This window comes from Zea mays, chromosome 5 (genome assembly GCF_902167145.1).
Source record: "Zea mays cultivar B73 chromosome 5, Zm-B73-REFERENCE-NAM-5.0, whole genome shotgun sequence".
NCBI lineage: Eukaryota > Viridiplantae > Streptophyta > Magnoliopsida > Poales > Poaceae > Zea > Zea mays.
In genome coordinates, this window is record NC_050100.1 from 53971460 (window position 1) to 54115638 (window position 144179).

Here is a 144179-nt window from a genome sequence, read left to right on the forward strand (position 1 = left end):
ATTAGCCGATATCTTTACCAAGCCACTTGATGAACAATCTTTTACCAGACTTAGGCATGAGCTCAATATTCTTGATTCTAGAAATTTCTTTTACTAGCTTGCACACATAGCTCATTTGAATACCTTTGATCATATCTCTTTTATATGCTATGACTAATGTGTTTTCAAGTCTATTTCAAACCAAGTCATAGGTATATTGAAAGGGAATTGGAGTCTTCGGCGAAGACAAAGGCTTCCACTCCGTAACTCATGCTTCGCCATCACTCCGAGCAACTCTCTATTCCTTAGGGAGAAATGAGCATTAAAGAAAAGGACTTCATCCTTGGGGGAGAGAGTAAAAACTCAAAAGCAAAAGGACCGTACTTCATCTTTGGTATAATCTTAACTCATTTACTTATGACCAAAGGGGAAGAAATTACTTCGAGGGCTCTAATGATTCCGTTTTTGGCGATTCATGCCAAAAAGGGGGAGAAATGAGCCCAAAGCAAAAGGACCGCACCACCACCAAATTCAAAAACTTAGTGTTTTCCAAAAGTAGTTATCAACTGTTATCCTATTATGTTCAAAAGGGGGATTTCAAAAATCTTACTTCAAAACCCTCTTGAACACTAAGAGGAGGATTTAAGTTAGGGGGAGTTTTGTTTAGTCAAAGGAAAAGCATTTGAAACAGAGGGAGAAAATTTCAAATCTTGAAAATGCTTTGCAAACTCTTATTCATTTACCTTTGACTATTTGCAAAAGATCTTTGAAATAGATTTACAAAAAGAATTTGCAAAAACAAAACGTGTGGTGCAAACGTGGTCCAAAATGTTACATAAGAAAGGAACATTCCATGCATATCTTGTAAAGTAGTTATATTGGCTAAATTCCAAGCAACCTTTACACTTACATTATGCAAACTAGTTCAATTATGCACTTCTATATTTGCTTTGGTTTGTGTTGGCATCAATCACCAAAAAGGGGGAGATTGAAAGGGAATTAGGCTTACACCTAGTTCCTAAATAATTTTGGTGGTTGAATTGCCCAACACAAATAATTGGACTAACTAGTTTGCCCAAGTGTATAGATTATACAGGTGTAAAAGGTTCACACTCAGCCAATAAAAAGACCAAGTTTGGATTCAATAAAGGAGCAAAGGGGCAACCGAAGGCACCCCTGGTCTGGCGCACCGGACTGTCCGGTGTGCCACCGGACAGTGAACAGTTCCTGTCCGGTGCACCAGGGGACTCAGATTCAAACTCTTCACCCTCGGGATTTCTCGGAAGCCGGCGCGCTATAATTCACCGGACTGTCCGGTGTGCACCGGACATGTCCGGTGCTCCAAGGAAGCGCGGTCTCCGGAACTCGCCAGCCTCGGGTTCGCGCGGCAGCCGCTCCGCTAAAATTCACCGGACTGTCCGGTGTGCACCGGACTGTCCGGTGTACCAGCGGAGCAACGGCTCTTTTCGGCGCCAACGGCTCCCTGTGGAACATTTAATGCGCGCACAGCGCGCGCAGAAGTCAGAATCGCCCATACCGGTGCACCGGACATCAAACAGTACATGTCCGGTGTGCACCGGACATCCAGGCGGGCCCACAAGTCAGAAGCTCCAACGGTCTGAATCCAACGGCAGTGATGACGTGGCAGGGGCACCGGACTGTCCGGTGTGCACCGGACTGTCCGGTGCGCCATCGAGCAGACGCCTCCAGCCAACGGTCAAGTTTGGTGGTTGGGGCTATAAATACCCCAACCACCCCACCATTCATGGCATCCAAGTTTTCCACTTCTCAACTACTACAAGAGCTCTAGCATTCAATTCTAGACACACTAAAGAGATCAAATCCTCTCCAATTCCGCACAAAGCCCTAGTGACTAGTGAGAGTGATTTGCCGTGTTCATTTGAGCTCTTGCGCTTGGATTGCTTCTTTTCTTTCTCACTTGTTCTTGAGATCACAACTCCATTGTAATCAAGGCAAGAGGCACCAATTGTGTGGTGGCCCTTGCGGGGAAGTTTTGTTCCCGGCTTTGATTAGAGAAGAGAAGCTCACTCGGTCCGAGGGACCGTTTGAGAGAGGGAAGGGTTGAAAGAGACCCGGCCTTTGTGGCCTCCTCAACGGGGAGTAGGTTTGCAAGAACCGAACCTCGGTAAAACAAATCTCCGTGTCTCACTTGCTTATTCGCTTGGGATTTGTTTTGCGCCCTCTCTCTCGGACTCGTTTATATTTCTAATGCTAACCCGGCTTGTAGTTGTGTTTATATTTGTAAATTTCAGTTTCGCCCTATTCACCCCCCCTCTAGGCGACTATCACATTGCAAACATCAAAATTTTTAGCCTTAGCAAGCAATTTTTCATTTTCATTTCTAAGGCTAGCAAGAGAAATGTTCAATTCTTCAATTCTAGCAAGTAAATCATCATCATTATTTTTAGAATTGGTAATTGAGACATTACAAACATGAGAATCAACCTTAGCTAACAAATTAGCATTTTCATTTCTGAGGTTGTCTATTGTCTCATGGCAAGTGCTTAGCTCACTAGATAATTTTTCACATTTCTCAATTTCTAGAGCATAAGCATTTTTAACTTTAACATGTTTCTTATTTTCCTTAATTAGGAAGTCCTCTTGAGAATCCAAAAGGTCATCCTTTTCATGAATAACACTAATTAATTCATTTAATTTTTCCTTTTGTTCCATGTTAAGGTTGGCAAAAAGGGTACGTAAATTATCTTCCTCATCACTAGCATTATCATCACTAGAGGACTCATATCTAGTGGAGGATTTAGATTTAACCTTCTTCTTTTTGCCGTCCTTTGCCATGAGGCACTTGTGGCCGACGTTGGGGAAGAGGAGTCCCTTGGTGACGGCGATGTTGGCGGCATCCTCGTCGTCGGAGGAGTCGGTGGAGCTGTCGTCGGAGTCCCACTCGCGACACACGTGGGCATCGCCGCCCCTCTTCTTGTGGTACCTCCTCTTTTCTCTCCTCTTGCCCTTCTTGTCGTCACCCCTGTCACTGTCACTTGATAATGGACATTTAGCAATAAAGTGACCGGGCTTACCACACTTGTAGCAAACCTTCTTGGAGCGGGACTTATAGTCTTTCCCCCTCCTTTGCTTGAGGATTTGGCGAAAGCTTTTGATGACAAGCGCCATTTCCTCGTTGTCGAGCTTGGAGGCGTCGATGGGTGTTCTACTTGATGTAGGTTCCTCCTTCTTTTCTTCCGTCGCCTTGAATGCGACGGGTTGAGCTTCGGATGTGGAGGGATCATCAAGCTCGTTGATCTTCCTCGAGCCTTCGATCATGCACTCAAAACTTACAAAATTCCCGATTACTTCCTCGAGAGTCATTAGTGTATATCTAGGGTTGCCACGAATTAATTGAACTTGAGTAGGGTTAAGAAAAATAAGTGATCTTAAAATAACCTTAACCATTTCGTGGTCATCCCATTTCTTGCTCCCGAGGTTGCGCACTTGATTCACCAAGGTCTTGAGCCGGTTGTACATATTTTGTGGCTCCTCCCCTTTGCGAAGCCGGAACCGACCGAGCTCCCCCTCGATCGTCTCCCGCTTGGTAATCTTTGTAAGCTCATCTCCTTCGTGTGCGGTTTTGAGCACATCCCAAACCTCCTTGGCGCTCTTCAACCCTTGTACTTTGTTATACTCCTCTCTACTTAGAGAAGCGAGGAGTATTGTTGTTGCTTGAGAGTTGAAGTGCTCGATTTGGGCAACCTCGTCCTCATCATAATCTTCATCCCCTACGGATGGTACCTGTGCACCAAACTCAACAACATCCCATATACTTTTGTGGAGTGAGGTTAGATGAAATCGCATTAAATCACTCCACCTAGCATAATCTTCACCATCAAAAGTTGGTGGTTTGCCTAATGGAACGGAAAGTAAAGGTGTATGTTTAGAAATGCGAGGGTAGCGTAGGGGAATTTTACTATACTTCTTACGCTCTTGGCGTTTAGAAGTGACGGACGCCGCGTCAGAGCCGGAGGTGGATGTCGATGAAGAATCGGTCTCGTAGTAGACCACTTTCCTCATCCTCTTTTTCTTGTCCCCACTCCGTTGCGGCTTGTGGGAGGAAGACTTCTCCTTCTTTTCTTTGTGTGAAGAAGATTTCTTCTCCTTCCCCTTGGAGGAGTCCTTCTTCTTCTCCTTCCCTTTGGAGGAGTCTTTCTTCTCCTTCCTCTTGGTGTGGGACTCTTCCGATGAAGTGCTCCCGTGGCTTGTAGTGGGCTTTTCGCCGGTCTCCATCTCCTTCTTGGCGTGATCTCCCGACATCACTTCGAGCGGTTAGGCTCTAATGAAGCACCGGGTTCTGATACCAATTGATAGTCGCCTAGAGGGGGGGTGAATAGGGCGAAACTGAAATTTACAAATATAAACACAACTACAAGCCAGGTTAGCGTTAGAAATAGAAACGAGTCCGCGAGAGAGAGGGTACAAAACAAATCGCAAGCAAATGAAGAGTGTGACACGCGGATTTGTTTTATCGAGGTTTGGTTCTCGCAAGCCTACTCCCCGTTGAGGAGGCCACAAAGGTCGGGTCTCTTTCAACCCTTCCCTCTCTCAAATGGTCCCTCGGACCGAGTGAGCTTCTCTTCTCAAATCACTTGGGAATCAAACTTCCCGCAAGGACCACCACACAATTGGTGTCTCTTGCCTCAATTACAAGTGAGTGTTTGATCACAAGAAAGAATGCGGAAAAAGAAGCGATCCAAGCGCAAGAGCTCAAATGAACACTACAAATCACTCTCTCTAGTCACTTAGGCTTTGTATGGAGTTGGGAGAGGATTTTGATCTCTTTTGGTGTGCTTTGCAATGAATGCTAGCTCTTGTATAGTGGTTGGTGAAAGGGAATTAGGCTTACACCTAGTCCCTAATTAATTTTGGTGGTTGAATTGCCCAACACAAATAAATTGGACTAACTAGTTTGCCCAAGTGTATAGATTATACAGGTGTAAAAGGTTCACACTCAGCCAATAAAAAGACCAAGTTATGGATTCAACAAAGGAGCAAAGGGCAACCGAAGGCACCTCTGGTCTGGGGGCACCGGACTGTCCGGTGTACACCGGACAGTGTCCGGTGCACCACCGGACAGTGTCCGGTGCACCAGAGGACTCCAACTCGAACTCGCCACCTTCGGGAATTTCCAGAGGCGCTCGGCTATAATTCACCGGACTGTCCGGTGTACACCGGACAGTGTCCGGTGCGCCAAGGAGGAGCGGCCTCAGGAACTCGCCAGCTTTGGGAATCTCCAACGGCTAGTTCGCTATAATTCACCGGACATGTCCGGTGTGCACCGGACTGTCCGGTGCAACTCCGGAGCAACGGCTATCTCCGCGCCAACGGCTACCTGCGGCGCATTAAATGCGCGCGCAGCGCGCGCAGAAGTCAGGCGCGCCCATACTGGCGCACCGGACAATGAACAGGAGATGTCCGGTGTGCACCGGACATCCAGGAGGGCCCACAAGTCAGAAGCTCCAACGGTCAGAATCCAACGGCAGTGATGACGTGGCGGGGGCACCGGACATGTCCGGTGTGCACCGGACTGTCCGGTGCGCCATCGAACAGACAGCCTCCCAACGGCCACTTTTGGTGGTTGAGGCTATAAATACCCCAACCACCCCACCATTCATTGCATCCAAGTTTTCCACTTCCCAACTACTACAAGAGCTCTAGCATTCAATTCTAGACACACCAAAGAGATCAAATCCTCTCCAAATTCCACACAACGCCATAGTGATTAGAGAGAGTGATTTGCTTGTGTTCTTTCAAGCTCTTGCGCTTGGATTGCTTTCTTCTTTCTTGATTCTTTCATTGCGATCAAACTCACTTGTAATCGAGACAAGAGACACCAAACTTGTGGTGGTCCTTGTGGGAACTTTGTGTTCCAAGTGATTGAGAAGAGAAAGCTCACTCAGTCCGTGGGATCGTTTGAGAGAGGGAAGGGTTGAAAGAGACCCGGCCTTTGTGGCCTCCTCAACGGGGAGTAGGTTTGCAGGAACCGAACCTCGGTAAAACAAATCCGCGTGTCACACTCTTCATTTGCTTGCGATTTGTTTTGCGCCCTCTCTCGCGGACTCGTTTCTTTATTACTAACGCTAACCCGGCTTGTAGTTGTGTTTATATTTGTAAATTTCAGTTTCGCCCTATTCACCCCCCCTCTAGGCGACTATCAATTGGTATCAGAGCCCGATGCTTCATTAGAGCCTAACCGCTCGAAGTGATGTCGGGAGATCACGCCAAGAAGGAGATGGAGACCGGCGAAAAGCCCACTACAAGCCACGGGAGCACTTCATCGGAAGAGTCCCGCACCAAGAGGAGGGAGAAGAAGAAGAGCTCCTCCAACAAAGGGAAGGAGAAGAAATCTTCTTCTCACCACAAAGAGAAGAAGGAAAAATCTTCTTCCCACAAGCCGCATCGGAGTGGGGACAAGCAAAAAAGGATGAGGAAAGTGGTCTACTACGAGACCGACACTTCATCAACATCAACCTCCGGCTCCGATGCGCCCTCCGTAACTTCTAAACGCCAAGAGTGTAAGAAGTTTAGTAAGATCCCCCTACACTATTCTCGCCTTTCTAAACATGCACCTCTACTTTCCGTCCCATTAGGCAAACCACCAACTTTTGATGGTGAAGATTATGCTAGGTGGAGTGATTTAATGCGATTTCATCTAACCTCACTCCACAAAAGTATATGGGATGTTGTTGAGTTTGGTGCACAGGTACCGTCGGTAGGGGATAAAGACTATGATGAGGATGAGGTGGCCCAAATCGAGCACTTCAACTCTCAAGCGACAACAATACTCCTCGCCTCTTTAAGTAGAGAGGAGTATAACAAAGTTCAAGGGTTGAAGAGCGCCAAGGAGGTTTGGGATGTGCTCAAAACCGCGCACGAGGGAGATGAGCTCACAAAGATCACCAAGCGGGAAATAATTGAGGGGGAGCTCGGTCGGTTCCGGCTTCGCAAAGGGGAAGAGCCACAACACATGTACAACCGGCTCAAGACCTTGGTGAACCAAGTGCGCAACCTCGGGAGCAAGAAGTGGGACGACCACGAAATGGTTAAGGTTATTCTAAGATCTCTCATTTTCCTTAACCCCACTCAAGTTCAATTAATTCGTGGTAATCCTAGATATACTAAAATGACCCCCGAGGAAGTTATCAGGAATTTTGTAAGTTTTGAGTGCATGATCGAAGGCTCGAGGAAGATCAACGAGCTTGATGATCCCACCACATCCGAAGCTCAACCCGTCGCATTCAAGGCGACGGAGGAAAGGAAGGAGGAGTCTACACCAAGTAGACAACCAATCGACGCCTCCAAGCTTGACAATGAGGAGATGGCGCTCGTCATCAAGAGCTTCCGCCAAATCCTCAAACAAAGGAGGGGGAAAGACTACAAGTCCCGCTCCAAGAAGGTTTGCTACAAATGTGGTAAGCCCGGTCATTTTATTGCTAAATGTCCTATATCTAGTGACAGTGACCGAGGCGACGACAAGAAGGGGAGAAGAAAGGAGAAGAAGAGATACTACAAGAAGAAGGGTGGCGATGCCCATGTTTGTCGGGAGTGGGATTCCGACGAAAGCTCAAGCGACTCCTCCGACGACGAGGACGCCGCCAACATGGCCGTCACCAAAGGGCTTCTCTTCCCCAACGTCGGCCACAAGTGCCTCATGGCAAAGGACGGCAAAAAGAAGGTTAAATCTAAATCCTCCACTAAATATGAATCCTCTAGTGATGACAATGCTAGTGATGAGGAAGATAATTTGCGTATTCTCTTTGCCAACCTCAACATAGCACAAAAGGAAAAATTAAATGAATTGGTTAGTGCTATTCATGAAAAGGATGACCTTTTGGATTCCCAAGAGGACCTCCTTATTAAGGAAAACAAGAAACATGTTAAGGTTAAAAATGCTTATGCTCTAGAAGTAGAAAAATGTCAAAAACTATCTAGTGAGCTAAGCACTTGCCATGAGATGATTGACAACCTTAGACATGAAAATGCTAGTTTAAATGCTAAGGTTGATTCACATGTTTGTAATGTTTCAATTCCCAATCCTAGAGATAATAATGATGATTTGCTTGCTAGGATTGAAGAATTGAACATTTCTCTTGCTAGTCTTAGATTAGAAAATGAAAATTTGATTGCTAAGACTAAAGAACTTGATGTTTGCAAAGCTACAATTTCCGATCTTAGAGATAAAAATGATATTATTCATGCTAAGATTGTTGAACTTAATTCTTGCAAACCAACTACATCTACCATTGAGCATGTCACTATTTGTACTAGATGTAGAGATGTTGATATCAATGCTATACATGATCACATGACTTTAATTAAGCAACAAAATGATCATATAGCTAAATTAGATGCTAAAATTGCCGAGCATAACTTAGAAAATGAAAAGTTTAAATTTGCTAGAAGTATGCTCTATAATGGGAGACGCCCGGGCATTAAGGATGGCATTGGCTTCCAAAGGGGAGACAATGTCAAACTTAGTACCCCTCCTAAAAGATTGTCCAATTTTGTTAAGGGCAAGGCTCCCATGCCTTAGGATAACGAGGGTTACATTTTATACCCTGCCGGTTATCCTGAGAGCAAAATTAGAAAAATTCATTCTAGGAAGTCTCACTCTGGCCCCAATCATGCTTTTATGTATAAGGGTGAGACATCTAGCTCTAGGCAACCAACCCGTGCCAAGTTGCCTAAGAAGAAAATTCCTAATGCATCAAATGATCATGACATTTCATTTAAAACTTTTGATGCATCTTATGTGTTGACTAACAAATCCGGCAAAGTAGTTGCCAAATATGTTGGGGGCAAACACAAGGGGTCAAAGACTTGTGTTTGGGTACCCAAAGTTCTTGTATCTAATGCCAAAGGACCCAAAACCATTTGGGTACCTAAAGTCAAGAACTAAACTTGTTTTGTAGGTTTATGCATCCGGGGGCTCAAGTTGGATCATCGACAGCGGGTGCACAAACCACATGACAGGGGAGAAGAAAATGTTCTCCTCCTATGAGAAAAACCAAGATCCCCAACGAGCTATCACATTCGGGGATGGAAATCAAGGTTTGGTCAAAGGTCTTGGTAAAATTGCTATATCTCCTGACCACTCTATTTCCAATGTTTTTCTTGTAGATTCATTAGATTACAATTTGCTTTCTGTATCTCAATTATGCAAAATGGGCTACAACTGTCTTTTCACTGATTTAGGTGTCACTGTCTTTAGAAGAAGTGATGATTCAATAGCATTTAAGGGAGTGTTAGAGGGTCAGCTATACTTGGTAGATTTTGATAGAGCTAAACTCGACACTTGCTTAATTGCTAAGACTAACATGTGCTGGCTCTGGCATCGCCGACTAGCACATGTTGGGATGAAGAATCTTCACAAGCTTCTAAAGGGAGAACACATTTTGGGACTAACCAATGTTCATTTTGAGAAAGACAGGATTTGTAGCGCATGCCAGGCAGGAAAGCAAGTTGGAGCCCATCATCCACACAAGAACATCATGACGACCGACAGGCCACTAGAGCTCCTACACATGGATCTATTCGGCCCGATTGCTTATATAAGCATCGGCGGGAGTAAGTATTGTCTTGTAATAGTGGATGATTACTCTCGCTTCACTTGGGTGTTCTTTTTACAGGAAAAATCTCAAACCCAAGAGACCTTAAAGGGATTCTTGAGACGGGCTCAAAATGAGTTCGGCTTAAGGATCAAGAAAATAAGAAGCGACAACGGGACGGAGTTCAAGAATTCTCAAATTGAAGGCTTCCTTGAGGAGGAGGGCATCAAACATGAGTTCTCTTCTCCCTACACGCCTCAACAAAATGGTGTAGTGGAGAGGAAGAATAGAACTCTATTGGACATGGCAAGAACCATGCTTGATGAGTACAAGACTTCGGATCGGTTTGGGCCGAGGCGGTCAACACCGCTTGCTACGCCATCAACCGGTTGTATCTGCACCGAATCCTCAAGAAGACATCATATGAACTCCTAACCGGTAAAAAGCCCAACATTTCATATTTTAGAGTCTTTGGTAGCAAATGCTTTATTCTTGTTAAAAGAGGTAGAAAATCTAAATTTGCTCCTAAGACTGTAGAAGGCTTTTTACTTGGTTATGACTCAAACACAAGGGCATATAGGGTCTTTAACAAGTCCACTGGACTAGTTGAAGTCTCATGTGACGTTGTGTTTGATGAAACTAATGGCTCTCAAGTAGAGCAAGTTGATCTTGATGAGATAGGTATTGAAGAGGCTCCGTGCATCGCGCTAAGGAACATGTCCATTGGGGATGTGTGTCCTAAGGAATCCGAAGAGCCTCCAAATGCACAAGATCAACCGTCCTCCTCCACGCAAGCATCTCCACCAACTCAAAATGAGGATGAAGCTCAAGTTGATGAAGTAGAAGATCAAGCAAATGAGCCACCTCAAGATGATGGCAATGATCAAGGGGGAAATGCAAATGAGGAAGACACGGAGGATGAGCAAGAACCAAGACCGCCACACCCAAGAGTCCACCAAGCAATCCAACGAGATCACCCCGTCGACACCATTCTCGGCGACATTCATAAGGGGGTAACTACTCGATCTCGTGTTGCACATTTTTGTGAACATTACTCTTTTGTTTCCTCTATTGAGCCACACAGGGTAGAGGAAGCACTCCAAGATTCGGATTGGGTGGTGGCGATGCAAGAGGAGCTCAACAACTTCACTAGGAATGAGGTATGGCATTTAGTTCCATGTCCTAACCAAAATGTTGTAGGAACCAAATGGGTCTTCCGCAACAAGCAAGATGAGCATGGTGTGGTGACAAGGAACAAAGCTCGACTTGTGGCCAAAGGATACTCCCAAGTCGAAGGTTTGGATTTCGGTGAAACCTATGCACCCGTAGCTAGGCTTGAGTCAATTCGCATATTATTGGCCTATGCTACTTACCATGGCTTTAAGCTTTATCAAATGGACGTGAAAAGTGCCTTCCTCAATGGACCAATCAAAGAAGAGGTCTATGTTGAGCAACCTCCCGGCTTTGAAGACAGTGAGTATCCTAACCATGTCTATAAGCTCTCTAAGGCGCTTTATGGGCTCAAGCAGGCCCCAAGAGCATGGTATGAATGCCTTAGAGATTTTCTTATTGCAAATGGATTCAAAGTCGGAAAGGCCGATCCTACTCTATTCACTAAAACTCTTGAAAATGACTTGTTTGTATGCCAAATTTATGTTGATGATATTATATTTGGGTCTACTAACGAGTCTACATGTGAAGAATTTAGTAGGATCATGACACAGAAGTTCGAGATGTCTATGATGGGGGAGTTGAAGTATTTCTTAGGATTCCAAGTGAAGCAACTCCAAGAGGGCACCTTCATTAGCCAAACGAAGTACACTCAAGACATTCTAACCAAGTTTGGAATGAAGGATGCCAAGCCCATCAAGACACCCATGGGAACTAATGGGCATCTCGACCTCGACACGGGAGGTAAGTCCGTGGATCAAAAGGTATACCGGTCGATGATAGGTTCTTTACTCTATTTATGTGCATCTCGACCGGATATTATGCTTTCCGTATGCATGTGTGCAAGATTCCAAGCCGACCCTAAGGAAGCTCACCTTACGGCCGTAAAACGAATCTTGAGGTATTTGGCTTATACTCCTAAGTTTGGGCTTTGGTATCCTAGGGGATCCACATTTGATTTGATTGGTTATTCGGATGCCGATTGGGCGGGGTGCAAAATCAATAGGAAGAGCACATCGGGGACTTGCCAGTTCTTGGGAAGATCCTTGGTGTCTTGGGCTTCGAAGAAGCAAAATTCCGTCGCTCTTTCTACCGCCGAAGCCGAGTACATTGCCGCAGGCCACTGTTGCGCGCAATTGCTTTGGATGAGGCAAACCCTGCGGGACTACGGTTACAAATTAACCAAAGTCCCTTTGCTATGTGATAATGAGAGTGCAATCAAAATCGCCGACAATCCCGTCGAGCATAGCCGCACTAAGCACATAGCCATTCAGTATCACTTTTTAAGGGATCACCAACAAAAGGGAGATATCGAGATTTCTTACATTAACACTAAAGATCAATTAGCCGATATCTTTACCAAGCCTCTTGATGAACAATCTTTTAACAAACTTAGGCATGAGCTCAATATTCTTGATTCGCGCAATTTCTTTTGTTAGAATGCACACATAGCTCATTTATATACCTTTGATCATGTCTCCTTCATATGCTATGACTAATGTGTTTTCAAGTCTATTTCAAACCAAGTCATAGGTGTATTAAAAGGGAATCGGAGTCTTCGGCGAATACAAAGGCTTCCACTCCGTAACTCATCCTTCGCCGTCACTCCAAGCAACTCTCCATTCTTGGGGGAGGAAAGTAAGAGCCCAAAGCAAAAGGACCGGACTTCGTCTTTGGTATAATCTTAACTCATTTATTTGTGACCAAAGGGGAAGATAGTACTTCGAGGGCTCTAATGATTCCGTTTTTGGCGATTCATGCCAAAGGGGGAGAAAATAAGAGCCCAAAGCAAAAGGACCGCACCACCACCAATTTCAAAAACTTTGTGTTTCCAAGAATATTATCAATTGGTTTTCCTATTGTGTTCAAAAGGGGGAGAAAGTAGTATTTCAAAAATGATATATCAAAACCCTCTTGAACACTAAGAGGAGGATCTCATTTAGGGGGAGTTTTGTTTAGTCAAAGGAAAAGCATTTGAAACAGGGGGAGAAAATTTCAAATCTTGAAAATGCTTCTCAAAATCTTATTCATTTACCTTTGACTATTTGCAAAAGAACTTTGAAAAGGATTTACAAAAGAGTTTGCAAAAACAAAACATGTGGTGCAAGCGTGGTCCAAAATGTTATAAGAAAGAAACAATCCATGCATATCTTGTAAGTATTTATATTGGCTCAATTCCAAGCAACCTTTGCACTTACATTACGCAAACTAGTTCAAATATGCACTTCTATATTTGCTTTGGTTTGTGTTGGCATCAATCACCAAAAAGGGGGAGATTGAAAGGGAATTAGGCTTACACCTAGTCCCTAATTAATTTTGGTGGTTGAATTGCCCAACACAAATAAATTGGACTAACTAGTTTGCCCAAGTGTATAGATTATACAGGTGTAAAAGGTTCACACTCAGCCAATAAAAAGACCAAGTTATGGATTCAACAAAGGAGCAAAGGGCAACCGAAGGCACCTCTGGTCTGGGGGCACCGGACTGTCCGGTGTACACCGGACAGTGTCCGGTGCACCAGAGGACTCCAACTCGAACTCGCCACCTTCGGGAATTTCCAGAGGCGCTCGGCTATAATTCACCGGACTGTCCGGTGTACACCGGACAGTGTCCGGTGCGCCAAGGAGGAGCGGCCTCAGGAACTCGCCAGCTTCGGGAATCTCCAACGGCTAGTTCGCTATAATTCACCGGACATGTCCGGTGTGCACCGGACTGTCCGGTGCAACTCCGGAGCAACGGCTATCTCCGCGCCAACGGCTACCTGCGGTGCATTAAATGCGCGCGCAGCGCGCGCAGAAGTCAGGCGCGCCCATACTGGCGCACCGGACAATGAACAGGAGATGTCCGGTGTGCACCGGACATCCAGGAGGGCCCACAAGTCAGAAGCTCCAACGGTCAGAATCCAACGGCAGTGATGACGTGGCGGGGGCACCGGACATGTCCGGTGTGCACCGGACTGTCCGGTGCGCCATCGAACAGACAGCCTCCCAACGACCAATTTTGGTGGTTGAGGCTATAAATACCCCAAACACCCCACCATTCATTGCATCCAAGTTTTCCACTTCCCAACTACTACAAGAGCTCTAGCATTCAATTCTAGACACACCAAAGAGATCAAATCCTCTCCAAATTCCACACAACGCCATAGTGATTAGAGAGAGTGATTTGCTTGTGTTCTTTCGAGCTCTTGCGCTTGGATTGCTTTCTTCTTTCTTGATTCTTTCATTGCGATCAAACTCACTTGTAATCGAGACAAGAGACACCAAACTTGTGGTGGTCCTTGTGGGAACTTTGTGTTCCAAGTGATTGAGAAGAGAAAGCTCACTCGGTCCGTGGGATCGTTTGAGAGAGGGAAGGGTTGAAAGAGACCCGGCCTTTGTGGCCTCCTCAACGGGGAGTAGGTTTGCAAGAACCGAACCTCGGTAAAACAAATCCGCGTGTCACACTCTTCATTTGCTTGCGATTTGTTTTGCGCCCTCTCTCGCGGACTCGTTTCTTTATTACTAACGCTAACCTGGCTTGTAGTTGTGTTTATATTTGTAAATTTCAGTTTCGCCCTATTCACCCCCCCTCTAGGCGACTATCAGTTGGAAGCTGGAAAACTTGGATGCAATGAATGGTGGGGTGGTTGGGGTATTTATAGCCCCAACCACCAAACTTGACCGTTGGTGGAGGCTGTCTGTCGTATGGTGCACCGGACAGTCCGGTGTACACCGGACATGTCCAGTGCGCCAGCCACGTCACCAATGTCGTTGGATTCTGACCGTTGGAGCTTCTGTCTTCTGGGCCCGCCTGGATGTCCGGTGCACACCGGACATGTACTGTTCCATGTCCGGTGTGCCAGCGCGCGCGTGCCTGCCTTCTGCGCGCTTCTGGCGCGCATTAAATGCGCTGCAGGTAGCCGTTGGCGCGAAGTAGCCGTTGCTCCGGAGTTGCACCGGACATGTCCGGTGAATTATAGCGGAGCAGCCGCTGCGTTTTCCCGAGGCTGGCGAGTTCCTGAGGCGGCTCTTCCTTGGAGCACCGGACACTGTCCGGTGTACACCGGACAGTCCGGTGAATTATAGCGGAGCGCCTCTGGAAATTCCCGAAGGTGGCAAGTTTGAGTTGGAGTCCTCTAGTGCACCGGACACTGTCCGGTGTACACCGGACAGTCCGGTGCCCCAGACCAGAGGTGCCTTCGGTTGTCCCTTTGCTCCTTTGTTGAATCCAATACTTGATCTTTTTATTGGCTAAGTGTGAACCTTTTACACCTGTATAACTTATACACTAGAGCAAACTAGTTAGTCCAATTGTTTGTGTTGGGCAATTCAACCACCAAAATTATTTAGGAACTAGGTGTAAGCCTAATTCCCTTTCAGCGGGGCGGGGGCGTGGATATATGGTGGAGGGGGTTGCTGATAAGTGTGCGCGACAACCCTGGGGTTGTCGGCTGGCTGCGCCCGTGCCATCCTGTCTTTGGTGGCCTTCGTTTCTGGGCATCTTTGGTTTGGTGGGCGCAGTCTTCGCCATGGAAGAGACAGTAGAATCGGCGCGGCGGTTGCGCACGCCCCCGACCCCTACCGTGAGTTCCATTTCCGCGGCCCTGGGGGGATATTCCTGGCGGCGAGGGGCGTCAGCGGCGGGGTGCTGGTTGGCGATGTTGTGCACTTGCTGTTGATTGCGGTCGTCTCGACCGGAGTCTTGCTGCGGAGTCCTCGTCCACGTGCAGCTGGACTGTGGAGCATCTTTGGGCTTCCTTTGAGACTCAACCTTGCGCTGGTGGAGCTCTTCGGATTTGGCGTATTTTTCAAACAGCTGATATAATTCCTGGAGGTTCTTGGACGGATCTCTGATGAGTGGCTATAGAGGACGCCGGCGTGAAGGCCACTGATGGCGTAGTGGATGGCGATCTGGTCATCGACTGAGGGCAGCTGTGACTTGAGTGTTAGAAATCTGCGGTAATACTCCCGCAGAGTCTCCTTTTCCAGCTGCTTGCAGAGCGAGAGTTTGGCCAAGGCGTCGGTGTCTGGGCGGTACCCTTGGAAGTTGAGCAGGAACTTGTCCCGGAGGCTTCTCTAGGAATCAATGGACAGCGGAGGCAACCTGGTGAACCAGGTGAGAGCTGGGCCTTCGAGGGCGATGATGAAAGACTTGGCCATTGTGGCGTCGTCCCCTCCGGAAGATGCAACGGCGACCTGATAACTCATTATGTATTGTGCCGGGTCGGTGCTGCCGTTGTACTTGGGATAGGTCCCTGCCCGGAAGTTGGCGGGCCAAGGCATCACTTGCAGATGTGGCGCCAGGGGACTTTGCTCGTCGAGGTAGTTGACCCCTTGGAATGGCGCGACGTGCAGGAAGGTGTGGTCGCGCTGGGGGAAACGCGGGTCTTCCAGTTGTGCGCGCTGTTGCAGGGGTGGTGAAAGGGAATTAGGCTTACACCTAGTTCCTATATAATTTTGGTGGTTGAATTGCCCAACACAAATCTTTGGACTAACTAGTTTGTTCTAGTGTATAAGTTATACAGGTGTCAAAGGTTCACAACATAGCCAATAAAATGACCAAGTGTCGGGTTCAACAAAAGGGCAAAGAGCAAACCGTAGGCCCTCTGGTCTGGGCGCACCGGACTGTCCGGTGTGCCACCGGACAGTGTCCGGTGCACCACCGGACAGTGTCCGGTGCACCAGGGGACTCCAGCTCGAACTCGCCACCTTCGGGAATTTCCGGGGGCTCTCGCGCTATAATTCACCGGACTGTCCGGTGTACACCGGACAGTGTCCGGTGCGCCATGGAGAAGCGGCCTCAGGAACTCTTCAGCTTCGGGAAAAGCCAACGGCTCGTCCGCTATAATTCACCGGACATGTCCGGTGTGCACCGGACTGTCCGGTGTGACTCCAGTGCAACGGCTATCCCGCGCCAACGGCTACCTGCAGAGGCATTAAATGCGCCGCAGCGCGCGCAGACGTCAGGTTTGCCCATACTGGCGCACCGGACAATGAACAGGAGCTGTCCGGTGCGCCACCGGACATCAAGGGTGGCCCACAAGTCAGAACTCCAACGGTCAGATTCCAACGGCACTGATGACGTGGCAGGGGCACCGGACATGTCCGGTGTGCACCGGACTGTCCGGTGCGCCATCGAGCAGACTGGCTCCCCAACGGCCACATTTGGTGGTTGGGGCTATAAATACCCCAACCACCCCACATTCATAGCCATCCAAGTTTTCCACTTCTCAACCACTTACAAGAGCTAGGCATTCAATTCTAGACACATTCAAAGAGATCAAATCCTCTCCAATTCCACACAAAACCCTAGTGACTAGAGAGAGTGATTTGCCGTGTTCTTTTGAGCTCTTGCGCTTGGATTGCATTCTTTCTTTCTCTTTCGCTCTTGTGATCAACACTCAATTGTAACCAAGGCAAGAGGCACCGATTGTGTGGTGGCCCTTGCGGGGAAGTTTTGTTCCCGGTTGATTGAGAGGAAGGAAAGCTCACTCGGTCCGAGGGACCGTTTGAGAGAGGGAAGGGTTGAAAGAGACCCGGCCTTTGTGGCCTCCTCAACGGGGAGTAGGTTTGCAAGAACCGAACCTCGGTAAAACAAATCCACGTGTCACGCTCCTTATTTGCTTGCGATTTGTTTTGCGCCCTCTCTTGCGGACTCATTTATTATTACTAACGCTAACCCCGGCTTGTAGTTGTGATTATTTTTGTAAATTTCAGTTTCGCCCTATTCACCCCCCCCTCTAGGCGACTATCAATTGGTATCGGAGCCCGGTGCTTCATTAGAGCCTAACCGCTCGAAGTGATGTCGGGAGATCACGCCAAGAAGGAGATGGAGACCGGCGACAAGCCCACTACAAGCCAAGGGAGCACTTCATCGGAAGAGTCCCGCACCAAAAGGAGGGAGAAGAAGAAGAGCTCCTCCAACAAAGGGAAGGAGAAGAAATCTTCTTCTCACCACAAAGAGAAGAAGGAAAAATCTTCTTCCCACAAGCCGCATCGGAAAGGCGATAAGCACAAGAGGATGAGGAAGGTGGTCTACTACGAGACCGACACTTCATCAACTTCTACCTCCGACTCCGATGCGCCCTCCGTCACTTCTAAGCGCCAAGAGCGCAAGAAGTATAGTAAGATCCCCCTACGCTACCCTCGCATTCCTAAACATACACCTTTACTTTCCGTCCCATTAGGCAAACCACCAACTTTTAATGGTGAAGATTATGCTATGTGGAGTAATTTGATGCGATTTCATCTAACCTCTCTCCACAAAAGAATATGGGATGTTGTTGAGTATGGTGTACAGGTACCATCAATAGGGGATGAGGACTATGACACGGACGAAGTGGCCCAAATCGAGCACTTCAACTCCCAAGCCGCAACCATCCTCCTTGCCTCCCTAAGCAAGGAGGAATACAACAAAGTACAAGGATTGAAGAACGCCAAGGAGATTTGGGACCTACTCAAGACGGCGCACGAGGGTGATGAACTCACCAAGATCACCAAGCGGGAAACGATCGAGGGGGAGCTCGGTCGCTTCCGTCTTCGCCAAGGGGAGGAGCCACAAGACATGTACAACCGGCTCAAGACCTTGGTGAACCAAGTGCGCAACCTCGGGAGCACAAAATGGGATGACCACGAAGTGGTTAAGGTTATTCTAAGAGCTCTTATTTTTCTTAACCCCACACAAGTTCAATTAATTCGTGGTAATCCAAGATATCCACTAATGACCCCCGAGGAAGTCATCGGGAATTTTGTGAGCTTTGAATGCATGATTAAGGGCTCCAAGAAGATCAACGAGCTTGACGAGCCTTCCACCTCCGAGGCGCAACCGGTGGCCTTTAAGGCAACGGAGGAGAAGAAGGAGGAGTCTACACCAAGTAGACAACCAATTGACGCCTCCAAGCTCGACAATGAGGAGATGGCCCTAATCATCAAAAGCTTTAGGCAAATTCTCAAGCAACGGAAGGGGAAGGACTACAAACCCCGTTCCAAGAAGGTTTGCTACAAGTGTGGTAAGCCCGGTCACTTCATTGCAAAATGTCCTATGTCTAGTGACAGTGACAGGGGCGACGACAAGAAGGGAAGAAGAAAGGAGAAGAAGAAATACTACAAGAAGAAGGGCGGCGATGCCCATGTTTGTCGGGAGTGGGACTCCGACGAAAGCTCAAGCGACTCCTCCGACGACGAGGACGCCGCCAACATCGCCGTCACCAAAGGCCTTCTCTTCCCCAACGTCGGCCACAAGTGTCTCATGGCCAAGGACGGCAAAAAGAAGGTAAAATCAAGATCCTCCACCAAATATGAAACATCTAGTGATGAGGATGATGATAAAAATGAGGAGGATAACTTGCGCATTCTTTTTGCTAACCTTAACATGGAACAAAAGGAAAAATTAAATGAACTAATTAGTGCCATCCATGAAAAGGATGATCTCTTGGACTCCCAAGAGGACTTCCTAATCAAGGAGAATAAGAAACATGTTAAGGTTAAAAATGCTTATGCTCTAGCAATAGAAAAATGTGAAAAATTGTCTAGTGAGCTAAGTACTTGCCATGAGACTATAGACAACCTTAGGAATGAAAATGCTAAATTAATTGCTAAGGTAGATTCTCATGTTTGCATTGATCCTAGAAATGATAATGTTGATTTACTTGCTAGGATTGATGAGTTAAATGTTTCCATTGCTAGCCTTAGAAATGAGAATGAGAAACTAATTGCTAAGGCTAAGGATTTTGATGTTTGCAATGCTACTATTTCCGACCTTAGAACTAAAAATGATATGTTGCATGCTAAGGTTGTTGAACTAAAATCTTGCAAACCCTCTACATCTAATGTTGAGCATATTTCCATTTGTACTAGATGTAGAGATATTAATGTTGATGCTATCCATGATCACCTAGCCTTAATTAAAAAACAAAATGATCACATAGCTCAACTAAATGCTAAGATTAGAAAGCATGACTTAGAAGATGAAAAATTTAAATTGGCTAGAAGCATGCTTTATAATGGGAGACGCCCTGGCATCAAGGATGGCATTGGTTTCCAAAGGGGAGACAATGTCAAACTTAATGCCCCACCTAAAAATTTGTCTAACTTTGTTAAGGGCAAGGCTCCCATGCCTCAGGATAACGAGGGTTACATTTTGTACCCTGCCGGTTATCCCGAGAGCAAAATCAGGAGAATTCACTCTAGGAAGTCTCACTCTGGCCCTAACCATGCTTTTATGTATAAGGGTGAGACATCTAGCTCTAGGCAACCAACCCGTGCCAAATTGCCTAGAAAGAAAACTCCTAATGCATCAAATGATCATGCCATTTCATTTAAAACTTTTGATGCATCTTATGTGCTTACTAGCAAATCCGGCAAAGTAGTTGCCAAATTTGTTGGGGGCAAACACAAGGGCTCCAAGACTTGTGTTTGGGTACCCAAAGTTCTTGTATCTAATGCTAAAGGACCCAAAACCGTTTGGGTACCTAAAACAAAGAACTAAACTTGTTTTGTAGGTTTATGCATCCGGGGGCTCAAGTTGGATACTCGACAGCGGGTGCACAAACCACATGACCGGGGAGAAAAGGATGTTCTCCTCATATGAGAAAAACAAAGATCCCCAACGAGCTATCACATTCGGGGATGGAAATCAAGGTTTGGTCAAAGGACTCGGTAAAATTGCTATATCTCCTGACCATTCTATTTCCAATGTTTTTCTTGTAGATTCTTTAGATTACAATTTGCTTTCCGTATCCCAATTATGTCAAATGGGTTACAACTGTCTATTTACTGATGTAGGTGTCACTGTCTTTAGAAGAAGTGATGATTCAATAGCATTTAAGGGAGTGTTAGAGGGTCAGCTATACTTGGTAGATTTTGATAGAGCTGAACTCGACACTTGCTTGATTGCTAAGACTAACTTGGGTTGGCTCTGGCACCGCCGACTAGCCCATGTTGGAATGAAGAATCTTCATAAGCTTCTAAAGGGAGAACACATTTTGGGACTAACCAATGTTCATTTTGAGAAAGACAGGATTTGTAGCGCATGTCAAGCCGGGAAGCAAGTTGGCACCCATCATCCACACAAGAACATTATGACAAGTGACAGGCCACTGGAGCTCCTACACATGGATTTATTCGGCCCGATTGCTTACATAAGCATCGGCGGGAGTAAGTACTGTCTAGTTATTGTGGATGATTATTCTCGCTTCACTTGGGTATTCTTTTTACAGGAAAAATCTCAAACCCAAGAGACTTTAAAAGGATTCTTGAGACGGGCTCAAAATGAGTTCGGCTTAAGGATCAAGAAAATAAGAAGCGACAATGGGACGGAGTTCAAGAACTCTCAAATTGAAAGCTTCCTTGAGGAGGAGGGCATCAAGCATGAGTTCTCTTCTCCCTACACGCCACAACAAAATGGTGTAGTAGAGAGGAAGAATCGAACTCTATTGGACATGGCAAGAACCATGCTTGATGAGTACAAGACACCGGACCGGTTTTGGGCCGAAGCGGTCAACACCGCCTGCTACGCCATCAACCGGTTATATCTTCACCGAATCCTTAAGAAGACATCATATGAACTCCTAACCGGTAAAAAGCCCAACATTTCATATTTTAGAGTTTTTGGTAGCAAATGCTTCATTCTTATTAAAAGAGGTAGAAAATCTAAATTTGCTCCTAAAACTGTAGAAGGTTTTTTACTTGGTTATGACTCAAACACAAGGGCATATAGGGTCTTTAACAAGTCCACTGGACTAGTTGAAGTCTCTTGTGACGTTGTGTTTGATGAAACTAACGGCTCTCAAGTAGAGCAAGTTGATCTTGATGAGATAGGTGAAGAACAGGCTCCATGCATCGCGCTAAGGAACATGTCCATCGGGGATGTGTGTCCTAAGGAATCCGAAGAGCCTCCAAGTACACAAGATCAACCATCCTCCTCCATGCAAGCATCTCCACCAACTCAAAATGAGGATGAGGCTCAAAATGATGAAGAGCAAAATCAAGAAGACGAGCCACCTCAAGATGATAGCAATGATCAAGGGGGAGATACAAATGATCAAGAAAAGGAGGATGAGGAAGAACCAAGACCGCCACACCCAAGAGTCCACCAAGCAATCCAACGAGATCACCCCGTCGACACCATCCTCGGCGACATTCATAAGGGGGTAACTACTCGATCTCGGGTTGCACATTTTTGTGAACATTACTCGTTTGTTTCCTCTATTGAGCCACACAGGGTAGAGGAAGCTCTCCAAGATTCGGATTGGGTGGTGGCGATGCAAGAGGAGCTCAACAATTTCACGAGGAATGAGGTATGGCATTTAGTTCCACGTCCTAACCAAAATGTTGTAGGAACCAAATGGGTCTTCCGCAACAAGCAAGATGAGCATGGTGTGGTGACAAGGAACAAAGCTCGACTCGTGGCCAAAGGGTATTCACAAGTCGAAGGTTTGGATTTTGGTGAAACCTATGCACCCGTAGCTAGGCTTGAGTCAATTCGCATATTATTGGCCTATGCTACTTACCATGGCTTTAAGCTCTATCAAATGGACGTGAAAAGTGCCTTCCTCAACGGACCAATCAAGGAAGAGGTCTATGTTGAGCAACCTCCCGGCTTTGAAGACAGTGAGTATCCTAATCATGTCTATAGGCTCTCTAAGGCGCTTTATGGGCTCAAGCAAGCCCCAAGAGCATGGTATGAATGCCTAAGAGATTTCCTTATTGCTAATGGCTTCAAAGTTGGCAAGGCCGATCCTACACTCTTTACTAAAACTCTTGAAAATGACTTGTTTGTATGCCAAATTTATGTTGATGATATTATATTTGGGTCTACTAACGAGTCTACATGTGAAGAGTTTAGTAGGATCATGACACAGAAATTCGAGATGTCGATGATGGGGGAGTTGAAGTATTTTCTAGGATTCCAAGTCAAGCAACTCCAAGAGGGCACCTTCATTTGCCAAACAAAGTACACTCAAGACATTCTAACCAAGTTTGGGATGAAGGATGCCAAACCCATCAAGACACCCATGGGAACTAATGGGCATCTCGACCTCGACACGGGTGGTAAGTCCGTGGATCAAAAGGTATACCGGTCGATGATTGGTTCATTGCTTTATTTATGTGCATCTCGACCGGACATTATGCTTTCCGTTTGCATGTGTGCAAGATTCCAATCCGACCCTAAGGAATCCCACCTTACGGCCGTAAAACGAATCTTGAGATATTTGGCTTATACACCTAAGTTTGGGCTTTGGTACCCTCGGGGATCCACATTTGATTTAATTGGTTATTCGGATGCCGATTGGGCGGGGTGCAAAATCAATAGGAAGAGCACATCGGGGACTTGCCAGTTCTTGGGAAGATCCTTGGTGTCTTGGGCTTCAAAGAAGCAAAATTCGGTCGCTCTTTCCACCGCCGAAGCCGAGTACATTGCCGCAGGACATTGTTGCGCGCAATTGCTTTGGATGAGGCAAACCCTGCGGGACTACGGTTACAAATTAAACAAAGTCCCTTTGCTATGTGATAATGAGAGTGCAATTAAAATGGCCGACAATCCCGTCGAGCATAGCCGCACTAAGCACATAGCCATTCGGTATCATTTTCTTAGGGATCACCAACAAAAGGGGGATATCGAGATTTCTTATATTAATACTAAAGATCAATTAGCCGATATCTTTACCAAGCCACTTGATGAACAATCGTTTACCAGACTTAGGCATGAGCTCAATATTCTTGATTCTAGAAATTTCTTTTGCTAGCTTGCACACATAGCTCATTTAAATACCTTTGATCATATCTCTTTTATATGCTATGACTAATGTGTTTTCAAGTCGATTTCAAACCAAGTCATAGGTATATTGAAAGGGAATTGGAGTCCTCGGCGAAGACAAAGGCTTCCACTCCGTAACTCATGCTTCGCCATCACTCCGAGCAACTCTCTCGTCTTTGAGGGAGAAATGAGCATCAAGGAAAAGGACTTCATCCTTGGGGGAGAGAGTAAAAGCTCAAACGAAAAAGGACTTCGTCTTTGGTATAATCTTAACTCATTTATTTATGACCAAAAGGGAAGATTGCACTTAAAGGGCTCTAATGACTCCGTTTTTTGGCGATTTATGCCAAAAAGGGGGAGAAATGAGCCCAAAGCAAAAGGACCGCACCACCACCACCAAATTCAAAAACTTAGTGCTTTCCAAAAGTCTTTATCATTTGGTACCCTATTATGTTCAAAAGGGGGAGAAAGTAGTATTTCAAAAATGGTATATCAAAACCCTCTTGAACACTAAGAGGTGGATCTCCTTTAGGGGGAGTTTTGTTTAGTCAAAGGAAAAGCATTTGAAATAGGGGGAGACAATTTCAAATCTTGAAAATGCTTTGCAAACTCTTATTCATGTACCTTTGACTATTTGCAAAAGATCTTTGAAATGGATTTACAAAAAGAATTTGCAAAAACAAAACATGTGGTGCAAACGTGGTCCAAAATGTTATATAAGAAAGAAACAATCCTTGCATATCTTATGAAGTAGTTACATTGGCTAAATTCCAAGCAACCTTTGCACTTATTTTATGCAAACTAGTTCAATTATGCACTTCTATATTTGCTTTGGTTTGTGTTGGCATCAATCACCAAAAAGGGGGAGATTGAAAGGGAATTAGGCTTACACCTAGTTCCTATATAATTTTGGTGGTTGAATTGCCCAACACAAATCTTTGGACTAACTAGTTTGTTCTAGTGTATAAGTTATACAGGTGTCAAAGGTTCACAACATAGCCAATAAAATGACCAAGTGTCGGGTTCAACAAAAGGGCAAAGAGCAAACCGTAGGCCCTCTGGTCTGGGCGCACCGGACTGTCCGGTGTGCCACCGGACAGTGTCCGGTGCACCACCGGACAGTGTCCGGTGCACCAGGGGACTCCAGCTCGAACTCGCCACCTTCGGGAATTTCCGGGGGCTCTCGCGCTATAATTCACCGGACTGTCCGGTGTACACCGGACAGTGTCCGGTGCGCCATGGAGAAGCGGCCTCAGGAACTCTTCAGCTTCGGGAAAAGCCAACGGCTCGTCCGCTATAATTCACCGGACATGTCCGGTGTGCACCGGACTGTCCGGTGTGACTCCAGTGCAACGGCTATCCCGCGCCAACGGCTACCTGCAGAGGCATTAAATGCGCCGCAGCGCGCGCAGACGTCAGGTTTGCCCATACTGGCGCACCGGACAATGAACAGGAGCTGTCCGGTGCGCCACCGGACATCAAGGGTGGCCCACAAGTCAGAACTCCAACGGTCAGATTCCAACGGCACTGATGACGTGGCAGGGGCACCGGACATGTCCGGTGTGCACCGGACTGTCCGGTGCGCCATCGAGCAGACTGGCTCCCCAACGGCCACATTTGGTGGTTGGGGCTATAAATACCCCAACCACCCCACATTCATAGCCATCCAAGTTTTCCACTTCTCAACCACTTACAAGAGCTAGGCATTCAATTCTAGACACATTCAAAGAGATCAAATCCTCTCCAATTCCACACAAAACCCTAGTGACTAGAGAGAGTGATTTGCCGTGTTCTTTTGAGCTCTTGCGCTTGGATCGCATTCTTTCTTTCTCTTTCGCTCTTGTGATCAACACTCAATTGTAACCAAGGCAAGAGGCACCGATTGTGTGGTGGCCCTTGCGGGGAAGTTTTGTTCCCGGTTGATTGAGAGGAAGGAAAGCTCACTCGGTCCGAGGGACCGTTTGAGAGAGGGAAGGGTTGAAAGAGACCCGGCCTTTGTGGCCTCCTCAACGGGGAGTAGGTTTGCAAGAACCGAACCTCGGTAAAACAAATCCACGTGTCACGCTCCTTATTTGCTTGCGATTTGTTTTGCGCCCTCTCTTGCGGACTCATTTATTATTACTAACGCTAACCCCGGCTTGTAGTTGTGATTATTTTTGTAAATTTCAGTTTCGCCCTATTCACCCCCCCCTCTAGGCGACTATCAGGTGGCCCGTGCTGCAGGCCGAGGTGGCCTTCGCGCTGCATCAGCGCGATCTCTCGCTCGAGGTCCTGGGCCTTCTGCTCTTCGTCGCGTATCATTTGCCACACCTTGGCTAGTGCGGACACGCGCTGGCGCTTGGCCTCCAGTATCTCTTTCTGCCTCTGGAGATTGCGGTTCTTGAGGCGCAGGGCGCGCAGCTGTAGCTGTTCTTCCGCTGAGACGCCGAGGACTTCACTGTCCTCGGTGAGGTCCGCGCCCTCCGGTGGGGCAAAGCCTGGGGGAGGCTGCGATTGTCCTTCAGGGCCGCAGGTGCGGAGAGTGTCGTCTTCGCAGGTGCGGGGAACGTCGTCTTCAGTGGCCTCTTGGTGGGTGGATTGGGTGAGGGCGAGGGCCTTGCCCTTTCTTGCGGCAAGTAGTGCTGCCTTCGCAGCCTCGTCAGCCTTCGAGTTAGCTTTCTTGGGTGCCATCGCGGGTGGTTTTTCGTAGCACGAACGGTGGGCGCCAAATGTTGGAACTTGCTCTCTGGTGCAAGGTGATCCAACGGGGGTGTGAAGTGACGTTAACAGGGTTCACGCGCAAGATGGCAATAGCTCTGTTAATCTAGCCTCTCACGGGCACTGTGCGGGGGTATTTATAGGTATCTGAGCGCCCAGCGTCTTGTGTTAAGGACGCATGTGCCCTCAGACACCTAGGTTATCCCCAGAATATTCCCATAAAGCAGGGTTACATACTGTAATTACAGGGATGCCTTTACAAATTAGGCTTGTAACACGCAGCGGCCACGCAGGGCCCGTTACAATGGGCCGGATCACATGTGGGCCTCCGAGCTGGACGAGGCCGCACGGTGGGATGACCTCGTCGCAGGCCTTCGTCTGATGTCGTATGGGGCGAAGGGTGTCCCCGCCCGTTTTGTCTCTGTTGGACCAACGACTGCAGCGAAGGCCTCGAGCGAAGGGTGGCGTCTTTGCCTTCGCCCCAACATCAAGCTTTAAGATCGAGAACAAAATATATATGTGCATCTCGATCTTGACCCGGAGGGAATCAAATAAACATATGTACTTGGATCAATTCCATTCATCTTGGGGGAGTCATGTGGAGATAGATAGTCACATTTAGATAGATAGTCACATTTCTGATCACAACATTGTTGCACACATGAAAGATTATCCGGGCATTTATTTATCTGGGACAACAATAGAAGCAGATTTTGGGCCATACGTGCGCATTTGATACAAAACAGTTGCAAAAGAACAAGTTGAACATACATCATTGTGCTGACTTTATTGGGTATATTATCCAGCAATTTATGTACTTCAGTTATGGTTCACTTGTTGCTCCTAACAGTTTGTGTAGTTCCACTTTCCCTTTAATTATAGTTATGATTACACAAATAAAAATAATTGAAAGGATACATCATAGCCAAATAAGCATTATATGTAGAAAGAGAACAGGCATGAATACAATGATAGAAATTTACCATCAGAATATCCATTTGATTTCACAATTTTCTTTACCATGTTTGCCATCTAGGAACATTCGACCTGTAGAAGTAAGAGCAGACCATTATATCTTGGCAAAATAAAAGTATTTGAGTTAAAAGCATCGTCATAAGATATCGAGATAATAGAAGAACAGTGGCTAGGAACATATCATAACATGAGCAAAATAGAAGGATTAAAGTAAAAAAAGTCACAAGATACCAAGATAATAGAACTTAGATCCAATTCTGTTCTTATCATTAGTTAAAGTATATGTAAATAGGTTAGGTAACTTCTATTTCATTTCAGATTCAGATCATATATAGTTGTGGTCTGCATGGTAATTAGGACATGAGGCTCAACAAGAATGTATGGCGTTGTGGCACACAATAGACAATGCTTGATAATTTACTGTATCAAGATGTATCCACTAAATAACTTATGTATGATCTAAGTCACCATAATAGTGAAATGAAACACATGAATAAAAGTCTGCCAACTAACCGTGTAGACATGTTTAGCTCTTGCTTTTGCACAGAAAAGTGCTTTGGGAGATAACATTTTGATATGTTTTTGTCCGAACACCTATGTCAGTTCCTGCAGTCAGTACATGCAAATAATTAGCATCTCCACTGCATAGACATCCTTACGATAGATATTTCAAATTGATGAGATATCAATTTCAGAATCACTTACCTCATGAATACATGCAAAACAAAGGACATGTTAAGTCATAAGAGCTCTATAAACTTTGAAGAATCTACATTACGTCACTAATACTTGTGGTGTATCTCAATACAAAAAGAGGACATCCTTTAGCTTATTTAACCCTTGTTCCAAATATAAAACAAAACATTAAAGAACATTTAACATTCAACTAAATAATAGAAATCTAGTTACTATAACATCAGAACTCCTATTTCTTGATAAACAAAAAATGCACTGCAGAATGCATGGCAGTGTTAGTCATATTCTCCAATTTCCAAACTTGATGAAAAATTGTTCCCAGATGGGGCAAGTTCATAAACAATCAGTTGTTAGATTGAAGTCTATTCTCTTTTATAGGTTGGACTGGTTTTAGAGAAACTATTTGAGGATGGCGTGGTCAAGCGTGAAGATCTGTTTGTCACCTCTAAGCTATGGTAAGGCTTCTCTTCTCAAGCTTATCTGAAGCAATGATGTTGATCAGTGGTTTCTGCTCTAAGATCAGAAACTCTGAATTTTTCAAGCCAGGTAACCATGCACCTGAAGATGTGCAGGAGGATCTTTGTTCGGCCCTCGAAGATTTGCAGCTCGACTACGTAGATCTGTACCTTGTAAATTCATGTTCTTGATCTTGGTACCTACTACCAGATAATAGTCTGCCTACTGTTTACCTTCTAAGATCTATCTGATAATGACCTTACTTTACATATTCATGGTCCAATCCGTATCTAGAAAGGAACCATGTTTATCCCGGAAAACCTATAAAATCTTGGCAATGAGTTCATAGGAATCTCATAACTTAACGCGTGTATCTACAAATATAAAACATTATATGCCTTAAATAAAAATAATTAACATCAGAACTATTTACTCACATTTGCATCACATTGCATTCGTTTGAATCACTGCAGATGGGGCAAAAAATACAATACCATATACAGGAAACCCAAATATAGCAAACAAGCATTTTTGGATTGGATTGCAATCAAAAGCTCTAATTTTACTCATTTACATTCAAAATTGGGCACAACAAGGCAGTTGGTGTGAATTGATAACCCATCAGTTGGAAAAAGACCAACAAGCATCTAATGAACGCACGAATGGGAATGGCAATCTACATAATATATTGGACCCACCTAGGAAAATGAAAAGGAGGAGCTCACCATGGAAGAGGTACTGACAGATATTGCCACGGTTCTTTTTCTTGTATATGATCTGCGATAAACGGTGCAAAATCATGTTGAAAATCAAAATGATTAATTTTGGCAGTTTTTGTTTGTAGGAAAAGCAGAGAGCCAAGGCAAAAGAGAAGCTTGATAAGTGTGTAAAAGACACTCTGTTGGACCCTTGGTATTCCAACTCCGAAAGCAAACATTAGAAAGGTTTTATTTTGCTGCCTTGTTTTTGAAATTATATTTTGATTAATTCAATACATGGCATTCTAACATAGTTTGGTTAACTCATATAGGAAGATATTGTGTCAAAGCTGTTGGACTTCATTGCTGAACCTCACTCTGCAGCTGAATCTTGGGGCTCTTATGACCAGGTTACAACACATTCGTACATTGTGATTCTATTTTCTTATCAACTGTTGATGTTTTATGGTTGAATCAGAATTAGCTTACAAGATTATTCTCTCTACATGCTTTATCCTTTTCCACTGGCCAGGGATCAAATTCTAAAAAACGCAAGAGAGGAGGTGAAAGTGCAAGTAAGACGCCTGATGGCACACCTAGTAGGTCGAGGAAGGTATAGTGCTAAAATTATCTTGCATGGTGTGTTGAATATGAGTATATAACTGAAAGTTCTGAACATGACTTAAAGCTATGGTGTAGCCTTCCTTGGTGGCTATTTGACCCTAAGCTCAAATGAAGCTTTTCTTGCTTATATCTATTGTGTATTTCCAATGATTATTTTAACACGGTCATGGTCAGTTGGGCCATCCTTCTTTTTATCATTGTATTACCTACATTCTCATTGCCTGTTCTTGCTGCAGAAATTTGTCGATGACGATACTTCTAGTAAAAGGCAGAATAAAGCGCTCCAGTATGATATTGATGAGGATGAATCCATGAAGTCTGACAGTGAGGAAAACATAGATGAAGATTCAGATGAAGCTGCTAACAAACAGGAAGGCTATGGATCTAGGAAAGAAAAGGCAGGGAAGAAGTTATCGGAGGTAAAAGAATCTTCAGGTAAAAAGAAGTCAAACACAGGGAGTGGCCACAAATCAGGTCCTCCAAATAAAATTATAAAAAATCTGGAAAAAAGTATCAACCAAGATTCACGAGGAAAAAGAAAGCCCCAATGATAGTACCAAGGTAATTATAAAATTATAAAAAGTATCTACAAATATAAAACGCTATATGCCTTAAATAAAAATAATTAACATCAGAACTATTTACTCGTATTTGCATCACATTGCATTCGTTTGAATCACTGCGATGGGGCAAAAAATACAATACCATATACAGGAAACCCAAATATAGCAAACAAGCATTTTTGGATTGGATTGCAATCAAAAGCTCTATTTTTACTCATTTACCTTCAAAATTGGGCGCAACAAGGCAGTTGGTGTGAATTGATAACCCATCAGTTGGAAAAAGACCAACAAGCATCTAATGAACGCACGAATGGGAATGACAATCTACATAATATATTGGACCCACCTAGGAAAATGAAAAGGAAGGAGGAGCTCACCATGGAAGAGGTACAGACAGATATTGCCACGGTTCTTTTTCTTGGAGATGATCTGCGATAGACGGTGCAAAATCGTGTTGAAAATCAAAATGATTAATTTAGGCAGTTTTTGTTTGTAGGAAGAGTAGAGAGCCAAGGCAAAAGAGAAGCTTGATAAGTGTGTAAAAGACACTCTGTTGGACCCTTGGTATTCCAACTCCGAAAGCAAACATTAGAAAGGTTTTATTTTCCTGCCTTGTTTTTGAAATTATATTTTGATTAATTCAATACATGACATTCTAACATAGTTTGGTTAACTCATATAAGAAGATATTGTGTCGAAGTTGTTGGACTTCATTGCTGAACCTCACTCTGCAGCTGAATCTTGTGGCTCTGATGACCAGGTTACAACACATTCGTACATTGTGATTCTATTTTCTTATCAACGAGATGTTGTTGTTAATGTTTTATGGTTGAATCAGAATTAGTTTACAAGATTATTCTCTCTACATGCTTTATCGTTTTCCACTGACCAGGGATTAAATTCTAAAAACGCAAGAGAGGAGGTGAAAGTGCAAGTAAGACGCCTGATGGCACACCTAGTAGGTCGAGGAAGGTACAGTGCTAAAATTGTCTTGCATGGTGTGTTGAATATGAGTATATAACTGAAAGTTCTGAACATGACTTAAAGCTATGGTGTAGCCTTCCTTGGTGGCTATTTGACCCTAAGCTCAAATGAAGCTTTTCTTGCTTATATCTATTGTGTATTTCCAATGATTATTTTAACACGGTCATGGTCAGTTGGGCCATCCTTATTTTTATCATTGTATTACCTACATTCTCATTGCATGTTCTTGCTGCAGAAATTTGTCGATGACGATACTTCTAGTAAAAGGCAGAATAAAGCGCTCCAGTATGATATTGATGAGGATGAATCCATGAAGTCTGACAGTGAGGAAAACATAGATGAAGATTCAGATGAAGCTGCTAACAAACAGGAAGGCTATGGATGTGGGAAAGAAAAGGCAGGGATGAAGTTATCGGAGGTAAAAGAATCCTCAGGTAAAAAGAAGTCAAACACAGGGAGTGGCCACAAATCAGGTCCTCCAAACAAAATTATAAAAAATCTGGAAAAAAGTATCAACCAAGATTCACGAGGAAAAAGAAAGCCCCAATGATAGTGCCAAGGTAATTATAAAATTATAAAAAGTATCTACAAATATAAAACGCTATATACCTTAAATAAAAATAATTAACATCAAAACTATTTACTCGCATTTGCATCACATTGCATTCGTTTGAATCACTGCCGATGGGGCAAAAAATACAATACCATATACAGGAAACCCAAATATACCAAACAAGCATTTTTTTGGATTGGATTGCAATCAAAAGCTCTATTTTTACTCATTTACCTTCAAAATTGGGCGCAACAAGGCAGTTGGTGTGAATTGATAACCCATTAGTTGGAAAAAGACCAACAAACATCTAATGAACGCACGAATGGGAATGACAATCTACATAATATATTGGACCCACCTAGGAAAATGAAAAGGAAGGAGGAGCTCACCATGGAAGAGGTACAGACAGATATTGCCACGGTTCCTTTTCTTGGAGATGATCTGCGATAGACGGTGCAAAATCATGTTGAAATCCGCCCTGGAAATGACTCCGGTCATTTTCCATGAACCCGCCCCATCCTCCTCTACTTCCACACGCCGCAGGTCGTGCCCTCTCTGTCATCGGCGCTGACGAGCTCGGGGGAGGAGAACGACGGCAAGACTAAGCCCACATGAGAGAGAGGACAACAAATCCGGAGAAGGTAGGATTGGATCCACACTTGGAGGCCTAGATCTACACAGCCACTGACCGGATGTTGGCGTTGCGAAGTGCGACGGCGGATGCGTGTGGATAGTTGAACAAATGGGGAAGGAAAAGTGCGAGAGAGACAGGGAGGGAGCAGTGGAGATTGGGTCAACGACCGGATGAGAGGGCGGGGAAGTAACCGTCGCTGCTGTCGGCCGTATTGTGCGACCGGAAGCTATCGTAAGAGGTGTTGCGTGTGGCCTGCATGGACGAGCCGTCGGCGTCGGTGTCACCGGTGCCGGTCGTGGTCCACTCGATGTCGCTGAGCCAGAATTGCGCTCCCCCTCGAGCGACCACGCGAACGACTCTTGAACGGCGACACCTCGGGCGGCGGTGAGGCCTTGGACAGGACATGCAGTATGGCGGGGCGATCGCCTGGGTTGACGGAGGTGGGGTAGGACGTTTCTGGGGAAAGGGGCACGGATGACGAGGGTGGGGCGGAGATTCGTGGTGGGATTTGCGGGCTTGAGGATCCCGGCGGTGGGAGGTTTGCGGACGGGCGGGCGGGCGGTTTGTGGCTGGGTTTTCGGCCAGGTTTGCGGCGGACATGGCTCTCGCGGTGGTTTGCGGAGGCGGGGGCGGTCTACAATAAGCGTTTAATAGTTAGTAGAGATATATTGGACCCACCTAGGAAAATGAAAAGGAAGGAGGAGCTCACCATGGAAGAGGTACAGACAGATATTCCACGGTTCTTTTTCTTGGAGATGATCTGCGATAGACGGTGCAAAATCTTTTTGAAATCCACCCTGGAAAGGACTCCTGTCATTTTCCATGAACCCGCCCCATCCTCCTCTACTTCCACACGCCGCAGGTCGTGCCCTCTCTGTCATCGGCGTTGACGAGCTCGGGGGAGGAGAACGGCGGCAAGACGAAGCCCACATGAGAGAGAGGACAACAAATCCGGAGAAGGCAGGATTGGATCCACACTTGGAGGCCTAGATCTACACAGCCACTGACCGGATGTTGGCGCTGCGAAGTGCGACAGCGGATGCGTGTGGACGGTTGAACAGATGGGGAAGGAAAAGTGCGAGAGAGACAGGGAGGGAGCAGTGGAGATTGGGTCAACGACCGGATGAGAGGGCGGGGAAGTAACCGTCGCTGCTGTCAGCCGTATTGTGCGGCCAGAAGCTGTCGTAAGAGGTGTTGTGTGTGGCCTGCATGGACGAGCCGTCGGCGTCGGCGTCGGCGTCACCGGTGCCGGTCGTGGTCCACTCGATGTCGCTGAGCAGGAATTGCACTCCCCCTCGAGCGACCACGCGAACGACTCTTGAACGGCGACACCTCGGGCGGCGGCGAGGCCTTGGACAGGACATGCAGTATGGTGGGGCGGTCGCCCGGGTTGATGGAGGTGGGGCAGGACGTTTCTAGGGAAAGGGGGTACGGATGACGAGGGCGGGGCGGAGATTCGCGGAGGGATTTGCGGGCTTGAGGATCGCGGCGGTGGGAGGTTTGCGGACGGGCGGGCGGGCGGTTTGTGTCTGGGTTTTCGGCGAGGTTTGCGGCGGACATGGCTCTCGCGGTGGTTTGCAGAGGCGTGGTTTTCGGAGGTCGGGCGCGCGGAGGAGGGGGCGGGGGCGGCTACAGTAAGCACTTAATAGTTAGTAGAGACTGAGATTACTAAATTAATTAAGTGACCAATAAATAGATAAATAAAGGTTGATCTCTTACTGATGGTTTTGTGGCAATATATTTTATTGAAAACATAAATTAGACCTCCAATTTGAATGAAAACATAAAACTAGAAAATGAGAAAGGGAATGAAACCATTTATTCCTCCCATAAATAAATGACAAGGAAAATAATAAATAATAATATAAAAAGACAGTAGATGTTATATCTTTGTGTAGGGATATGTTTGACATTTGGAAACTTGGAGTTCAAAACATGAGTTGAATTTGAATTGAATTGAAAGTGGGGAATTAGAAATGAGAAAATAATATAGAAAAGAAAAAGGAGAAAACACGGCTGGGCCGTTCTCCTCCACGGCCGGTCCAACTTGGTTTCTACCCCGCGCGGCCCACTCTCGCTTTTCTCTGCGCCACAGCCCAGATCCGGCCGAACGTAGCCCGTCCCTCCACGCCCGTTGCACTGGGGCTCCTGCCGCGCGGGCCCGCCCGACAAGCCACCATACGCCACACTCGCTCCCTGCGTGTGGGCCATTCTCGTCAGGATTATCTTCCCTGCGCGCGCGACGGAACAAACACCGGGCAATCCAATCCAGGTTGTTTGGATTTCGCCCGAGTATCTCGACCCTGTAACAAACCGGGCCCTCCATAAATACGTAGCCGCACGCAGACATCGTTCCGTACCACCACGCAACCCCCCTATACGCCACCACAACGCCAAGGGTAAAATCGCGCGCCGCCGCGGGAGTTCTAGCCGAGAAAAGCAACGTAGAAGCTTCGGTATACACCCTGGGTGCTTGGGAGGGCATCGTCAAGCAAGGGCTCGGTCGGCGTGTTTCCTCTGCCGCGGATCCGCCACACGGCGGGCCAGGGCATTGGGCAGGGGCCAAAGCCGCTCGCGTCCCGCAGAGATCGGCAACAGAAACGATTCAGCGTCAGGTTGTTGAACTGCAGAGGAGAAGATCAAGTTTGTCGGCTAGATTAGCGATTCAGCCTATATTAACACGAACCCGTGGTAGCCACGTTCATATTTCCTTTCACTCTCAAACGACCAAAATTTCAATGGAGAACCAAACGACGGCGGCTGCGGAGGACCATATCAGCAAGCTGCCGGACGACGTTCTCGTCCACATCCTCTCCCTGTGCCCTTATATACTCTCATGAGAACGGTTTCGGTTTCAACATCGTGGCAGCGCCTCCTCTCCCAACAACTCCCAGACCTGATCTTCTACTTGTCGTATCCTGTGCACAAGGATTTGTCCATGGAAACGCCGAGCGAGGAGCGCGTCCAGAGCATGGCGCGGACGCTCCGCCGCCGGTGCCACGGCACAGCAGCAGACTACACTATCAAGAATCTTCGTCTGGTCTACAGAAAGGACGTGGCCATGGAATGCCGGTACGTAGACGAGTTCATCGCGCTCGCCAACGCCACGAAGCTGGAGCTCGCCCCCCACATGGGCGCCGAGTCCTTCTCCTCCTCACTTGTCGCGGACGCAGCCGGCGACTGGTCCGTCGAGCTGCCGCCGGCTACGGTCGAGTTGGAGGTGCAGCCGTTCTGCTTTGCCGTGAGGCCGCCGCGCATCCACGGCCCCGGCGTCAACGTCCTTCGGTCCCTTACGCTGCATGGGCACACGGTGGTTCGCAAGGACTTCCCGCTCGCCGTCACCGTGTTCCCGTCGCTGGAGGACCTGCACATCGGCAACTGCACCCTTGCTGCCAGTATGACCATCTCGTCGGACACCATGCCTCGCCTCAAACACCTCCGCTTCACCGAGGTCAGCGTGAGCGCGGATGACACCAAAGCCGCCATCACCGTGCTCGCAGATGACCTGAGGACTCTCCGCATGTCATGCCGGCGGTGTAGCTATACTGTATCGCCATCGGAGCCGCTCATGTTCACGTGCGGCGGGCACGGCTCGGCCTTGTTCACCAAATACTCTTTGTTCCACTTACGCGCACCCAAGCTGGCGGTGTTCGAGTGGCGATGCTGCTATGCTGATGAGGTGCGCGTTGACGCCGTGGGCCGCCTCTCCGACGTCGCGATCGAGATCGCCGCCGGTAGGACGCGGACGAGGGTTCCCATAGGCATGGAACCTAAGTTCGTGACAGTACAGCAACGTGACAAACTTATGACCGACATCCTTCAAGAGCTTATGCCAGGGCTGCAGCCGCGCACCTGGAAAGATATCACGAGGTATCTATGTATGCTTAACTTTGAATTCATGGACTGTTATTTGACTTTACTTCATGGATATCTACATATATAAATTCAATCAAGCCATGTGTTTTGATCCAAATTGTTGGGACCCTAAATTTTTCTACTGAATAATGCATGCCAGTAAAAGGGTCCAGCGAGCTAGCATCCATGGACCATTGCTTATAATATATATCTAACCCATATCCAATTTGTATAAACTATATCCGTCATTGTTTTGGTCTAAGAATCTAAATAGCCTTGAATCTTGTCTTTTAAATAATGAAATAGTTACAATCTAGACATATATGTGCTTGAGCAATGCTTTGAACAAGACTAACATGTATGATGATATAAATCATTTTCCTTCCATTTTACAGGCAATGCATGCAACGTGATGAGAGGTGGTTGTGCTTTGAAGTCACAGATGGTTACCCTGCTACCGAATGAACAAGACCAACATCAAGTTTGTCGAGTGCTAGAAATAGTTACTATACAGTCTTTATTTTTGTTGGATGGCCAAATAATATTAGAAGTGAGTATCCAGTTAGATAAATTTAATTTCGACCTAAATCGTTGTAATCGAGTTGCTCATTCCTGTGGACTGAAATGTCGAGGTTTTTTTTCTTTCCTTTTAATTTCACGATGACATCAATTCCTTTTTTTCTGTTTCATTAAAAACACGTTTTGCTCACCAGTTAAGCCGGTTAAATATTAATCTTGTAACATTCGGGTATATACATGGATGGATGGACATGCATGCGGTGCGCTTAGAGCATATCGAGTAGTTTCTCTCCAGGAAAAAACCTAAATTTAATTTACTGTGTTTGTAACAAAAATCATTCTACAATCGTCTTGTAAAACCCAAAATTGGTAATACAAAAAAAATAAAAATAAAATAAAATAAAATAATAAAATAAAATAATAAAATAAAGAAATAAAAGTATCTATAATAGTGTTTTTAGAATATTTGAAACCTTGGAAATTTATCATGACCTTTCCTCTTCATAAACAACTAGGATCGTGCCCGTGCGTTGCAACGGTTTTCATATATCTCATGGTAGACCTTTAATAATGATGCATGTTTAAATTTCAAGGACTTGACATCTACAACTCTTACAAATTTGTACAGTTAGTTTACATTTTCTTTTTTGGTGGGGGACAATTTTGTTTAGAGTCTAGGGTATTTTTGCTTCAGTGCTCAAATCTCCCAGGAATTGCACTGAAGCATAAATATCCTAGACTCTAAACAAAATTGTCCCCCCACCAAAAAAGAAAATGTAAACTAACTGTACAAATTTGTAAGAGTTGTAGATGTCTGTTTATTGAATGTATTAACAATCGAATACGACCGGGCTGCCAGTTGAGCGCCATCAGGTTGATAATCTCCATAATACGATTGTCCTAGGCTCGAAGCAGTTGTATCTGTTGGTGTTGTCAACCTGCAATGACGTGCAATCAACAATAATCAATCAATGTTCATCTGCCTTGATTAATTAAGAAAGAACTCACGAGAGTCATAATTATTATTGGGACTAAACATATAGCCATAATGATATGTATGCATGGCAAGTAGTGTTCTAATTGCCTTGCCTGTAGGTCCAGGAAGAAGGTCAGGTCATGAGGGTCTCCTCCATCTTGCCAGCCAGGGAGACGCAGGTCACGGCCATCAGCTGCAACACCCACCCTTAGCAATCCTCGATGCAGATGTTGCCGCTGGAACCTAAAATTTTTAGACGCTTGCTCAAGCTTTAAGATCGAGAACAAAATATATATGTGCATCTGGATCTTGACCCGGAGGGAATCGAATAAACATATGTACTTGGATCAATTCCATTCGTCTTGGGGGAGTCATGTGGAGATAGATAGTCACATTTAGATAGATAGTCACATTTCTGATCACAACATTGCTGCACACATGAAAGATTATCCGGGCATTTATTTATCTGGGACAACAATAGAAGCAGATTTTGGGCCATACGTGCGCATTTGATACAAAACAGTTGCAAAAGAACAAGTTGAACATACATCATTGTGCTGACTTTATTGGGTATATTATCCAGCAATTTATGTACTTCAGTTATGGTTCACTTGTTGCTCCTAACAGTTTGTGTAGTTCCACTTTCCCTTTAATTATAGTTATGATTACACAAATAAAAATAACTGTAAGGATACATCATAGCCAAATAAACATTATATGTAGAAAGAGAACAGGCATGAATACAATGATAGAAATTTACCATCAGAATATCCATTTGATTTCACAATTTTCTTTACCATGTTTGTCATCTGGGAACATTCGACCTGTAGAAGTAAGAACAGACCATTATATCTTGGCAAAATAAAAGTATTTGAGTTAAAAGCATCGTCATAAGATATCGAGATAATAGAAGAACAGTGGCTAGGAACATATCATAACATGAGCAAAATAGAAGGATTAAAGTAAAAAAAAGTCACAAGATACCAAGATAATAGAACTTAGATCCAATTCTATTCTTATCATTAGTTAAAGTATATGTAAATAGGTTAGGTAACTTCTATTTCATTTCAGATTCAGATCATATATAGTTGTGGTCTGCATGGTAATTAGGACATGAGGCTCAACAAGAATGTATGGCGTTGTGGCACACAATAGACAATGCTTGATAATTTATTGTATCAAGATGTATCCACTAAATAACTTATGTATGATCTAAGTCACCATAATAGTGAAATGAAACACATGAATAAAAGTCTGCCAACTAACCGTGTAGACATGTTTAGCTCCTGCTTTTGCACAGAAAAGTGCTTTGGGAGATAACATTTGGATATGTTTTTGTCCGAACACCTATGTCAGTTCCTGCAGTCAGTACATGCAAATAATTAGCATCTCCACTGCATAGACATCCTTACGATAGATATTTCAAATTGATGAGATATCAATTTCAGAATCACTTACCTCATGAATACATGCAAAACAAAGGACATGTAAAGTCATAAGAGCTCTATAAACTTTGAAGAATCTACATTACATCACTAATACTTGTGGTGTATCTCAATACAAAAAGAGGACATCCTTTAGCTTATTTAACCCTTGTTCCAAATATAAAACAAAACATTAAAGAACATTTAACATTCAAGTAAATAATACAAATTAAGTTACTATAACATCAGAACTCCTATTTCTTGATAAACAAAAAATGCACTGCAGAATGCATGGCAGTATTAGTCATATTCTCCAATTTCCAAACTTGATGAAAAACTGTTCCCAGATGGGGCAAGTTCATAAACAATCAGTTGTTAGATTGAAGTCTATTCTCTTTTATAGGTTGGACTGGCTTTAGAGAAACTATTTGAGGATGGCGTGGTCAAGCGTAAGATCTGTTTGTCACCTCTAAGCTATGGTAAGGCTTCTCTTCTCAAGCTTATCTGAAGCAATGATGCTGACCATTGGTTTCTGCTCTAAGATCAGAAACTCTGAATTTTTCACGCCAGGTAACCATGCACCTGAAGATGTGCAGGAGGATCTTTGTTTGGCCCTCGAAGATTTGCGGCTCGACTACGTAGATCTGTACCTTGTAAATTCCTGTTCTTGATCTTGGTACCTACTACCAGATAATAGTCTGCCTACTGTTTACCTGCTAAGATCTATCTGGTAATCACCTTACTTTACAGATTCATGGTCCAATCCGTATCCAGAAAGGAACCATGTTTATCCCGGAAACCCTATAAAATCTTGGCAATGAGTTCATAGGAATCTCATAACTTAACTCGTGTATCTACAAATATAAAACGCTATATGCCTTAAATAAAAATAATTAACATCAGAACTATTTACTCGCATTTGCATCACATTGCATTCGTTTGAATCACTGCAGATGGGGCAAAAAATACAATACCATATACAGGAAACCCAAATATAGCAAACAAGCATTATTGGATTGGATTGCAATCAAAAGCCCTAATTTCACTCATTTACCTTCAAAATTGGGCCAACAAGGCAGTTGGTGTGAATTGATAACCCATCAGTTGGAAAAAGACCAACAAGCATCTAATGAACGCACGAATGGGAATGGCAATCTACATAATATATTGGAGCGACCTAGGAAAATGAAAAGGAAGGAGGAGCTCACCATGGAAGAGGTACAGACAGATATTGCCACGGTTCTTTTTCTTGTAGATGATCTGCGATAGACGGTGCAAAATCGTGTTGAAAATCAAAATGATTAATTTAGACAGTTTTTGTTTGTAGGAAAAGCAGAGAGCCAAGGAAAAAGAGAAGCTTGATAAGTGTGTAAAAGACACTCTGTTGGACCTCTGCTGGACCCTTGGTATTCTAACTCCGAAAGCAAACATTAGAAAGGTTTTATTTTCCTGCCTTGTTTTTGAAATTATATTTTGATTAATTCAATACATGACATTCTAACATAGTTTGGTTAACTCATATAGGAAGATATTGTGTCAAAGCTGTTGGACTTCATTGCTGAACCTCACTCTTCAGCTGAATCTTGGGGCTCTGATGACCAGGTTACAACACATTCGTACATTGTGATTCTATTTTCTTATCAACGAGATGTTGTTGTTGATGTTTTATGGTTGAATCAGAATTAGCTTACAAGATTATTCTCTCTACATGCTTTATCCTTTTCCACTGGCCAGGGATCAAATTCTAAAAAACACAAGAGAGGAGGTGAAAGTGCAAGTAAGACGCCTGATGGCACACCTAGTTGGTCGAGGAAGGTACAGTGCTAAAATTGTCTTGCATGGTGTGTTGAATATGAGTATATAACTGAAAGTTCTGAACATGACTTAAAGCTATGGTGTAGCCTTCCTTGGTGGCTATTTGACCTTAAGCTCAAATGAAGCTTTTCTTGCTTATATCTATTATGTATTTCAAATGATTATTTTAACACGGTCATGGTCAGTTGGGCCATCCTTCTTTTTATCATTGTATTACCTACATTCTCATTGCCTGTTCTTGCTGTAGAAATTTGTCGATGACGATACTTCTAGTAAAAGGCAATGAAGTCTGACAGTGAGGAAAACATAGATGAAGATTCAGATGAAGCTGCTAACAAACAGGAAGGCTATGGATCTGGGAAAGAAAAGGCAGGGAAGAAGTTATCGGAGGTAAAAGAATCTTCAGGTAAAAAGAAGTCAAACACAGGGAGTGGCCACAAATCAGGTTCTCCAAATAAAATTATAAAAAATCTGGAAAAAAGTATCAACCAAGATTCACGAGGAAAAAGAAAGCCCCAATGATAGTACCAAGGTAATTATAAAATTATAAAAAGTATCTACAAATATAAAACGCTATATGCCTTAAATAAAAATAATTAACATCAGAACTATTTACTCGTATTTGCATCACATTGCATTCGTTTGAATCACTGCGATGGGGCAAAAAATGCAATACCATATACAGGAAACCCAAATATAGCAAACAAGCATTTTTGGATTGGATTGCAATCAAAAGCTCTAATTTTACTCATTTACATTCAAAATTGGGCGCAACAAGGCAGTTGGTGTGAATTGATAACCCATCAGTTGGAAAAAGGCCAACAAGCATCTAATGAACACACGAATGGGAATGGCAATCTACATAATATATTGGACCCACCTAGGAAAATGAAAAGGAAGGAGGAGCTCACCATGGAAGACGTACAGACAGATATTGCCACGGTTCTTTTTCTTGTAGATGATCTGCGATAGACGGTGCAAAATCATGTTGAAAATCAAAATGATTAATTTAGGCAGTTTTTGTTTGTAGGAAAAGCAGAGAGCCAAGGCAAAAGAGAAGCTTGATAAGTGTGTAAAAGACAATCTGTTGGATCCTTGGTATTCCAACTCCGAAAGCAAACATTAGAAAGGTTTTATTTTCCTGCCTTGTTTTTGAAATTATAATTTGATTAATTCAATACATGGCATTCTAATATAGTTTGGTTAACTCATATAGGAAGATATTGTGTCAAAGCTGTTGGACTTCATTGCTGAACCTCACTCTGCAGCTGAATCTTGGGGCTCTTATGACCAGGTTACAACACATTCGTACATTGTGATTCTATTTTCTTATCAACGAGATGTTGTTGTTGATGTTTTATGGTTGAATCAGAATTAGCTTACAAGATTATTCTCTCTACATGATTTATCCTTTTCCACTGGCTAGGGATCAAATTCTAAAAAACGCAAGAGAGGAGGTGAAAGTGCAAGTAAGACGCCTGATGACACACCTAGTAGGTCGAGGAAGGTACAGTGCTAAAATTGCCTTGCATGGTGTGTTGAATATGAGTATATAACTGAAAGTTCTGAACATGACTTAAAGCTATGGTGTAGCCTTCCTTGGTGGCTATTTGACCCTAAGCTCAAATGAAGCTTTTCTTGCTTATATCTATTGTGTATTTCCAATGATTATTTTAACACGGTCATGGTCAGTTGGGCCATCCTTCTTTTTATCATTGTATTACCTACATTCTCATTGCCTGTTCTTGCTGCAAAAATTTGTCGATGACAATACTTCTAGTAAAAGGCAGAATAAAGCGCTCCAGTATGATATTGATGAGGATGAATCCATGAAGTCTGACAGTGAGGAAAACATAGATAAAGATTCAGATGAAGCTGCTAACAAACAGGAAGGCTATGGATCTGGGAAAGAAAAGGCAGGGAAGAAGTTATCGGAGGTAAAAGAATCTTCAGGTAAAAAGAAGTCAAACACAGGGAGTGGCCACAAATCAGGTCCTCCAAATAAAATTATAAAAAATCTGGAAAAAAGTATCAACCAAGATTCACGAGGAAAAAGAAAGCCCCAATGATAGTGCCAAGGTAATTATAAAATTATAAAAAGTATCTACAAATATAAAACGCTATATGCCTTAAATAAAAATAATTAACATCAAAACTATTTACTCGCATTTGCATCACATTGCATTCGTTTGAATCACTGCCGATGGGGCAAAAAATACAATACCATATACAGGAAACCCATATATAGCAAACAAGCATTTTTGGATTGGATTGCAATCAAAAGCTCTATTTTTACTCATTTACCTTCAAAATTGGGCGTAACAAGGCAGTTGGTGTGAATTGATAACCCATCAGTTGGGAAAAGACCAACAAGCATCTAATGAACGCACGAATGGGAATGGCAATCTACATAATATATTGGACCCACCTAGGAAAATGAAAAGGAAGGAGGAGCTCACCATGGAAGAGGTACAGACAGATATTGCCACGGTTCTTTTTCTTGTAGATGATCTGCGATAGACGGTGCAAAATCGTGTTGAAAATCAAAATGATTAATTTAGGCAGTTTTTGTTTGTAGGAAAAGCAGAGAGCCAAGGTGTCGGCGTTTCGAGACCGGGGGGTCCCTGGGCCGACGAGTGAAATGTCGCCGCGTGCCCCAGCCCAGATGGGTCGGCGCGAGGCCGAGCGCGAAGGGGGGAAGGAAAGGCGGCCGGAGACAGGCGTGAGAGAGGTGGAAATCCCGCGGCCTTCGTGTTCGTCCCGCGCCCAGGTCGGGTGCGCTTCCAGTAGGGGGTTACAAGCGTCCACGCGGGTGAGGGAGCGAGCGGCCTCACGCGAGCGCCTGTCTCGTCCTCGTCCCCGCGCGGCCAACCCTCTGTAAGAGGGCCCTGGTCCTTCCTTTTATAGGCGTAAGGAGAGGATCCAGGTGTACAATGGGGGGTGTAGCAGAGTGCTACGTGTCTAGCGGAGGAGAGTGTCACACCCGGGTTTTAGGGGCACCAAGACCCGGGCGCGAACATAAACACCAGATATGCTGGGACCAAGTCTCACACATATGATGTATAGTGGCATAGGATCGAATGTCACATCTTTATATATAACAGGAGTTCTATACAAAATAAATAATTACATTATAAGGAGACAACGGTCCAGCAACCCAAAGTTGACTGGGAGACGACGACCTAGATCTCTCTCACGAACTCACCACAGCATCCTCCATGCGCCTCATCCTGCGGTACCTGTTCTTGACCTGTGGGGGGGTGTGAGACAGCAAGAGTGAGCTCACATACGTTCATCGCTCAACAAGTTGTGGGGAATAATGTGCATGAACTCGCCAAAGGTGGGAGCTCACGTGAAGTGTAAGGCTTACCAAAGAGGATGGTTAGAGCTGAGCATTGCTTTTAAAGTTGGTCAAAATTTTATTAGCAATTACTAAATATAAGTAAATACCAACCCAATTAAGTAGTAGAACAAAAGTAACAACATCACCTGCGATGCAATGCATATGACAAATTGAGTTTAAGTTCCATAATTTAATCATGTGAGTGTCCGAGCTGCTCATGACCGTGAGCACGGCTAGTATACCAGTTTTACACTCTGCAGAGGTTGCGCATCTTTACCCACAAGTCATGTTACCCATCTGCCAAGGGATCGCGACTTCCCATACACCTCTACCGAGGAGGTGAGGCAGGGTAACACTATGAGGCCTTTACAAAGTTCCACTAGCTTCAGAAAACCCGCTACAGTTTATAGGAAGCTCCAATGCAGGAATCCCTTGCAGGACCGCCATCGCAGCAAAATCCTCCCGAGGGCCTCCCTACACTGACCACTCCCCTACTGCCCTTGCCCCTTTCGGGTAAGGTAGTCCTCCACTAGCTTTCCTAATTAGTCAGCCAAGGGCGTCCATAAACCCTTGTGGTAGCACTGTTTTCCCGGGTGGTTCTCCATGTTCCAATTAACATAATGATCTTAACATGAACAATAAATAACAACTGATAACAAAAGTATAATCATAAATAGTGTAATCTTCATACCCAAAACCACATAAAGCAATAGCAAGTACTACCAAAAAGCCTAGTGGTAATCAAGGTATAAAGATAGTCAAACTAGGGTAACCTATTGGGTCCCATCAAAATTAACCTATGCAGATCATTATGATTAATTAGAACATGAGTGGGTAAAAGAAGTGATCAAGGGCACAACTTGTCTGGGACTTGAGATTCCAGGTACCAGGATGATCTTCAGGTGACTTGTAACCTCGCGCTAGTCGTAGCAATACAAACAAACATGTATAGGCAAAATTAACATCACACCAAACATGTAAATAAAATATACAGTAAAAATCTACATATTAAAATGAGATCATAGGAACTGGAATCACTAAATTTGGAGTTATAGAATTCGAGTTATGAATTTCCTAAGATTTAATGTGCTTGAAATAGGATTAAATGATAAATTAACTTTCTAGCTGTTTTCATGGCAAAACAGAGACACTGATGTATAGACAATAATATTACAAAAATTTAGGAGTTGGAATGGTTCAATTTGGAGCTAGTATGAGTTTTCTACAAATTAAACAAGGTCTAACACTTATTTATACATTAAAAATCAATTTATGTGGTTATTTTCCTATTTCCATTACTCTCTGGATTGGGCGTCAAAATCTGAAAAGTGCAGGGACCCGCGCGTAAGTTTCCAGAGACACAACGAATAACACCCAGAGGACCGCGGGTTGTTTATAGTTAAATAGGAGGTCTCTTTTGCAAAACGCGTAGGTCGAAAGGGTATCGATTAATTCCGGCCGTCCGATCCAACTTGTGCGGTCAGGATTAGATTCCCACCACACTGATCCACAGAGCAACCCTACGCGTGGGATGTGTCATCGACAGTTCAGATTTTAAAACGCACGAGCTCATGCGGTTCGTCCGATCGCGATCCGACGCCAGTCGCGTGCACACACCCAACCGTTATCGTCGATTAGATCTCGGCCATCCATCCAGTATCCAATGGCTGCCGAGCACTCCCTAACCTGCCCGCCTATCCAACACGGCAACACCGACATCGGCGGGGTGTCCGCCACCACGGCGGCGCCATTGATGCTTGCGGCCCACCGAGGCCCCCGACGCCCCGAACTACAACGCTAACCCCAGCATCCCAACGTGGAGTACAAACCGAACACTTGGAGAGTCACTCACCGGTGATTAGCCTTACAGAGTTGCGCGCCCACGGGAATGGGGGATATGGCGCTCACGTCGAGTAGCAAGGGTTCCCCCCCCCCCAGTGAGCATCAGCGGCGATCTTCCCCGCAAGTTCTGGAGCTCGGCCGCCAGGGATGATGCCGAGCGTGGCTCTTGAATCAGGCGGCGTCGAGGTAGGGGCTGTGGTCGGACTTGGGCAGCGGCGCTATCCCTTTTCCTCTCTCAGTCTCTTCCTTCGTTCACAGCTGACCGCACGGCGAGGGGGGTCACGGCTACCTATATATGCGTCAAAGGGGGAGAGTCCGAGCAGGGAGGGTTGGTTGCACCATGCACGGCGGCCGAGCGGAGATCCGGTGAAGACGGCGCGAAAATCGGCCAAGAAAACGCGTTCAGTTGGGGAAGACGCCTGCAGCTAGGGCCCATACGTCACTGACCTGAAATGCATCTGCGCAAGGATGGAACGCGCCTGGTGCCTGGGCCCGCGTGGCAGTGGGTTCACGGCTGAGGGTGCGCGGTAGGGAGATGGGCCGGCTGGCTGGGCCGAAAGCAGGGAGAAACGGCCCATGAAGCCCTTTTATTCTTTTCCATTTTTGCTCTAATTTCTTTTCTCCATTTCCAAGTTAAATTTGAATTCAAACTTAAATTCAAACTTCTATGGCTCATCACTTCAACTTATATTTGTGAAATTAGGGATATTAATTCTGAATATATTTATTTATATATATATTATTTATATTTTTTTATATCCCTTCTCTTTTTTCTTATTTCCAAACTCTAATTTCCATTTAGGGTTTGATCCAACCTTTAGAATTATTATCGCATTGTTATTATCCTTATTATTTTATTTAATGTGCAAACATATAAAACTCCAACATGATGCATATTCTTTTTATCATTTGTTTTAATTCATCTCCAACTTTTATGTATGCTCTTTTTATGATGCAAATATGGCACATAAGATAAGGAATTCACTATATAATCCTTTTATACAATTTTGAGTATTACAGAGAGCTAGCGCCCTAAGTACATGCCGTCGTGGCAGCCGGAGAGGTTTTGGCACCCGGTTCGTGTGATGTCGTGGCCGTCGGAGGAGCGCTGGAGCCTGGCGGAAGGACAGCTGTCGGGGCTGTCGAGTCCTTGCTGACGTCCTCTTGCTTCCGTAAGGGGACGGAGAGCTGCCGTCGTCAGGGAGCGTGCGGGGCGCCATCATTGCCTATCTGGCGGAGCGAGCCAGATGGGACGCCGGTCTTGTTCCCCGTAGCCTGAGCCAGCTTGGGGTAGGGTAATGATGGCGTCTCCTATCGACGTGGTCGGTCCGCGCCCTAGGTTGGGCGATGTGGAGGCTCCTCCGAGGTCGAGGTCGAGCCTGTCTTCCGTGGCCGTGGTCGAGTCCGAGCCCCTGGGTCGGGCGAGGCGGAGACCGTCGGCTGAGGCCAGGGCTGAGTCCGAGCCCTGGGGTCGGGCGAAGCGGAGTTCGTCGTCTTCTGGGGCTGAGCCCGGGTCCGAACCCTGGGTCGGGCAGAGCGGAGTTCGCCGTCTTCCGGGGCTTAGCCCGAGTCCGAGCCCTGGGTCGGGCGGAGCGGAGTTCGCCGTCTTCCGGGGCTTAGCCCGAGTCCGAGCCCTGGGTCGGGCGGAGCGGAGTTCGCCCTCTTTCGGGGCTTAGCCCGAGTCCGAGCCCTGGGTCGGGCGGAGCGGAGTTCACCGTCTTCCGGGGCTTAGCCCGAGTCCGAGCCCTGGGTCGGGCGGAGCGGAGTTCGCCGTCTTCAGGGGCTGAGCCCGAGTCCGAGCCCTGGGTCGGGCGGAGCGGAGTTCGCCATCTTCCGGGGCTTAGCCCGAGTCCGAGCCCTGGGTCGGGCGGAGCGGAGTTCACCGTCTTCCGGGGCTTAGCCCGAGTCCGAGCCCTGGGTCGGGCGGAGCGGAGTTCGCCGTCTTTAGGGGCTGAGCCCGAGTCCGAGCCCTTGGTCGGGCGAAGCGGAGCTTCCTATGGTGCCTGCGGCCGGGCCTGACTGCCTGTCAGCCTCACTCTGTCAAGTGGCACTGCAGTCGGTGCGGCGCAGGCGGCGCTGTCCTTCTGTCAGGTCGGTCAGTGGAGCGGCGAAGTGATGGCGGTCACTTCGGCTCTGTCGACTGAAGGGCGCGCGTCAGGATAAAGGTGTCAGGCCACCTTTGCATTAAATGCTCCTGCGATTTGGTCGGTCGGCGCGGCGATTTGGTCAGGGTTGCTTCTTGGCGAAGACAGGGCCTCGGGCGAGCCGGAAATATGTTTGTCGCTGGAGGGGGCCTCGGGCGAGACGGAGATCCTCCGGGGTCGGCTGCCCTTGTCCGAGGCTAGGCTCGGGCGAGGCGTGATCGAGTCCCTAGAATGGACCGATCCCTGACTTAATCGCACCCATCAGGCCTTTGCAGCTTTATGCTGATGGGGGTTACCAACTGATAATTAGGAGCCATGAGGGTACCCCTAATTATGGTCCCCGACAGTAGCCCCCGAGCCTCGAAGGGAGTGTTAACACTCGCTTGGAGGCTTTTGTCGCACTTTTTTGCAAGGGGACCAGCCTTTCTCGGTTGCGTTTTGTTCCAGTGGGTGCGCGCGAGCGCACCCGCCGGGTGTAGCCCCCGAGGCCTCGGAGGAGTGGTTTGACTCCTCCGAGGTCTTAATGCCTCGCATAACGCTTTGGCTGGTCTGGTCGTTCCCTCATGCGAGCTGGCCGTAGCGCGGGTGCACGGTCGGGTCCCAAGTTCTCGGGCTGGTATGTTGACGCTGTCAACGGTTTGGCCGGAGCCGGGTTTGCGAGAGCAGCCCCCGAGCCTCTGCACAGGGCGAGAGGACGATCAGGAACAGACTCAACTTTTTTACATACGCCCCTGCGTCGCCTTTCCGCAAGGAGGAGGGGGGAAAGCGCCATGTTGCCCTCGGTGGGCGCCGAACATGGTGTCTCCAGTGAGCTGCTGGCGGGTAATCCGAGCGGACGTTCGTGCCCCATTTGCTAGGGGTCGGCTAGAGGCCCAGAGGCGCGCCCAAAAGTACCTGCGGGTGATCTGCCGGAACCGGTCCCCTGTCGACGGGGTCCGAGGGCTCGATGCCTCCCTCTGATGGGATTCCGTTACAAGATCGTTCCCGCTGGTCTCGGAAATGTCCTAGGGTACCTCGGGAGCGCAGCCCGAGCCTTGGTTATGTATCAAACGTACCCATGGTCATCCCTCGCTCTGCGTCTGAGGCGGCTGTGAACCCTTCGAGGGCCAGCCTTTGAACCCCTGATCAGTAGTGGGCGCGGAGCCCGAGTGGTCTGAGGCAGCCGTTGAACCCTTCCGAGGGGCCGGCCTTCGAACCTCTGACCAGTAGTGGGTGTGGAACCCACGTGCTCTGAGGCAGCTGTTGAACCCCTCCGAGGGGCCAGCCTTTGAACCTCTGATCAGTAGGGAGGCTCGGAGCCTGGTTCCTTCACGGAGAAGGGTCCTTTTCGGGGTATCCCCCTTTCCCGGTCCCTGTTGTAAGAGAGAGAAAGAGGAAAAAGGAAAAGGATTTGAAATCGAATGACGTGGCGTACCTTTTTTGACGCGGTCATTATGGCGAAGGCGAAGCGCTGCTCACTTCCCCTGCCAGAGGCGCCGCCTTTCCCGCCGCGGAGTTAATGCGACGGGGCGTGCGGTTCACGGGGCGGCCGTTGCGCGTGCGCGAGCCGTTTGAGGAACGGAACACGGGCGCGTCGTCTTCACGTCGTGAGAGAGGGTTCTCTCGCTGCCCCCGGATGGGACGTAAGCCTGGCTGACGATGTGACCGCTGCTCCTGCCCGCCTGCCACCACCATTACTGCCGGCCCATTTTTGGTCGCATTGACCGTCGCGCCAGGCTGGCGCTGCTGGGTCGTGCGTAGGGTTGCCTCGAGTCGCGGTACTGGTTCCGCAGTCGAGGAGGCGTGGCAGTGGCGCGGGTGGCGGTGCAGTTGCTCGCACGCAGCATCCGGCGCGCTGGTTGCATGACGTGTGGGCCTGGGCCTCCATGCTGGGCGTGTTGGAAGTCGGAGAAGTGCGCCCACTTGGCGCGGTTGCATGCCGCCTGCATGGCTACCCGCCCTTTCGCCCGCTGGTCTGGGCAAAAGTGGAGGGCCACTTGTAACCGCTGGGCGGTTGCATGCACCGCGCGCGGCGGTTTGGCTCCTTCTGCTCTGGGCCAGCTTGCATGACGTGTGGGACCCAGCCCCCGCGCCGTAGGGGGAGGACCTTTGAGCGTGTTGGAGAAGACTCAGCCCACGACGGCTAGGGACGCAAACAGGGAAAGTCGCCTTTAAAAGGAGGGTGACCCCCTTGAAAGGCGACCATGTCTTCGCGCTCCCTTATGCATCGTGTCTTTCCATCTTCCAAGCCCCCGGATGGGGGATACCCGCAGTCTTTCCGCCTTGTCGTTGGAGGAATGCAACTCCGTGGGAGTTGGTACCTTTCAGCCATCGTTCGGCTTCAAGGATTTTCATCACGCAGCCCGGTTGCACCCCTCCGCCGGCGGTCACCTAGGATGGTGACCTCCAGTTTGATGGCGGGGGAAAGCAAGCCGGGCTGCGGCCTCTACCCCTCCCTCAGCCTCAAGGATTTTCATCACCAGGGCTGGGGAGGGGAGTGTGTCGAGTTGGGGTTGGCCCCTGCGTGGGCGGTGGCCCGCTCCTTCCCTTAGTGATCGGGGGGAGGGCGGTTGTCGTCCGTGGCGCTGGCAGCTGCCGCGTGCCTGGCTCTCGGACCCTAGTGGCTTCGGAGCCGCTCTCGGCGCCGGCTCCCGCCACGGCAGCTGGAAGAGGTTCTTCCGCCGATGAGATAGCCGGGGTCGCCTACGGACCGACCTCCAACTCTACGGCCTTCTGCCCGTCCTTGCCTCACGAGTTTGGGCATGGGCGGGGGCCTCCTGGCAGCAGCATCCGCCCTGAGGTCACCGCTGCCGCTGTTCGGCCCCCCGGAGTAGAAGTCGTCGTCGTCGCCGCTGCTGGAGCGGGTGACGGCGCACCGTTCGTCGGTCTTCTGTTGCTCCGCAGCCCCCCCCCCCATCGAGTGGGGTTGTTCGTACCTGCGGAGGCGGAACCGGAGTTCCGTTTGTAATGGCACTTTGAATGCCAGTGTTTTTGTTCATTGTGGCTATCGAGGCCTGAACATGTATGTATTTTTTCCTCATTTTCGAGCACTAAGACTCGCCTGTTGGTTGTCTGAACCGCTTCACCAAATGTGAGTCGCCCCGTGCAAAGGTGACGAGTGAGGTATCCGTATCCCGGAGGCGTAGTAGTCCCTCGGCTCGGTCAGCCTTGTTGTCCGAGGCTTCTCTTGCTTAGTTAAAGGAACCCCTCGGCCGCTCTTCGATGAGCCGAGGCCAGGGGTAGCGGTGTCAGCACCGATAGAGGCAGAGTTGGCTTGAAAAGAAGACTTGGTCGGCCGGAGCCTGGCCGGGTCGTCCGTTAGCGAGACCGACGCCGGAGTTGATCTGCCGAGGCCTCGGGTCGGGCTGATGTCCTCGGGGGACAGCTGGGCGAGGCCTCGGGTGAACAGCCGAGCCGCCTGCTCGAGCCGGATTCTCGGAGAAGACCCTGGCGGCGATGGCCCGGGCGTGGTGATGACGTCGTCCTTCAGAGTGGAGATCCTCGGACCGCGTCGCCGTCCGAGGCTAGGTCGGACCTCGCCGAAGGTGTTGCCGACGCCGAGGGTGCTGCTGCTCCCTTCAGCCGTCAAGATCCGAGCCTGCAGGATCGGATTATCTTGTAGCGTGTGTTTTCTGCGGCCGCCGAGGCCCAAACACACCCTCGCCGTGTTGTAAAGTTGCGTTTCTTTTCCTCTTATTTCGAGTATCTGGACTTTTTCGTCGGTAACAGAATTGTCTGTGCGAGCGAGAGTTGCTTTTCACAGAAGGTGATGAGTGAGGTATCCGTATCCCGGAGGCATAGGAATCCCTCGGCTCGGTCGGCCTTGCCGCTTACGCGCGCTCTTGCCTGTCCATGGGGTTCTGTCACCGACGCAGTCGAGAAGGCCCGAAGAACCGCTTCAGCAGAGGAGCTTTCAAACGTGAAGACTTGTTCGGTCCGCGGAATCACTTATCCGAGCGTGAGTTACTTATCGCAGAAGGTGATGAGTGAGGTATCCGTATCCCGGAGGCGTAAGAGTCCCTCGGCTTGGTCAGCCTTGGCTGCTTACGTGTACTCCGTCGTTTTCAGGATCCACTTTCGAAGTAGTCGAAAAGCACGAAAGACACTCTGGCAGAAAAGATCTTTTTTCGAGGAAAATTTCGACGCAGAGGGGGTTCCCCCCTTTTAGCCCCCAAGGGAGGGTCAGGCTTTGCCGAGGCAAGGCTAACCCTTCCTTGATGACTAAACTTTGCGTGGGAGCGAGGTATATGAACAACTTGAAAGCATCTTAAGGGTAGAAGCGACGTAGCTGTTGGATGTTCCAAGCATTGTTGTAGACCTCGCCTTGACTGTTGGCCAGCTTGTACGTTCCGGGCTTCAGAACTTTGGCAATGACGAACGGCCCCTCCCAGGGGGGTGAGCTTGTGTCGCCCTCGGGCGTCTTGTCGCAGCCGAAGCACCAGGTCGCCCGCCTGGAGGTCTCGGGACCGGACCCCTCGGGCGTGGTAGCATCGCAGGGACTGCTGGTACCGCGCCGAGTGTAGTAAGGCCTTGTCCCGAGCCTCTTCCAGCTAGTCCAGCGAGTCTTCTCGATTAGCTTGGTTGCTTTGGTCGGCGTAGGCCTTCGTCCTCGGGGAACCGTATTCTAAGTCTGTGGGCAAGATGGCCTCAGCCCCATAGACTAGAAAGAACGGCGTGAAGCCCGTGGCTCGGCTCGGCGTTGTCCTCAGGCTCCACACCACCGAGGGGAGTTCCTTCATCCATCGCTTGCCGAACTTGTTGAGGTCGTTGTAGATCCGAGGCTTGAGTCCTTGTAGAATCATGCCGTTGGCACGCTCTACTTGCCCATTCGCCATGGGGTGAGCCACAGCGGCCCAGTCCACCCAGATGTGGTGATCCTCGCATAAGTCCAGGAACTTTCTGCCGGTGAACTGGGTGCCGTTGTTGGTGATGATGGAGTTCGGGACCCCGAAACGATGGATGATGTTGGTGAAGAACGCCACCGCCTGTTCAGACCTGATGCTGTTTAGGGGTCGGACCTCGATCCACTTGGAGAATTTGTCGATGGCGACCATCAGGTGCGTGTAGCCCCCGGGTGCCTTCTGCAAGGGGCCGACGAGGTCCAGACCCCACACAGCAAAAGGCCAGGTGATGGATATGGTCTGCAGAGCCTGAGCAAGCAGGTGGGTCTGCCTTGCGTAGAACTGACACCCTTCGCAGGTGCGGACAATTCTAGTGGCGTCGGCCACCGCCGTCGGCCAGTAGAAACCTTGTCGGAAAGCATTTCCGACAAGGGCTCGAGGTGCTGCGTGATGGCCGCAAGCCCCCGAGTGTATCTCTCGGAGGAGTTCCTGACCTTCGGTGATGGAGATGCATCGCTGGAGGATGCCTGAGGGGCTGCGGTGGTAGAGCTCCTTCCCATCTCCCAGCAAGACGAACGACTTGGCGCATCGCGCCAACCGGCGAGCTTCGGCTCGGTCGAGGGGCAGCTCTCCTCGGTGGAGATATTGCAGGTACGGGGTCTGCCAGTTTTGATTAGGCGTGACCCCGCTTCGCTCCTCCTCGACGCGCAGTGCCTCACCCTCGGGGGCCGAGGGTACCTCGGGCCGAACCGAGGATGCCTCGGGCCGAGCTGAGGGTGCCTCGGGCCGGGCCGAGGGTGCCTCGGACTGAGCCGAGGGTACCTTGGGCTGGGCTGAGGGTGCCTCAGGCTCGGGCGTGTCGTCGATCTTGACGGAGGGTTGATGCAGGTCTCGGGAGAACATGTCCGGGGGAACCGTTTTTCGCCCTGAGGCTATCTTAGCCAGCTCGTCCGCAGTCTCGTTGTAGCGCCGGGCGATGTGGTTGAGCTCGAGCCTGTAGAACTTGTCTTCCAGGCGCCGAACCTCATCACAGTAGGCCTCCATCTTCGGGTCGCGGTAGTGGGAGTTCTTCATGACTTGGTCGATGATGAGCTGCGAGTCACCGCGAGCGTCGAGGCGTCGGACCCTTAGCTCGATGGCGATCCGCAACCCGTTGACCAGGGCCTCATACTCGGCCACATTGTTGGACGCCGGGAAATGGAGGCGTAGCACGTAGCGTAGGTGCTTCCCGAGGGGCGAGATGAAGAGTAGGCCTGCGCCGGCTCCTGTCTTCATCAGTGACCCGTCGAAGAACATGGTCCAGAGCTCCGGTTGGATTGGAGCCGTTGGGAGCTGGGTGTCGACCCATTCAGCCACGAAGTCCGCCAAGACCTGGGACTTGATGGCCTTCCGAGGGGCGAACGAGATTGTTTCGCCCATAATTTCCACCGCCCACTTTGCAATTCTACCCGAGGCCTCTCGGCACTGGATGATCTCCCCCAGGGGGAAGGATGACACCACAGTTAGAGGATGAGACTCGAAGTAGTGTCGCCGCTTCCGCCGCGTCAGGATCACCGCATACAACAGCTTCTGAACTTGTGGGTAGCGGATCTTGGTTTCGGACAATACCTCGCTGATGAAGTAGACTGGCCTCTGAACGGGCAATGCATGCCCCTCTTCTTGCCTCTCGACCACAATCGCGGCGCTAACCACCTGAGTGGTCGCGGCGACGTAGACCAAGAGGGCTTCTCCGGCAGCTGGGGGCACCAAGATAGGCGCATTCATGAGGAGCGCCTTCAGGTTCCCAAGGGCTTCCTTGGCCTCAGGGGTCCAAGTGAAGCACTCGGCCTTCCTCAAGAGGCGGTACAGAGGCAGACCTCTTTCGCCGAGGCGTGAGATGAAATGGCTCAGAGCCGCGAGACATCCCATGACCCTCTGTACGCCCTTCAAGTCCTTGATGGGCCCCATGCTGGTGATGGCTGCGATCTTCTTCGGGTTGGCTTCGATGCCCCGCTCGGAGACGATGAACCCCAAGAGCATGCCTCGGGGTACCCTGAAGACACACTTTTCGGGATTGAGCTTCACGCCTTTCGCCTTGAGACATCGGAATGTCACTTCAAGGTCGGAAAGGAGGTCGGAGACCTTCCTCGTCTTGACTACGATGTCATCGTTGTAGGCCTCGACCGTCCGGCCAATGTGTTGGCCGAACACATGGTTCATGCACCGCTGATACGTCGTGCCCGCATTCCTCAAGCCGAACGACATGGTGACATAGCAGTACATGCCGAAGGGCGTGATGAAAGAAGTCGCGAGCTGGTCGGACTCCTTCATCCTGATTTGGTGATACCCGGAGTAGGCATCGAGGAAAGACAGGGTTTCGCACCCAGCAGTGGAATCCACGATTTGATCGATGCGAGGCAGAGGGTAGGGAACCTTCGGACATGCTTTGTTTAGACCAGTGTAGTCTACACACATCCGCCATTTCCCTCCTTTCTTTCTCACAAGCACAGGGTTGGCAAGCCATTCGGGATGGAATACCTCTTTGATGAACCCTGCCGCATTAGCTTGTGGATCTCCTCGCCTATGGCTCTGCGCTTTTCCTCGTCGAATCGACGCAGAGGCTGCTTGACGGGCCGGGCTCCGGCTCGGATATCCAGCGAGTGCTCGGCGACATCCCTCGGTATGTCGGGCATGTCCGAGGGATTCCACACGAAGACGTCGACGTTCGCGCGGAGAAAGTCGACGAGCACTGCTTCCTATTTGGGATCGAGCTCGGAGCCGATCCGGATCTGCTTGGAGCCGTCGCTGCTAGGGTCGAGGGGGACGGACTTAACCGTCTCCGCTGGCTCGAAGTTGCCGGCGTGACGCTTCACGTCTGGCACCTCCTTAGAGAGGCTCTCCAGGTCGGCGATGAGGGCCTCGGACTCGGCGAGGGCCTCGGCGTACTCCACGCACTCCAAGTCGCATTCGAACGCGTGTTTGTACGTGGGGCCGACGGTGATGACCCCGTTGGGGCCCGACATCTTGAGCTTGAGGTAGGTGTAGTTGGGGACGGCCATGAACTTCACGTAGCATGGCCTCCCCAGTACCGCGTGGTAGGTTCCTCGGAACCCGACCACCTCGAACGTGAGGGTCTCCCTTCAGAAGTTGGAGGGTGTTCCAAAGCAGACGGGAAGGTCGAGTTGTCCGAGGGGCTGGACGCGCTTCCCGAGGATGATCCCATGGAAAGGCGGAGCGCCTGCCCGGACCGAGGACAGATCGACACGCAGGAGCCTGAGGGTCTCGGCGTAGATGATGTTGAGGCTGCTGCCTCCGTCCATGAGGACCTTGGTGAGCCTGACGTCGCCGATGACGGGGTCGACAACGAGCGGGTATTTTCCCGGGCTCGGCACGTGGTCGGGGTGGTCGGCTTGGTCGAAGGTGATGGGCTTGTCGGACCAGTCTAGGTAGACTGGCGCCGCCACCTTCACCGAACAGACCTCTCGACGCTCTTGCTTGCGGTGCCGAGTCGAGGCGTTCGCCGCTTGCCCACCGTAGATCATGAAGCAGTCGCGGACCTCGGGAAACTCTCCTGCCTGGTGATCTTCCTTCTTGTCGTCGTTGCGAGCCCTGCCACCCTCCGCGGGTGGCCCGACCCTGTGGAAGTGGCGCTGAAGCATGGCGCACTCCTCAAGGGTGTGCTTGACGGGCCCCTGGTGATAGGGGCACGGCTCCTTGAGCATCTTGTCGAAGAGGTTGGCACCTCCGGGGGGTTTCCGAGGGTTCTTGTACTCGGTGGCGGCGACAAGGTCCGCATCGGCGGCGCCGCGTTTCGCTTGCGACTTCTTCTTGCCCTTCTTCTTGGCACCGCGCTGAGTTGACACCTCGAGGGCATCTTCCGGTGGGCGGCCCTGGGGCTACTTGTCCTTCCGGAAGATAGCCTCGACCGCCTCCTGGCCAGAGGCGAACTTGGTGGCGATGTCCATCAGCTCGCTCGCCCTGGTGGGGGTCTTGCGACCCAGCTTGCTCACCAGGTCGCGGCAGGTGGTGCCGGCGAGGAACGCGCCGATGACATCCGAGTCGGTGATGTTGGGCAGCTCGGTGCGCTGCTTCGAGAATCGCCGGATGTAGTCCCGGAGGGACTCTCCCGGCTGCTGCCGGCAGCTTCGGAGGTCCCAGGAATTCCCAGGGCGCACGTACGTGCCCTGGAAATTGCCGGCGAAGGCTTGGACCAGGTCGTCCCAGTTGGAGATCTGCCCCGGAGGCAGGTGCTCCAACCAGGCGCGAGCGGTGTCGGAGAGGAACAGGGGGAGGTTGCGGATGATGAGGTTGTCATCGTCCGTTCCACCTAGTTGGCAGGCCAGCCGGTAGTCCGCGAGCCACAGCTCCGGTCTCGTCTCCCCCGAGTACTTTGTGATAGTAGTCGGGGGTCGGAACCGGGTCGGGAACGGCGCCCGTCGTATGGCCCGGCTGAAGGCCTGCGGGCCGGGTGGTTCGGGCGAGGGACTCCGATCCTCCCCGCTGTCGTAGCGTCCCCCACGCCTGGGGTGGTAGCCTCGGCGCACCCTCTCGTCGAGGTGGGCCCGACGGTCGCGGTGATGGTGCTCGTTGCCGAGGCGTCCCGGGGCCGCAGGCGCTGTGTTGCGCGTGCGCCCGGTGTAGACCGAGGCTTCCCGCATGAATCGGGAAGTCGCGGCACGATGTTCCAAGGGGTGCCCCTGCCTTCGGGAGGTGGAGCTTTCGGCCCGCTGGACCGCGGCGCCCTCCAGGAGATTCTTGAGTTCTCCCTGGATTTTGTCGCCCCTCGGTGGTCGATGGCTCCGGCATCGCGCGGAGAAGCATTGCCGCCGCGGCCAGGTTTTGGCCGACCCCACTGGAAGCGGGCGGCGGCCTCATCCTGGCATCGTCGGCGATGCGGTGCTGGAAGCCCTGGGGTAGATGACGCATTTCCCCGGCCGGAGGTTGGCCCGCCCATTCCTGCCCGACGTCCCGGTGGATCGGCTCAAGCGCTCCTGCTCCCTTGTCGAGCCTGGCCTGCACCCCGCGGATTTGCTCGAGATGTGGGTCATGGCCCCCCGCCTGAACGGGGACCACAGCTAGCTCCCGTAGGATGTCAACGCGAGGCACCGGCCTAGGAAGATCACCGTCCTCCGGCATACCGAGATGGTTGCCTTCGGAGGGACCCCCTAGATCGACGTGGAAACATTCGCGGCTTGGGCTGCAGTCCTCGTCGCCGAGGCTGCGGCTACTGTCGGAACAGTCGGAAAGGCAGTAGTCGCATGCGGTCATGAAGTCCCGCATGGCACTGGGGTCGCCAAGTCCAGAGAAATCCCAACAGGAGTCGGGCTCGTCATCTTCCTCGGACCCCGAGGGCCCGTAGGTCGAGACGTCCGTCAGCCGGTCCCAGGGTGACCGCACACGAAACCCTAGAGGGTTTGGACTCGCCTCTACGAGAGCGTCCGCCAAAGCGAAGCTGCTTGGCGGGTCGAGGCTGAATCCGAAAGGCGTGAGATGGGAATCGGTCGGTACCTCTTGGTCGACGGGCGGTGATGAAGTCATGTTGGGGACTGACTGCACCGTCGTCTCAGGTACGAGGGTGACATCCAGCAAGCCTTTCGCGAGCGTGCTGGCGTCGTCCGTTTGCTCGGAATCGGCGTGTTGCAGGGAGACGGCGCTCGTCTTCGTCTCAAACACGAGGTCGATGCCCGACGCGCCCCCCGTTGGGGCGCTGGCGCCGTCGACTCGCTCGACAGCCGACGAGGCGCTGCCTCCTGCTTGGCCTTGGTTGCCCCGCCTCCTCCTCCGTCGGCAGGGGAGAGGACAGGGTGAGCTCGAATGTTGTTCTTCCACCACGCGGGGAAGACGTCGTCAATTCCGCCACCGGCGGGCGGGCTGTCGACCGCCATTGTCGCTGTCGCACGGCGGTGGAAGGAGTATCATGTCGTAGCTGTCGTTGAGGGACATGAACTCAAGGCTCCCGAAACGGAGCACCGTCCCGGGCCGGAGAGGTTGCTGGAGACTGCCCATCTGGAGCTTGACGAGAAGTTGTTCGTCAACACGCAGCAGGCCCCTACCTGGCGCGCCAACTGTCGGCGTTTCGAGACCGGGGGGTCCCTGGGCCGACGAGTGAAATGTCGCCGCGTGCCCCAGCCCAGATGGGTCGGCGCGAGGCCGAGCGCGAAGGGGGGAAGGAAAGGCGGCCGGAGACAGGCGTGAGAGAGGTGGAAATCCCGCGGCCTTCGTGTTCGTCCCGCGCCCAGGTCGGGTGCGCTTGCAGTAGGGGGTTACAAGCGTCCACGCGGGTGAGGGAGCGAGCGGCCTCACGCGAGCGCCTGTCTCGTCCTCGTCCCCGCGCGGCCAACCCTCTGTAAGAGGGCCCTGGTCCTTCCTTTTATAGGCGTAAGGAGAGGATCCAGGTGTACAATGGGGGGTGTAGCAGAGTGCTACGTGTCTAGCGGAGGAGAGCTAGCGCCCTAAGTACATGCCGTCGTGGCAGACGGAGAGGTTTTGGCACCCGGTTCGTGTGATGTCGTGGCCGTCGGAGAAGCGCTGGAGCCTAGCGGCAGGATAGCTGTCGGGGCTGTCGAGTCCTTGCTGACGTCCTCTTGCTTCCGTAAGGGGGCGGAGAGCTGCCGTCGTCAGGGAGCGTGCGGGGCGCCATCATTGCCTATCTGGCGGAGCGAGCCAGATGGGACGCCGGTCTTGTTCCCCGTAGCCTGAGCCAGCTTGGGGTAGGGTAATGATGGCGCCTCCTGTCGACGTGGTCGGTCCGCGCCCTAGGTTGGGCGATGTGGAGGCTCCTCCGAGGTCGAGGTCGAGCCTGTCTTCCATGGCCGTGGTCGAGTCCGAGCCCCTGGGTCGGGCGAGGCGGAGACCGTCGGCTGAGGCCAGGGCTGAGTCCGAGCCCTGGGGTCGGGCGAAGCGGAGTTCGTCGTCTTCTGGGGCTGAGCCCGGGTCCGAACCCTGGGTCGGGCAGAGTGGAGTTCGCCGTCTTCCGGGGCTTAGCCCGAGTCCGAGCCCTGGGTCGGGCGGAGCGGAGTTCGCCATCTTCCGGGGCTTAGCCCGAGTCCGAGCCCTGGGTCGGGCGGAGCGGAGTTCGCCGTCTTCCGGGGCTTAGCCCGAGTCCGAGCCCTAGGTCGGGCGGAGCGGAGTTCGCCGTCTTCCGGGGCTTAGCCCGAGTCCGAGCCCTGGGTCGGGCGGAGCGGAGTTCGCCGTCTTCCGGGGCTTAGCCCGAGTCCGAGCCCTGGGTCTGGTGGAGTGGAGTTCGCCGTCTTCAGGGGCTGAGCCCGAGTCCGAGCCCTGGGTCGGGCGGAGCGGAGTTTACCGTTTTCCGGGGCTTAGCCCGAGTTCGAGCCCTGGGTCGGGCGGAGCGGAGTTCGCCATCTTCCGGGGCTTAGCCCGAGTCCGAGCCCTGGGTCAGGCGGAGCGGAGTTCGCCGTCTTCCGGGGCTTAGCCCGAGTCCGAGCCCTGGGTCGGGCGGAGCGGAGTTCGCCGTCTTCAGGGGCTGAGCCCGAGTCCGAGCCCTGGGTCGGGCGAAGCGGAGCTTCCTATGGTGGCTGCGGCCGGGCCTGACTGCCTGTCAGCCTCACTCTGTCAAGTGGCACTGCAGTCGGTGCGGCGCAGGCGGCGCTGTCCTTCTGTCAGGTCGGTCAGTGGAGCGGCGAAGTGACGGCGATCACTTCGGCTCTGTCGACTGAAGGGCGCGCGTCAGGATAAAGGTGTCAGGACACGTTTGCATTAAATGCTCCTGCGATTTGGTCGGTCGGCGCGGCGATTTGGTCAGGGTTGCTTCTTGGCGAAGACAGGGCCTCGGGCGAGCCGGAAATATGTTCGTCGCTGGAGGGGGGCCTCAGGCGAGACGGAGATCCTCCGGGGTCGGCTGCCCTTGTCCGAGGCTAGGCTCGGGCAAGGCGTGATCGAGTCCCTAGAATGGACTGATCCCTGACTTAATCGCACCCATCAGGCCTTTGCAACTTTATGCTGATGGGGGTTACCAGCTGATAATTAGGAGCCATGAGGGTACCCCTAATTATGGTCCCCGACACAAGGCAAAAGAGAAGCTTGATAAGTGTGTAAAAGACACTTTGTTGGACCCTTGGTATTCCAACTCCGAAAGCAAACATTAGAAAGGTTTTATTTTCCTGCCTTGTTTTTGAAATTATATTTTGATTAATTCAATACATGACATTCTAACATAGTTTGGTTAACTCATATAGGAAGATATTTTGATTAATTCAATACATGACATTCTAACCTCACTCTGCAGCTGAATCCTGGGGCTCTGATAACCAGGTTACAACACATTCGTACATTGTGATTCTATTTTCTTATCAACGAGATGTTGTTGTTGATGTTTTATGGTTGAATCAGAATTAGCTTAAAGATTATTCTCTCTACATGCTTTATCCTTTTCCACTGGCTAGGGATCAAATTCTAAAAAACGCAAGAGAGGAGGTGAAAGTGCAAGTAAGACGCCTGATGGCACACCTAGTAGGTCGAGGAAGGTACAGTGCTAAAATTGTCTTGCATGGTGTGTTGAATATGAGTATATAACTGAAAGTTCTGAACATGACTTCAAGCTATGGTGTAGCCTTCCTTGGTGGCTATTTGACCCTAAGCTCAAATGAAGCTTTTCTTGCTTATATCTGTTGTGTATTTTCAATGATTATTTTAACACTATCATGGTCAGTTGGGCCATCCTTCTTTTTATCATTGTATTACCTACATTCTCATTGCCTGTTCTTGCTACATAAATTTGTCGATGACGATACTTCTAGTAAAAGGCAGAATAAAGCGCTCCAGTATGATATTGATGAGGATGAATCCATGAAGTCTGACAGTGAGGAAAACATAGAAGAAGATTCAGATGAAGTATGCTAACAAACAGGAACGCTATGGATCTGGGAAAGAAAAGGCAGGGAAGAAGTTATCGGAGGTAAAAGAATCTTCACGTAAAAAGAAGTCAAACACAGGGAGTGGCCACAAATCAGGTCCTCCAAATAAAATTATAAAAAATCTGGAAAAAAGTATCAACCAAGATTCACGAGGAAAAAGAAAGCCCCAATGATAGTGCCAAGGTAATTATAAAATTATAAAAAGTATCTACAAATATAAAACGCTATATGCCTTAAATAAAAATAATTAACATCAAAACTATTTACTCGCATTTGCATCACATTGTATTCGTTTGAATCATTGCCGATGGGGCAAAAAATACAATACCATATATAGGAAACCCAAATATAGCAAACAAGCATTTTTGGATTGGATTGCAATTAAAAGCTCTATTTTTACTCATTTACCTTCAAAATTGGGCGCAACAAGGCAGTAGGTGTGAATTGATAACCCATCAGTTGGAAAAAGACCAACAAGCATCTAATGAACGCACGAATGGGAATGGCAATCTACATAATATATTGGACCCACCTAGGAAAACGAAAAGGAAGGAGGAGCTCACCATGGAAGAGGTACAGACAGATATTGCCACGGTTCTTTTTCTTGTAGATGATCTATGATAGACGGTGCAAAATCATGTTGAAAATCAAAATGATTAATTTAGGCAGTTTTTGTTTGTAGGAAAAGCAGAAAGGCAAAAGAGAAGCTTGATAAGTGTGTAAAAGACACTCTGTTGGACCCTTGGTATTCCAACTCCGAAAGCAAACATTAGAAAGGTTTTATTTTCCTGCCTTGTTTTTGAAATTATATTTTGATTAATTCAATACATGACATTCTAACATAGTTTGGTTAACTCATATAGGAAGATACTGTGTCAAAGCTGTTGGACTTCATTGCTGAACCTCACTCTGCAGCTGAATCTTGGGGCTCTGATGACCAGGTTACAACACATTCGTACATTGTGATTCTATTTTCTTATCAACGAGATGTTGTTGTTGATGTTTTATGGTTGAATCAGAATTAGCTTACAAGATTATTCTCTCTACATGCTTTATCCTTTTCCACTGGCGAGGGATCAAATTCTAAAAAACGCAAGAGAGGAGGTGAAAGTGCAAGTAAGACGCATGATGGCACACCTAGTAGGTCGAGGAAGGTACTGTGCTAAAATTTTCTTGCATGGTGTGTTGAATATGAGTATATAACTAAAAGTTCTGAACATGACTTAAAGCTATGGTGTATCCTTCCTTGGTGGCTATTTGACCCTAAGCTCAAATGAAGCTTTTCTTGCTTATATCTATTGTGTCTTTCCAATGATTATTTTAACACGGTCATGGTCAGTTGGGCCATCCTTCTTTTTATCATTGTATTACCTACATTCTCATTGCCTGTTCTTGCTGCATAAATTTGTCGATGACGATACTTCTAGTAAAAGGCAGAATAAAGCGCTCCAGTATGATATTGATGAGGATGAATCTATGAAGTCTGACAGTGAGGAAAACATAGATGAAGATTCAGATGAAGCTGCTAACAAACAGGAAGGCTATGGATCTGGGAAAGAAAAGGCAGGGAAGAAGTTATCGGAGGTAAAAGAATCTTCAGGTAAAAAGAAATCAAACACAGGGAGTGGCCACAAATCAGGTCCTCCAAATAAAATTATAAAAAATATGGAAAAAAAGTATCAACCAAGATTCACGAGGAAAAAGAAAGCCCCAATGATAGTGCCAAGGTAATTATAAAATTATAAAAAGTATCTACAAATATAAAACGCTATATGTCTTAAATAAAAATAATTAACATCAGAACTATTTACTCGCATTTGCATCACATTGCATTCGTTTGAATCACCGCGATGGGGCAAAAAATACAATACCATATACAGGAAACCCAAATATAGCAAACAAGCATTTTTGGATTGGATTGCAATCAAAAGCTCTATTTTTACTCATTTACCTTCAAAATTGGGCGCAACAAGGCAGTTGGTGTGAATTGATAACCCATCAGTTGGAAAAAGACAAACAAGCATCTAATGAACGCACGAATGGGAATGACAATCTACATAATATATTGGACCCACATAGGAAAATGAAAAGGAAGGAGGAGCTCATCATGGAAGAGGTACAGACAGATATTGCCACGATTCTTTTTCTTGGAGATGATCAGCGATAGACGGTGCAAAATCGTGTTGAAATCCACCCTGGAAACGACTCCGGTCATTTTCCATGAACCCGCCCCATCCTCCTCTACTTACACACGCCGCAGGTCGTGCCCTCTCTGTCATCGGCGCTGACGAGCTCGGGGGTGGAGAACGGCGGCAAGACTAAGCCCACATGAGAGAGAGGACAACAAATCCGGAGAAGGCAGGATTGGATCCACACTTGGAGGCCCAGATCTACACAGCCACTGATCGGATGTTGGTGCTGCAAAGTGCGACGGCGGATGCGTGTGGACGGTTGAACAAATGGGGAAGGAAAAGTGCGAGAGAGACAAGGAGGGAGCAGTGGAGATTGGGTCAACGACCGGATGAGAGGGCGGGGAAGTAACCATCGCTGTTGTCGGCCGTATTGTGCGGCCGAAAGCTATCGTAAGAGGTGTTGCGTGTGGCCTACGTGGACGAGCCGTCGGCGTCGGCGTCATCGGTGTCGGTCGTGGTCCACTCGATGTCGCTGAGCCGGAATTGCGCTCCCCCTCGAGCGACCACGCGGACGACTCTTGAACGGCGACACCTCGGGCGGCGGCGAGGCCTTGGACTGGACATGCAGTATGGCGGGGCGGTCGCTCGGGTTGACGGAGGTGGGGCAGGACGTTTCTGGGGAAAGGGGGCACGAATGACGAGGGCGGAGCGGAGATTCGTGGAGGGATTTGCGGGCTTGAGGATCGCGGCGGTGGGAGGTTTGCGGATGGGCGGGCGGGCGGTTTGTGGCTGGGTTTTCGGCGAGGTTTGCGGCGGACATGGCTCTCGCGGTGGTTTGCGGAGGCGGGGTTTCCGGAGGTCGGGCAGGCGGAGGAGGGGCGGGGGCGGTCTACAATAAGCGCTTAATAGTTAGTAGAGATATATTGGACCCACCTAGGAAAATGAAAAGGAAGGAGGAGCTCACCATGGAAGAGGTACAGACAGATATTGCCACGGTTCTTTTTCTTGGAGATGATCTGCGATAGACGGTGCAAAATCGTGTTGAAGTCCGCCCTAGAAACGACTCCAGTCATTTTCCATGAACCCACCCCATCCTCCTCTACTTCCACACGCCGCAGGTCGTGCCCTCTCTGTCATCGGCGCTGACGAGCTCGGGGGAGGAGAACGGCGGCAAGACGAAGCCCACATGAGAGAGAGGACAACAAATCCGGAGAAGGCATGATTGGATCCACACTTGGAGGCCCAGATCTACACAGCCACTGACCGGATGTTGGCGCTGCGAAGTGCGACAGCGGATGTGTGTGGACGGTTGAACAGATGGAGAAGGAAAAGTGCGAGAGAGACAGGGAGGGAGCAGTGGAGATTGGGTCAACGACCAGATGAGAGGGCGGGGAAGTAACTGTCGCTCCTGTCGGCGGTATTGTGCGGCCAGAAGCTGTCGTAAGAGGTGTTGCGTGTGGCCTGCGTGGACGAGCCATTGGCGTCGGCGTCACCGGTGCCGGTCGTGGTCCACTCGATGTCGCTGAGCCGGAATTGCGCTCCCCCTCGAGCGACCACGCGAACGACTCTTGAACGGCGACACCTCGGGCGGCGGCGAGGCCTTGGACAGGACATGCAGTATGGCAGGGCGGTCGCCCGGGTTGACGGAGGTGGGGCATGACGTTTCTGGGGAAAGGGGGCACAGATGACGAGGGCGGGGCGGAGATTCGCGGAGGGATTTGCGGGCTTGAGGATCGCGGCGGTGGGAGGTTTGCGGACGGGCGGGCGGGCTGTTTGTGGCTGGGTTTTCGGCGAGGTTTGCGGCGGACATGGCTCTCGCGGTGGTTTGCGGAGGCGGGGTTTCCGGAGGTCGGACGGACGGAGGAGGGGGTGGGGGCGGTCTACAGTAAGCGCTTAATAGTTAGTAGAGATTGAGATTACTAAGTTAATTAAGTGACCAATAAATAGATAAAGAAAGGTTGATCTCTTACTGATGGTTTTGTGGCAATATATTTTATTGAAAACATAAATTAGACCTCCAATTTGAATGAAAACATAAAACTAGAAAATGAGAAAGGGAATGAAACCATTTATTTCTCCCATAAATAAATGACAAGGAAAATAATAAATAATAATATAAAAAGACAGTAGATGTTATATCTTTGTGTAGGGATATGTTTGACATTTGGAAACTTGGAGTTCAAAACATGAGTTGAATTTGAATTGAATTGAAAGTGGGGAATTAGAAATGAGAAAATAATATAGAAAAGAAAAAGGAGAAAACACGGCTGGGCCGTTCTCCTCCACGGCCGGTCCAACTTGGTTTCTACCCCGCGCGGCCCACTCTCGCTTTTCTCTGCGCCACAGCCCAGATCCGGCCGAACGCAGCCCGTCCCTCCACGCCCGTTGCACTGGGGCTCCTGCCGCGCGGGCCCGCCCGACAAGCCACCATACGCCACACTCGCTCCCTGCGTGTGGGCCATTCTCGTCAGGATTATCTTCCCTGCGCGTGCGACGGAACAAACCCCGGGCAATCCAATCCAGGTTGTTTGGATTTCGCCCGAGTATCTCGACCCTGTAACAAACCGGGCCCTCCATAAATACGTAGCCGCACGCAGACATCGTTCCGTACCACCACGCAACCCCCCGTATACGCCACCACAACGTCAAGGGTAAAATCGCGCGCCGCCGCGGGAGTTCTAGCCGAGAAAAGCAACGTAGAAGCTTCGGTATACACCCTGGGTGCTTGGGAGGGCATCGTCAAGCAAGGGCTCGGTCGGCGTTAGCTGGAATTGCTCACCGGCGTGTTTCCTCTGCCGCGGATCCGCCACACGGCGGGCCAGGGCATTGGCAGGGCCGACCCTGAGGGTATGCAGGATATGCGACCGCTCAGGGCCCCTAAGGTCTGTAGGGCCCCCGTTTATTCAGTTTATATCCAAATACATATACATTACAGATAAATCTCTATTCTCGTTCTTTTGTTGTGTCTCTTTGGTTTTCTGGCAATCATCTCTTCGAGGTCGCGCAACAGTCTGCTTGATGACGAATACTAAATATTGATTGACGTGAGAAGGACAGATGGTGTTGTACACTTGTGCCTGTCGCGTTGGTTAATTCTAGCTTACCGAAGGGTCAACCCTAATAACCTATATTGCTTAATCAATGTTTAGTTTGTTGAACTTTGTTTTCAGAAAATTTGCTCTAATGTATTTAGATTTGGTATATTGTGCATTTTAAGGTTTAGGTTAGTTTGACAAATTAAAAGTAAAAATACTCGCTCTCAAAATTCAAAACAAATGCTGAGTTATATTACATAATTTGTATAATTTTACGACTCATAAAATATTGTAACAATGTCTCCAATCATATCATTTTGAATAAAATTGTGTAAATCATCAACTTCTTTTATTTTTCAGATATTATTTAAAAGTTAAAAAACAGCAGATTTAAATCTTCATATAGGGTCTTCATAGATTTTCGCTTAGGGCCCCCGAAATATCAGGACCGGCCCTGAGCATTGGGCAGGGGCCAGAGCCGCTCGCGTCCCGCAAAGATCGGCAACAGAAACGATTCAGCGTCAGGTTGTTGAACTGCAGAGGAGAAGATCAAGTTTGTCGGCTAGATTAGCGATTCAGCCTATATTAACACGAACCCGTGGTAGCCACGTTCATATTTCCTTTCACTCTGATCCGTCCACCCGATCGACCGGATCTAAGTTCCCAAAACACCAAACGACCAAAATTGCAATGGAGAACCAGACGGCGGCGGCGGAGGCGGAGGACCATATCAGCAAGCTGCCGGACGACGTTCTCGTCCACATCCTCTCCCTCTGCCCTTACTATACTCTCATGAGAACGGTTTCGGTTTCAACATCGTGGCAGCGCCTCCTCACCCAACAACTCCCGGACCTGATCTTCTACTTGTCGTATCCTGTGCACAAGGATCCGTCCATGGAAACGCCGAGCGAGGAGCGCGTCCAGAGCATGGCGCGGACGCTCCGCCGCCGGTGCCACGGCACAGCAGCAGACTACACTATCAAGAATCTTCGTCTGGTCTACAGAAAGGACGTGGCCATGGAATGCCGGTACGTAGACGAGTTCATCGCGCTCGCCAACGCCACGAAGCTGGAGCTCGCCCCCCACATGGGCGCCGAGTCCTTCTCCTCCTCACTTGTCGCGGACGCAGCCGGCGACTGGTCTGTCGAGCTGCCGCCGGCTACGGTCGAGTTGGAGGTGCGGCCGTTCTGCTTTGCCGTGAGGCCGCCGCGCATCCACGGCCCCGGCGTCAACGTCCTTCGGTCCCTTACGCTGCATGGGCACACGGTGGTTCGCGAGGACTTCCCCCTCACCGTCACCGTGTTCCCGTCGCTGGAGGACCTGCACATCGGCAACTGCACCCTTGCTGCCAGTATGACCATCTCGTCGGACACCATGCCTCGCCTCAAACACCTCCGCTTCACCGAGGTCAGCGTGAGCGCGGATGACACCAAAGCCGCCATCACCGTGCTCGCCGATGACCTGAGGACTCTCCGCATGTCATGCCGGCAGTGTAGCTATACTGTATCGCCATCGGAGCCGCTCATGTTCACGTGCGGCGGGCACGGCTCGGCCTTGTTCACCAAATACTCTTTGTTCCGCTTACGCGCACCCAAGCTGGCGGTGTTCGAGTGGCGATGCTGCTATGCTGATGAGGTGCGCGTTGACGCCGTGGGCCGCCTCTCCGACGTCACGATCGAGATCGCCGCCGGTAGGACACGGACGAGGGTTCCCATAGGCACGGAACCTAAGTTCGTGACAGTACAACAACGTGACAAACTTATGACCGACATCCTTCAAGGGCTTATGCCAGGGCTGCAGCCGCGCACCTGGAAAGATGTCACGAGGTACGTATGCATTATGCTTAGCTTTGAATTCTTGGATTGTTATTTCTTGTTTGACTTTATTTCATGTATATATATCCACATATACAAATTCAAATAAGCTAGCCATGTTTTGGTCTAAATTGTTCGAGCTAGCATATCCATGGACCATTGCTTATAATATATATCTAACCATGCATATCGAATTTGCATAAACTATATATCCGTCATTGTTTTGGTCTAAGAATCTAAAGCTTGAATCTTGTCTTTTAAATAAGGAAATAGTTTCAATCTAGACATATATGTGCTTGAGCGATGCTTTGAACAAGACTAACATGTATGATGATATAAATCATTTTCCTTCCATTTTACAGGCAATGCATGCAACGTGATGAGAGGTGGTTGTGCTTTGAAGTCACCGATGGTTACCCTGCTACCGAATGAATTAAAGCACTAACAGCCGGAGATACGCGTGACGCATCAACTTCAAGTTTGTCGAGTGCTAGAAATAGTTACTATACAGTTCTTTGTTTTTGTTGGATGGCCAAATAATATTATAAACTAAATCGTTGTTTTTGTTTTTGTTGGATGGCCAAATAATTTTGCTCACCAGTTAAGCCGGTTAAATATTAATCTTGTAACATCCGGTTATACATGGACATGCATGCAGTGCCCTGAGGGCATCTCGAGTAGTTCCTCCGGGAAAAAAAACCTAAATTTAATTTAGTGTGTTAGTAACAGAAATCATTCTACAACAGTTTTTTAAATGAGGTGACTAAATATACTAAGTTTCTAAATATCCTATTTAGTTCTCAAACTTGGGAAGAAGCTGTCTCGCACTAGGGAGCCGTTAAATCACTTGTTTGTCATTGAGTTTCTCCTGAAACAAAGAATCTTCTTCATTAGTTTCATTCACAACAGTATACGCCTCGTATGGCCGAGGAATTTGGCTTGCTGTCTCGCCTCCAATAGCTCTGTAGCTTCAGCAGCAACAGCATTGAAGTGCTCTTTAGTATTGCTAACATTGTCGTGTTGCAAAGCTTTAAAGGAAGGGGGAGTTGTAGTCGACTTGATGTGGGCCATTATAAATAAGCAAATGCATACCACAAGGGCTAAGAGTAGCTTTAGAGACAAAGTCAAGGCTCGGGCGGGCTCAAGCAATGAATGAATGTTGTAGGTTTGAGCCCATTATGGAAAATATGAACTAATTAATCCTAAGGAGCTAGGGACTATTGTTGGGGATGGAGAAGGATTTTAGCCAAGGGTCTTGTTTAACAAAAACTAATGTTTTAGTGTGATTTCATGGAAGATAACTTTGGACCATGGATCTGAATCAGCCAATCGCCGTGTGCATGAGAGAAACAGTCTCTGTTCAAACCCAGCACCACCACTAATTTCCGCTGTGCTCTTGCATGCTGCTGCCGGACCGCTCTCCGGTCTTTCTCTCTCCATATATAGCGCACCTCCGCCGAGTCGTCTCTCCACACTCGCTCTCGCCACTGTCGTCCACCGATCCGTCATGGCGACTGCTGCGCCATTGTTGCTCTTCCACGGTCTCCTCCTCCTCCTCTCCCTGGCGCTCGGCGCCCATGGCGTGAACGTGAAGCCCGGGGAGCACCACATCCTCAACAGGCAGAGCTTCCCCCCGGGGTTCGTCTTCGGCACGGCGTCGTCGGCGTACCAGGTGGAGGGGAACACGCACAGGTACGGGCGCGGGCCCTGCATCTGGGACACCTTCCTCAAGTATCCAGGTGAGACGCGCGTGCATGCATCACGTTAGTTGCATAATATTTCACCATCGATAACGCGATAGATCGATACTTGTGCAGGCACTACTCCTGATAACGCGACCGCGGACGTGACAGTCGACGAGTACAATCGCTACATGGTTCGTCGTCTCGATCTGAATAGTTTTACGTACGTACGTGTTGATTGATTTAATTTGTGACCCATGCATTGTTGTTGATTTCTTCCCCTCTCTGCTGGTGGCACAATTAATGATCGATGCAGGATGATGTGGACAATATGGTCCGGGTTGGCTTCGACGCGTACCGCTTCTCGATCTCATGGTCGCGTATTTTCCCCAGTAAGCTAAGTATATAGACATAGTGCCATGCACAACAAACCATATATAATATATATATATAACATGATGCATGGCCTAAAATGCATGCATGCAGGTGGGATTGGGAGGGTTAACAAGGATGGTGTGGACTATTACCACAGGCTCATCAACTACTTGCTGGCGAACCGTACGTGATGCATGCATGCTGCCAATTAACACTATTAATTGACCTAGCTTTGTTTCTTAATCTTTTGCCTGTTAATAATTTGGTTTCTTAGATATTACTCCCTACGTGGTTCTCTACCACTACGACCTTCCTCAGGTGCTGCAGGACCAGTACAATGGCTGGTTGAGCCCCAGGATCCTGTGAGTTTAATTGATTTGATTTGACGACCCGGCCCGCCTGTACGTGGTTTAATTTGTTGGTATGTGTTGTGACGACGACGACGACGATGGCCATTTGTTAGGGGTGATTTCACAGCTTTCGCCGACTTCTGCTTCAAGACGTACGGCGACCGGGTGAAGAACTGGTTCACCATCAACGAGCCGAGGATGATGGCCCAGCATGGCTACGGCGACGGCTTCTTCCCCCCCGCCAGATGCACCGGCTGCCAGTTCGGCGGCAACTCCGCCACCGAGCCGTACATCGCCGGCCACCACCTCCTCCTCGCGCACGCTGCCGCTGTCAAGCTGTACCGCAGCAAGTACAAGGTTCGTCAGGCCGGCAAGATCGGCATCCTGCTGGACTTCGTGTGGTACGAGCCGCTGACCAAGTCCGTGGAGGACGAGTACGCGGCGCACCGGGCTCGGATGTTCACCCTTGGCTGGTTCCTGCACCCCATCACCTACGGCCACTACCCGGAGACGATGCAGAAGATCGTCATGGGGAGGCTGCCCAACTTCACCTTCGAGCAGTCTGCCATGGTCAAAGGCTCAGCGGACTACGTCGCCATCAACCACTACACCACGTACTACGCCAGCAACTTCGTCAACGCCACAGAGACCAACTACCGCAACGATTGGAATGCAAAGATTTCGTGTACGAAACCATTTCGATCTTTCATTGATATATATATATCTATCTGTGCCCATGCATGGCTAACACATTTATATATCTCTATCTTTTTCAGATGAGCGAGATGGTGTGCCCATTGGCAAAAGGGTAATTATATATATTAAACCCCGGCCTGTTCGATCACTGAAAATGCATGGATAGGATTACAATTAACCTGCTATTAGATTTCGATCTGACTATATACCTGTGCGTGCATTGCATTGCATTGCAGGCGTACTCGGACTGGCTTTACGTCGTTCCATGGGGGCTCTACAAGGCTCTGATTTGGACCAAGGAGAAGTTCAACAGCCCTGTGATGCTCATCGGAGAGAACGGTATACATATATATATATGCACCGCCTGTTCATCAATTATATTGTCAGTCACTCAGATCAACGATTTGGTGTCGTCGTCTGTCCAGGAATTGACCAGCCTGGAAATGAGACCTTGCCGTTCGCTCTGTACGACAAGTTCAGGATAGACTACTTCGAGAAGTACCTGTACGAGCTCCAGTGCGCCATACGCGACGGTGCAAACGTCTTCGGCTACTTCGCGTGGTCGCTGCTGGACAACTTCGAGTGGCGGCTCGGCTTCACCTCCAAGTTTGGGATCGTGTACGTGGACCGGAACACGTTCGTCCGGTACCCCAAGGACTCAGCTCGCTGGTTCAGGAAGGTCATCAAGAACGAGAACTGAATGATCGATCGGCCGGTCCATTATTAAGGAACGAACTCCATGCGTTTCTTTTTAGCTAGGGGTATAGTAGTGCGTGTAGGGGGTGCATCGATCAGTTTGGTCATTTCAATAAAATGCTTGTAGTTGTTGTTTTGGACTTCGAATAATAAAAATACTACTTCCCTTCTCAAATAGTTGTCGTCCGCTAGTTCATTTTTCAAAACACGGGTATACATAAAGACCATCTTCGTAAATGACCAGGCGACCTCTAGAAAAATGCCTACCTCTTACAAAGGCGAGCTTCCTACGCGCTCGTCTTCGTTAACCTTAGGACATCCATCTTTGTATATCAATCTTCAGAGGCCGGTGTCTTAAGACGTCGGGTCTCTAAATCGCTATTAACTTTGATGGCAGACATCCATCCTTGATCTAGTATAAAATTGAGCTTTTGATAAGGATCCAATCAGGGTGCGGTTATTTTCAATCCATACAGGGGATTGAAACCCGCTCGGGGCTTGTTCAGTTATATATTTTCAATCCATATGGATTGGAGGGATTGATACGGATTGAAAGAGATTTTGACTTAATAGGAATTAAAACCCCTCAATTTATATGGATTGGGGTTGAACCGAAACCCTCAGAGGATTGATATGGATTAGGAGAGATTTTAACTTACTAGGGATTGAAACTCGCTCGATACATATGAATTGTGGTAGAACCGAACATAGCCTTCCTGGTACCAATTCTTTTCATCAAAGTATCTATGAGAAAAGAATTCTCCAACATTTGATCGGAATAGAGTAATTCACTAGTATGGCTAGCTAGTTAACCAGTGCTAATGGTAGGTAACTTGCTACGCTGGCATCGTCTGGCTGCGGCGTCACACGAGATGGCCTTGCCAGCTACAAAGCTTCCATCATTAGATGGTTTGGCGAAGAAATGGAGGCAATTTCGCGCCTGATGCTAAATTCAGATTTCAGAGACGGACTCGTAGCATCTCCAGTTGTCTGATGCTAAATTCAGATTTCAGCGACAGGGTTGTCGACAACTCCGTGCAGCAGAGAGAACAAATCTCCCCCCGATTTCCTTGTGATATCACCTGCACTGCAAGTCTGCGACTCTTGTTAAGGTCAAATTTCAGAGACGGGCGCATGCTTTAGTCCGTTACTACCTTTCTGGTACAGCACTACACACCAAATAGGTCTGGAGTTCTGATGCTGCAATGCAGATTTATTTGTCGTACTTAGCAAATTTACATGACGAAGTTCGTCAATACTTTCTGAACCAAATGCTCCCCGTACACAACCTTTTCGTACTTAGCAGCACCGCCGGTTTTCTCCCGGCAGAACTCAACAGGCTCTACTGCAGCATCGAAGTTGGACTGCACCATGGGTTTCAAGTAGAGGAAAAATGAGTATGCCAGTGACAAAGTTGATATGAACGCAAGCAGGCTTGTGTGTGTGTGTATGTGTGTGCGTGAGAAAGAGATTACATAGAGAGAGAGAGCACCCACGCACCTCGTAGAAGAATGCAACAGATACACGGTAATGCTGGGAATTGTTGACAACTCTGTGAAGGGTGGGCTGATATATTCCATTTGTCCAAACCTGAACCCAGAAGGATTACATATAAGAAGCCTGATGTTGTGGAACAATCAGATGCAAGTGAACGTGCAAAGAAGCCAGGAAAAAAAAAACCTTCAGCATGTCACCGATGTTACAAACAAAGGTTCCGGGAATCGGCGTTGCATATATCCACTCACCAGAACGATTTTGCACCTGATAGTACATAGAAAAAAATTACAGAGTTTTTTTGTGGGTTTTACCAAGTTAAGATCTTTTTTTCAAAAGGACGGCAAGAGGATTGCCGAATATATTTAAAGAAGGAGAATAACCAAATACAGGGACTACTGGCCAACAAAGTTCCAACTACAACCATTACAAAAAAAAAGAAGAGAGAGAAAGAAAGAAAAAACAAAAAAAAACCCTAAGAAACCACAACTAGAGAACTCTCTGATCAAAAGATAGAGAAAGCCGCACTGTATTGTAAGACATCCTCCTTAATTTGATGGGCGACGACAAGTTGATCATTCCCGGAATTTTGAAAAATTCTCCTATTTCTTTCTTTCCATATATTCCACCAAAAATAGACCGCTAGCCCGTCAAATAACCTTCGTCTTGGTTTATCAATTCTGAGTCTACATCTTCTCCACCAAGTATGTATCTGGCCATCTTGGTTTAGGTTTGCTAAAGAGTTGAGATTGGTCCAATGTAACAAAGTCCACCAAATGCTTTTTGAGTAACTACAATCTTTGCACAGATGACTCGGAGTTTCTGGATCTATGTGACAAAGAGGACAAATAGGGTTGTGATCCCATCCCCTCTTCTGCAAATTGTTAGCTGTGAGGATCTTTTCATGCAGGAGCGTCACGCGAAAAAATGACATTTAGGCTCCGCTTTTGCCTTCCATATTGCTTCAATTTTAATTCTAGACATGCTTCCATTAAACTGAGCTTGGTAGGCGCTACGGGTAGAGTATTCGCCATTGGCAGTCCAGCGCCATAATATTTGATCTTCATTTGCAACGTCTCTTTCAACGTCATTGATGGCTTCCCAAAGTGCCATCAATTCTTGAATTTCAGTACCTTCCTGAATCGGCCAGATATTGGATATCCATCTATTATCCTCTAGTCCCCTATTGACCGTGATATTCTTATGTCTCGTTTTTTTGAAAAGAGATGGTGCAATGTGATGAGGTGCCCTCCCAGAGATCCAATTGGATTTCCAAAACAATGCCTTATTGCCATTACCCACTGTGACCACCGTAGAGGCGTGAAATAAGTCCTGATCAGTTTTATCACAGGGAATGTCCAGACCCACCTAGGCTCTGTCCTCATTTTTCCAGCTGTACCACATCCAACACAAACGTAGTGCCCGTGCGAAGCGTTCTAAATCTAAGATCCCAAGGCCTCCCAGAGACTTGGGCCTCGTTGTGACTTGCCATTTGATTAGACAATGACCACCACTCGAATTTTCTGGGCCATCACCCTTCCAAAGAAAACTTCGCAGGATACGATCAATCCTCTGAATGACCCATTTTTGCGGTGGGAACACTGTTAAGTGGTAGATAGGTTGAGATGATAGAACATTCTTTACTAGGGTTTCTCTACCAGCTTTTGATAGGAGCTTGCCCTTCCAACCGGCTAGTCTAGCACCAATCTTATCAATTAGAGGCTGCACCTCAATCCGTCGAAGTTTTCTAGTGTGTAAAGGTAGACCCAAGTATTTTTCCAGGGAAGGTCGAGATCCTCCCGGGAAAAAGATGAATGAGTGAGCTGACCGTGGCAGATTGACAACGAATTGGAAAGATTTCCGTTTTTGCTAGGTTAAACTTGAGGCCTGAGAAATTAGTGAAAATTGACAAGAGTTGTCGTAAATTTTGCAGCTCCGTATGGCCCAGATCGGCGAAAATTCCAGCATCATCAGCATAAAGCGAGCAACGCAAACAAGCTGATTTGGGTAGCACCGGCTTTAAAAAACCTAGTCTTGTTGCTTGCTCAATCATTTTTTGAAGGGGATCAATGGCCAAGATGAATAACATAGGCGAAAGCGGATCGCCTTGCCGCAGCCCTCGAGCATGTTTAAACTTATTGCTTGGACGACCGTTGACTAGAACTCTAGAGTCTAGACGATGATGTAGCCAAGATGGCCGCAACCCAATCCCTCCACTTTTGGCCAAAACCCAGGGCCTTCAAGACATCTAGAAGGTAAGGCCAGCTCAAAGAGTCAAAAGCTTTCGATATATCCAATTTAATAAAAAGAGTTGCCTTTTTGTTCTTGTGGAGACTACGAATAACATTTTGCACGTAAAGGAAATTGTCATGAATGCAGCGTTTCTTTATGAAAGCATTTTGTGAGGTGGATACGAGCTTATCAAGCATTGGGGCCAGACGGTCAGCCAACACCTTAGTAATAATTTTAGCCAGACTGTTGATCAGACTGATTGGCCGAAACTCACTGAACTCTGTAGCTCCCTCTTTCTTTGGAAGCAGAACAATGTGCGCCTCATTTGCGAGATGTAACTTTGAGGTTTTATGATTATGGAAATCTTGTAATGCCTTAATCAAGTCGACCTTGATAATTTCCCAACAGTTTTTGTAGAAGATCCCAATGAAGCCATCAGGGCCTGGGGAGCGGCTCGCTGGTAAAGCCTTAATTAAGTCAGTGATCTCTTGGTCAGTGAATGGGGCTTCCAAATGTGAAAGGTAATAGGGTATGTAGTCGAGGGTTGACCAGTTAAAAGCCATGGTCCTAACAGAGCTCTCCCCCAGAACATGCTGGAAATGTGAGAATGCTGCCTCTTCTTTTTCTTTTTGAGTGAATGTCATTCTTGAGCTAGTGTTGATGTTCCTGATATAATTTTTTTACGTCTGACCGTAGCATGTATTTGGAAGAAAGAGGTGTTTGTGTCCCCTTGGCGAATCCACGAGAGTCTGGAATGTTGCTTGGCCCTGGCTTTTTGGATGACTGCTAATCCAAGGGCTTTTGCTTTAAGATAGTGGCGGAACTCTAGTTCCTCCCCTGAGAGTTGTCTGTCTTCTTGTGCCCGCTCAAGATGTAGCAGAGTTACTTGCACCATTGCCAACTGCAGCGGGATGTTACCTATATTTTGCCTCCGCCAAATCTTAAGTGCCTTAGTCGTCCGACGCGTTTTGACATGGAAACGTAGAATGGCGTCGTCTGAATGAACTGGTTGGTCCCAAGTGCTTCGCACTATTTCCTTGAAGCCGGGCATGGAGGTCCAATATGATTCAAAACGAAAACCCTTGTAGAAATCCAAGGTAACATCCCCCTTAGGAGCAAAGGGGCATGATCTGAAGTCATGGACGCCAAAGCCTGGAGATCGGAATTGGGGAAAAGGTCCTGCCATTCTGTAGAGCAGAATACATGGTCGATGCGAGACATAGTAGGCGTGTCCTGTTCATTTGACCAAGTGTATTGACGACCCCTCATTGTTCCACTAATTGCAAGCCATCTATTACTCGTTTGAAACGGTTCATCATTTGAATATTAACTCTTGTGTTGTTTTTGTCGCTCATACGGTAAATCAAATTGAAGTCACCTAGGAGGAGCCATTTCGGGTGTATGATCTATTTAAGATGGGTGATCTCATTGAGAAAGAGAATCTTGTCCTGATCCGACTGTGGCCCATAGACCCCTATAATGGACCAATCTGTGCCATCAGCCAGTAATGTAATAGTAGCAGAGACTATGTGATCAGTGGTATGCGGGGAGTGGAGTTGGAAAAAACGATCATGGGCTGCCAGCAAAATGCCCCCAGAGGTCCCAGTGGCCGGTAGCGCCACTGATTGGGCAGCAAGACTCGGCCCCAAAATTTGACAAAGCAGTGTAGTAGTCCAATTAGCGATCTTAGTTTCTTGCAGACAAACAATTGTTGCACCAGATGAGAAAATCATATTGCGTACACTAGCCCGCTTGGCAGCGTCATTTAGACCTCTCACATTCCAGCATAGCACATTACAATTTGATTGTGACATTAAAGAAAAATTGACTACTAGATAATCGTTGCAACATCAACAAGGCCAAATAGACTGACTCAATTCCCATGAGGCTGGCCGCAGAAGACCAAGTACAAAGCCAGGGGCAGAAACAAGACAACAAGGGTGGGAGAAACTGATTTTGCTCCCCCATAGCTGACACCTTACTACGTTCCACACACTTGTAGGAAGGCCTGATTTTTGAACCACCAAAAGGGAACAGACCCTGACACACTACCATTGTCAACACTCCAGCAAACGGTAACATGGATAAAAACAGGATGACGACCCTAAAGAGCCAGCTCCACCATTAGACCAGCGCAGTTGGGCATGCCAGAACAGCCGGCGCGACTTTGGAGCCCCTGACCTTCTTCTTCAACTGCTTCCCATTTTCCAGCAAGGTCTTGATGGCCTTAATCTTTCCTTTGGACAGTGGTTGATCAAAATGCTGCACAAGCTGTTGGACCAAATCATTATGTGAGTCAACAACGTTAGGGGCCAAATCTTTTAACTTATGAGCAAGCAGTTCTTGGGCAATCTGAATCGCCCCTTTACCGTCTCGTCTTTTTGCTTTGTTTGCTAGTCGTGTACTATGGCGTGTTACAGCGTAGGCAGATGTTTTATTTGGAATTTGTGTGGAGGTGGAAGGTCCAGAAAATGGAACTGTTTTTGTCAGCTGATCTTGGAGGGGTGTGGTTGGTTCTGAGACTGATCCCAAAATATGCAAAGGACTGTACCCATTTGTTTCATGTACATGAGGTTGTGGTAAGGCTGGTTCAACAACAATATCAGAGGGTATATGGTTCAAGCTGTCTGTAGGGATATGATGGGGAGCAGAGTGATTGCTTTCTTGAGAAAACAGGTTCAGACCAGTTCTATAAGGGTTTGTGTGAGGTGTTTGTGCAATTAGGGGAGGGGAAACTGGTCTTGTTATCGAACTGATGAAATCCACTAGGCATGGAGAAGGTTGTACCTCAGAAGGAAGCAAAGATGGTTCAGGAACAGCAGTGTTGGTCCTCTTGTCAGAGCCATCCACTTCCATCATGGTTGGGGGGGACGCCGCGCTCCCCTCCCGAGCCACAGAATTCTGCAGCTCCCAGCACATCACCGAAGAGTTGTGCCCCCCTACAACACCAGAAGAGAGAAGTGCTTCATCCAACATTGGGTCATGAAAAGCACAAGAGACAGTACTAGGGGTGTTAGAAATAAAAACAGAGGGCCCCCTCAGGTCTCCTGTGTTTGCCGCACCTAGAACAGTTGCGATGGGGGAGGCAAAAGAGACGTTCTTGCCGATGCTTGAAGACTTTAACGAGTACGTGCCCATGTGCTGCGGTTTTACCGCAGCCACCTGGTTGGAAAGCCAAGAGCCATGTCCCCAAGAATTTTGGGAAAGATCGCGGCTGCGATAGGAGGAACTGCCCCTAAAAAGATGCTTGTTGTTGTTGGAGTAGCAGTCATCAACAGCCCCCCGACAATGAGAGCCTCTCCCATCCCACCAAGACCTGCTCCGAAGATGGCGACCTCCACGGCCCGGATCCTCCCTATCCTCATCCCTCCGGTGGTATCTTCCCTTCCTCCCTGCATCCTGGTAAACAACCTTCTCTCTTTTCTCTCCCAAAGAATCAGGAACCCCATAATTCCACTCGAACTCGCGCCGCCTTTTGCGATCCTGAATGTTACGCCCTTCAATGAAAGATAGGTCCTCCACAACATCAACGTGAATTAGCAGCTTATATGAAAGACCAAACTTAAGCCCCGTAGGCGCTGAGTGGTGCACTTGGAAATCAGACGAAGGGAATTCATCTGGGTCAGTAATGGTTAGCCACACTTCCTTAGCAATACCACTTGGGTTGATACTCCAAGCCCACACGTCATAAGTCCTAGTGCGCTCCTGACGACAGGTGTGCCCGTCTACATAATGGATTGAGCAAAGCTTTCCAATAACTTGGGACACGACGACTCCTTCCAAGCATGAATAGGCACACCCTCAATGCGAAGGCGCACCCTAAACTCCCAACGAGCCAGCGATCCATACCTTTGCTCAGTCCACGCTTCGAAGTTGAAGGTGCGGCCCCTATGCGGAATGGCCCCCTGACGAACCACCCTCTGCCGATCTCTAGAATCTGAGAAAATTATCAAGTACTACTTCGGGTGATGCTTCAAGACCTGCAGCCTCTCCTTGTGAATGCCTAACTGATCCCAGAGAGTCGCCTCCACATGGAGCGGAGAGGTGCCATGGCTATTGCCATTAAGCTGACACACCCTGCCCGCCCCACCAGGGAGTCGCGACTATGCTTGATGTCGCCGGATGCTGAAACTGCACAGGTCTCCAGATCTGGACGTGCCCTCGGGTCCCCAGGGTAAGCCATGGGCGGCGACCACCCCGTGAGCGCACGAAGGTAGGAGGTGGGGTTGAGCTTGCTTGACGGCCGTGGGTGGGGAGGTACTGGCCTTGGCTAAAAGGAGCATGAAGAATTGAGAGGAGAGGATGTCCTTTTAAGCTTGGGGCAGAGAGGAGCTCTATGCTCATCTCCAAAGCAGCGCCAGCATCTTGTTCGGTTGGTGCACACCGCCACTCTATGGTCTTGGGCAAAACAATTAAGACACCTCCCATCTGCATGCCTGATGAATTTCCTTCTTCTCTCCTCTCTGTCGGCCGATTGGAGCTGGCTTGAATACTGATTTGATGTCCTTTGCCTACGCCACCAGTAGGGAAGGCAGACTACCTCCCAGCCATGAGTTAAATCCTCCCCAGCCTAGGTAGCAGTAGCAAAACGCGCATCGGAGAGATCTGGTTGCTTCTGGTTTTGATTCGCTGGAGAAGATCTCGCTGACAGCATGGTTGGTGAGCTTGAATGCCCTTCACTTGCCTTTCCTCTCCCCTTCTCATGCTTGCTGAATCTCGATGTGCGGGCTTCCGCCGCGGCATTGAAGATGGGCTCCGAAAATGCTGGTACGTCGTGGTGGCCATCTTCAGGTTGGGAGACTTGAAGGCTGAGGTCTACTGGGGACAGACGCGCCACCGCCGAAGACGGCGCTTGCAAGGACGAAAACAGTACCCCTGCCGCTGACGCTGGCGAGCCGCCCGAGAGGCTACCCAGACCCCCCGCCGCGGATCCACGAGATCCCGCGGCAGGCCGAGGAGTAACCACGCTCCCCTGCGAGCGACCGCCATTAAGAACGCCGATAGACCCATCGCACGGAGAATCTGGAGCAAGGGTAGCCGGATCCGAGAGGCAGGGTGAAGGATTCGCGGAGATGCGGCGGAAAACCTGATGGATTTTGGGTGGCCGGAATAGCTGCGGAGGGGGCGATGGGGGGAGGCGACATCTCGCTCCCCCCCCCCCCCCCAAGTTAAGATCTAATTCCTGGAATAGGAAGATAGGATGCCAGAGGCTCCCACATAGTGGCGTCTCGGACTCAGTGATAGACAGCTCTCACCAGTCACCACTGCAAGCCTGCCCTCCAATAGAAAGATAGGATGCATAAAACAAGATGCAGATCACCGTGAGAAGTATAGTAGCATCTCAAGAATATCAAATCAACTAATCAAGCTATCATCTTGGGTACTAATTTTGTCCTCTTATTAGCAGAACAGAAGAAACTCGACAGACAGTTTAAGAACTGGTGCATAGGAGGCATAAAGAGTAACACATGCGGTGTGATGAATACAAACAAGATATGCATGAGATTGAAGAAACAAATACCTCAAGGGCACATATGTCATCATCCTGGTTAACCAGTGTTAGAAGTCCTGCATTTTAAACCAAATGGGGAAACGATCTCAGGATTTCGAGAATAGGGAGCCTCCACTAATCTTTGAAAATAATAAAAAATATCTAGAAAACATGTGGCTTCCTTAATAGACAGGTAGGCAACAAAACCATGGTATTGTATTAACGGGGTAATAGTAGCATATATTGACCAGAAGTTACCGTCATCCACAGTTTCACATATGGAATTTTTTTTTCTCAATAGAAATTCTTTGGAGAGATCTACTAACCATAATCTGTATGAGCTCCACTGGATTTGGCATATAATGCATGGAACACAAAAGAAAAGCAGTGAGAGCAAGTAAACATAATTGTCAGGACAAACTACAAAATAGCAATGGCTGATATTTACTGATTACCAGCCAGTATCAGTGCGCTGCTCTTCTGGAATATCTACGGGATAACCAATCAACCTTAACACCCAGAAAGGATCTCCAGCTGTATCCCCTTCAAAAGCATCAATTGCCCCTCCCAAAGCCAAGGCTATACCTCGCATTATCTTTCTTGAAATGTCTGTAATGAAAAATGGCATAATGAACACAATTAACCATGAACAAAGATTAATGTTTAGAGTAGGCTACGAAGTGGACCTCTACATAATTTGATATAATTTTCCAGCAGTACTTCAAAATTTGATGGGTATTTTGGCCTGTATGAAAGGCAAGTGATTAGTTCTTTCAGTAGAAACAACATATCTTTTTAGACTTTAGAAGTAATATGAATTTAGTAGCCGCTTATTGCACAATAAAATCATCTAATGATATTTGATACAGCTAATCAGCTATTGTTTCAGTACTAATCTGATGAATGGTGAAAAAAAATCTGCTTGACATATGGAAGGTAAAAAAAAAACTCGAACGCTAGGGGAAAGACCGCCCCCACGGTACTATATTAAGAAGCTCAATCGAAACCCCGACAGAGAAAGGTCATGAAAGCTGCCCCCTGCAACATGACTACATAAGGGTCCTGTTGGGGTGAAGGCGAAGACGCTACCTTTCGCTTGATGCCTTCGTTGCCTCGTTACACCAACGAAGACCATGCCTGAGCGAGCCGAGAGCGCCGGTCGGATGATGACCGGCGCGGTTGCCCTTCGTCCTCTTCATTGCAAGACGAAGGCAGGACTTCGACGAAGTCTGCTAGTCCCACGTCCTCATCGCGCCCGGAGGCCCATGTGGGATTCGGCCCACTGTAACGGGCCCCGCGCGGATAAGCGTGTTACGGGCCTCATCTGTAATAGCTTTTTCCGTAATGACGGTCTGTAACCTCCCCTTGTGGGAATATTCTGAGGATAGTCCGAGTACCCGAGGGCATAAACGTCCTTGCCAGAGGACGGGGGACACTCGGGTACCTATAAATACCCCCGTACTGTGCCCTTGAGAGGGCAGATTAACAGAGCTATTGCCATTTCTCGTTGAACTCTGCAAACGCTCTCTCCACTCTCCCGTTGGATCAACTTGCCCAGAAGGCAAGTACCAACAGGTCCACCTAGATCTTTTACTCGTGCTTTGAGCCCCCCAACCCCTACACGAGGATCCCTCCCCATAGGTCAGTCGATCTCGTGTGCACACAACCAGTAGAACCAGCGAGTGACCTTTTTAACCTCGGCCTGAAATTCGCTCCCAGTGGGTTCGAACTCAGGACCTAAGGAGTGCTACTCAGACCACCTAACCAACTCAGCTAGAGGCCCTTTCGCACATATGGAAGGTAGCATGTCAATGCTTACTAAGTTACCTGGTAAGGCATGTTTGCACTTAGTTCTGTTGGGAATAGAATTGGTTGGATGGATGTATTGCATTGAGCCACTGGGCAATTTATATAGAGTACAAGACATGGAAGGCAAGGTAACCCACGAATACATATGGCAGTTTATGATACACAATATCTAAACTACGAAATATACTTTAACACATATAACAACATAGAATACATAATATCTAAACTACCAAATATACTCTAACATCCCCTCATAGTCATAGCGGGCGCTTGCAGACGATTAGACTAGAAGAGGGGCCAAAGGCTATAACATCTCATCACACTCGTAGCAACGTTAAGTCGCAATGCAAATGCTATGAATAGAGTAGAAACCAATAAGGAGCTAATGCGGATGATAGCCCTTTGTGTCGATGTCGGCGTAAGGGCGCAATAATAATTGTTGAAGTTGTGCGGAAGATAGCTAAGGTCGATGGTAGTTGTGGTTGGGTTGCTGTGTTGTTGGAGCTGCAAGCACGCAAGAGACGCCATGGTGATGATGGAGACGTGTTGAGTCAGTTGTCGTGAAGGCGGGGGGCAATGTTGAGGTCGACGCAGTCGGAGCCATTGTAGAGAAAAGGCAACGATGCAATCGAGGGGGGAGGAGGGTCAATGCCAAAGTTGATGCAGTCAAATCGCCTAAACTGAGGTGTGGGTTGGGTTTGCCAAACCCAGCAACGCGTCGGGGATGAATGAACGCACCTGTGTTGCCAATACCGACGTATGTACGAGGTAGAGGACCCCAACCATATATCAATGTCTAAGGGACCTGCAGGGAAGGTCTTGGCGGCGATTGCGATATGCAGAAAGGCGGGATAGAAGTGCCGACCACAGCATGCAATTGTCGGAGTAGACAAAGTAGGTGGGGACGAGGCAATGACGCTAATGATGTGGTTGTGCTGGACGAAGAAGTAGTGCGGGAGCCGACACATCAAACACGAAGGTGAGCCTCATGAGTGAGCTATCCAGACACAGGAAGTCGTATCAGAGGTGGATGATCAACGGTAGGTAGCCGCTCCAAGTTGACAACAAAGACCTGATCAGCTGGACGAAGACCTTGTGGGGACGGATGGTGTAGCAAAGATAGCGCACCACAGTCATCGACGCTCAGAGAACGGTGATGTAGATGCAATGAGGAAGCAGGCATACGGGCGACGGTGTTGTGGCCTACCAAGGCGATGCAATAGCAGCTCTATTGCTCGGCTCAAATGCGTAGCGTACTTAGAGTAGTGTGTGAGGTCGCTAGACGATGGACGATTCAACTTCAACCCCAATCCACGATAGGGCAAACCAAAAAGACACAACAGCAAAGGATGGGGTGTACCTAGCAAGGAAGCACCTAGTCGGTGGTAGTCCGACACGATCTGGTGGAGCCCCCGACGATGGTGTGACTTGACACGACTCGTCCTAGGCGGCAACATGAGCTGCCGGAGTCAGACGAGGAGTCTTTGAATTCTATCAGCAACTCCCAACTGGCATCAGAACTGGAACGCGCAGTCCATTTGACTAGAAGCTCCCAGTTGCTGCTGTTGAGTCGGACTCGCAACACTTTTCTAGAACTGACAATACCCTACCGTTTTTAATGGGCGGCAAGGATGCCACATATGTAGGAGGCTCGCCCACGAACTTCTTCAAGGAAACCACATGGAAAACATTGTGAATGCGCGAGTTAGGTGGCAGCTCCATACGATACACCACAGTTCCAATGCGTTCCAGCACTCTGAAAGGCCCATATTACTTTGGAGCTAGCTTCCCCTTAGCTTTATCAGTGAGGGTGGTTGCGATGCGATGATGTAGGCGCAGCCACACCCAGGCACCCACCTAAAACTCCACATGGCAATGGTGTGCATCATAGTTTCCCTTCATAACTTCCTGGGCGTGCAGCAACCTCTCCTTTATCTCTGCACAGAAGGAATCTCGTTCCACCAGTTGAGTGTCCATAGCGGCTAGACTCGGCTCGGCTCGACTCGCTCCTTCGACGAGCTCCAAAAACAGGCTTGGCTCGGCTCGCCCGAGGCTCGCAAGCCGCTCCGAGCTCGAGCAGGCTCACGGGCCTCGAGCTTTTTTTCTAGCCCTACTTGAGATGATATCGAGAGAATTTCTCGGGACAGTTAAAGCACAACCCTTCTTCGCGACGACGGGCCATCTCTTTTGGTGTGAGCCAGGACAGTCGCGTCCCTAGTGGAGCACGTGGCTTGGCCGGTGCTCCGGGTGTTGTTGTCGTGGTTGGTCGTGCTGTTGGGGTCGCCTTGTTGCTCCTGTTCCGGTTGGAGGAGCGGTGTTGATGACGTGTTGTAGGATCCCGCCACTGTAGCACGTCGTTCATAGGCACGAGCCAACCCCACGGTGTCCTCCAAAGTGTCTGGTTGTTGCAACTCAACATCGGTCTTCAATGGTTAGCCCATGCCTGCGGTGAAGATGGCGATCTAGTGCTACTCCGTGAGGGTGTCGCAGAGGGACAAGTGCGCGAGGAAAGCCTCCGTGTAGTCAGCGACGAACCCTTGCAGACGAAGGTGGCACAGCTCGCCCAGGGGGTTGCTGCGAGTTGGCGGGCCAAATCGTTGGTTGGCCAGTTGGGAGAAACATGGCCAGGTTGGGATTCCCTGGTTGTGTTCCAACCTGTAGTACCACTGTTGGGCTACGCCCTGCATGTAGATGGCTGCCAGGAGAACCTTTTCGTTGTCCAGGGTTGCGGCTGTCTGGAAGAATTGGTTACAGCAATCCAACCACAAGAGGGGATCCTCGGTGTCGTCATACTTGGGGAAGTGCAGCTGGTGGGCAACCACGATGAGGAGAGCGTTGGCCATGCCCCTAGCTTGGGACGACTCGGTCCTTAATGTGGGATACTGGAGGTTGTTCGCCAGAATGCTGGATCTCCCCATCGCGTCCATCTGCTGGGACTAGACGTTGTTGATGGCGATGAGGAGCCTTCCTTGATCAAGCTTGAGCGAAGACACCTCGCTGTTCAGGGCAACTAGATTATCCTCCTGGGCCACCATGCGCTTCTGCAAGTCTGTGGTGGAGGCAAGGATCTCTTCCAGCATTCTCTTGGCGTCGGTCATGCTGAAAGAGTCTGACATGGTGAATGGTGGATGGCACAGGGGAGGGTAGGGGGGATTTGCAAGCGCAAGATAGCTAGCTTTGGTACCAAGATGTTGGGGAAACTGGGACTTTTTATTGGAAAACTGGAAAAGGGTTACAAAGGGGGGAGGTAATCACCCGGCTACTCCTAGGAGCCAGGTAATTTTTCCTTCCGAAACCTTGACGCCTACCCTGCCTTTATAGATGCTAGGCAGTTTAACAAACCAGCAATAAACTAGTAGATTGATCTGCTACAAACAGATCGACCCATAAGACTAGCTAACTAACTGAAGACATAGACTCCATAAAACTAGCTAACTAACTGAAGAGATAAGCTCTATCCCTTAGAGGGAGTTATCTGCGCCGGGATGAGTGTCCACAACATTAACTTATATGGCAGTTTACGATACATAATATCTAAACCATCAAATTTACTCTAAAATTCACCATACATTGGACTATTTACACACAAAAAGAGGTACTTATAAACATGTTTCATAACTTCCTATTTTCAATTTTTAATCCACGAGAACAAGCTATACTTGGACACACTTTCAAGAGATGCAAGCATTTGCAATGCTTGAAGATGTACCTTGAGAACAGAGATGAAGTTGGAATTTGGAAACATACATACCATAAGTTAGATCCTTCCATTGGTTTAGCGAGATCTCCATATTTGCCAGGTCTAATAGGAGTATAACACTGCCATATTGGTTCTCGGGTTTTAGCTCTGAACAGTTCAAAGCACAACATGCAAACAAAGAGACAAAGTAAACTTACATCGATTGCTTCATGCATATCAGGCTTACCCTTGGTAATATTTTCCCCTATCCTTTGATACCCTCTGAAAATAAACAGTCAGAAATTTCCAAAAGAACAAATAATAGAAAAAAATAACAGAGCATGTTTAAGCAACCTCACCTATATCCACTTTGAGGTGTCATCTTAATTTTTAATTTTTCCTCATAAGGAAGCTGAAAGAATTCACGGGTTACATTCCTGACTTCCCTCATCAGTGACTCATCAATACCATGGCCTTTCTGTTAACATCATACATGCAGCATTTTCCTAGGTTAGCTTTTACAATAACAGAATGTTAGATTCAACTGTTTTCACTGAACAAAAAAAAACTGTACATATGAACCTATTGCGGGACATTGCTAATGCTACATATCCATTTTTATAGAAAATAATCTACATAAACATGCTTTGCTACTAAAAATTTCAATATGGGATGTTTGCTATCACAAAGTTGACGAGTCACTTTCCAATTTTTGTTTCAGTGTTGAAATACATCTGCATCATTATTCAAAATTAACCAACACAGTCACCAAGACCCCAACTGATGTGATTATCTTAGAGATTTGTGTTGAATTGATCATAAGCAGATAAATGTGAAAGATCCTAACTGGCTATGCGCTGTGAATGTGTGAAAGTGCAGAAGTAAGAAAGACCTGCTGTGCTGCACTCTCAAAGAAACAATAGTGCAATTCAGAGGGCTGTTCTGTGCCTTGATCAAGGGCAGGGATAGACGGCCATTGTTGACTAAAAGAAGCCCCACTAGTATACAGCAGCATGTGAAAAAGGTAGAGGACACTAGGGCTATCTCAATCTAGTAAAAGAAACACTACTCTAGCCACTTATCAGGCAGCTGCTGCAGCACTGGGAAGGGTTCCCACACCCAGCCTCCACTGAGTTCGTCAAGCCACAATGGCTAACTCGTCCAGTCCAGTGAAGGTATGAGCAGCACTGGTTTCACCCGTGTTTTCGCATCCTAGTTCTAGAGCCTGATGATACTGGAATCTAACAGTTTGAAGCAGGTTTGCTGCTATCAGAGAGTTTTGGTTACCACATAGAAGAATCCGGCCTCCTTGCAAGCATCATCCAGTAACCGGACAACCTGCAGTAAATCCTTATCGTTGGCCATGCTTGGATCATCAATCTTTTCGACAAGCGGGCCGATATCTGGCAGTGGTGGGAACAAACAAGTACGCTCGTTATAAAACCGAGAGATCGAAGCACAGAGAGAGGGCGAATAACAGAAGCTGTATCTACTGAAGCCAGAGTCAAATATATGAATCAAATCCTTGAGGAGTTGCGTCCCTTCGCTTGCAGAAGTTACTGGCACTGCGGCGGCGGCGGCAGGAGGCGAACAAGAAACGGGGGCAGCTGGCTCTCAAGCCTGAACCCACATGGAACGTGCAGCCCAAACGGGGATACCAAATTCTTGAGGTTGGGGATGGGAGGAAGGTGTTACAGCGCGATTGAGGTGGAAATGCGAGGAAAAGAAATTTGGATGTCTCAGGGCAGCGCAGAGCAGAATCTGATCAGGATACCTGAATCTGAATCTTTGAAGGGAGAAATCACATCCAGAGAGCAAATGGGATCAATTGAAGAATTAATTAAGGGAGACGTACCGATCAAGGGGATCGATTTGAAGTCGGAACCCATGGTGCCGACTGCAAAGAGGAAGAGAGATATTTGCGGATAAGCGACGACGCTGATCGTGGGAGTGAGCGGCGATGGATGGAACTCCTGGTTCAGCAGCGAGTGGGTGTGACGGCTTGTTCACGAACTGCCTCAATCAGTGTGGTTGTTTGTTGCCTTCTGCACTGCAGTTCTGCTTTTTGCATTCATGTCACTACTATGTGATATTATGTCACTCCGTGTCTATAATTTACTAGCTGGATGTCCGTGCGTTGCAACGGAAATATATAATACCAGTATACTACGATAACTTATATACAAAATTTGTGTTATATTGTTATGAGAAAATGTTTTATAATCAATTTGTGATCCTAGCCATACATAAATTTTGTTATTTTAATCTAGTTATTTCACCACTACATTGCAACCATCAGTATCATGCAGACTTCGATATATACCACGATTTGTATAGTCTCATCATTGGAGAGCACGAGCACGTTCCACACATGCCGGAAAAATTCCCTCGTACATCGTTAGTCATCAGACACGCACCACCATATGCTCTTGCTTAAACAAAAAGGTAAGTGTGTATGTGTTTGCGAAGAGAATTAAAGGCAGGCCGGCACAAAAGCTACCCTGACGGTGGCGAGGATGACGAATTGGTCACTGTTGTCGATCCTCCTCTGTGTCACCTCCGGCGCCAAGATGACGCCACAATCCTCGATATAGTAGTCGTCGAACGCATGCGACATGACGAGTACCGATGACTCTTGGTTGGGCTGTCAAACGAAGTGCACCCAGGGCTCATCAGCGAGGTAGTACCCCTGGCCGTTGCACCACCGAATGCGTTATTCCACTACATACATCATGTTCGAGGACACTCACACAACGTCAGCAACGTCCATCGTCCCAGCGCACAAGAATTCATGTCCGGCCAGTAGCGACTTACGTGGCAGGTTGGGCTTCAGGTGGACGATGAGCTGGACGGCGTGATGGCGTTGTCGTCGGATGCGGTGTCCAGAACAACCCGAGAGTCGTCAACGTTGGCGACAACCATGAGGCCCCCCTGCTTAACGATGGACAGCGCGGTGCAGCTGCTCTGGACCGCGTCCAAGCGGCGGCTTCGCGGGAGCTTGTCGTACACAGCGGCGCATGCGACCACGTAAGACTGCTTTTAGAGGTCGAACTGACAGTCGCTAAGCTTCTTCTCGTCATCGATGAGCGACGACAACGCGAATGCCTCCTGCTCATGGAGTTTGTTCGGGGTTTGAAGTAGGAAACATGGATTCATGCTTGGCATTGGTTTATGAAAATGACTCACAAGTCTGATCCATGGAAAAAAAATATTACGAAGAAAAAATTTCACACATGCAAAAAAGGGAATTTAAGTATAATGCATTATTCAAACAAAAGAAATAGCATGCAAAGCTCTTCTTTAAATAATATTACCTCCATCCAAAAATATAATTCAAGAATATCGGTGATACTTATCTACTACTACGCATTGTGCAATGGTAGTAAGTGAGCTTGGAGAGAGATGTAGTAGATGTGTTTCCTGTCATAGATGTAGACATAAACACATATAGGTGGGTGCTCGTGCGTTGCAACAGAAACATTTAATATCATGATAACTTATGAACAAATGTGTGTTATACTGTTATGTGAAAATGTTTCGTAATTAATTTGTGATCCTAGCCATACATAAATTTTGTTATTTCAATCTAACTATTTCATCACTACATTGCAACCAACAGTACCGTGCAGACTTCTATACATGATAGCTGAATGTCCGTGCGTTGTAACGAGAATATATAATACCAGTATACTACGATAACTTATATACAAAATATGTGTTATACTGTTATGAGAAAATGTTTCATAATCAATTTGTGATTCTGGCCATACATAAATTTTGTTATTTATAATCTATCTGTTCCACCACTACATTGCAACCATCAGTATCATGCAGACTTTGATATATATCACGATTTGTATGGTCTCATTATTGGAGAGCACGTTTCACACATACTGGAAGAAATTCTCTTGTACATCGTTAGTCATTGGACATGTACCGCCATACGCTTTTGCTTAAACAAAAAGGTAAGTGTGTGTTTGCAAGACTAATGGTCAAACATCGTATAACCACAAAGTAGAATACTATATTAATATATTAAATAAACTAATCCAATAGACATAGATTAACCCAATTAACATAGGATAAATAAATATCTAATTATAAAAGTATGAAACATGGTATAATCAATGTTGTTACTGCGTAGTAAATATTCATACGAGACTAACACAACTGGAACGATTCAATTTGGAATTAAAATGGGGAAGTTACGTATTTCCAAAGTTTCTATGTATTTGATATAGGATTAATTAGGAAATCAATTTTATTGTTGTTTTCATGACAAAACAGAGGTATTATGTGATAAAAATAATATTACAGAATTATAGAAATTGGAATGAACTCATTTAGATTTAATATGAAACTAGCAGAGTGCCTGTGCGTTGCAACGGTAATATATAATACCAGTATACTACGATAACTTATATACAAAATGTGTCTTATATTGTTATGGGAAAATGTTTCATAATCAATTTGTGTTCCTAGCCATACATAAATTTTGTTATTTTAATCTAGTTGTTTCACCACTACATTGCAACCATCAGTATCATGCAGACTTCAATATATGCCATGATTTGTATGGTCTCATCATTGAAGAGCACGTTCCACACATGCTGGAAGAAATTTCCTCGTACATCGTTAGTCATAAGACACGCACCATCATACGCTCTTGTTTAAACAAAAAGGTAAGTGTGTGTGTTTGCGAAGAGAATTAAAGGCAGGTCGGCACAAAAGCTACCCTGACGGTGGCAAGGATGACGAACTAGTCACTGTTGTCGATCCTCCTCTGCGTCACCTCCGACGCTAAGATGACGCCACAATCCTCGATATAGTAGTCGTCGAACGCGCGCGACATGACAAGTACCGATGACTCTTGGTTGGGCTGCCAAACGAAGTGCACCTCGGGCTCATCAGCGAGGTAGTACCCCTAGCCGTTGCACCACCAAATGCGCTACTCCACTATATACATCATGTTCGAGGACACTCACACAACGTCAGCAACGTCCATCGTCCCAGCGCACAAGAATTCATGTCCGGTCAGTAGCGACTTACGTGGTAGGTTGGGCTTCAGGTGGACGATGAGCTAGACGACGTGATGGCGTCGTCGTCGGATGCGGTGTCCAGAACAACCCGAGAGTCATCGATGTTGGCGACAACCATGAGACCCTCCTACTTAATGATTGACAATGCGGTGCAGCTGCTCTGGACCGCGTCCAAGTGGTGGCTTCGCGGGAGCTTGTCGTACACAGCGGTGCATGCGACCACGTGGGCCTGCTTCTAGAGGTTGAATTGACAGTCGACAAGCTTCTTCTCGTCATCGATGAGCGACGCCAACGTGAGTGCCTTCTGCTCATGGTGTTTGTTTGGGGTTTCAAGTAAGAAACATGGATTCATGCTTGGCGTTGGTTTATGAAAATGACTCACAAATCTGATTTATGAAAAAAAATATTACGAAGAAAAATGTCACGCATGCAAAAAAGGGAATTTAAGTATAATACATTATTCAAACAAAAGAAATTGCATGCAAAGCTCTTCTTTAAATAATATTACCTCCATCCAAAAAACTAATTCAAGAATCTTGGTGATACTTATCTACTACTACGCATTGTGCAAGGGTAGCAAGTGAGCTTGGTGAGAGATGTAGTAGATGTGTTTCCTGTCATAGATGTAGACATAAATACATATTTGGTGTAGTGGTAGCTACTCTTGGCCTTTGCTTGAGAGGTCACGGGTTCAAATCCCCTTGAGTACATGTGTGTGTTTTTTTTAATTTTAGCTAGACGTGGGCTGTACGGGGGAATGAGAATGGAAATGAGCTTTGCGGGAGGAGGGAATGAGAAAGACAGAATAAAGAATGAGAATGACAGACATGAGAATGAGAACGGTGGCAGAACAGGAATGGTGGCAGAACACGGGAATGGCCGACTACTCTTGCGGCCTTAATAGTAGTAGAGATTTCCATGAATTAAATGGGTTTCTGCAATTATTTTTAAACTAAAAATCGATTTCTAAACTCCTCTTCCCTATTTTCTTTATTTCCTGGACTGTGTCCCAAATTCCAGAAATATCAGGGGCCAAGCTATAAATGTTTTTCTAGACTCAGTGAGCATACAGAGTGGACGGTGGGTTAAACACAAAAGACGTTTTAGTTGAAGTTGTACACAATTCAACATGAGTCATGTTGGCTAGAGGGTGGAAGGCTAGGCATTCTGCTAAATAGATCCAAGGTTCGATCCCTAGGCAGCCACGGTTTGATTTTTTTTCTGCGCGCGGAAAACTGGTGTGCGGGATTGGACGGCTGAGACCGTAGAACGGTAGAATGGACGGCTGAGATCGCAGAATGGCAGAACACGTAGAGACTAGTGTATGGCGCGCGCTCATGCGCGCATTTCGATCCCGCTTAACAGCATAATATAATACTAGGATAATGCCCGTGCGTTGCAACGGCACACGATCATGTTTAATGAGTAACTTTAGTAATTCATTTAGACAAAGAGTTTACCTTATGTGTATTTCACTTGCATACATGTGAGTTCGTGAATTAGTACATGACATCATGATCACGATAGTAGCTCTGATCACTGTGCTCGCGTTCTAGCTCTCTCACAATCTCCTCTTCCTCTACATAGTGCCGCTCCGGCTCCTTCACTCCCATTACACTCCCATTTCTCTGAGCAGACGCCTATCCCCCTCTTTGCGCTCCCGTTCTCTACTACGACTATCGTGGATCCTCTCCTTATCCTTATCGTCATCCCTATCTATTAGCATTATGGCGTAGGTGAACTTGTACTCGTCCACCTCTTTGTCCAACGCGGCCTTGCGAGCGCTCGAGCGTGTGACGTTTCTAGTTCCAAAAATCGATATAGTATGACGTACCTTGTTGCTCTGAATATTAATAGGCAACTTAGGCAAGGTGTTGTTTCGGTTTGGTAGACGACATGTTGCAGACAATAAATTAGTTGTTTTGTTATTTGCATCTTATCGATGTTGATTCTTTTGGCTACCGCCATCCTAGCCGCTTTCAAGTAAATTTCTAGTGTGCCAGTTCTTTGCTTCTCTGGCCGCCCCTCCTAGTCGCTTTCAAGTTTCTTTGCTTCTCTCTGAAAATGCATGCATCCTCTATGACGTTGTGGTACAATCTTTTGGGAACAAAAGTGCCAAGAAATGATAGAAGAATATTCTGACACCTAAATTTTAGGAGCTTGAGCAACAAGCACTTTTTACTCTAAGCAACATAACGATTCTCCAACATGTGGTTCTGATAAGGCCAAAAAAGAATAAGTTACACGCGCCTAATTCTTGAAGCACAAGTCTAGCTAGAGTTTGGAGTAAATCACAAACACAACAATTTAACGGGCAAGTGGGCATACAAATAAGAAAGGGAGCACTACAAGTATCTGCTTGGAAAAATATTATAACAATTTAATAGGTATATAGTACACAAAAATTGTAAAGGGAGCACTACAACAAGTATCTGCCTGTAACTATGTCATTGTCTCCACAGATGGTAATGAAGTGATTTCATACATGACATCTAACTTTTGAGCAAAATAACATGATATAAGCATTCGCTAAGTTAACAGAACTTGTTAACAAGCATGATCAGAGAACACCAGTATCAGTGCTAAGACCAGAACTTGCTTTCCAAAATGCAGGCCACGATGACAGTTTCAGCTGTCCAAGACCAGAACCAACTGATATCCAAGTACATAACCAAGACTAACTTCTACAAACATTTAGAATAAAGCTAGGTTGCTACAAACATTTAGACTAAAAACGAGAACACACATTTGGAGTGAACCCAATGGTATCCAAGTACAAAACCACACATTTTGAGTGAATCAACTGCTGTTGCATGGCACAGGATCACACATTTCAGATTTCAGGAACCAAATTGCAGTTGTACATGGCTTGGATCTTCTCCTTTGGAGTTATCTTTTTCACAGCTCTCCTTAATTTCCTAGGTGGGGACAGTGTTGAAACAAGCTCTGCTGCACATTCCACCGATGGCACAAGTTCATTCACAGGAGGCACTGGTACAATTTCAAGTGAGGAAGATGGAATGCTAACAAGCTGCTGTGAGGAAGAATCCACACTTACTTGGGGCTGCTGTAGAAGCGCAACCAACTATACACTTGAGCGGAACCAACTGTACACTTGAATGTACAACGAACCTCACGCTGCTGTAGAAGCGCATGAAGTCTTTCGTAGCCTGCTCCAAGATCTGGAATCCTAGATAGAGTGGGTGGACTACGGGGGCACGGAGCATCGATCTCTGGCCTGAACCACCGGTTGGGCACGTTGTCCTTCGCGTCGCCATTGACCTCTAGAGCTCCGCCATGGGGCGGTATAGAGAAGCTTGATGTCCGAGTGTTCGGTCTGACGGAGGCGCCATGGTGCCTCTTCTGATAAAGAAATAATATCAATTTATTAGTTAGGATTTTCGTCAAGGAGAAAATCACAACCTGCTGATTGTCAAGATGATGACTTGCAAGTTGTTTAGCCTCAAGAATCTCAATTTGTTGCAGCTTCTTGCGAAGTGTTCTGATCTAGTTAGACAGTAGAGACATCTTGTTCAGCGGTGTAGTCTTTGTGAAGAAAATTGTCATCACTTGACATTGTGGATGGCCTTGATGCAGATTTCCCACATTTACGGGCTTATGGAATTCTCTACACCGCTGTCAATGACAGCAGGATAGGTAGCTGTTATTGTTGGAAGACCCCGCTGACTCCAAGGCTCTGAAGATTTCTCATCTAGTAATTTATCTAAGCATTCATAATCGAAGGAGCTCCCACTGAGAAAATGTAATCTAGGTTGTCAATAGCTAAATCCTGCAGGATATTCAATGACAAACTCAGCAACATCTATATCTATATAGAATTTCACAAGCAACAATTGCATTGAAGAAAGATAAACACAAAGCACATGCTAATAGAAGGATTAGTCCTTGTAAGCTGCAGCAAACATTTATGCTCATTACTGTTGCATGGAGTCAAATTGAAGCTTCACATAATTTCTTTGAATCGTAGAAGATGATTTTTTCTGCAACAAGAGTGGGGTGTTAAAAATTATATTCTACACCTAGCCCGGACACATCAAAATGGCAGAAAAAGACACAAACAATTAGCACATTGGCATCTCCCTTACTTATATTTAAATAACAATAATCTACCAGTTTTAGTACCAAAATTTCAGTCTGAGTATATGAAGCATTCAGCTTTAGCTAAATTCCAGAGCTGAAACTATCACCTGCAGATGACAACAACTCGACTGCAACTACCAAGTTAGCACCACTTCGACTCTTGACAGACCTAACAAAACAAAATGTATTATGTTTGCACCTATGTGGCAGCCAATGTGAAAGCAATATAAGTAGCAACTGATTAATATGAACTATACATAGAACAGTACCAATAATCAAATGTAGAGTTAATTGAAGTACAATTATAAGTGCATATGAGGACCTTTGCAAGAACGACACGTGCATTAAAAACAATTATATGATATAAGCATAGTTATGGCATTTGAGAATAAGGAGTTAGGGACAAGCAAAGCAACGTTTAGGATAGTCTACACACACGTTGCATCAAGGGGTGGGGTGGAGGGAGCGCAAACATACTCACCTGGCGATAGGAATTAAATTGCCGAACAAGGGTCAGCCCGTCAGAGTTACTCATCTGAACTTCTGAAGCATTGATGATAGCAGGCATCAACTCCAAATCTGGCGAGACATAGTTTCATAGGCTACTCAAACAAACAAGAGGTCAACGATTGGAGTAGGGACATAACATGAGACCAAAACTGAATACTTCTGTCACACAAAATTAGAACGTCTCAAAACTATTCGCTAGTAGTATAAGCTTGGGTGATTGCTTCATTGGGTAAGAAGGACAAGGAATCTTAGGATAGGTTTATGGCAAGTGCTCCATACCTAACAAATGTGTGGAATTTCATGGGTTGCTCAGACGTAATAATTTACAAAAAATGTCAATCCACACCTATGCAAAAGAAATCATCCTAGAAGCCTGGCCAATCTGAAGTATACAATCTACGGTTCTTGCAAGGAATAGAGCATTAAAAGCTCATTCACGTAAAACAAGAAAGCCCAATATGGGTAGACTCCAGTCCAGTATCTGTGGTAGTCATTGTAATCAAACATGCTTAAATTTGATACAGGGGAAATCTTGTAAGGAATTATGAATATAGTTATTATAGACAAACAAGTAACTGTAATTATTAGCCATGTGAATGAAAAAACAAACAAACATACTGGAGGAGTAACCGCAAATGGAGAACAACTTCAAGGAATAATTCTAGACTATCCAAAACAAAATAGCAACAGACATTAACTTTTTGAAAAGGATCCTATTTGCATCATGAAACAATTTCTCAGGTCCCAAGAAATAGGAATAACTTAACAAATAATAATGAGACTGAAAATAATAGCCAATGTTCTAAATGAACATACGTGCTGGAGCTTGGTGATCAAGCTGCGGGGACGCGCGGCTCGGGGACGCGCGGTTGGCCAGCATGATCTCGCCAAGCTCGGCCGGGCTGAGGCGGGCGCCGGCGGCGTGGAACCCCTCCTCCACCTGCGAGTACAACTTGTGGTCCTTGAGCCCCAGGTAGTTGCTGGTCAGCGCCTTGAAGGCCTCGAAGTCGCAGAGCATGAACTGAATGTGCATGTCCAGATGGCCCGGGCGCACCACCACGGCGTCCACGACGTCCTTTCCCCGCGCATAGTGAACACCATGATGCGCTCCTCGCCGCAGCACGACGCGACGCAGGTGGAGGAGGGACAGCTCACGGCGGTGTTGGCGAAGAGGCGCAGCTCGCGGCGGCGCTGCTCCATCTCCTCGCCCACGGACTCCATGTGCTTCCTATCACTTGGCTGAAGATATATTTTTAGAGAAAGGTTGTGTCAGCACTGTCATTCCTAAAAAGGGTTAATTGCTAAAAAATCCCCTGAATCAAATCTACTGGAGCATAAATCAGTTTCAAGGACTCTTTAATAACAAGAAAGGCTAATGTTGTGAGGCGCCCCTCGACTGAAGGTGACAGGGTAAGAGCATTAATTTCAGAAAGTATAGATAAATACCTTGCCTGATGACTGCCCATAACCAGAGTAATCATACCTGCAAATAATGATTGAATGCATATTTTTGTATCCCTCTCTGGTTGGAATTATAGACAAACAAGTAACTGTAATTATTAGCCAGAGTAATCATAACAAGAGCAAGATGTTGGATAATACAGGAAATTATTTTTGTATCCCTCTCTTGCAGCCTTAGCTGCAAAAAGAAAAAGACGTATAGTGTAGGGAATGCATATTTTCGATCAAACTGCTTCCAAGTTGGCCACCACTTCTAGAGTTGATTAACACTACCACAACGCAGCATAGCACATTATACAAAGTGACTGGTTCAGAGGCCGACTTCAGTATGTAATCATGAATACACAGTGACTGGCAGAACCATGCACTAACTGTTGTGGACGCCTACAGTAATTTTGTACCGGGAAATTAGCTAGTCGACCATAGCTAATTTTTAGTACATCTAGTAATTAGCCATGTGTACTCAAACAGGCCCTCAGCTGTTAGACAAACAATAGGCAGAGACTTTGCAACTCTTAGCTCCATAATTTTCTCATCTGAAATTCCAGGAGTCACAAAACTGAATATTGTTCCCATTTCTCAGCTTACCAATAAAGAGTTTTATGAAACATACTACCAATTCAGAAAATTAGATGCTTTCCTTGTTTTTTTCGGTCAAAAAAAACAAAAGGACTTGTTGGAACCTTTTTTACAAAATTAATTCTGAAACATTGCATCAATCACTTGACATTCTGATGCGACTCTCAGAGTTGAGATCAAATATCTCCATTAAAATTTGGTGACAATGTAGTGGGTTAGAAACAGGACCTTTAGTTCCGAATGGCAATGGCAATGTGGTAAGACTCGAGAGCATGGCTTGCTTGGTCTAGTGTATGGACAAAGCATATTATGTATTTTATGATAAAAAGAAGTTACCTTTTCAAGAAGTGCTTCTCGAAGCTCGGGAAGACCATCATCAGAGCCATATTTACTAAGCGTTGGTTCCCTAATTATTTTTTCGACCTTAGCCATTGCTGACGCAGGAGGTTGCCAGTAAACAACTCCCTGCATTCAGAACGAAAACTAATTTCTCAGAAATATCTTGTTTTGTGTTTGTGCCATTGACCTTAAGATCACCGTCACAAAACACAGACTCGTTGCACAACCAAATCGAGCAAATTATGGTCAGATACCTGCGCAAGCGACATGACATCCATGGCCCCTGGAAGCAGTTCTTGTATCTGAAAAAATGGACGTCATCAGGAACAACTCGCCAAACAAGACCAAGAAACTCAGAGCCAAGATGCGATTCTGACAAGGTGGGAGAAATTCGTCACCTTGACCATGACAGGCGCGTCCGTCTCCACCGCCCTCCTCGCCAGCTTAACGAAGCTACCCATGTCTCCGTCTCCTGCTCAGGCCGCAGCCCTCCTCCTCCAAGAGGAAGACAGGACTGGAGATTTCGTGGAACAGTCTAGAGTCAGAGATCCAAGGAGAATCCTAAGCGGCGTCTTGTCATGGAGGAGGTCCGGATCTTGAAGCGCGGCGAGGAACCGCCCACTCCAGCTCCCTCGCCAGCCCCGATGCTGGTGATAGCAGCGCCCCCCGTGGCGCAAACCGCAGTGGTTGACCAGCGCGCCATCTGCTCCACTGGTCGGATCGGGCCACAGACGCCCGCCGTGGTGCCGACGAAGAAGATAGTGTCGCCCCCCGCTGCATCTCCAGCAGAGGTGGAGGCGGGTGGGGGGATCTGCGGCATCCGCGTGCGCGTTGATGGCGGAGGCGGGCGTCTCACGGGGTGGAGAGAGCGCCTGTCATGGCGGCGATTCTGGCGGGTATGCGCAGGGTGGGGCGAAGGCGTGGTCGAGCAGAGCACGCGGAACCTTCCATCCGCGGTCCAGGCAGAACCGTGCACCAGAATAAACTGTGGACGCCTACACTCTGCTCTTAAGGAGTAGTAGAGATATGGTGATTGTATGGATGTTATGGAGTAAATAAGTGCAAAGTAGCAAATATAAAGTTAACCATGATGATGTGAAAAATTCTGAACTTTTTGAAAACTCACACAGCAACCAAGTACAATTGTTATTCTCTTAGCAAAAATTATGGCACAAGATCTATAGTGTAGTAAATGATTATAGATAGTTACGAACAATCACACCTAAAGAATGCAGAGAAACTTCACATCACTATGCAGTTCAAGCTCCCTTTATGCTCTGATATATTAGAAAAATTTGCATGCAAGATATCACACATAGATTGGACCACATCCATCCATCCTCCTACCTAAACAGTGACGCCTTTTTTGTTCGTTCTTCGAATTACGCTAGTGGAGACTAATTCCTTCCGGCTAATGAAGATACTACCCCAGTCTTCCCATTCATTCCGAGTGGATCCTTTTCATTGAACGAACCAAGTTCACCTATATGAGAGTGAGGAATAGAAATCCTATATCAGGGAAAAACATAACCCATGGTGAAAGCCCAATAGATAAAAGTACCACAACAATTTTATTGTTCAAGTTAATCAAAGAAACCATCAATTATAGTCTAATGCAAGCAATGGAATGAATACATATTTCTACAAGCATTAAGAAATAAAGTCATAGCTACCTGAACCCAACAACAGACTATTTGATAAGGAAACTTCAATGATCAAACAAAATGTCTCTGCCATAGCGGTGCGTGCACGAGGCCAACAGCAGTTGGCTTTTTTAAGGAAAAGATATTGTCTACTTCATTAAGTTTATGGATTCAGATTTGTTACTGAATGACGATTTGCTTTTCAGTAGACAACATTTAATTGGGAAATGTAAATGATGTTGTTAGTATAGGGAGAATGAGGTGACTGCTAGTTTTGGCGACGTTTCTCATCCTCAAATGGCTTATTATCACACAAGCATGCTATTCCTTTCCATTCTCAAATTGATTACGGTATGTGTGTGTTTGCTCGGATGACAAAGGATGAAGCAAATGAATCTAAGAACCAAGACAAAACTAAACTGAATTCACCAAGGAAAATATGAAAATTTAGTGACAGATAAAGGAAAAGTAGCTCAATGAACTTGGTAGAATGGACGCAAAATCCACTTGAGGTAACAGCGTAGACAATCGTATCAGCACCGGCAATTCATCATCAAACCAAATGAGAGAAAGAGGAGTGGACATAAGTAGGAAAATGCTTATTGTAGATCACCACCAGACATTAGAGAGGAAGGGGAGGCAGCACCTGACCATGTCCGGATTGGCGGAGGCCTCGAGGGGAGGTCCACCACGCCGGCTATGCAACTGAGTAGCCTCCTTGAATCCCGACCACAATTGCAGAGGATTAGAATTTGGATAACAAAAATCGAAAAAACGTAGGAGGTAGGCAAGCCTTTTTTCATTGCCCAAGATTTTTTTTAGAAAAGTTGGGGAACAAATCGGCTAGAAAATATAAACGGAAGCAACTGCAGCAACTGCACTCAATGTTGCTTGAAAATTGTTAACACGACGGATCTCATCAAGGGAGCACGCAAACAACGAAACACAGGATGAGAAAAGGGTGGGAGGGACAGGGAAAGAATTCCTAGAATAAGATTCTCCAATACGTAGCTGGTAGTAATCCAAAGCTTTTTCCCCATAGATGTCGCAGGCGAATGGAACAAACCCTAAAACCACGAAGCTGAGCAAAGGCTGAAGAAAATAATCGTTGACAGGCTAATGCAAGCAATGGAAAACATTTTTTTTGAGTCAATTGCAGTTAACTAAATAGGACAAGCATTAGAGTAATAAAGTATAAGAGTGGACGGTCTTGTACATATAAATACAAAGAAACTACTATGTACATAAATAAACATAAATCTAAAAAAAGATTGAGATACTTGCCTTAGAGCTTTTTTCGGATTTCTCCGCATAAATAACAGAACAATAAAATGTACATGTGACACAGAGGCTAGGGAAAATTAGTTTTTAGTCAATTGTAGTTAACTAAATAGGATAAACATTAGAGTAATAAAATGTTTATGTGATGAGAGAAAAAGGTAGAATGCAAGGAAAAACATAAATCTAGAAGTAAGATTGGGATACATATTTGTTTTTGAGCTTTTTCCGGATTTACCAGCACACATGTGATAGAGAGGTTGGAGAATTTTAGTTTTCAGTCAATTACAATGGAGAAAATGCTAATGTAAGTGACAAACCTTTCAAAAAAATTGTAGGAATTTACCTCGTTTTTGTATAGGCCGGTGATTTTTTGAAGCGTCGCCAAGGTTCCGAAGATGTCATTTAATTACAACACAAATATTCTGAAAAAAGTTTTTCGCGTTTAGCTATTATGCTTAGTATCGACAACCTGTCGATCCATATGCAAATAGAGGTCACTAAGTTGTTTTAAACTGAGTGATAGTGACCAATTAGCTCATGCTCATTCTCCTGACATTGCTGCAAGACAAAATATATATAATTTCAGTGATGCAAAACAAAATATATAAAATTTCAGCATTTAAGTAATATTTGTGTTATCCGCTAGGTTGGCAGTAAAGAATAAGCTGAACTTTTAGGTAATATTAGCTGTGAAGTTAATGAAAACTTTGCAAGACATTTACCTGTAGATCAAGTTGAAGTTGATGGATATAAAAGATGTCTTTCTTAGCGTGAAAGTTGTATGCCAAAACGTAGAATCAGTAGGCTTCTTCGGCTGGAAGTAATCACCAACAATGTTCTCCTGTTTAGTGGCTCAAATTGAATATATATGACAATATATGACAAAAGGGGGGCTGGGATAATTCAGTTATATTGAAAGGGGTACTTACAATTACAAATGTGGCACATTCTTCTGATTGAACTCGTATTCTGTTAGAGTAACATTGGTCACCTGCAAAAACCAATAAATGTGTGATTTCTCTTAATTTAGTATAGGGGCAGTGGCTGGTCAAGAAACTGGTAGTAAGAACAGCAATGCACTTCATTTGCCTTCCTCAACATGTGCGGTACGACCAACTCTGTGAATGTATCCTGAAAGTGAAATTGCAAACAATAATTATAGCAAGCAACATGTAGAAAATTTCACAGGCTGTGTTTAGAATCGCCAACCTTTGGTTCATCTCGACGGTCATATTGCAAAATTTCTATATTATAATACTAAAGAAGGGATCGGATACTACTAATTGTAGCCAACACAGTTAGTTGCCCAGCAGAATCCAGGAAAAAAACCAAGACGCATCAGTTGGAATCTTGATGTGCACGCACAGAAATCTCCCAAATCTAGGGGTCGATAGATGGCAACACACTGCGCAGGGAGGAGCGGAGCGTGCTGGCGGTGCTCGGCCGCGTAAGCCTCTTCGCGATGGCACAGTTCCCCACGATGTCGCTGCCGGTGGTCCGGGAGAAGGCTGCCATGGCCGTGTGCTAGGGAGAGAGAGGGGAGGGAGGGCGGGCTCACCTGACGGCACAACATCATTTGCGGGGGAGCAGGGGAAGGGGCTGAGGCTCTTGGCAGTGTGGAGCCGTGCCTCTTTGTGATGGCGTAGCTCCCCACGACATCGTCGCTCGTGGTCTGGGAGAAGGCCGCCAGGGGGGGCACCTGGTGGCGCGACGTCGTTTGAGGCGGAGCAGAGGAGTCATCTGGAAGCGTCATGTACAATGGAGATCGGGTCGCTCGGCAACGGCGATGCCATCAGTTTTGGGATCGAAATGCCAGAAAAAAAAGAGATTTACGTGGAGAGCTTTGATGCATCTGTTGGAAGTCTCTAGAGGCAGAAGCAGCAGGAGAACACACGTGAGACATTGGTTCGTGATCGAGCGTATATGAGAAATTCCAGTGACGTGGATAGCCTTAGCTGCCACGGTTTGAACCGGCTTTGTAATATAGATGGGACTATTTTTGTCTATAATTTATAAGCCTAAAATAGAGAAGTCTATAACTCAGGGTGACAAAATAGTAAATGGCTCATTGACATCAGCATCGACACAAATGATACTTGGCATTATAATAAGGGACAAACTAAAGGCAATGACTAATATGCAAGCAGTCATTAGCTGCAAACGTGCAAGCAACCCTCTTGGTTTGTTAGATCTAGATCCAATCATACGCGTAATCATGGTTTGTTAGGGGCTTTTTTATAATGCTACACGGGGTGGTGGTGGGAGGATTTAAATGTTAAATATGGCATACAGTTAGATTTAAATTTAACGGACCAAGATACCTGCTTGCACGCTTGCACATAATGTCTGCTTGCATATTAGTCGCTCCCCGAATTAAATGGTATCCCACTCTCCTGATAGCCATTACCAGGAATGTGCTGCTCCCTTAGCAGATAGGGACCATACATAACCTTCTCATGATCGTTGCATTGAGCAGTGTGCAACTCACGCTCCATGGTACACAGCCAGTCTTCGGCATCAAGGGGTCAGCAGAATGGGCAAAGACAGGGGGATGGCCCCTCATGAACTCCGCCTACTTGTCTTTGGGCATTGGTGAACTTGCATCTAAGATTAAGGTCGGGGTTGTTGCTGCTGCACCTGCTGCATTGCTTCTAAAGTCTGGCCAATCACTCGAACTGCTTGGATTTGCATCAGAAACATTTGTTCAATGGTCATCGGGGTGGCGGTGGCAATTGCTAGTGAGGTGCCTCCTCCTGGGGTTTCTGCTACTACTGCTTAGCACACCTTTCACCTCTGCGTCTATTTTCAGACATCTGTAGAAAGCACACACACATCATATCTACCTCTACAGTCTTTCAGCATAAGAAAAGGTATATGGAAATCTTCATAACACTGAACAATTGATCATCTTCACTGACTCTCAACACAGCCAACATAGCTTCTCAGATAAAGAGGAAAGTGGAAATAAATGGGTTGTCCAACTAAATAACTGACTTTATTAATAACTACACCAAGTGGCAGGGGATGCCCACACCTTGGTGACAATTTTTATAAAGATCCAACTTCATTACGAGTTCATCACGACAAGCATCCAAATATATGATAAGCAAACTAAGACTAACTAAGACTAAGATACTGAATTAAGCATTATTAAAGACTCCGACTCTATCGATCTATGGTTCCAAATCTATCTGGGTCCTGCAGTCAGGGGTGCCATGAGCAAAACGACCATGGGGCGGCGAGCGGTAAGTGTGCTGAATCCCGACAGGGGTGGGGGAACCACCATCCTGATAGTGGCGCGTTGCGCGCTCAGCACGCAGTTCATCAATCTCTGCTCGATCCTTGCCCAACTCGTCAAGGGTGTGGTCCAGCTCGGTGTTGAGCACGGCGGCCAGGTTGACCATGTTGTTCAACCTGGGATTGCCCTCACCAACTGGTGAGACAATCACACCTCCAGCACTGCTGGTCGAACGACGAGGGTAGTACTTCAGGTCGAGGCTGTCAGCTACCCCGTTGAACAACGAGCAATACTGTGAAAGCACACGCCATGCAACATCTTGCATGGTTTCCTCGGCAGTGTCCCTCTCAGTGATAGAATAATGCTCTGAGAAGGCCTCTGCACCCCAGAGATCATCGTCTAGACGGCGCACCAAGTAAGTAGCCTCCTACTGGTCTAGGTATAACCCACGACGATGCTGGTAGACTACACAACGGCACTCAATGGACCAAGTGTGTCGGTCGAAGGCCCGACGCAACAAGGTGTCGAGAGCGTCGTGGAAGTGACACCCGCAAGCAACGTCACGAGTGATGGGTCTAGCGATCCATCCCTCCGGCTCCTACTCCTCCGAGAGCTCTGTGTTGTGGCTCGCACTACCACCGTCTTCGTCATCTCTGTCTCTGTCAGGGTCTCCTCCAGCAGCCGGGGTGCCCTATGGTGGTGCAGGGGGCATCTCTGGCTGGGGTGCAGGAGAAGGCTGCCTCCTAGACTCCACCTCCTGTTGAGGCGAGGGGGAAGAGTCTTGCTGCTCCTACTCCTAGCGTCAGCGCTCCTGCTCCTCGTGCAGGCGGCGATGCAGTCTCTCCACGTGGCTAGACTGACCTATCACCGTGCGGCGCAGTGGGCGCTCCGTAAGGCGAGAGGGCAAAAAGGGGATCACTGACTTACGTGTAGTGCATCTAATACGGGCCATCTACAAAAGACATCGTAAGCACAAGAGTGAGAATAGAACTATATGACCAGCAAGTAAACCAAAAGCAAAGTGAGACAAACATTTTGTAAGATGAGAATATAGATAAAAGTATAACATAGAATTGGTCAAGATGACCAACTTTTGAAATGACACCAAGGTCAAGGTAAGAGTAAGGTCTATAGTCCTTAGGGCGACCATTCTAGTCTAGGTTAGCGGTCCTACAGGTAGCAAGGCTTTGATATCACTTATGTCACACCCGATTTTGGAAGGCAAACCGAATGCGAACCATATACATGCCAAGATCAGAATCTCATGTACACAATGATTACATAATTGGACATCATCACACATTGCTCAAAATAAATAGTGGAAATAGTACTTTGTTACATCATAATGTCCAAGACATCCATAGAGTCATTAACATTGTCATCAACATTATCAAAGTGCGGAATACGAAATGTAGAATATGGCCTTCATAGGCAGCTAGCTGGGGGTTTGCCACTAACATAACTAGAACTCGTTGTAGTCCCGGAACTCCTCAAAGTCCTTCATATTGTCTGCATCTCCTCCTGAGCACTGAATACAGTGGGGACAACCTGGGGTGGGTGGTTTTTAAAGCAAGGGTGAGTACACATCAACGTACTCAGCAAATATCCCGTTTGGCTAAAGTGGACTAGTTGTATGTGGAGTTAAGGTTAAAGCAGTTGTTTTTAGTTGGTCAAGTATTTATTGCTAATAGTAGAGCCAAGTTTTAGTAATAAACCTAGTTATTACCCAAAAGTACTCCCCCAAGGGAAAATACCAGAGACCAGAATTATATTCATCGTCATTAACCAAAATCATAGAAGTATCCAAAGTTCTTCTAATCAAAGAGGATCCCAAGGCTGCTCTTAACCGTGAGCACGACCGATATACCAGTTTCTAATACTCTGCAGAGGTTGCACACTTTACCCATGAGTCGTGATCCCTTTCCAGCCTGGGTTGTACAGACTCGATCTTCACTACCGAGGTGAATGGCCACGGATACACTACGTAGCCTTTACAAAGATTCCCAGAGGTCATAGCCCCCCGTTAGGTTTCTCTAGTTTGATAAACATAGTACTTCTTCCCACAGGAAGGGTAACTAACCAAAACCAAATCAAAAGAACCTCGGCAACCAGCCTCGGCAGAGCAAGTACTATGTCCGGACCCCATTGACGGCCCTACGGTGAAGCCAACTACACCTCAAGTTCCTCTAATTAATCAGCTAAGGGCGTCTCATTCCACCCTCATGGTTGCACTATTATCCCGAGTGGTCACTCGACGAACAAGTCCTTATGGAGAGGTACTCAGGAAACAACTTGAGTCCCCTAAAGTATCACAAGATCATCATCGGGATAACATAGTCGTATCATAAATATTCACATCATGTTCGTTGATTAAGGTAAAGCAATATCATAAAGCTAACCATAATAACCCAAAAGGTAAACAAGGATGAGGTAAATACAAACTAGTCAATCCTTAGGTTTCAATAAAGTAATGCGGGACAGCGAATTATGAAATAAGTCAGACATAATAGGTCAGAGGACACTTGCCTTCACCAGGTTGTTGCTCAGGAAGGTCTTCGGCAACACACTCACGGGCCACGGGCTGCTTGTTGTCTAAACAAAGCGATCATACATTTAATACATTTGGATAAACACAAATGAACAATACACCAAACATATACAATCAAGTGAACACAAGTTTGAGAGACCAGTGTAAACACAAAAGGTCAACTTAGGTGCTTGGGTGAACTGGCACACTTAGAGGTTTGTGATTCCCTAAATATTATCTATCTAATGCATTACATAATTTAATTCCACTAATTTTAGTGAGACACAAAATTATATCAGGGATAAATTCATAATTACATATTATTAATCTCACAAGGTTAAACATCTAATTACCATTAGGGTTTTCCTTTTTTATTTTTCTTATTAATAAGTAAACCATTATCTAAACTAACCTATAGGCTTAAAATTAACATATGCAGATAGTGAATGATCATAATTTACTTAGACAGAAATTAATCCTATGAACAATTTGCAATTTAAATCACTCAATTTGGAGTTCATATGCAAAAGATATGAAATAAACAAGTTTTGGAGTTTAAAATACAAAATTAGGTCCAAATCTGTGATTAATTAAAAGGTAAGGGGCTTGTCTCCAAGAGTACATGGGCCTGCGTGCGAAAACCACGGACGGTGGATTGTTTTTTGAAAAACTGAGGGTTTCTTTAGCAAAACGGCCGCGCGAAGGGGTATCTGGTCTACTCAACCGTCAGATCCTCGATCAACGGCCGAGATTAGATCCGAGCACGAACGCGCGCGCGGACGCGCGGCAAGCGCCGACAGGTGGGCTCGAGGGGGTGAGGCATTGACATGTGGGGCCCATGGGTCAGCGGTATGTCGAGGGCGCGGGGCGTGCTGGCCACTGGATCGCAGATCGATGGCTCTGGTTCCACGAACCGTTATTCGTGAATCTGTGCCGTCAGATCAGAACTGGGTGGTTAGGATGGGCGCCAGGGGGCTTCACCCTCTCCGGCCGGCCAGGTGCGGTGCCATACGCGCCTGTGGTGGTGCAGGTGTCGGAGATGAGGTAGACCAGGGTTCTAGGGCGTTGAGGGGTGGTCTGGATAGCTAGAAAGGTTGGGGAGGACTCGGTGAATCCTATGGCAGGGTCGGGATTGCAGGAATGGGGCTTAGGCGACCAAACGGCGGAGGGGGAGTCCTCAGCGGACCGGGGGATACTCCGGTGAGCAATCGCGAGCAACTAAGGGCAGACCAGGGGAAATTAGGGGCGGGATTAGATCAGTTACCATGAGAGAAGGCTCGGGGACTCACGAACGGCGTCCAGAGCACGGCGAGGACACGGGTCGACGGCGGCGGAGCTGCAGCGAGGCAAAGAGGACCGGTGAGCATGGACCGAGAGAAACAGAGGGAGAGGGAGCGAAACGAGGGGTGTCCCGGGTCATGGGCGGTGGGGCGACGCTTACCGAGGCAATAGACCCAGCGAGGGCTCGACGACGACCACAGAACGGGCACGAGACCACGACGAATGGTGACAGAGCTCCCTGGGTATGCGTGCGATGCAAGGCGAGTGCTGGGGGCTGCGACTGCCCGAGTGAGGGGGAGGAGAGCGAGTGGGGCACTGGGCAGCTAGAAAAGGTCGAGGTGGAGATGGGTGCAGCCTCAGCGTGCATCATGGGCGCGGAGTCCATGACGACGCACGGATCGTGCGCGCGGGTAGTTCGGGAGGGACGGGTGCGACAGATGGGACCCACGGGTCAGCGAGAGCAGGCGAGCGAACGAGCGGTCAAGGCTGACGTACGGGGCCCGCGGGACAGAGACAGAGCAGGGCGCGCACGCGAGGGGAGTTGGCGCCCTCGGCCCACCAGCCAGGGAGAGAGAGCGGGGACGCGCGGGCGCGGGTTGGCACCGACAGGCGGGGCCCAGGTGTTAGAGGGAGGGAGGGCGCGAGCGCACGGCTGGCTGGGCCAAGTTGGGTTGTTTGGGTTGAAATGAGTTTTTCTATTTCTCCTGAATTTCTAAATGCTTTTCTTTTTTATTTTCTCTAGGGATTCAAATCACATTCAAATACCAATTCAAATTCCAATAATTTCAAACATGTGCATCAAACAAAAGAATAATTTAGGTTCAACATGATGCAACAATTCATGACTCACATAGTTTTGAGAAAATAAATTTTTAATCCCTCACTTAATTAACCTAGTTCTACTCAAAAGGAAAAGAGAGAGAGTCTAGAGAGAGAAAGAGACAAGAGGTAACACCTGAATTTGGTAGACATTTAGAGAAGAAATTTTATACACCCAAATTCAGGGTGTTACACTAGTGCGGACTCACTCCGAATGGTGAGCCACGGGGGGCTCCAAGGTGGATGTGAGACTGGGGTTATACTGGTTCTGGCTTGCGCCCTAGTCTAGTGTATTGCTGATCGTATTATTGCTTGGAGCGTTTTAGAGTTGAGTGCTTGTGTGTCGTTGTTTTTTGAAGAAGGGGGTTGTCTTACCCTTTTATAGATTAAAGGTAGACTTTACAATGAGGACTTGTATGCTACCGGGGTGGAGTTCGACCTCCCGCTTCCGGGCGACGTAGCCCCTACGGTGTTGTTTGCTAGGTCGTGCGTCGTCGTACCCGTAGTATGGCATCGTGTCTTTTCCGTTCGCCATATGGGTTCCTGTAGCTATTCTGATACAAGCATAGTGGTGCTTGGTGGGTCCCGCTGAGTCGGCTCGTGGTGAGGTTTAGGGACGTCTTCAGTATGGATTCATCTTCAATCATCCCCTCTGCATCACCTTCCATCATGCGTAGGCGTATACCTGGTATGGAGTATTACATCGTCCCTTCTGGCATATGGGTCACTACATAGACCCCAATGCTGAGGTCCCCGCGGTTGGGGTTGACTAGTTCCACCAGTCAACGGGGGATACTCTACAGAATGTACTTGACGCCATGCTTGACAGTCCCTTCGGTATTGCTCCCATGGTTCAGACATGGCTTGGTGATGATCTGTCTCATCGTGCTGTCGTGGCTTGATAGTACTAGGTCAGGTCTTCTCTCTTGTAGATGTGCTCGTCAAAGACTCGGTTGTTGTCTTGCTAGTTTGCTCGACAGGCAGGTCGATCGGCAGCCTCGCCTCGCCGAGTTGCTCGACGGGCGGGTTGGTAGGACGTTTTTGGGAGGCCTTTTGGGCCTCCTTCAGGCACTCGGTTCCTTGGTACCCAAAAGTAGCCCCGAGCCTTTTGTGTAACTCCTTGGAATTGCGTAGAGGCTTTTCCTGAGCGGTTGCCTTTTTGGTGCGCGCAAGCGCATTTGCTAGATGTAGCCTCCGAGCCCTTGAGTAATCCATGTGGATTGCTCAAGGGTTTATGCAATGTAAGGGGCAAACCTTTTCTCTGATGGTTTGTCATGCATCGGGCGTTGTAACACCCTGAATTTGGGGGTATAAAATTTCTTTGCTCATATTCACAAATTCAGGTGTTACTTCCTTTTCTCATCCTTCCTCATTCTTTTCTTTCTCATTTTTATAGGAGATAAGTGCCTATTTTATTTGTAATTATAGTTTATTATGTTAAACCCTAAGGGAGTATGGATTGTTGCATCATGTTGAACCCTAGATTTCACTTTTTGCTTGGTGCATAATTCTTGGAAGGTTTGGTTTGAGTTTGTGGCTTGTTTGAATTTGAATCAAATAGGGAAAGTAAAAGGAAAAGGGAAAAACAATTCAGAATAAAAAGAAAAGAGAAAGAGGCCCAACCCCGCCGCCCCCTCGGCCTTTCGGCCCAGCCGGCCCATTCCCGCGCGCGCGCCTCTCCCTCCCCCGCTCTCTCTGCCCCGGCGGACCCGCCCGTCAGCGCAGCCGCCTCCCGCGCGCCCACCTCCGCTCTCCCCTCTCTCTCTGCTCGCGGGCCCGGGCTGTCAGCCCCGTCGTCCCCGCGTAACCGCCGCCGAGCTGCGCGCGCCCGCCTTCCCCGCGCCCACGTCGCGCGTGGAGCTCGGAACTGACCCGCCCCTGGCCACTTGAGCCCCGAGCCCCACTCGCCCTCACCCTCTCCCCCCATTTGCGCTCCAGTAGACCCTCTTTCCCCCTCGCTGCGCGCACGCAGAGCACCGCCGCCATAACCCCCACCGTCCCGAGCTCGGTTCCCCGTCGCCGTTGGAGCTCCGCCGCGCCCTTAGCCCCGGTGAGCTCCGCCCCGACGTCCGCAACCCGGAACGCGCCCCAATTCCCTCTCCCCCTCCCTATTTCTCTCTGCCCGCGCTCACCCGCCGTTCCCCGTGCAGCCGCGGAGGTCCGCCACCATCGCCCCGGGCCACCGTCGCGCCTTCGCCGCCGCCGAGGAGTCCCCGGAGCCCGCCTTGAGGTAAGGGACCTCTCCCACCCCCTATCGTCCTTTGTTTGGCTCCCTGCTGCGTATAATTCCTCGCCGGAGTAGAGTAACCCCGCCGCCGAGCCGCTCCACCGTGAACCGCCCCCCTCCGGTGCCTCTGCCCCGACCCAGACCCCACCAGAGGACCCTCCGTGCCCTCCCCAACCTTCCCGGCCACTCAGATCGCCCCAGAGGCCCGCCAATCGCCCGCGCCCCTCGTCTCCGGCGAGCCCTCCGCCGCGGGGACAAGCGCCGCCGCCCCTGCTAGCCGTAGGAAAGACCCAGGCTGCCCACCCGATCCCCGCCGTTCATCCCAGATCGGGCGGCCCTGATTCAACTCGCCCGGACCCAATCCTGGCCGTCCGCCGGAGATCCAGCGGCCCAGGCCCACTGCCCCCTCACCCCGTCTCCGTGCCCGTTGGGCCCCGCTTGTCAGCTCGCCCGCGCGCGCTCTGCCCGCCCGGCCCCGCTTGTCAGCTCGCCCGCGCGCGCTCTGCCCGCCCGGTCCCGCCTGTCAGTCGCCCAGGTCGCCGCGCGCTCGCGCGCCCGCCCGCAGGATCTAATCCTGGCCGTTCGCTTGAGATCCGACGGCCGTAGGAGCCCGATACCCCTTCGCCTGCGCATTTTCTTAAAGAGACCCCCGGTTTTCTGGAATTTGAACCCGCCGTCCCTGGTTTCTCGCAGTTAAGTCCCTGGCCCTTTTATTTAATTCAAAATAGGTATTTAGGGTATAATTTTAATCCCCAAACTTGTAAAATTCATAACTTTGTCATATGAACTCCAAATGAGGTGCTTCAAATTGCAAAATGCTCATTATGTTTTTGTCTATCTATTCAAACAATGTTTCCCTGCTGTTTCCATGTACTAATTAATAGCTAATCACTAGGATAGGATTAAGACTATTGAAACCTTATTTAAGATAATTAGAAATGGGTAGACTTTAATAAAAGTTGGATTACTTAAGTTTATGGACTTAAACACCTAAGTTTAGGAACTTAAAACCAGGTAATGATTTAATTCCACCACTGACTTAAACCTGATTAGTGGATAGTGAATCACTTTGTATAGTCCTCTACTCCAGACCTAGGGAACACCAGAGTGCCTATCCCTTTTCAACTATGAACTTGTGATCTCTCTCTGCTGCATTTGTTTGGTATGTTTCTTTTGTTTGTTATCTTCCCAAGTGCATAGTGTGAATGATTACTTTACGTAGACAACGAGCAATCTGTGTTTCCCGAGGAAGTTGCAGAGGAAGTCCCTGATCAGCAGTTTGGTGAAGGCAAGTGTCCTCTGTCCCATTATGTCCTATTCATTTATAACTTACTACCCCGCACTACTTACTTGAAACCTAAGGATTGACTAGCTTTACATTTTACTTTATCCTTGATGACCTTATGGGCTACTATGGTTAGCACTTTGCTATTGCTTTAACATAATCAATGAACATGATGTGACTATTTATGATACCGTTATCCTGATGATGTTGATGATCTTGTGATACTCTAGGGGGCTCAGGCTGTTTCCTGAGTACCTCTCCGTAAGGACTGGTTCGTTGAGAGACCACCCGGGATAACAGTGCAACCATGAGGGTGAAATGGGATGCCCTTAGCTGATTAATTGGATGAACTAGAGGTGTAGTTGCTTAGCCGTCGTGCCGTCAATGGGGTCCAGGCACAGTGCTTGCTCTGCCGAGGCTGAGTGCCGAGGTTCTTTCGTTTTGCTCTTTGTTAGTCACTCTCCTGCGGGGAGGGGTACTGTGTTTATCAAACTGGAGAAACCTAACGGGCAGCTACGATCTCTAGGGAATCTTTGTAAAAGCTACGTAATGATGCCCTGCCGGACCACCTAGGTAGTGGTCAATGGGGATTAGCTCTCCCCGGGTAGAAAGGGAATCATGACTCATGGGTAAAGTGTGCAACCTCTGCAGAGGGTAGTGAAACTGATATGTCAGCCGTGCTCACGGTTAAGAGCAGCCTTGGGATCCTCTTTGATTAGAGATACAGATGGTTCGAGATACAATGATTATGATATGGTTTTGGTTCGACTATGATGATGATGTTCCTCGATGAGGAAATGGTTTACGGGTTGGTTAATGCTAAAATCTAGCTTCTACTAATGATAAATACTTGACCAACTAAAAGCAACTGCTTGAGCCTAACCCCACATAAAGCTAGTCCACTTCAGCCAAACGGGACATTTGCTGAGTACGTTGATGTGTACTCATCCTTGCTTTACCACAAAACACCAGGTTGTCCGCATTGTAACCACTGCTCAGGAGAAGGCGAAGCCGTGGAAGGAGACTTCCAGGAGTTCCAAGACTACGATGAATTCTAGGTGTGGGTTGGCGGCAACCCCCAGTCAGCTGCCTGTGAAGGCCTTGTCTTTACTGCGTTTCGCTAGCACTTTGATTTACCTGTTAAGACAATGACTATGTGGATGTCTATGACTCTATGATGTAATAAGTACTCTTTTATGTTATTATTCGAGCATTGTGTGATGATGTTCATTTATGTAATCGCTGTGTACGTGAGTTCTGATCCTGGCACGTACATAGTTCGCATTCGGTTTGCCTTCCAAAACCGGGTGTGACATAAGTGGTATCAAAGCCGTGCTGACTGTAGGACCGCTGACCTAGAGTAGCACTGGTCGTACTAAGGACTATTGACCCTCCCCCTCACCTTGACATCTGATGTTACTTCAAAAAGTCGGTCACCTCGACCAACCCTATATTTTACTATCTATCTATACAATACCTTGTTAAAATTTTTATCTTATTCTGTCTTTGGTTTATTCACTTGTCATATTAGTTCTGCTCTTACTCTTATGCTTACGGTGTCTTTTGTAGATGGCTCGTCTTAGACACACTGCACGTAAGTCGGTGATTCCTTTCCTGCCGTCTCGACTTGCGGAGCGTCCTCTGCACCGCACCGTGTCCGGTCAGTCGAGTCACCTGGAGAGGCTGCACCACCGCTTGCGTGAGGAGCAGGAACGCCGGCGTCAGCACAGAGAGCAGCAGGGCTCTTCCTCCCCACCCCAGCGAGAGGTGGAGTCCGTGAGGCCCCGTTCCTCTGTTGCCCAGCTGGAGGCGCCCCCTGTTCCGCCGCGGGACGCCCCGGCTGTTGGAGGAGCTTCAGGAGGAGGTTCTGGAGGAGACCCCGACGACGACGACTCAGACCACAGCACGGAGTCTTCCGAGCCGCAGGAGGCGGAAGGATGGGTCGCCCGACCCATCACCCGTGACGCCGCTCGTGGTTGTCACTTCCACGACGCACTCGACACCTTGCTGCGCCAGGCTTTCGACCGGCACACCTGGTCGATCGAGTATCGTTGTGTAGTCTACCAGCACAGTCGCGGGAGGTACCCGGACCGCTGGGAGGCTACCTGCCTAGTTCGCCGTCCGGAGGATGACCTCCGGGGTGCAGAGGCCGTTTCGGAGCACTATTCCATCTCCGAGAGGGACACTGCAGAGGCGGCTATGCAGGATGCAGCACGGCGTGCACTCTCCCAGTACTGTTCTTTGTTCGGTGGGGTGGCCGACGGTCTTAACCTTCGGTACCACCCCCGCCGCCCTACTGGCAGCACAGAGAGTGTGGTTGTCTCACCTGTTGGTGAGGCTAACCCTAGGTTGAGCAGCACAGTCAACCTAGTCGCGGTGCTTAACACGGAGCTGGATCACTCTCTGGACGAGCTAAGCAGGGCTCGAACGGAGATTGCGGAGTTGCGTGCTGAGTTGGCAGAGCGCCATCACCAGGAGGGTGGTTCTCCCGCTCCTGTCGGGACTCAGCACCCATACCGCTCACCGCCACGTGGTCACCACACTTATGGTTCCCCTGTCTGTAAGACCAGGATAGATCTGGATCCTTAGATCGTTAGCGTCGAAGTTTGTAATAATTCTTAAGTCAGGTGTCTCAGTCTTAGGTAGTCAGTTTAGTTTGCTTATCAGTTGCTTCCATTTAGTTTAGTTTGCTTATCAGTTGCTTTCATGCTTGTTATGATGAACTTGTACTGGATTTGAATCTTTGTAATGACTGTTGCCAACCTGCGGGTTTCCCCTGCAGTGTGGCTTAGCTAGTAATATTAATGAAGTCAGTTGTTTAGTTGGGAAACCATTTACTCTTACTTTCCTTTCTTATCTGAGAAGTTGTGTTGAATCATGAATGAGGATCAGTGAGGCTCTTTGTTCACTCAGTGTCATGAAGAATTCTGTATTCTCTTTTCTTATGCTGAAAGATTGTAAGATCAATGCTGATGTATGAATGTCTTCCACAGATGTCTGACAACAGGCGCCGATGCAACAGGCGTGCTCAGCTAGAGCAGCATGACCAGCAGGAGGAAAATCAGAGGCAGCCTCCCCCACCACCCCCGATGTCAGTGGAGCAGATGTTCTTGATGCAGACCTAGGCAGTGCAGGCCATTGGGCAGACTCTGGCAGCCATGCAGCAGGCTCAACAGCAACCCCAACCCCAATTGCAAGTGCAGATGCCCCAGATGCCACGAGATAAGCGTGGTGAGTTCATGAGAGGGCACCCTCCTACCTTCGCCCATTCTGCTGACCCCATGGATGCAGAAGACTGGCTGCGCGCAGTGGAGAGGGAGCTGCGCACCGCCCAATGCGACGACAGGGAGAAGGTTCTGTATGATCCCCGCCAGCTGAGGGGAGCAGCCCAGTCCTGGTGGGAGTCCTACCTCGCCACCCATGCCGACCCCGAAGCCATCACTTGGGAGGAATTCAGCGAGAGTTTCCGTCGGTACCATGTGCCAGAGGGACTGATGATCGTGAAGAAGGAGGAGTTTCTGGCTCTGAAGCAGGGACCCCTGTCTGTTAGTGAGTACAGAGACAAGTTTCTGCAGCTGTCTCGTTATGCACCCGAGGATGTCAACACTGATGCCAAGAGGCAGTACAGGTTCATGAGAGGTTTGGTGGATCCCCTGCATTACCAGCTGATGAATCATACCTTCCCAACCTTCCAGCACCTGATCGATAGGGCAGTTATGACTGAGAAGAAGCGTAAAGATATGGAAGATCGGAAGCGCAAGATGAGTGGACCCCAGTCCGGAGGCATCAGCCGTCCACGTTTCTCAGGCAGTTCATCTCAGCAAGGCAGGCCTGGTCACCCACAGGGATATCAGAATCAGAATCAGCGTCCGCATCAGCAGCAGTTTCAGAGGCAATACACGCAGCAGCAGCAGCAGTATCGTCAGCACAGCCAGCAGGGAAGTAATCAGTATCAGAAGCAGAACAACCAGGCACCTCGCCTTCCTGCCCCAGCAGCAAATCAGAGCAACCAAGCAGCCCCAGCACAAGGAGGAGGCAGAGGATGTTTCCACTGTGGAGATCAAGGCCACTGGGCGATGCAGTGCCCAAAGAAGATGGCTCAGCAGCAGACCAACCCCAATGCTCCAGCAAGGCAAGGTGTACTGCAGCCGGCAGCAGGCAATCGTAACCAAGCGTACAACCGTGGAAAGGTGAACCACTTGGAGGCCGAAGCGATCCAGGATGCACCAGATGTGGCAGTAGGTATGTTCTCAGTCGAATCTCATCCCGCGAAAGTGCTATTTGATACTGGTGCAACTCATTCATTTGTCACTGCAACATGGGTAGAATTGCATAACATCTCAGTAGAGGCAATGATGCCACCCATGAGGATTAATTCGGTTGGTGGCAAGGTGCAAACAGATAAAATATGTTCAAACATAATGGTGGAAATAAGGGGGATAGGATTCCCCAGTGACTTAATAGTAATAGACACCCCTGGGATAGATGTTATTCTAGGGATGAACTGGTTAATGAAGTATGAAGCAAATGTTAGTTGTGACAAGAGGACCGTAACATTGAAGTCCCCGTCAGGAGAAGAGGTAGTGGCCGAGCTAAGGATGCCTAAATCAGAAGAGGGAGTCTGCCACCAGATTTCAGTTGATAGTAAGGAGCCCAACCCGCTCGAGGCTATCAAGGTTGTGTCAGACTTTCCGGATGTGTTTCCCGAGGAGCTAACGGGCATGCCACCCGAGAGAAAAGTCGAATTTGCCATAGAGCTTATCCCTGGTACCGCCCCCATTTCAAAGAGAGCCTATCGAGTGTCTGGACCAGAATTGGTGGAACTCAAGAAGCAGATAGATGACATGTTAGAGAAGGGTTACATTAGGCCAAGTACCTCGCCTTGGGCCGCTCCAGTGTTGTTTGTAGAGAAGAAAGATGGTACCAAAAGGATGTGCATAGACTACAGAGCCCTGAATGAAGTCACTGTCAAGAACAAGTACCCCCTGCCAAGGATAGAAGATTTGTTCGACCAGCTCAGAGGTGCCAGCGTATTCTCGAAGATAGATCTGAGATCAGGTTACCATCAACTCAGAATCCGACCCTCGGATATACCGAAGACGTCATTCATCACCAAGTACGGGTTATATGAGTTCACGGTTATGTCCTTTGGTTTGACAAATGCGCCAGCCTTCTTTATGTACCTGATGAACAGTGTGTTCATGGACTATCTAGACAAGTTTGTGGTAGTGTTCATCGATGATATCCTCATATACTCTCAAAGTGAAGAAGATCATGTAGAGCATTTGAAGATGGTATTGCAAAGACTTCGAGAGCATCAGTTGTATGCCAAGCTGGGCAAATGCGAGTTCTGGATTCATGAAGTCTTATTTCTGGGTCACATCATAAATCAAGATGGGTTGGCAGTGGATCCAAAGAAAGTAGCAGATATCCTGAACTGGAAAGCACCGAAGGATGTTCGTGGGATCAAGAGCTTCATTGGAATGGCCGGATACTATAGGCGTTTCATTGAAGGCTTCTCAAAGATTGCTAGACCAATGACAGCGTTGCTAGCGAAGAAAGTTGAGTTTAAGTGGACTCAAAAGTGTCAGGAAGCATTTGAAGAACTGAAGAATAGATTGACTACAGCTCCTGTGTTAGTCCTGCCTGATGTTCACAAGTCATTCTCAGTGTATTGCGACGCTTCGTACACCGGATTGGGATGCGTGCTAATGCAAGAAGGAAGAGTTGTAGCGTACTCGTCTCGACAGCTGAAGATCCATGAGAAGAATTACCCCACACATGACCTGGAATTGGCAGCAGTGGTTCATGCCTTAAAGACCTGGAGACATTACCTGTATGGGCAGAAGTGTGACATCTACACAGATCATAAAAGTCTGAAGTACATATTCACCCAGTCAGAGTTAAACATGAGGCAGCGAAGATGGTTGGAATTGATCAAAGACTATGAGTTGGAGATACATTACCATCTAGGCAAAGCCAATGTTGTTGCAGATGCTCTGAGCAGGAAGAGTCAAGTTAATATGTTGGCCTCGTACCCGATGCCGTATGAGTTAGCCAAAGAATTCGACAGACTGAGCCTCGGTTTCCTGAACAGTACGCAAGGAGTAACAGTGGAATTAGAGCCCACCCTAGAACGGGAGATCAAAGAAGGGCAGAAGGACGATGAAAACATCAACAAGATCCGGCAGCTGATCTTAGAAGGAAGAGGCAAAGACTTTCGAGAGGATGACGAAGGGGTAATATGGTTCAAGGACCGATTGTGTGTTCCCGACCTCAAACCTATCCGGGAACTGATCCTCAAGGAAGCTCATGAGACAGCCTACTCGATACACCCAGGGAGTGAGAAGATGTACCAGGATTTAAAAAGGAGGTTTTGGTGGTATGGTATGAAAAGAGAGATCGCAGAATATGTCGCCATCTGCGATAGCTGTCAGAGGACCAAAGCAGAGCATCAGAGGCCAGCCGGATTGTTGCAGCCATTGCGGATTCCTCAGTGGAAGTGGGATGAGATCGGGATGAATTTTATAGTTGGCCTACCTCGTACCCGGGCCGGTTATGATTCCATCTGGGTAGTTGTGGACCGCTTAACGAAAGTGGCCCATTTCATACCCGTGAAGACAACATACACCGGAGCAACGTTAGCTGAGCTATACATGTCACGGATAGTCTGCCTTCATGGTGTGCCGAAGAAGATAGTGTCAGATCGAGGAACGCAGTTCACATCTCATTTTTGGCAGCAGCTACAAGAAGCTTTGGGCACACATCTGAACTTTAGCTCAGCTTATCACCCACAGACAGACGGTCAGACTGAAAGAACTAACCAGATCCTTGAAGATATGTTGAGAGCCTGTGCGTTGCAGGACAAGTCAGGATGGGACAAAAGGCTACCTTATGCAGAATTCTCCTACAACAATAGTTACCAGGCCAGCTTGAAGATGTCACCGTTTCAGGCGCTCTATGGGCGGAGTTGTAGGACTCCGCTGCATTGGGACCAGCCTGGAGAGAGACAGGTGTTTGGCCCCGACATCTTGCTGGAAGCCGAAGAGAATATCAAAATGGTTCGGGAGAACCTGAAGACAGCCCAGTCAAGACAGCGAAGCTATGCGGACAGAAGGAGAAGAGAACTGAGTTTTGAAGTGGGAGACTACGTCTATCTGAAGGTGTCACCTATCCGAGGAGTCAGAAGGTTCGGAGTCAAAGGCAAGCTAGCACCCCGGTACGTTGGACCGTATCAGATTCAAGCAAAGCGTGGAGAAGTGGCCTACCAGCTTGACCTACCAGAGAGCTTGTCAGCAGTGCACAATGTGTTCCATGTGTCGCAATTGAAGAAGTGTCTGCGAGTACCAGAAGAACAGTTGCCGGTGGAGGGTTTGGAAGTCCAGGAGGATCTGACCTACATAGAGAAGCCAACGCAGATTCTGGAGTTTGCAGACAGAGTCACCCGGAGAAACACCATCAGAATGTGCAAAGTCAGATGGGGTCACCACTCGGAGGAAGAAGCAACCTGGGAACGAGAAGATGATCTGAAGGCCAAATACCCTGAACTCTTTGCTGACCAACCTTGAATCTCGGGGCGAGATTCTTTTAAGGGGGATAGGATTGTAACACCCTGAATTTGGGGGTATAAAATTTCTTTGCTCATATTCACAAATTCAGGTGTTACTTCCTTTTCTCATCCTTCCTCATTCTTTTCTTTCTCATTTTTATAGGAGATAAGTGCCTATTTTATTTGTAATTATAGTTTATTATGTTAAACCCTAAGGGAGTATGGATTGTTGCATCATGTTGAACCCTAGATTTCACTTTTTGCTTGGTGCATAATTCTTGGAAGGTTTGGTTTGAGTTTGTGGCTTGTTTGAATTTGAATCAAATAGGGAAAGTAAAAGGAAAAGGGAAAAACAATTCAGAATAAAAAGAAAAGAGAAAGAGGCCCAACCCCGCCGCCCCCTCGGCCTTTCGGCCCAGCCGGCCCATTCCCGCGCGCGCGCCTCTCCCTCCCCCGCTCTCTCTGCCCCGGCGGACCCGCCCGTCAGCGCAGCCGCCTCCCGCGCGCCCACCTCCGCTCTCCCCTCTCTCTCTGCTCACGGGCCCGGGCTGTCAGCCCCGTCGTCCCCGCGTAACCGTCGCCGAGCTGCGCGCGCCCGCCTTCCCCGCGCCCACGTCGCGCGTGGAGCTCGGAACTGACCCGCCCCTGGCCACTTGAGCCCCGAGCCCCACTCGCCCTCACCCTCTCCCCCCATTTGCGCTCCAGTAGACCCTCTTTCCCCCTCGCTGCGCGCACGCAGAGCACCGCCGCCATAACCCCCGCCGTCCCGAGCTCGGTTCCCCGTCGCCGTTGGAGCTCCGCCGCGCCCTTAGCCCCGGTGAGCTCCGCCCCGACGTCCGCAACCCGGAACGCGCCCCAATTCCCTCTCCCCCTCCCTATTTCTCTCTGCCCGCGCTCACCCACCGTTCCCCGTGCAGCCGCGGAGGTCCGCCACCGTCGCCCCGGGCCACCGTCGCGCCTTCGCCGCCGCCGAGGAGTCCCCGGAGCCCGCCTTGAGGTAAGGGACCTCTCCCACCCCCTATCGTCCTTTGTTTGGCTCCCTGCTGCGTATAATTCCTCGCCGGAGTAGAGTAACCCCGCCGCCGAGCCGCTCCACCGTGAACCGCCCCCCTCCGGTGCCTCTGCCCCGACCCAGACCCCACCAGAGGACCCTCCGTGCCCTCCCCAACCTTCCCGGCCACTCAGATCGCCCCAGAGGCCCGCCAATCGCCCGCGCCCCTCGTCTCCGGCGAGCCCTCCGCCGCGGGGACGAGCGCCGCCGCCCCTGCTAGCCGTAGGAAAGACCCAGGCTGCCCACCCGATCCCCGCCGTTCATCCCAGATCGGGCGGCCCTGATTCAACTCGCCCGGACCCAATCCTGGCCGTCCGCCGGAGATCCAGCGGCCCAGGCCCACTGCCCCCTCACCCCGTCTCCCTGCCCGTTGGGCCCCGCTTGTCAGCTCGCCCGCGCGCGCTCTGCCCGCCCGGTCCCGCCTGTCAGTCGCCCAGGTCGCCGCGCGCTCGCGCGCCCGCCCGCAGGATCTAATCCTGGCCGTTCGCTTGAGATCCGACGGCCGTAGGAGCCCGATACCCCTTCGCCTGTGCATTTTCTTAAAGAGACCCCCGGTTTTCTGGAATTTGAACCCGTCGTCCCTGGTTTCTCGCAGTTAAGTCCCTGGCCCTTTTATTTAATTCAAAATAGGTATTTAGGGTATAATTTTAATCCCCAAACTTGTAAAATTCATAACTTTGTCATATGAACTCCAAATGAGGTGCTTCAAATTGCAAAATGCTCATTATGTTTTTGTCTATCTATTCAAACAATGTTTCCCTGCTGTTTCCATGTACTAATTAATAGCTAATCACTAGGATAGGATTAAGACTATTGAAACCTTATTTAAGATAATTAGAAATGGGTAGACTTTAATAAAAGTTGGATTACTTAAGTTTATGGACTTAAACACCTAAGTTTAGGAACTTAAAACCAGGTAATGATTTAATTCCACCACTGACTTAAACCTGATTAGTGGATAGTGAATCACTTTGTATAGTCCTCTACTCCAGACCTAGGGAACACCAGAGTGCCTATCCCTTTTCAACTATGAACTTGTGATCTCTCTCTGCTGCATTTGTTTGGTATGTTTCTTTTGTTTGTTATCTTCCCAAGTGCATAGTGTGAATGATTACTTTACGTAGACAACGAGCAATCTGTGTTTCCCGAGGAAGTTGCAGAGGAAGTCCCTGATCAGCAGTTTGGTGAAGGCAAGTGTCCTCTATCCCATTATGTCCTATTCATTTATAACTTACTACCCCGCACTACTTACTTGAAACCTAAGGATTGACTAGCTTTACATTTTACTTTATCCTTGATGACCTTATGGGCTACTATGGTTAGCACTTTGCTATTGCTTTAACATAATCAATGAACATGATGTGACTATTTATGATACTGTTATCCTGATGATGTTGATGATCTTGTGATACTCTAGGGGGCTCAGGCTGTTTCCTGAGTACCTCTCCGTAAGGACTAGTTCGTTGAGAGACCACCCGGGATAACAGTGCAACCATGAGGGTGAAATGGGATGCCCTTAGCTGATTAATTGGATGAACTAGAGGTGTAGTTGCTTAGCCGTCGTGCCATCAATGGGGTCCAGGCACAGTGCTTGCTCTGCCGAGGCTGAGTGCCGAGGTTCTTTCGTTTTGCTCTTTGTTAGTCACTCTCCTGCGGGGAGGGGTACTGTGTTTATCAAACTGGAGAAACCTAACGGGCAGCTACGATCTCTAGGGAATCTTTGTAAAAGCTACGTAATGATGCCCTGCCGGACCACCTAGGTAGTGGTCAATGGGGATTAGCTCTCCCCGGGTAGAAAGGGAATCATGACTCATGGGTAAAGTGTGCAACCTCTGCAGAGGGTAGTGAAACTGATATGTCAGCCGTGCTCACGGTTAAGAGCAGCCTTGGGATCCTCTTTGATTAGAGATACAGATGGTTCGAGATACAATGATTATGATATGGTTTTGGTTCGACTATGATGATGATGTTCCTCGATGAGGAAATGGTTTACGGGTTGGTTAATGCTAAAATCTGGCTTCTACTAATGATAAATACTTGACCAACTAAAAGCAACTGCTTGAGCCTAACCCCACATAAAGCTAGTCCACTTCAGCCAAACGGGACATTTGCTGAGTACGTTGATGTGTACTCATCCTTGCTTTACCACAAAACACCAGGTTGTCCGCATTGTAACCACTGCTCAGGAGAAGGCGAAGCCGTGGAAGGAGACTTCCAGGAGTTCCAAGACTACGATGAATTCTAGGTGTGGGTTGGCGGCAACCCCCAGTCAGCTGCCTGTGAAGGCCTTGTCTTTACTGCGTTTCGCTAGCACTTTGATTTACCTGTTAAGACAATGACTATGTGGATGTCTATGACTCTATGATGTAATAAGTACTCTTTTATGTTATTATTCGAGCATTGTGTGATGATGTTCATTTATGTAATCGATGTGTACGTGAGTTCTGATCCTGGCACGTACATAGTTCGCATTCGGTTTGCCTTCCAAAACCGGGTGTGACAGGCGTGAGCCCATTGGCCACTGTCTGGCTCACTTTTGATGGCCAGGGTCTCGGGAGCGCACCTGCTAGATGTAACCGCTGAGCCCCCCGAGTAATCCATGTGGATTGCTTGGGGGTTTATATAGTGTAAGGAGCGGACCCTTTTCTGCGATGGTTCGTCACGCGCTGGGCGAGAGTCCATCTCTTAGCTTTCTGGCTGGGTGGTTGCATTTTTAGGTGTGCACGAGTGCTTCTACTAGATGTAGCCACCGAGCCCTCGAGTAATCCATGTTGGTTGCTTGGGAGTTTATGCAGTGTAAGTGAAAGTCGCCTAGAGGGGGGTGAATAGGCGTAATATGAAATTTACAACTTTAAACACACACTACAAGCCGGGGTTAGCGTTAGAACAAATAACAAGTCCGAGAGAGAGGGGAAAACAAATCAAATGAGAATCAAGCGAATGAACACGGTGATTTGTTTTACCGAGGTTCGGTTCCAAAGAACCTAGTCCCCGTTGAGGTGGTCACAAACACCGGGTCTCTTTCAACCCTTTCCCTCTCTCAAACGGTCACTTAGACCGAATGAGCTTTCTCCTTAATCAAATGGGTCACTTAGACCCAGCAAGGACCACCACACACTTAGGTGTCTCTTGCTTTGATTACAAGTCACTTTGAAACAAGAATGAGGAAGGAAGAAAGCTATCCAAGCAACAAGAGCGCAAAAGAACACGAACACACACACTCTCAAGTCACTAGGTGGTTGGAATGAATTTGGGACTTGGAGAGGCTTTGATCTTTTGAATTGTGTCTAGGAGTGAATGCACTAGCTCTTGTATTGAATGAAAACTTCAGAACACTTGGATGCCTTGAGTTGTGGTGGTTGGGGGTATTTATAGCCCTCAACCACCAAGTGGCCGTTCGGGAAGGCTGCTGGCGATGGGCGCATCGGACAGGTCCTGTTCACTGTCCGGTGCGCCGCCATGTCACCCAATCGTTAGTGTCTGGAGCCCAGTCGACCGTTGGAGGCTTTGTCCACTTGCGGCACCGGACAGTCCGGTGCCACACCGGACACTGTCTGATGCGCCTCTGACTCTACTCTGACTTGTGCTGCGCACTGTTCACGCGTCAGAGTCGACCGTTAGCGCTGGAGAGTCGTTGCTCCGCTGGCACACCGGATAGTCCGGTGAATTATAGCGAACTGCGCCTGCCACAACCCGAGAGTGGCTGGTTCAACCCTGTATGGGCCTGGTGCACCGGACACTCTTCGGTGGCACACCAGACAGTCCGGTGCGCCAGTCCAGAGCACACTTGGTTTCTTTGGCTCCTTCAAATTGGATCCCTAACTTGAATATTTATTGGTTTATATTGAACCTTTTTGCACCTGTAGAACATGTATTCTAGAGCAAACTAGTTAGTCCATATATTTGTGTTGGGCATTCAACCACCAAAATTAATTGTGGGAAAAGGTTAGCCCTAATTCCCTTTCAATCTCCCCCTTTTTGGTGATTGATGCCAACACAAACCAAAGAAAATATATAAAGTGCAGAAATGAACTAGTTTGCATAAGATAAGTGCATAGGTTACTTGGAATTCAAACCAATTTGATAATTCCACTAGATATGAATGGATTGCTTTCTTTTATTTAACATTTTGGACCACGTTTGCACCACTTGTTTTGTTTTTGCAAATTCTTTTGGAAAATCTTTTCAAAGTATTTTTGCAGATAGTCAAAGGTATTGTGAATCATCTAGGCCCCTTAGTGATGTTTTGGTAATTAATGACAACTATTTTTGGACTAACAGTTCTTAGAGAATAAGAATGCAGGTTGGACCACCGAGAACAGGAAATCTTGGAGACTTATAAGCATTGGTTGTGGATCAAGTGAAGGCAAAGGTGTAACATAGGTTTTTGTTTTTGCCGGTCTCCAGGAGTTTAGAGAAGACATTTGACCGGATTAGTAGGCTAGATGGCCGTACTATTAAGAGGGGTCAATGATTTTGGTCTGTGTAAAACTTAGTGCCTCATAGAGCATCTAGTAGTTGAATTTGCATGAGGTCTAACAGCACTTCCGATTTCGAGAGTTAAAAATCTTTTCGAAAGCGTGTTTGAAAAGTTGCTAAGTCATGGGGTTGGTGGACCGTCCGGGCCAAGTGGCCGGACCGTCCACGATCCATCCAGAGGGGTCCAAAGCATGTTTACTTCGGACTAGTCCTGTATGTTTGTACTGCGGACCGTCCGGGCCTTGGGGTCGGACCGTCCGCAGTCCTGACCAGAGAGGGTCGCCCTCTGCACAGTCCCTGTATAATTGTGTGGACTATCTGGTCGGGGTCGGCGGACGCTTCGCAGGTGCCAAATTGGTTTAGGCAGGGACTATGTGTTTTTGGGCACTTGTACTACGGACTGTCCGGGGCCTAAGCCCGGACAGTACTAACTCCCAGGTCGCAGACCGTCCGAACTTGTATGGTGGACAGTCCACGTGTGTTAGCTCATCGTGGTCAGAGCTCTGGTGTTCCATGTTGCCAGGTCTTGGACGGTCCGGTCAAGGTTGGCGGACTGTCCGGACTTCGCTTTTTCTGACAGCTTTGACATATTTCAAACGGGAAATCTAGCCGTTACCTGTACGGCGGACCGTCCGGCCAAAGGGCGCGGACCGTCCGCGTGTGCGCAGAAGTTGTGCTAGTTGCACATAACGGTTAGAAATGAGGAGTGGGCTACAAATAGAAGGGGAGCTCATGTGTGAGGGCTCTCTTAGCCATTCCTTGCACACTTTGAGCTCATTTGTGATCCTCCCACTCATTCTCTCACACTCCTTGCTTGAGATTGCATTCTAGTGAGAGATTGAGAGCTTCTAGTGCATTTGCATCCATTGGTGATTCTTGAGGCACTAGGTGGTACACCAGGCAAGAGTCATTGGCTTGTTACTCTTGGAGGTTGCCGCCTCCTAGACGGCTCGGGTGTTGTCTCCGTCGAGCTCTCCAAGAAGATTGTGGAGGAGCCGCGGTGTCGATTGTGAGGGGTTCGCGCCTACCTCGCCGGAGCGGCAAAGGCGACGCTAGTGGAAACGTGGTATTGAGTGATTTCTTGTCCATTTGGCTCAAAGATCAAGCCGTGTCTTGATAGAGGAGCAAGTGAGAGCTTGAAGTCCACCTCAACGTGGATTAGGGGTGATCGGCAAATCACCGATACCACGGGATAAAATCCGGTGTCTTTTTCTTCTCGCATTACTTATTACCGTGCAAGTAATTAGTATTTCGTGTATTGTCTCTCTTGTATACAATTACCATAGTTGTTTCTCACAGATTGCTTACTTGTTGTCACTAGAGAATTTATACCTCTTGTCATATTGATTAAATTTCTCTAGTGTTTTTTATTTTAGTCAAAACCATCTATTCACCCCCCCTCTAGCCGGTGTCCTAGATCCTACAAGTGGTATCGGAGCTGAGGACTCCATTGTTTATGGATCTAATCATCCCGGAGTTGGACAAAATGGCTAGTAACAACAATGTGCACATTTGGAAGCCACCGCATTTTGATGGGAATAATTATGACTATTGGAAAATAAGAATGTCAATGCATCTTAGAGCAATGGGTGGAAAAATTTGGCCACTTGTCAAGGATGGGTTTGTTGTGTTGAAACAAGATGAACCATCGACTAGTGACAATGAAAACATTCTTACAAATGATCAAGCCATGAATGTATTCTATGATGCTCTTGACATAAATGAGTTCAACCATATCAAGAATCTCACAACAACTCATGAGATTTGGATTAAGCTAATGGAAATTCATGAAGGAACTACAATTGTGAAGAGTGCAAAGCTATATGTGTGCAAGGAAAATTTTGAGCAATTCATCATGAAAGAAGAAGAAAGTGTATATGATATGTTCAACCGGTTAAATGAGATAGTGAATGAGCTCAAGGGACTTGGTTTTGATGTACTGGATGTGGATTTCACTCATAAGTTCCTTAGATCCCTTCCGGAGAAGTATGAGACTATTGTGACCATGCTAGTAAGAAGTGATTTATCTACAACTTCTCCAACCAAAGTATTGGGAGAAATTCTTACTCAAGATATATTCAAGAAATCTCAAGTCGATGCTATAAGTTTGGCAAAGAAAGTGAAGAATGAATCAATCGCTCTCAAAGCTAAAGCTTCTAAGGCAATTGAAAAAGAAGATAGTGATGATGAAGAAAATGAAAGTGAGAGTGATGGAGATATGGCTCTATTTGTAAATAAATTCAACAAATTCTTGAAGAAGAAGAGGGGTCAACCTAGAAGAGGCCAAACATCAAGAAGAAATGCTTTCAATGATAGAAAGTGTTTTGAGTGTGGGGAACCCGATCACATCGCCATGAATTTCCCTAACAAGAAGAAGAAGGGCAAAGATGGAGATGATAAGAAGAAGAAGAAATTCTACAACAAGAAGAAAGATGGCAAAGGCTACCTAGTTGAATGGGATTCGGATGCTAGCTCGGATGATGATGATGATGATGACACCTCATCCAAGCTTAATGCCGGAATTGCCATCAAGGAAGCCCCTTCACTTTTCTCATCCCCTCATTGTCTCATGGCAAAGGGAGATGCTAAGGTAAAAATCATAACTGATTTAAATGATGTAGATGATGATGATGATGTTAATGATGTTGATGATGTTGATGATGATGGCTATTCATATGATGATCTTGTTAGAATGTTAGGTGAGGCCGATGACTACATGCACAAAGAAAAAGAAAAGTTTAAGACCATGAAGGAATTGTATAAAAACCTCCAAGTGTCTTTTGAGGAGCTCAAGACCTCTCACAACAATCTGAAAGAGAATTGTGAGAAGCTTGTGGAAGCTCAAAATTCATCTATTGTGCATGAAGTTGTGGTGGTCACCGAGGATGTTGGAGTCACTTGTGACTTACTTGATAGTCCTACAAGTGAACCACAACCTACTAACTCTATTTGTGATAATTGCAAAATTTCTCTTGTGAATGATAATATTGCTCGTGATGAATCACAAATAATTGTTGAGAATGAAGTATTAGTAGAGAGAGTGAATGCTCTAACCCATGATCTAGAGAAGGCATATGGTGGAAAGGCTAAATTGGATTTCATATTGGGAAGTCAACGGTGCTCACTTAATCGTGAGGGTCTTGGATATGTTCCCAAGAAAGGAAAAAATGATTTTGTAAAGCAAAAGACATTGTTTGTGAAAGAATGTGACAAAGTGTGTCACAAGTGTCACAAGAAGGGACATATCAAGAAGAATTGTCCTAAGCTCAAGAATGTATCCTCTACTTGTTTTGAGCATTGTTATGTTCTTTCTCATAATGCAAAAGGTGTTCATGCTAAATTTGTTGGTACTTCAATTGTTGGCAATAAGAAGAAAGCCATTTTGGTGCCAAAGACCTTGGTCACTAACATCCAAGGACCCAAGCAAGTTTGGGTACCTAAAAGAGATTGATTTCCTTTTATAGGTGAACTACAAGGCGGGAGGGAATCATTGGGTGTTGGATAGTGGATGCACTCAACACATGACTGGAGATATGAAAATGTTCACCCAAATGAGTGTGGAAGATTGCACAAGTTATGATAGTATCACATTTGGAGATAATCGCAAAGGAAAGGTTAAAGGTTTGGGTAAAATTGCTATTTCGAATGATCATTCCATATCAAATGTGCTCTTGGTTGAGTCTTTGAATTTTAATTTACTATACGTAGCTCAATTATGTGATTTAGGATTTAGTTGCAATTTTACAGTTGATGATGTTATTATCTCTAGTGTTGATGGTAGCAATCTTAAGTTTAAAGGCTTTAGATATGAAAATATTTATCTTGTTGATTTTTCATCCAGTGAGGCAAAGCTCACAACTTGTTTATTCTCAAAGGCTGCACTAGGTTGGTTATGACATAGAAGACTTGGTCATGTTGGAATGAAGCAACTCAATCGTTTAACCAAACATGTCTTAGTCTGTGGCTTGAAAGACGTGAAATTTGAGAAAAACAAATTGTGTAGCTCTTGTCAAGCCGGGAAGCAAGTGGCAAATACTCATCCAAATAAGAGTCAAATGTCTACTCATCGGCCTTTGGAATTACTTCACATGGATTTATTTGGACCAACATCTTTTGTGAGTATTGGCGGTAATTCCTATTTCCTTATGATTGTGGATGATTATTCTAGATTCACTTGGGTTTACTTTCTTCGGGATAAATCTAATGTGTTTGAAACATTCAAGTCATTTGCTATATTGGCTCAAAACCAATTTGATTTTGATATCAAGAAAGTTAGAAGTGATAATGGGCCGGAATTCAAAAATGCTAGAATTGATGAATATTATGATGATAAGGGTATTAAACATGAATTTTCTTCCAAATATACTCTGGAACAAAATGGTATTGTTGAAAGGAAGAATAGGACTCTCATTGATATGGCTAGGTCTATGCTAGCGGAATATAATGTGTCGGATTCTTATTGGGCCGAAGCCATAAACACTGCTTGTCACGCATCAAATAGGCTATATTGTCACAAGCTCTTGAAGAAAACTCCCTATGAATTGCTCATTGGTAGAAAGCCAAATATCTCATATTTTAGAGTATTCGGTTGCAAATGCTATATTTTGAGAAAGGGAAGCCGACTCTCTAAATTTGAGAAGAAATGTGATGAGGGTTTTCTACTTGGATATTCATCAAATAGCAAGGCTTATAGAGTTTTCAACAAGACTCATGGTATTATTGAAGAAGCATATGATGTTGAGTTTGATGAAACAAATGGGTCTCAAGATGAAAACGATAGTCTTGATGATGTTGGTGGAACTCAATTGTGAAATGCTATGAAAACAATGGCTATTTGTGAAATAAAGCCAAAAGAAGATGATGATAATAGTGTGGTTGTCATTCCATCCTCTTCAACCCTAAATGAAGAAAATCACCAAAGCCAACAAAATGATGAAGTTGTGGATGCTCATGATCAAGATACTTCAAGTCCTTCGGTCCCTCCTCATGCTTCAACTAGTAATTCTCAAATGGTATCAAGAATCCATCATTCTATTGTGAAGGATCACCCAATTGATCAAATTGTGGGTGACATTAGTAAGGGTGTTCAAACTCGCTCTCGTATAGCTTCATTTTGTGAACATTTCTTTTTTGTATCTTGTATGGAACCTAACCGTGTAGATGAAGCTCTACTTGATGTTGATTGGGTGAATGCAATGCATGAGGAATTAAATAACTTCACCCGAAATGAAGTTTGGGAGCTTGTTGAGAGACCAAAGAATCACAATGTTATTGGTACCAAATGGGTGTTTCGCAACAAGCACAATGAAGATGGATTAGTAGTAAGAAACAAAGCAAGATTAGTGGCACAAGGGTATACTCAAATAGAGGGATTGGATTTCGGTGAGACATTTGCTCCCGTGGCAAGATTGGAAGCAATCCGGATCCTTCTTGCTTATGCTTGTGCTCATAATATCAAGCTCTACCAAATGGATGTAAAGAGTGCCTTTCTAAATGGTAAGATTAGTGAACTAGTGTATGTCGAACAACCTCCCGATTTTGAGGACCCCAAAAGACCTAACCATGTGTACAAGCTTTCTAAAGCTCTCTATGGGCTTAAGCAAGCCCCACGCGCTTGGTATGAAAGGCTTAGGGATTTCTTGCTTTCCAAAGACTTTAAAATTGGGAAGGTTGACACTACCCTATTCACTAAAAGAGTTGGCAAAGATTTGTTTGTTTGTCAAATTTATGTTGATGATATTATTTTTGGATCCACTAATGGTTGTTTGTGAGGAGTTTGGAAAATGATGTCAAAGGAATTTGAAATGTCTATGATAGGAGAATTGAGCTTCTTTCTTGGTCTTCAAATCAAACAATTAAAAGATGGAATCTTTATAAGTCAATCAAAATATCTGAAGGATATGCTCAAGAAGTTTGGCTTAGAAAATGCAAAGCCTATCAAGACTTGGCTTAGAAAATGCAAAGCCTATCAAGACTCCTATGGCAACAAATGGTCATCTAGACTTAGATGAGGGAGTGGTCTGGGTGGTCTTAAGAAGAAGCTTGCAGGTTGTTTTAAGTCAAAGTGTCGTCGTGCTAATGATGCAGATTATAATCCAGCTACAGACTCTGAGGCCCAATCTTCAGCTGGGGGCAGCATTTCTATGGACACAGAAGATGCTCCACACGCTCATCCAGATTATCCAATTGATGTCACAGGATGGACCCATCCAAAGAGAAGATTCTCTATGGCTGAGTACTGCTCCAGGAGGATAGTTAATCAGTATGATCTGCCCTCTAACACAAACATTCAGTTTTTTCATACTCAACTTCAGTTTGATGTCTTCTGGGGAACACTAATGGACACAAACTTTCACAAGCATCAAGTTATTGATTGGAATTTTATGCTAGGTTAGTCAGTCATGGAGGGATTGATTCCAAAGTTCGAGGCATGTGGTCTCTATGACTTTATGGGCCAGAAGACAGACTTCAGTGAGATGGCTGTGAAATAGTTCCTGGCAACTGCTGAGATTGACATTGATGAGCAATCAATCACTTGGATGACTGACTTTAAGAGGTATTCTGCAACCTTTGCTGAGTTTGCTACTACAAACAGTTTGGACTATGCTACAATTTTAGCTGGGATTGATTTGTATCCTAAGGACAACTTTGAAGAATATGAGCAGTTCTATGAGCTAGTGAGGCTGGGCATTCCTAGGAGGTTTGGTGAGACTACAGGACTGAGGCATCCTCCTACTATCATTAACAAGATTGCCAGAGTAACAATTCTCCCAAAGAGTGGAGATAAGAGCAAGATCAGAGATAAGTTCTGGAACATCATCCACCATATCATGAATGGTGAGGTAATGAATGTGGTGCTATTTATGATGAGGCAATTGAATGACCTCAAGATGGACAAGAACCAGAACTTGGCATATGCTCCATACATCATGGCTCTCATCAAGGCTAAGACCAGATTTGAGGGGCATTGTGAGATAGCTCACACTCCATTTAGGCCTTTCAAGAATGAGATTGGATTTCTCACCAGGCCTCTTACTCCTTTCCTAGATGATGAGGAAGAAGCTGGAGATGATGAAGAAGTTGCTCCTGAGGCTGATGCAGCTGAGCAGATGCCTCCTCCTCCACCTCCTCCTCAGCCTGAGTAGTTCTGGCAGCCTGGTCCAGGCTATTTTGATCCTTACTTTCAGCACATGCAGCAAGGGCTCTAGACACATATGGATGGCCGATTTCAGGGCATGTTGACCCATATGGACCAGCGCATGGATAGGATGTAGACTCACTTTTATGATAACTTTGATGGGCTGCACACTGAGCTTACTGAGCTTCGCACTCACATCCAAGGCACTGTTCATGACCCAATTATGAATAGAATGAACAACATGCAGCAGAGCTTTCAAGATAATATGGGGGCCTTGTCCAGTCAGTTTGACAACCTGTCCACAAATGAAAGCATCCAGGATATATGTCAGAGGCAACAACAGCTCCAACATGACTTTGGGCAGTTCTCCTCTATCTTTGACACTTTCAGCACCCATTACTACAGCATGTACCCTCCACCTGGTGATCAGTGAGACCCCTCCTTTATGGCAATTGATGCCAAAGGGGGAGAGAAGAAGAAGCTGAAGTTAGGGATGTCATAATCAGGGGGAGCTCATGTGGACATTGAGACTTTACATATGCATGTTTACTATTTGAACTTTTTGTCTTATGCATTTGTTGAACTATGTCTTGTGTTTGTGGACAAATGTCTGGTGATATTTTGTGGATCGAACTATGTCTGTTAAATCTTATGTTTCTATTAGTTCGAATTATCCTGTGTATGGTTGATCGAGGAGTGATTAAATTTGCTACGCTTATTTCACATAATACTTCTTGTATGCCTCGATAACCATGATTGTAGGAAGATCTCCATCAAAACTCCGATCGATTATGTGTGTTGTGTGTCATATCTTCAACTAGAAATATCATGCACACATATAGGGGGGCTATTCCTACACTTTGAGTTTTGTTGAGACTTATCTATCTCTTGGATGGAACTTCAAATCAAGATAAGTCTTTTGAAACTCATCTCTAAAATCCTTCTTATACCTAGGGTATGAGGAAGATTTGAAAATCAAAACCTCTCTTGGATAAAATGTGTAGTGTTGTCATCAATTACCAAAAAGGGGAGATTGTGAATCATCTAGGCCCCTTAGTGATGTTTTGGTAATTAATGACAACTATTTGTGGACTAACAGTTCTTAAAGAAATAAGAATGCAGGTTGGACCACAGAGAACAGGAAATCTTGGAGACTTATAAGCATTGGTTGTGGATCAAGTGAAGGCAAAGGTATAACATAGGTTTTTGTTTTTGCCGGTCTCCAGGAGTTTAGAGAAGACATTTGACCGGATTAGTAGGCTAGATGGTCGTACTATTAAGAGGGGTCAATGACTTTGGTCTGTGTAAAACTTAGTGCCTCATAGAGCATCTAGTGGTTGCATTTGCATGAGGTCTAACAGCGCTTCCGGTTTCGAGAGTTAAAAATCTTTTCAAAAGCATGTTTGAAAAGTTGCTAAGTCATGGGGTTGGCGGATCGTCCGGACCAAGTGGTCGGACCGTCGCGATCCATCCAGAGGGGTCCAAAGCATGTTTACTTCGGACTGGTCCTATATGTTTGTACTGCGGACCATCCGGGCCTTGGGGCCGAACCGTCCGCAGTCCTGACCAAAGAGGGTCGCCCTCTGCACAGTCCCTGTATAATTGGGCGGACTGTCCGGCCGGGGTCGGCGGACCGTCCGTAGGTTCCAAATTGGTTTGGGCAGGGACTATGTGTTTTTGGGCACTTGTACTACGGACTGTCCGGGGCCTGAGCCCGGATAGTACTAACTCCCAGGTCGTGGACCGTCCGGCCTTGTATGGCGGACAGTCCGCATGTGTTAGCTCATCGTGGTCAGATCTCTGGTGCTCCATGTTGCCAGGTCTCGGACGGTCCGGTCAAGGTTGGCAGACTGTCCGGACTTCACTTTTTTTGACAGCTCTGACATATTTCAAACGGGAAATCTAGCCGTTACCTGTACGGTGGACCGTACGGCCTAAGGGCACGGACCGTCCGCGTGTGCGTAGAAGTTGTGCTAGTTGCACATAACGGTTAGAAATGAGGAGTGGGCTATAAATAGAAGGGGAGCTCGTGTGTGAGGGCTCTCTTGGCCATTCCTTGCACACTTTGAGCTCATTTGTGATCCTCCCACTCATTCTCTCACACTCCTTGCTTGAGATTGCATTCTAGTGAGAGATTGAGAGCTTCTAGTGCATTTGCATCCATTGGTGATTCTTGAGGCACTAGGTGGTACACCGGGCAAGCGTCATCGTCTTGTTACTCTTGGAGGTTGCCGCCTCCTAGACGACTCGGGTGTTGTCTCCGTCGAGCTCTCCAAGAAGATTGTGGAGGAGTCGCGGTGTCGATTGTGAGGGCTTCGTGCCTACCTCGCCGGAGCAGCAAAGGCGACGCTAGTGGAAACGAGGTATTAAGTGATTTCTTGTCCACTTGGCTCAAAGATCAAGCCGTGTCTTGATAGAGGAGCAAGTGAGAGCTTGAAGTCCACCTCAACGTGGATTAGGGGTGATCGGAAAATCACTGATACCATGGGATAAAATCCGGTGTCTTTCTCTCCTCGCATTACTTATTACCGTGCAAGTAATTAGTATTTCGTGTATTGTCTCTCTTGTATACAATTACCATAGTTGTTTCTCATAGATTGCTTACTTGTTGTCACTAGAGAATTTATACCTCTTGTCATATTGATTAAATTTCTCTAGTGTTTTTTATTTTAGTCAAAACCATCTATCCACCCCCCTCTAGTCGGTGTCCTAGATCCTACAAGTATAGAGATGATCTTGCAAGAAGCATTTGTAAGATCTGAATTTTCTCCCCCTGTTTCAAATGCTTTTCCTTTGACTTAATAAAACTCCCCCTGAATGAAATTCTCCTCTTAGCTTTCAAGAGGGTTTTTAAGTTAGACTTTGAAAATACTGATTGAAAGATAAATTAGATACCAATGTGAGATATACTAAACACTTTATTTCGAAAATTTTGAAATTTTGTGTAGGTGCGGTCCTTTTGCTTTGGGCTTAATATTTTCTCCCCCTTTGGCATTAATCGCCAAAAATAGAGAACTTGAGAGCCCTTTTTATATTTTCTCCCCCATTGATAAAAGAAATATGAGTGAAAGAGTATACCAATCAGAGAGTTAGCGGAATACCGACAAAGAGGAAATAGTACCGATGGAGTAGAGTGGAAGCGATGTTTTTGCCGAATACTCCATTTCCCTTTTAATCTAAGACTTAATACAAAAGATGCTCATGTAGTCATATTAGTCATAGCTTAGACACAAGAAGAATAAGAAATATGTATATGTGCCAAAAGAAAGAGATATGATCAAAGGTATATAAATAAGCTATCTGTGCAATGTTTCAATCAAAATTCCGAGAATCAAGAATATTTAGCTCATTCCTAAGTTTGCTAAAGGTTTTCTCATCTAATGGCTTGGTAAAGATATTGGCTAATTGTTCTTTGGTGTTTACATAAGCAATTTGGATATCCCCCTTTGTTGTTGATCTCTCAGAAATTGATACCGAATGTCTGTGTGCTTAGTGCGGTTGTGTTCAACGGGATTATCCGCCATGCGGATTGCACTCTCATTGTCACATAGGAGAGGAACTTTGCTCAATTTGTAGCCATAGTCCCTGAGAGTTTGCCTCATCTGAAGTAATTGCGCACAACAATGGCCTGCAGCAATGTACTCGGCTTCAGCGGTGGAAAGAGCTACTGCATTTTGTTTCTTTGAAGCCCAAGACACCAGGGATCTCCCCAGAAACTGGCAAGTCCATGATGTGCTCTTTCTATCAATCTTACACCCTGCCCAATCGGCATCAGAATATCCTATTAAATCAAAAGTGGATCCCTTGGGGTACCAAAGCCCAAACTTAGGAGTGTAAACTAAATACCTCATGATTCTCTTCATGGCCCTAAGATGAACTTCCTTAGGGTCGGCCTGAAATCTTGCACACATGCATACGGAAAGCATAATATCTGGTAGAGATGCACATAAATAGAGTAAAGATCCTATCATCGACCGGTATACCTTTTGATCAACGGATTTACCTCCCATGTCGAGGTCGAGATGCCCATTGGTTCCCATGGGTGTCTTGATGGGTTTGCCATCCTCCATCCCAAACTTCTTAAGTATGTCTTGAATGTACTTCGTTTGATAGATGAAGGTGCTGTCTTGGAGTTGCTTGATTTGAAATCCTAGGAAATACTTCAAATCCCCCATCATTGACATCTCGATTTTTTGTATCATGATCCTACTAAACTCTTCACAAGTTGATTTGTTAGTAGACCCAAATATAATATCATAAACATAAATTTGGCATACAAACAAATCTTTTGCAATCGTTTTACTAAAGAGAGTAGGATCGGCTTTTCTGACTTTGAAGCCATTAGTAATAAGAAAATCTCGCAGGCATTCATACCATGCTCTTGGGGCTTGCTTGAGCCCATAAAGCGCCTTTGAGAATTTATACACATGATTAGGGTACTCACTATCTTCAAAGCCGGGAGGTTGCTCAACATAGACCTCTTCCTTGATTGGTCCATTGAGGAAGGCACTTTTCACGTCCATTTGGTAAAGCTTAAAGCCATGGTAAGTAGCATAGGCAAGTAATATACGAATTGACTCAAGCCTAGCTACGGGTGCATAAGTTTCATCAAAGTCCAAACCTTCAACTTGTGAATAACCTTTGGCCACAAGTCGGGCTTTGTTTCTTATCACCACACCATGCTCGTCTTGCTTGTTGCAGAATGCCCATTTGGTACCTACAACATTTTGGTTAGGACGTGGAACTAAATGCCATACCTCATTCCTCGTGAAGTTGTTGAGCTCCTCTTGCATAGCCAGCACCCAATCCGAGTCTCTTAGTGCATCCTCTACCCTGTATGGCTCAATAGAGGAGACAAAAGAGTAATGTTCACAAAAATGAGCAACTCGAGATCTAGTGGTTACCCCATTATGAATGTCACCAAGGATGGAGTTGACGGGGTGATCTCGTTGAATTGCTTGGTGGACTCTTGGGTGTGGCGGTCTTTGATCTTGATCATCTTCCTTGTCTTGATTGTCTTCATCTCCCCCTTGATCATTGTCCTCTTCTTGAGGTGGCTCAACCTCTTGATCTTCATTTATATCCTATTGAGCTTGATCCTCATCTTGAGTGGGCGGAGATGCTTGGTTGGAAGATGATGGTTGATCTTGTGCTTGTGGAGGCTCTTCGGATTCCTTAGGACACACATCCCCAATGGACATGTTCCTTAGTGCGACGCACGGAGCCTCTTCATCATCTAATTCATCAAGATCAACTTGCTCCACTTGGGAGCCATTAGTCTCATCAAACACAATGTCACAAGAAACTTCAACTAATCCCGTGGATTTGTTGAAGACTCTATATGCCCTTGTGTTTGAGTCATAACCAAGTTAAAAAGCCTTCTACAACCTTAGGAGCAAATTTAGAATTTCTAACTCTTTTAATAAGAATAAAACATTTGCTTCCAAAGACTCTAAAATATGAAACATTGGGCTTTTTACCAGTGAGGAGTTCATATGATGTCTTCTTGAGGATTCGGTGAAGATATAACCAATTGATGGAATAGCAGGCGGTGTTAATCGCCTCGGCCCAAAACTGGTCTGGTGTCTTGTACTCATCAAGCATGGTCCTTGCCAGGATCAGCAATGTCACACTCGGTTTTAGAAGGCAAACCGAATGCGAACCATGTACGTGCCAGGATAAGCAATTCACGTACACAGCAGTTACATAACTGGACATCATCACACAGTGCTCAAATAATGACATAAAAGAGGGTATAATAGTTGATTACATCATGATGTCCGAGACATCCACATAGTCTTTAATAATAATCAAAATGCGTAAAAAGAAACGTAGATACACACGGCCTACACAGGCAGCCGACTGGGGGTTTGCCGCTAACCCACGCCTAGAACTCATCGTACTCTTGGAACTCCTGGAAGTCCTCCTCCACGACTTCATCTTCATCTGAGCAGTGGTTGCAATGCGGACAACCTGGGGGGGTTTGGTGTGTAAAGCAAGGGTGAGTACGCATCAACATACTCAGCAAAATGTCATGTTTGGTTGTAGTGGACTAGCTTTATGTGGAGTTAAATCAAGCAGTTGCTTTTAGTTGGTCAGGTTATTATTTACTAGTAGAAAGCCAGGTTTTAGCATTAACCCAAGTTATTAACCCGATGTACCCTTTCCAAACGGAAAGAATACCACTTACCAGTACCATAGTCATAACCAAAACCATCATCCTCATCACCACCTGTAAACCATACATATCTGATCAAGTATCTCTAATCAATGGAGCTCCCTTGGCCGCTCATAACCGCAAGCACGGCTGATATATCAGTTTCATAACACTCTGCAGAGGTTGCGCACTTTACCCACAAGCCGTGATTCCCTCTTGCCTCGGGCCGATCAAACCCTTAAACACTACCAAGGTGAATAGGCAGGGTCTCACTACGTAGCCTTTACAAAGATCTCCTGGGGCTGTAGCCGCCCGTTAGGTTTCCTAAATGCACCGCACTGCTCCCCAAGGGGTGAACCAACCTTGGCAGAGCGAGCCGCATACACCGAGCCCCATTAACGGCACAATGGTGAAGCGAACTACACCCCAGTTCCTCTAATTACTCAGCTAAGGGCGTCCCACTCCACCCTTATGGTTGCACTGTTTTCTCGGGCGGTCATCCAACGAACAGGTCCTTACGGAGAGGCACTCGAGAAACAGCTCGAGTCCCCTTAAGGGCCACAAGTACCATCATCATAACCAAAAGGGAAAACAACGTATCATAGATAATCTCATCATGTTCATTGATTAATGTGAAGCGCTAGCATAAAGCTAAACTGAAATAACCCAACCCAAATAGGTAAACAAGGACAAGATAGACAAAAGCTACTCAATCCTTAAGTATAAATTGTGTAAATGCGGGGAATGAATTATAAGAATGAGTAGGACATAGATGGGTCAAGGGACACTTGCCTTCACCAACCGACTGTTGCTCAGGGTCTTCACCTGCAACTCCTTTGGACTTCGCCAACTGACTGTTATCTATACGAGTTCAAACATACATTCCACACATTTATTACAAAGAACAGTACACCATACAATAGGATGCAATAAATAAACAGACGTTCGACCCAGGGCTCACACTTACGACTAAGCGAGAAAGAGAAAGTAACGGTCGAGGCTACGGTCGAAGAGCGATCACGTCACACGATTATAAATTAAAACACTCGTCTAAACAAAACGATATTAATTTAGCCATTGCGTTAAGCATAAGGTAAAGTCATGTTCCATATTTAATTATTATGAACAGATTAAGATAGATTAAAAGGATTGTCGCGTGGCGAGACGCGCGACACATCACTTAAATTGAATTAAGAAATAAACGACCTGTCGCGCGACGGGGCACGCAACGAGACTCTTGCACTTAATTATAAAGAGACGTTAAGCGTCGCGCGATGAAACGCACGACGGCTTACGTCAACTGACTTGAATTTTAAACGAAACGTCGTGCGATGAAGCGCGCGACACAGATCATTAATAAAGATGAATTTAAAATGAATCGTCGCGCAACTACATCGACTAAACTAAAATTAAAAAAAGGGATTAAGCAGAAAGTCGAACGCCGCGCAACTACAGTCGCGTGCACGAACACGCTGCGCGCGCCGGGGGCACGTGAGGCCACGCCGGGGCACGGGGCAGGGCCGCCAGGGTGCACGGCCGCCGGGACGCAAGGCGCTGGGGCGCGCGGGGGCGTGGAGCCGCAGGGGCCGCCGGGGGGGGGGGCGCACGATGGGGGCAGGGGCTACCTGGGGGCGCGACGGAGCAGGGCTGCCGGGGGCGCGCAACGGGGGCAGTGGCCGCCGGGGGGGCGATGGGGGCAGGGGCCGCCGGGGGGGCGCGCGACGGGAGCAGGGGGTGCACAGGGAGGAAGAAAGGGAAGGGGGAAGAGAGAGAGAGGGAGAGGGGAGGGGAGCTCACCTCGGGGATCCAAATTCCGGTGATCACCGTCTCCAAGACCTAGGGCACCACGGGGAGGGAGGTTGCTGCGCGGGAGAATTGAAATGAGGGAAAGAGACCAAGGGAGGGGGCGCGCGGATGGGGAGGGGCAGGGTGCCAGGGGCGCGTGGGCCGAGTTGGGCCGGGCCGGGCTGGGCTGGGCTAGATCGGGCTGGGCTGGGCCGCACCGCGGGTCAAAATCCTATGGCACGCACAACCACAGATCGAAATTCAATTCGCGGAGCAAAATCCGAAACGAGACTGAGCAACACACGCGACTAAACACGACATCAGACGAAAGAAATATGATTCGGCATGATGCAACACCCATGTCAACTTAGGTTTTGTTTACACACGATATGGACACCAGTCGCTATACTGCTTTGAAATTGGGATGAAGGAGCGAAACAGGAAGAGAAAAGGGAGTAATGCCTAAATTTGGTGAGTAAAAAGAAGAAAAAAATTCTACCCCCAAATTAAGAGCGTTACAAACTTATCCCCCTTAAAAGAATCTCGCCCTCGAGATTCAAGGTTGGCCAGTAAAGAGTTCAGGGTACTTGGCCATCAGATCATCTTCATGCTCCCAGGTTGCTTCTTCCTCAGAGTGGTGACTCCATCTTTGCACATCCTGATAGTTTTCCTTCGGGTGACTCTGTCTGCAGTCTCAAGAATCTGCGCTGGCTTCTCTATATAGGTCAAGTCCTCCTGGACCTCCAGACCTTCCACTGGCAACTGCACTTATGGCACACGCAGACACTTCTTCAATTGAGACACATGAAAGACATCATGCACTGCGGACAAGCCTTCTGGCAGACTGAGCTGATAGGCCACTTCTCCATGCCTTGTGAGAATCTGATACAGACCAACATAGCGGGGCGCTAGCTTGCCTTTGACTCCGAATCTTCTGACTCCTCTGATAGGCGAAACCTTCAAATAGACAAAATCTCCGACTTCGAAACTCAGCTCCCTCCTTCTTGTGTCTACATAGCTTCGTTGCCTTGATTGTGCTATCTTTAGATTCTCCCGAACCATCTTGATGTTCTCTTCAGCTTCCAACAATATGTCTGGTCCAAACCCTTGCTTTTCTCCAGGCTGATCCCATTGCAATGGAGTTCTACAACTCCTTCCATAAAGCGCCTGAAATGGTGACATCTTCAAGCTGGCCTGGTAACTGTTGTTATAGGAGAACTCTGCATAAGGCAATCTCTTGTCCCATCCGGACTGATCTTGCAATGCGCAAGTTCTCAACATGTCTTCGAGGATTTGATTAGTTCTTTCAGTCTGACCATCTGTCTGCGGATGATAAGCTGAGCTGAAATTCAGATGTGTACCCAAGGCTTCATGCAACTGCTGCCAGAAATGAGAGGTGAACTATGTTCCTCTGTCTGACACTATCTTCTTTGGCACACCATGAAGACAAACAATCCGGGACATATACAACTCTGCCAATACTGCACTGCTGTAGTTGGTCTTGACAGGTATGAAGTGGGCTGACTTGGTTAAACGGTCCACCACTACCCAAATGGAATCGTAGCCGGCTCGAGTGCGAGGCAATCCGACTATGAAATCCATTCCGATTTCATCCCATTTCCACTGAGGAATTCGCAACGGTTGCAACAATCCAGCTGGCTTCTCATGCTCTGCCATGATCCTTTGACAACTGTCACAAATAGCCACATGCTCTGCGATCTCCCTTTTCATTCCGTACCACCAGAATTTCTTCTTCAGATCTTGATACATCTTCTCACTTCCAGGGTGTATAGAATAAGCTGACTCATGAGCTTCCTTGAGGATCAACTCCCGAATGGACTGGACATTGGGAACACACAAGCGGTCCTTGAACCATATCACACCTTCTGCATCTTCTCGAAAGTCTTTACCTCTTCCTTCCAGAATCAGCTGCCGGATTTCACTGATCTTCTCATCATTCTTCTGTGCTTCTTTGATTTCCCGCTCTAGGGTAGGCTCTAACTCAACTATCACTCCTCGCATATTGTTCAGAAATCCGAGGCTTAACCTGTCAAACTCTTTGGCCAACTCATAAGGCATCGGATGAGCGACCATCAGGTTGACTTGACTCTTCCTGCTCAAAGCATCTGCCACTACGTTCGCCTTGCCTGGATGGTAATGAATCTCCAATTCATAGTCTTTGATCAACTCTAACCATCTTCGTTGCCTCATATTCAGCTCCGACTGAGTGAATATGTACTTCAGACTCTTGTGGTCTGTGTAAACATCGCATT

The 144179-nt window shown here is 47.4% G+C and overlaps 2 protein-coding genes, 4 long non-coding RNA genes and 1 pseudogene across 14 annotated transcripts; 6 read left to right on the forward strand and 1 right to left on the reverse strand.

The window, feature by feature from the left end:
* Nucleotides 1-29156: 29156 nt before the first annotated feature.
* On the forward strand, nucleotides 29157-29907 carry LOC103626360 (uncharacterized). Its single transcript, XR_552903.2, has 4 exons — nucleotides 29157-29230; nucleotides 29317-29394; nucleotides 29517-29597; nucleotides 29845-29907. It is a non-coding gene; the product is annotated as an uncharacterized lncRNA (long non-coding RNA).
* Nucleotides 29908-35080: 5173 nt separating this feature from the next.
* On the forward strand, nucleotides 35081-36777 carry LOC103626359 (uncharacterized; annotated as a pseudogene).
* A 3694-nt stretch (nucleotides 36778-40471) lies between these two features.
* Nucleotides 40472-40931, forward strand: LOC109939480 (uncharacterized). Its single transcript, XR_002261944.2, has 3 exons — nucleotides 40472-40554; nucleotides 40641-40718; nucleotides 40851-40931. It is a non-coding gene; the product is annotated as an uncharacterized lncRNA (long non-coding RNA).
* Nucleotides 40932-42013: 1082 nt separating this feature from the next.
* LOC109939479 (uncharacterized) lies at nucleotides 42014-42417 on the forward strand. The gene is made up of 3 exons (XR_002261943.1): nucleotides 42014-42061; nucleotides 42148-42225; nucleotides 42358-42417. It is a non-coding gene; the product is annotated as an uncharacterized lncRNA (long non-coding RNA).
* An 18702-nt stretch (nucleotides 42418-61119) lies between these two features.
* Nucleotides 61120-63191, forward strand: LOC109939481 (uncharacterized). 2 transcript variants are annotated; one of them, XR_002261946.1, is made up of 3 exons: nucleotides 61120-61168; nucleotides 62796-62873; nucleotides 63006-63191. It is a non-coding gene; the product is annotated as an uncharacterized lncRNA (long non-coding RNA). The 2 variants fall into 2 exon arrangements; XR_002261945.2 differs by lacking the exon at nucleotides 61120-61168 and adding an exon at nucleotides 62602-62709.
* A 3191-nt stretch (nucleotides 63192-66382) lies between these two features.
* On the forward strand, nucleotides 66383-72887 carry LOC103626358 (beta-glucosidase 38). 2 transcript variants are annotated; one of them, XM_020537663.2, is made up of 9 exons: nucleotides 66383-70652; nucleotides 70731-70789; nucleotides 70912-70987; nucleotides 71082-71153; nucleotides 71245-71332; nucleotides 71434-72005; nucleotides 72097-72128; nucleotides 72253-72355; nucleotides 72442-72887. In XM_020537663.2, the coding sequence occupies exons 1-9, from the start codon at nucleotides 70421-70423 to the stop codon at nucleotides 72714-72716; spliced, it is 1509 nt and encodes a 502-aa protein (XP_020393252.1). In that variant the 5' UTR covers nucleotides 66383-70420; the 3' UTR covers nucleotides 72717-72887. The 2 variants fall into 2 exon arrangements, 1 of the variants encoding a protein (XP_020393252.1); XR_004849424.1 differs by lacking the exons at nucleotides 70912-70987; nucleotides 71082-71153; nucleotides 71245-71332; ... (2 more) ...; nucleotides 72253-72355; nucleotides 72442-72887 and having other exon boundaries at nucleotides 67643-68925; nucleotides 69276-70652.
* Nucleotides 72888-73410: 523 nt separating this feature from the next.
* LOC100191246 (putative 2-oxoglutarate-dependent dioxygenase DIN11) lies at nucleotides 73411-89498 on the reverse strand. 7 transcript variants are annotated; one of them, XM_035967636.1, is made up of 12 exons: nucleotides 89273-89498; nucleotides 88705-88820; nucleotides 87777-87895; nucleotides 87636-87699; nucleotides 87490-87557; nucleotides 82616-82674; nucleotides 82385-82538; nucleotides 82256-82275; nucleotides 81960-82006; nucleotides 74458-74473; nucleotides 74213-74302; nucleotides 73411-74076 (listed from the first exon to the last, which is right to left on the reverse strand). In XM_035967636.1, exons 1-12 carry the CDS (start codon nucleotides 89304-89306, stop codon nucleotides 74045-74047), a joined length of 819 nt encoding a protein of 272 aa, XP_035823529.1. In that variant the 5' UTR covers nucleotides 89307-89498; the 3' UTR covers nucleotides 73411-74044. The 7 variants fall into 7 exon arrangements, with proteins under 7 accessions (XP_035823529.1, XP_035823528.1, XP_035823527.1 ...); XM_035967635.1 differs by having other exon boundaries at nucleotides 74393-74473; nucleotides 88705-89203; nucleotides 89273-89468; XM_035967634.1 differs by having other exon boundaries at nucleotides 74393-74473; nucleotides 88705-89197; nucleotides 89273-89420.
* Nucleotides 89499-144179: the final 54681 nt, after the last annotated feature.

Coding starts and splice junctions, on each gene's coding strand:
- LOC103626358 (XM_020537663.2), top strand. CDS start 70,421: ATGGCGACTGCTGCGCCATTGTTGCTCTTCCACGGTCTCCTCCTCCTC. Junction 70,790..70,911: donor ACGAGTACAATCGCTACATG/GTTCGTCGTCTC, acceptor TGATCGATGCAG/GATGATGTGGACAATATGGT. Junction 72,356..72,441: donor GATGCTCATCGGAGAGAACG/GTATACATATAT, acceptor TCGTCTGTCCAG/GAATTGACCAGCCTGGAAAT.
- LOC100191246 (NM_001136680.1), bottom strand. CDS start 89,306: ATGGGTTCCGACTTCAAATCGATCCCCTTGATCG. Junction 87,896..88,704: donor AGGCCGGATTCTTCTATGTG/GTAACCAAAACT, acceptor TGATGTTAACAG/AAAGGCCATGGTATTGATGA. Junction 74,077..74,212: donor CTGTTGCATTCTTCTACGAG/GTGCGTGGGTGC, acceptor CCCATGGTGCAG/TCCAACTTCGATGCTGCAGT.